Source organism: Neopsephotus bourkii, unplaced genomic scaffold (genome assembly GCF_033783945.1).
Source record: "Neopsephotus bourkii isolate Nb327-2 ecotype Australia unplaced genomic scaffold, CSIRO-AGI_Nbou_v1 NB_1820, whole genome shotgun sequence".
NCBI classification, from domain to species: domain Eukaryota; kingdom Metazoa; phylum Chordata; class Aves; order Psittaciformes; family Psittacidae; genus Neopsephotus; species Neopsephotus bourkii.
Genome location: NW_026902293.1, coordinates 13881252 through 14025430, shown reverse-complemented (window position 1 = coordinate 14025430; position 144179 = coordinate 13881252). Strand labels below are relative to the sequence as shown.

Genomic DNA, 144179 nt, shown 5'->3' with positions numbered 1-144179 from the left:
TATGAAGCTAAGGCAGTATTCACGGAGTGACTAAGGCACTATGGCACTATGAAGCTGAGGCACTATGAAGCTAAGGCACTAGACCCACACGGAGGGTCAAATTATAGAAGATTGAAAAGACTTTAATGTATAACCATAGAATGTAATGTAATTGCCAGCCTGCTTCTTTCGTAACAAAAGAGTAAAGCTTTTTCTGTGGTACTTTTATAATTCCTGTTATTAAGCCTAGGAAGAATCAGCTCCTGCTGCATTAGGTTATTACAAAATTCTCATCCAAAGATTGTTCCTTGCATGTTTTTTTTTCAGAACTAAGTGACAAAAAATATAAAGAGTTATTGAGAAAGTCCATTATTAAACAGAAAAATCCCTTCTTGCATTATTAGGTGAATCAATAGCAATTACAAGTAAGATCAGACTTACCTTTCATCATGTGCTGCTGTTTCTACAGCATACCTCAACCCCAGTTTTGGCTTATTCACATAAATGCTGATACATACAATGCATCATTAAATCAAGCATTTTTTTCCCAGACAGTTATTCTTTCATTTTCGCTTTGCCTCTTCCTCTTCATCTCTATGATGTGTGTACAAGGGAGTAGAAGGCAACAGAAAAACATTGCTTTCCAGAGCTGAACCTCTGTCAAAAGGCTATGCTTACTAAGGCCATGCTTACTAAGGCCATGCTTACTTCTCTAGAGTTGTATCTGTTTTCTAATACTGAATTGATTCTGCAAGAGATTGGGAATGCTAACTCACCCATTTACATCTGTTTCACCTGCAAAATAAACTTTTAATACAGTATTTACAGAATGAAATACAGAGCAGAAGGAACAGATAAGACATCTGTGGGAAAGTAATGAGACTACGGCAGGTGTTTCACACTGTCTTCAGTGATTGCATCCAGAGCCTTTAAATGTGAAGTTTGGTGGCAAGTCCACCGAACAGCTTCAGCAGAGAGAATTTTGAGAGCTGAATGTCCTGTGAGTATTTTGTGGATCACCAAAAGAGAGCAATGAAATCATACTTCACCAGAATAGCTGTCAGCTACTTGCAAAGAAAGCTAGCTAAGTTATCTATAATTTTACACTCAAAGAAAGGAAGATACACAGATACTTTACTTGTTTGACCTTTATTGACTATAACCCTCCCAAAATTTGAAAATCAGATGGTCACACTCAGAAAAGTAATTGGCTTAATAAATATTAAGTAGACAATATTTTCCCATTTGTCATTTCATTATTGTGACTCAACATAGCGATGTATTGATGAAAAAATGTAGAGAAAAATTATACCATAAGGATTTAATATTTTATCTTCAAATCTAATTGAAAAAAAAATGCTGCAAACAATGATACAACCTTTTAAGGGAGTGAATGAAGCACTGCTTTTCAAAAGGTTGTAGTCAGAAAATGTCATTTCAGTCTTGCATCTATACATGAAAAGCATCCAAAGAGGATGAAATCCCTGTTATTATTAGGTGCTTGGAAAGCCCTCTTAGTGAACTGCTGGCCAGCTACAGTGCCTCAGGTATTTGTATAGCAGGCATATTATTCAGTAAGTCTGATAAATGCACATATACAATAGAATAAAAATCTGAGGAAAATGTGCTGGGAAAAGAGAGGGCTTTAATACCTGCTACTTTATACATACAAGATTGCCTAAAACTAGCCTAGAAAGATCCATCCTCAGAACTGCAGCATGTTTGAGAAATGTGTTGGATCAGCATCACATAAGCCAGTTGGCTAAGCATTACGACATCATTTTGATGACATTTCTCTGTCTGTCTGCTTGGAAGTAATGTGATAACTATGGAATGGGCAGCACTATAGCACTGTAGCAGCTTAAATACCTCTGCAGGTTTCTGCAGATCAAATAAACAGCCAGCTGATCACAGCAGTTAATAGTTCACTGCCCAGCTATAAATGTGCTTTCCCTATTCATCTTCCCAATTAGGTATATTTACTGATAAATCACTGAGTGATTTATTGGCTGAGCAGGAAAAAAAGAAGAGGGAAATAAAGGGAAAAACAGGGATATGAAGCCTCTGTTGTGTGACAGAGAAAATAGGCTGGGCAAGGGACACAATGGAACCCTTTGCTGTACGGAGAATGGGAGCTGAGTATGGGAAAAGGATAACAGAAACTGATATAAATTCCTGGGGCAAGCAGAAAAGAGAAAGGGGACTGAATAGAAAGCGGCAGCAGTGGAAAAAAGATGGGAAAAGATTTGTGGCACAAGAATTATTTGCATGATAGAAGATAGGCTGGTTGCCAGGAGTCCATGAAACAAAAAGGAGAAAAGGCAGGCAGTTTACAATGTCGGTGAGTGGAGAAGCTAAAAAAGCCATTGGGAAAATCAATGAACATGTCCAGTAAAAGCAGTAATGTGTTGGTACAGTCCTCCTCTATACATAGAATCCCTATCATTGAATGTTCATACGTCTATGGTCAAAAAGAAAGAGGCAAGTCAAAGAGATTATGCTAATTTAAAAGAATTTAAAGTAGCTACATATTCAGATACTATGGAAAAAAATTGACACAGAGAGTATCCATTACTGTGCTGGAGTGAAATTTCATTTGTTTTATTTACTGGCAAAACTTTAATGACCTGAACAGTGGCACTTGAAAATACACCCTCAGCAAGTTCAAGCCTGAAATCATGGGCTGCTTTCCAGAGGAGACCAGACAGGCTGGAGACGGGGTCTGGCAGGAGCTTCATGCAGTTCAACAAAGGCAGCACAGAGTCTGGTACCACCTCCCTGCACAAGGACATGCTTGCTTTGCAAGAAAGGACAGGGGGATCCTGGTGAACAATGAGTGGTGTGCACTTGCTGTGGTACACACCAAGCTGCGTTAACGAAAGCATAGCCAGCAGGTTGATGGCAGTGATAATTTCCCTGTCTTCAGCATTTGTGCAACTGGTCCTTCTCTTCAATTTTGAGCCTGCTAGTGTAAGAAAGACACTGAGTAAGTGTGAGTGCAGTGGAGAGCCACCATAAAGTTAGTGGGCTGGAGCATATGACAGGCACAGAGAAGCTGAGTGTGTTGGATTTGTTCAGTCAGCAGGAGCAGTCTAGGATATCGCTGCTTTAATTCTGTTTCACCTCAGTGCCTGGCTGAAGCATGTTGCACCATGCTACAGAACAGTTCTGGAATGATTGGTTTGTGCATAGTGCAAATAGTACATGCCTTCTATTTTAATTAGAAATTTGTGGAAAATAATATAATGAAAAAGAATCTGCAGAAAGCACCATACTGTTTTGCAGCTGATTGCACAAAGCATGCCTGGCAGTGTGCAAAAGACATTCACACAGTGCTTTTCATTGAGTATGCCATAGTTGGTGTGACATACCACAGCCAAGAAGCCAGTTTGTCATATGCCTTCCACTTCACTGAAATTTCTGCCAGGCTATGGAAAACATGGTAGGCATGAATGGAAACCTGTCAACAGCCAGATCTTTGTCTGCCAAAATAAAAAGAACAACCTACTGAGTTAAATATGTTGCTATTATGTCACAATCCCTATTTTTCACAGTTTCTATTGTCGAAGAGCAGAATATGATACTTACTAAGAGTAGCTAGCTCTATAAAATATCTTTCTGCCAGGATTTATTTTTATTTCTACTCATTTACAAAATCCCAGAGCTGCTATGGCATATTCTGCTCCACCACTTCTGTTATTTAAAAGTCCACATGAACCACAATTGTATTAAAGCAAGAAACAATGCAAATTTTGTTAATATCAGTAATTTTGACACTTTCTCAGGTAAAGAAGTTTTTATGTGGATGAACCAGGAAAAAGAACCCCAAGTAAACACATTTAGGTGAATGTTAAAAATGTGTTGGCACTCTTGGCTGCAGTGCTGGGTAAAATGCTGTATTTCAGCATATGTTCCCATCAACCCACTTTGCAATGCAGTGCAGCTACAACACATAATTGTGAGCTCGTTTGGATACTTTCTGAATGCCATCCAGCCATTTCTGTCAACTGCATTGTTTTGCCTGCTACCTTCCTTTCAAAGCCCTGGAAAATATTTGTTTCTGTATGCATACACACACACACATCACCAATATTTGTCAAAGCCAACAGATTTGCTTCACTGAATGTACAGCAGCCTAGGATGAACAACTAAAATACGCTAAGCCAAGTATACTACTGGATGGGAAAAGGACCACATTAGTTTCAGATTAACAACTTGTATCATTACAGTAGTGGTGATGGTAATGCAAAATAAACCAGGAACATGCATTCCTGTACAAAGGCCACATCTGCAGAATTCTGCCTGGTGTTCATGAGATGGGTCAACCAGACTGCTGCCTAGTGCAGGGAGCTCCTAAATTACTCCAAGTTTGGCAACTCTTTGTCAGCCTGTTGTTCAAAAATCCAACAAGTCCACATTTGCTACATCAGTACAGTCTTGCATCCTGCAATGACCATCTCCTGTGCAAAGAGAAGTATGCTTTTCTAGACCAGACATAGGTAAGTAAGAAGAGTCACCAGGAGGAAGACTGATGATGGAAGGGCCCCCAAAAATCCTACCAAAAACTAAAGAAAAAAAACCCAACCAAACATGAGAGCAAACTTTAGAACAGAGCCTGCTGCTAGAGACAACCCTGGAACAAGGTAAGCAGTAAGATAGATAGTCATTGAGACAGACTGGCAAAATACTGTAGATCTTATCACATACATAGAGACAGAGAAGCACGTGGAGGAACCATGTCCACAGCAAGACCTGATGCAGGATACGTAATACCGAACCATAGATTATTGGGGGAAAAACAAGCGAGAAGGGTTTCTGGGCTGTGGCCAGTGTAATTATGTAGATGGTGTTGGATTTAGCTTCTGTTACGGTAAAGGCCATGCCATTTCCTTCCCACATGCAACCCAGAGCATACTCCAAATGGAGAAAGTCTAAATAACAAAAGTTATTTGTATGCTTTAACTAAGTGTCCATATAGTGATTGAAAAAATAGAATCAGATCATAAATTCCAACAAATACTAACAGTATAGATTGGTTATACAGAGATTCCCAGCAACAAGGAGTAGATGGGAAAGCTTTCTCCATTCTAGTTTAAGTGAACGTCTTCACATATTCTCTCCACCAGTTCCAACTAGCAAAGCTTGGCATTTTTTGTTCATCAGACAGACTAGACAGTGAGTCAGAAGCTGAGGCAAGGAAATGTTCAACAGCTTGTTTTCTGAGCAGTTATATGCATGCATTGCTATGATGCTTATTTATCAGTCATGAAGTTTTCTCTATGCATGCATAAACAGAATTCATCTACTCCTTTTTCCTGCACAAAAAAGTGTTCTTGAGCTCTCTTGCTGACATGGAACTATGTGTATTTAAGTTCATTATATTTGTCCAGGCAAGTTGTAGAGGATCTTTTATTCAACGGCTCAGTCACAGTAAATATTGCCAAGTGAAGAAGCTACTTACTTGAGCAGGTGTGTTATGAACGGACCTTACAGTCCTGCAATATGAAGATACAAATGCAAGTATTAAGAAATGGATCACTGTTTAACTTGAAGTTATATGGTTCTATGCATAGTGTTACATAGATGCTTCTGTGAAGCTGTTCCAGGGAAATCTTTTCTGAATCATGGGACTTCATGAAAGACATTTCAATGCAACAAGAAAAATTAAAATAAAATAGAGAGCTCTAAGGTAGTGCTGCTTTTTGTTCAGCATTTAATTACAGAGCAAGGGAATACCAGAAACCTATTTAAAAATGTCTAACCCTTCAGTCAGGTCCTGTGACAAGTGAACACTGTGCTTCCTGCATAGATGACAGAGAGTAATAAGGACAGACGAGCTCAGCAAAGTAGCAGGAGCAGCAGATTTTGTCAGGATTCCAAAAAATGATTATTTACTGGCAGTACTAAATTCTGTTAAATGAAACTGACACAAATTTGTACTAGGAAATATTAACCATTAAAAGTTCAGACTGAATGGAATATAAAACAATAGAAAGCACAACTCAGTGTAACTTGGTTCATATCTCTGGGTAAGAAGTCGCAATTGAGAGTCCAGCAAGCTGGACAGGCAAGATTCTCTGTGTTAGACCTTCACTCCCCATCACCTCTAAGGGAGGAGGAGATAGATACCTGTATACACAGCAAATATTATTATTTTGATTTTTGTTTTTTTAAGGCTGTGGGAAACACATACAGGAATTCTGATTGGGAGTGTTTAAACTGTTTTATGGGACTTACAGTGTCATTGAAGTAATCTGAAGATGGACACTTGTACAAGAACATAATTATTTTTGTTGTTAATTAATACTGCACCATAGTAACTCCTAGCACAATTGCTACTTTGAAAGCAGAAGACATGTTTCATGGCCTCAACTTTTATTTGGATTGAGCTGACTCCATGCCTTTTGCAGACTTTTTTGGTGGTGGAAGTTATAGCAAAGTGCTCTGAGACATTAGGCATGGAAAATATTGTTTCTGAACTTGCATCCCCTGCCTTTCCTAAAAGAGACAATGAAATCAGTGTTTCAATTATAGGTCTTACACATTGTTGGGCAATGAATCAACTTTTGTCTGTTTATTCAAGGGTCAGTAACATTTGTATAGCTATAAATTTAGGTATGTTGCAGACACTGATGCCATCCGCTGCTCAGTCATGCCTGACAAGAAAAATTATTACTCCTTGATTATACTCTTTCTCCAACAGAGGTTTATTACGTAGACAATGCACAACACTGTGGGAGCTCTTAAATTAGGGTTTAATGGTTGGTAGTCTGCAGTGTTAAGAAAAAAAAATAATCAATGTTATCTGAAAGAAGTGAACTTTAATAGAAATGCCTTTGGTTTTTAATTCAGTGGAGAAATTATGATAAACATGAAGGATGATTGAGACATCATGTGCAGAGACAAAAGGAGTATGTAGACTGAAAAAGATAGTCAGACAGGCTATTGCTAGTATTCAGGGCAACATGTCCTGCAGTCCTGCTCTCATGATTGCTCAAATCAGCAACCAATTTGATGCGTACCACTGCGGAATTTACATCTTTAGTTCCTCTTACTGTGCAAAAGGATTCTTTGGGACTTTAGGAATGGAATTAGCTGGATTTTTTTCAACCTATAGAAGCAAAAGTGCTTATTATATACACAGACTTTGCATGAGTAAACATGCGAGCAAAATACAAAAGCTTTTTAGATGGGGATGGATATTAATCTGCTACTAACTACGTATATTTAAACACAGGATCTCATAGCTTAAGAGTAATTTGGATAAACTGGATTTGTTTCAATGCTTGTTTAGTTACTCCTGCAGGCTAGAGGAATCCTCTGTGCGGCAGCTCAGGCCTCCAGGTAGCTGCAAGTGGTGACAGAAACCTGAACGTTGAGGAACTGGCTCCACCCTGTGGGCTATGGGAAATGAACATGAAAAGGCCATCAAGAAGCACTGGACATTCACTTGTTTGCACTGTTTGTCTGTGGGATAAAGGTAGGATTAATAGTGGGAATGTAAGGAAAAAAAATACTGGGAGGAACCGGAAGAAAACAACCCTTAGTCTAGTAAAGCTTTATTGTTGCCACTATACTGGCCTGAGAGAACTTAACTATGGTCTACTTGATCTAGCCCAGTGAGGAAGTTGGTTTAATTCCAGTAAGGCATTTTGACTTCTTCAGCAGTTTCCTGACAGATCTTCTTCAAGATATTAGTAACAGCAGGAGTGTGACAGTGTGCAACTCAAATTCACCAAAGGCTTATTTTTTCCTAACACCTACTGCATGTTCTGCCTACTGATGCCTGCATGATAGTAGTGCAAAAGCACAAGCTAAGGTAAACCTTGGGCTTGGAGAATTAGTGGCACAGTAGTGAGACTTTAGAATTCACAGCTGTACAGATAACATTCTGTGTAAGTGCTCCTGCTTGTGCTAAGCCCAGGTATGGTTCAGTAGTGCAGCCACTTCTGTGTACTGATGATGGCATCATCATTTCTATCCTGTTGGATTTTCCTGGAAAGGCAGAAGGCCATCTCCAGGGAGATCTTGTTAAACAGAGTTCTTAGCAGATGAGTTGAAATTTATTATGCCATTCTTTTAATTTTTCTGAAGCAGAGACAGCTCCTTTGACTTTTCAGTTCATTTTATTTGTATTCACACAAATACTGAATGATTGCCTTTTTAAAATTAAAAGATTTGGAGATGCAGTTTTATCTGCTCCTCTTTTAATTAGAATGGATGAAACTTGCAATAATCAATGCTAGATTCATTTCAAGGACAAGCATGCCTCTTCACTGAAATCCAAACTACAATTGTATCACACATTATCTCCTGTTAGATTCATGATTAATTGATAAGTAAATCTGGCATTTGTTATGTACAGGATTAAGGGGATTCTACACATCCCTTTAAGTATTAAGCTGACTAGTCTAAATATAAAAAGCTAAAATGGTTTTTTCCTAGCAATATCATGAGGTCTCCATCTGTATTCAAGTCTGTTTCTGTGTTTTAATACAAAATTTACAGGCTGTCTCTCCCTTTCTCTAAGATAGATGAAGCAGCAGGATTAGAGTCCACGTGACATATTCTTTGTTACTAAGGTAATCAATATTGAGCTACACTATTCATAAAAGAGAGAAAGTCAATGAAACAAAACCATGTATACTTTATTCTTCAAGTGAGGAAGCGTAAAGCGTATTTACAATGAGGTTGATTTTTTCTGTGTGGTTATAGTTTGAAGACAGAATGGATCCAGAACAAATGCATGAGAGAATATGAATTTCAGACTGTATTCCTTTGTGCCAACATACAAAGCATGTGTTTCCTGCTGAAACCAAAACTACTACATCAGTAGCTGATAAACTTCTGCCTATTCTGCCTTTCAAAGACAGTAGAGAAACCATGCAAATAAAGCAAAGCACACTCAGTATTTGATTTTGTGAACAAATAAGGTATCATTTCACTTTAACAAGTTTATTTTGTGTGCTTAAAAAGTATGTATTAACCAGGAACTTTCAGAATAATGCAACACTTCAACTAACTGATCCATGTCCTTCTTGCAAGAAACAGAAATTCATATACAAGTGAGTGGTATTCATGATCAGACATGAATGTATAAATTTGGGGAAGATGTAAGAGAATATTTGTGTTCAGGCAAGAAGTAAACACTTTTTTTTTTTTTGTACTTGAAAAGAGACAACAAGTGATACTGTTCTGATGTCTCATATTTTGAGACGCAGTATCCAGGAGAAGACATTAAACTAAACTTCAACAGGTAAAAGTGTGCCTGTCCACTCTTGTATTATAAGCATATGTATCAAAGAATTTTCTACTAAGTTCTTACTTTTAACCATCATTCAGCATCAGAAATAAAACCAGAAATAATTTTTTTATGTAAGTAAATTTATTGATTCTCTGAAGACAAAAAAGCTGTTATTTTAAAAGCTGTTATCTTGTTTTATTGCCCCAATAACAAGAGATTAAAACATCACAGCCAGTTAGGTAGAACGGCTCAAACTTCTGTCTCAGTTGTGTTGAAATTTTCTCAATACCGAGATCAACTGCATATGGATATGAGAAGAAACTTTACGTGTAAGATACAGTACAGTAGAAAAACTGTTGCTCATGAGCTTTCTGTAGGAACATATTTATGTGTTGAGAAGATGTACAGATTTGGGAGTTTAAAGATATAAGAGACTCTTAAAATCAATACTGTTGCAAGTGGTACACTTGCAATATCAAAAGCTGATCTTCTGATAAGATTAAGCCAATGCCAAAACATATGCAGAAAGGATTCAATAAACACTTCCCGATGACACAAACTTCATTTTTAAAATGAATCTGCTTTGTACTGAGCAAAATGCACTTCTAACAAACTGAAATAGTATCTCTGTGTAGTAATTAAGCAATTTTTTGAACATGTATACAAGAATACAAAAGCTCAAACACTGCCCTCAGTTTCATTCCTGAATTCTCACTGAATTGTGCTGGCAGTAACAGCAAAATTTCCCTCATGTTACCCATTCAGTACTTCCCTCTGGGAGCACCATTTTTCTAGCAATGGTGCAAAGTGCAATACTGAAGGAGAACTGGAAAACACCCACTTAGTAATTTGTAACCCTGCTTTTTTCAGACTTTGACATATCCCTTAGAAATGTTGCTATTAACATGTTTGTGGCAACATCTAACAAAGAATGCACTTTGCTACCACCTGATGAGCCAGAGGAATACACAGAATCCCAGAGCTTCATTTGCAGGATTATTTGTGCACCAGTTTTGGCCACCCAGTCTCCTGTATGTATAGTACCAAATAATAACCCTGATACAATGTAACAAATCTTTACTCACATAGTCTGCACATGGGTTCAAGCTAGACGGTACTTGTGTTACGCTGTTTGGGAAGCATTCTTAAGTGATAAAGTTTACATGATGAAGGACAAGGGAATATGATTTAGAAGTTTCTGTCTGCCAGTGATTGATTCCTTGCTCAGATTGTATATAAAAGCTGATGGGTCTCCCCAGAAAGTTAACAGACTTCACTTAAGAGTCTCTAACTACAGTCACAATAAATGAACACTGAGGTGAGTTAACCTGGATTTTTTAGTACTGGGGAAGACAAATAAAATGTGAGTCACCCACAAAGACCCTTTCTATATGCAATAAAATCCGTAATAGGTGAAATCATTAATATATATCCCAAGATGTCAAAAATAAAAAAATAAACAGGTACAGCATCAAAACTAAAAATCCATCATCCTGGGAGGTAACACAGAGCATCAGAAAAAAGCCACTTTCCACTCAGCAATACTAAAGGTGTAACTGAATACAAGGCACCAAGACACCAGCAGCACTCTACAGCTGGATGAGTGGAGTAACAGCAGCAGTGAAAGAAGAAAAGATCAATGGGCAGGAGCAGGACTGACAGACAGTAAATGCTGAAATGACAGCAAGGTATCTTTTCTTCTTCACACACAGAAGCTGAATACGCCTGATTGTATCAGAATACTAATGTAATGGATAGCAAACTGTGAACAGGAGAGGGAAGGAGAAATCTGGTATGTTCAAGAGGAAATTACCCTTTGGATGTTTGCACTAGAGGTGGGATATCTGAGGAAGATCGTTGCTAGAGATGCTTTAGAAGCAAGCATTTTTCCTCCTGTTCATTCACTGTTATTTCTGCTTTTCTGAACTATTGGTTCATTTTTCTGCCTTTACTACATTTCCTTTGAAGTTAATTTTAGATATTGAAACTGAGCCCATTGTTCTTCCAAGACCACATGGCAGAGAAGGGACACCATCACAAATAACTCAGCATTTGTGGTCAAGAATCATGTATCTCTTGCACTTCCTTATTAAGGTTAGCATTTGCATGCAGTATTTTTTCTGCTTGCAAAATCAGATTCAGTTTTACCACTCAGAATTTCAAGCTGAGAAACAGATCTGGATCCAGAGGAAAAGCAGTAGACAGCAAAAACTAACTACACTTTGGGATGCAGGGGTTTTCCCACTCAGGTTGAGCAGAGTGAGCCTTGAGACTTCACTTGAATGAGGCTCTCACTATTCTGCCCTTCACAGGCTGAGGTGGGCGCCAGTTATCAACTAGTGGATTCACAGGTTCGTTCTCAGGATTCTTGGAAAGGCTACGGAGCTTTGCCATCTGCAAGAAGAAAAAGTAAAGCATCCATGTGAATTCACCTGGAAGTAGTGTGGAACTTGATGCTTAGAACAAACAGAAAAGGAAGGCTGTGCTGCCATCCAGCGAGACCTGGGCAGGCTGGAGAGTTGGGTGGGGAATAACTTGATGAAATATAACAAGGGAAAGTGTAGAATCCTGCATCTGGGCAGGAACAACCCCAGGTTCCAGTATAGGTTGGGGAACGACCTGTTAGAGAGCAGTGTAGTGGAGAGGGACCTGGGGGTCCTAGTGGACGATGGGGTGACCATCAGCCAACACTGTACCCTTGTGGCCAAGAAGGCCAATGGCATCCTGGGGTGTATTAGAAGGGGGGTGGTTAGTAGGTCGAGAGAGGTCCTCCTTCCCCTCTACTCTGCCCTGGTGAGACCTCATCTGGAATATTGTGTCCAGTTCTGGGCCCCTCAGTTTAAAAAGGACAGGGACCTGCTGGAGAGAGTCCAGAGCAGGGCAACTAAGATGATTAAGGGAGTGGAGCATCTCCCTTATGAGGAAAGACTGAGGGAGCTGGGTCTCTATAGTTTGGAGAAGAGGAGATTGAGGGGTGACCTTATTAAGTGTATATAAATATATAAAGGGGGAGTGTCACGAGGATGGAGCCAGGCTCTTCTCAGTGGCAAACAATGATAGGACAAGGGGCAATGGGTACAAACTGGAACACAAGAGGTTCCACTTAAACTTGAGAAGAAACTTCTTCTCAGTGAGGGTGACAGAACACTGGAACAGGCTGCCCAGGGAGGTTGTGGAGTCTCCTTCTTTGGAGACATTCAAAACCCACCTGGACACATTCCTGTGTAACCTTATCTAGGTGTTCCTGCTCCGGCAGGGAGATGGGACTAGATGATCTTTTGAGGTCCCTTCCAATCTCTAACATACTGTGATACTGTGACAGGAGTTTTCTTGTGTAATGTCAAGCATAGTGGTAGAGACTGTTGGTAGAAATCACTGCAGCCCACCAGCTAGCACTATTTCTGTGGATCTTTACATTCTTCATCCACAGATCACTGCACCACCCTTGCCTGGACTTCTTTTGGATTTGTGGATTGACACTCAGAATGTAGAAGAAGAGTAAAGGGCTTTACTCTTTTTGATGAAGATCAAGACAATGACCCTGCTGGTGCTGGACTGTAGTTAAACCACTTACGAAAATATGGCCAGGCAAGTCTATGCAAGTAGAAAAAAAAGCTGGTCTGCAGAAGTTCCTATTTTGTTCTGTACGGCAGAGAAACATATGCCAACTGGATTACTAAATTCAATCATGAATTCAGCACTTAGACATTGTTCTCCAAATTAATTTAAATTCACTGTTACTTCGTTAATTGTTACGCTTTCATCAGAATGCAAAATAAATCTCTTCTAAAACCAGCCAAATCAGGAAAAAGGCTATACCCTGGCTTGTACTGCTGAAGCAGAAAATACTATAAATAACCAAAAGTTTTAATGCTAGAATTAAAAGGAAGGTCACCTTACCCAGACTGGCTCTCTATTCTTTCTCCTGTCTAAATGCACATTATATTAATACAACTAGTCCATTGATTTGTAATAACATTGAGGTTTGCACGTTCGAGCTAGTCTGATCCTTCTGACAGGTTTTAGTAAGTCAAGATGTGGACCAGCAACTTCTTATACTGGGAAACCAGCTGAATGTTTGTCTCACTTGCCACTTAATGCTGAAACACACAGAATGAACTGAGGCTGCTGTGATGGCTGAATTTTGTGGCTCGGGGACACTTCTGCAGGTTTTCAGGATCCCCAAAACACTGCTGTTGAAGCTATTGCAGAAGGTGTCTAGGAAAGGACCCTGATTCTCAATGTCAGACCATTTCAACAGTCTATTCTACAGTAAATTTCTCACAGTCCTCAACTAAAGCTTTCCTCATTAGAAAATACAAGGAAACGCAGGGATTGCAAATCATCCCCCTGACATACTGAGACACTGGTGAGAACTGGAAAAGGAGTAGCAAAACTAGCTGGAGTTTACCTGATCTGCGCTGACTTCAATTGGCTCCCTCAAGAGAATCCAAGTGATGCACTCCTCACAGGGGGGTGTAGTGAAAGAGCCATGGTAGGTCCAGTAGTCTCGAGATTTGGGGAAAAGAATTGAAGGATCAAAGTGCTGAAAAGGAGCCTCTTTCCCCTTAGAGAAACAAGAAATAACTCTCTGCAGTAACTCTAGGGATATGCATCTTAAAAAGACATCACTATCTATGTTATTATGAAGGAAGTAATTAAATACCAAGATTCATGCAAGAAATCAAGCACCTTTTCTTACTGTCAAGCATTTGCCCTGTAATTAATAACAGCTGACATTTCGATTCCATTAATGAAGTAAAAGAAATTACAAACTGAATTGTGTGGGACCAAAGCAAATTCACAGTTACCTTTTTCTATTCAAACTATCAAATTTTTATTTTATTTTGGGTCAGTTGCAAATAAAGTTCAAGGCTGTGGCTGCGGGTACTTGCACATTTTTTATCTGATGAAACAGTGGCCAGGCATTTAGCCCAGATTCATTAATCTTCTCCTCTATGTTTACATGGTAATTACAATGTCATAGGGACACTCTCAATGTTTTTGTTGACACTGTTACACTTCATGTGAAAAAATAAGCTAGTTCCTGGAAGCGTACTGGATCCTGAATGTCTCACAACTAAACGTGATTATCACCAGGCAAGGGAGAACACCAGACAATACATCCTGAGAAGTTCTTATTTTCCACCAAATAGGATACTCCACAAGATTGTCTCCAAGGGACTGTGGTGATGAGACTTCCTTATCCCCCCATGGCAACAAGAACTAAACAAGAAAGTTCACTTTTCTACTGGTATTTAGGATGCAGTTCTGGAATGCAAAATACATTGTTCCTAATTCCTTCTCCTAACATGGAGGATCTTTTCTAGATGGGAACAGAGTTATTACTCTAGAAAATGCAGTGGGAGGCTCTGAAATTGTTCCCATACATCCTTGCACAAAACATGGGTAGGAAGAATAACCTCAAGACTCAAAATGTATCTTCCTGGAAAAATAATTGTGCAAGTTCAATGAGTTTGTGAGTAACTTTGCAAAATTACGCTTTCCCAGTAAGTAGTGTCCAAGAAACTCCTCTGCCTGTAATGCATCACAGCAGTTGAAACTGCATATGCAATAACTATACCGGTGATGCCATCTATTAACCTTTCCTGAAAAACAGGCAATCTTGGTGAAATGTATGTGATGATAGGAAAGAAAATAAGTACTAGAAATGAAAGACAAGATGTGGTTGTTTACACATGTACTTTTCTCTTCTTTAACTGTTGCTTTTCCCAGAACCACTGCAGATGATATCTGTATGTAGGAAATGAGACTTCTATATTTTTGCTGATAAAAATGATGAAATCTCCAGTGAGGCAGTCTCAGATACAATGTAATGGAGTGGATATTGCTGCTGTCTTGTCATCACTGTATGAGACAGTGTTTCACAGGATGACTGATCAACTTTACTAACTGTGGCAAAGCTCTTCTGTAAGTAAATGGCCAAAAAATTACAGAGGAATCATGAGGGAAAGCAGCATCTGAATCAAGACAGGTATCATTGATGCAGCAGGGGAAGCAATGGGTAGAGAATAAAAAATGACCTTCAGTTCCATCAGTAGAAAGAACTGAATTGTATCTGAAGACTAAGAAAAGGCTGAAAAATTAAATGAGTATGACTGAGCGACGAAAGAACAGACTTCAGGCTCAGACCTGTGTATCAGTGGCAGTACATACATACATAAATTAAATGCAAGAAATTCTGCTAAATATGTAAGAAAATACTTACAAAATTTCTAAAATTCAGTTCTGGTGATCTGGTGGTATGTTCAGTGTTGAGTAAAAAATGGGACTTTTAGCATCATTAGAATCATAAAACTTATCATGAAGTAGAATTGCTTAGGTATACCTAGAAGTTAGGTTTATGTTAAATAATAATCAGTCATAGAACCACAGAATGGTTTGGGTTGGAAGGGACTTTTAAGATCACTCAGTTCCAACTCCCCTGCCATGTTAAGTAACAACAGATGCAGTATCACAATTCTCTGCAAAGAAGTCCCTTCTGCAGTTGTGTCTATGCAATAGGTATGGACTGTGGTCTTAGATCATTAACTAAACTTAAAAGCAGTTTAGAATAGGTTTGCAATAGTGTTTGTGCTGGTATCACAGCACAGACGGAGGAAGGGAGAACCTAGGGCTGCTGTAGAAACTGTACTGTGCAATCCTTTTTAACTGAATTCAGTTCCATGTTAAAACTAATAAAGTTTTTAATCTCCCTTACACTGAGTGGGAGCTTGCTCCATCATTCCTACCAGTTTCTTCTCATTTCAGGCTAACTAAATTTCTGACTTGATTATGCATTTGCTTTGGCCACTGCTGTCGTCGTATTAAAAAGATCTTTTCATTTCTTCCTGACATTTGAACACTGATGTGTTTTTACAGAGCAGTATCAATAAGATTATAAATTGTGCATGCAAAGATTGGTAGAAAATCCTTTACAACAAGAATACTTACAGAAGTGAGGAGTTACATGTTTACTAAAGTAAAAGAAACTGCTCCACAGTTCAATGTATCACCTCTGGTGCTACTGCTAGGTATGAGAATGATGACAAAAAGTGAATCTGAACTTTTGATTTCTGCTTGTGATGCTTTTCAACTACATTATAACACAGAAATTGTTTCGATACCTTGGTCTTAATGTTATCAATTTCTTCAAGAATTCTCTTCATCTCTGGTTTGGGAGTATTTCCAACCTGCAATGCAAAGCACAAGTACTGTATTTTTTTATCATGTCCCACAGTGTTTGAAAGAAATTCAGTACATCCCATCTGTCAGGTTAGCAGCAGTACTTGCAGAACATCCGGTACAGACTGACACAAAATTATGTGTGTTAAAAGCATATCCAGAATAGCGGACTCAAGTAACCGGCTTTGCAATTCAAGAATGTGTTGAAGGACTCTACATGGCACCTCCCACTGTCTGGGGAACAAACTGCGTGGTCAGACAGTGTCATCTACATCATCTGAGGCCTGTCTTTTGGCTCCTGGTTTGAAAGCAACCCACAACCAGTGTGAGATATATGAGCACTCAGCAAAGTGTTGATAATCTGACGAGCTGGAGTTCTTGCAGGCACTTCAAACACTCTACAGCATATATGCAGTCAGATCAGACTTCGTGTGAGACACGATGAGATTCATGTCATGACCTCCTCAAGCTATGGGGTCACTTTATTGTTTGTGTTAATGAGATTCAGCACCTCCAAAAGCTTTGATGTGTTTCTGCATCCAAGATGAGTAGACAGTATGCATAAGACATGCTGTTATTGCCATGTCTTGTTCCAAAATAGATTAAATTCAGTTCTTCAGGAGATAGTTCAATCTCTGTTTTAGCAATATCCAAAAAAGCAGTTGTAGAACATGACAGCCCCAGAGCAAAACAGCTCCTACACTAAAGAGCAAGAAAGAAACAATGAAAGAAAGCCAGACAACACTGATACTACTTAGTTTTCTAGACCTTTTAGCTGACCTTAGCATGGTTAATAGAAGATAGCGTTACTCTTAAGTTGTGTTTTACAAGATAAAGCTTTAGCCTAAAATAGACCAGAAGAAGTGACAAAGAAAGAATAATTGAAGGACATAATCATAGGGGAGAATCTGGACAGGCACCCACCAACCAACCACAAGAAAAAAGGTCAGGCTTGCTCACAGTGTAACAGAATTAAAATTAATTGGATCTACCCTGTCCAGGGACACTGTGGCAAAATTAATTACATGCACTTGCTATTGCTTGTATAAATGCAGCTTACTAGTGATAAAACAATATAAGGAGAGCTATTCTCTGACATTGTTCAAGCTGAAATGCCCATCTTCACATAAAGTGACATAGCTGAAGTTTGCGTAACTTACTGCTATTAGTTTGTTTGCCTGTTGGTGTTTCTCAGTACCCTAAATCACCTGCACATCTGATACTAGGAAAAACAATTGGAAACTATTGGTAAATATTTTCCATTATTTTGTTATCAAGCTGTTGTATTTCATGGTTAAAATCTCCAGTTAACTTCTTTTACCACCAATTACTTTTTTTTTTTTTGAGCAGGTTTGTTGAATTCCTTTTGATTCCCAGCTTACGTAAGGATCACCAAGACACGAAGGAAGGGATTCAGTTTACATAACCTTGCTCACAGGCAGACACAATACCTGCTAGCAGACAACGGGCAGAAGGAAACACTCTTCCTATGCAGACTGTTCTCCTCAGTCTACACTCCACACTAAAGAGCTGGTCAGATATCAGGGATAAAGCTAGCAAGTGTCCCAGGCTTGAAGTTGCGTGACTTGTTCACTACTACCCATGATATGTGCCACTGGTACAGACAGTGTCAGAAGCTGGCTCTGAACAGGTTAGTGCATATGTGACATCAGTCTGTACATCACTTTGAGTGTTCTCCTGTAGAATGGTACAGTGCAGGGAAAAATTATGGGATATTTTTCCCCGGCTCTAGAGAGAAATAAAAATACAGAAAATTACAAAGGCTAAATATTTGTGACTTACTTTCAGAAAAATGCCCACAACAGCCACACCATCAGGTTGTTTTAAAGCTCCAGCAAAATTACCATGTTTTGGATTCCAGTGCACCATATGTAACTAAAAATCAATGAAACCTCAGTTATTAAATCAAGAAATTGCCAACCGCACAATCTCATAAGGTTTTGAATTAAACTAAGAAAAGTTTACAGTACACAGTAAGTAAAGGAATGGACATGAAAACCAAAATTTTATATATTTCCTGCTGCTGTTCTCATGCTTCCATATGCTCTCAGTTCCTATAAAGCAACACTTTGCATTTAACTGAAGCATAAGAAGAAGAAAAAGGTGCTTTCCACACAATATATTTAAAAATTAATCGGACAATGAAACTACAAACAATTTAACCCAAGCACACAGCATGCACACATGCAGTGCATAAATCACCTGACATGCACTTCATCTCAAGTAGACTTGCTGATCTTCAGGTTATGCAGATATCAGCTCAAGGATTTACACTGGACTGTATGCAGTGCACACATTGGTTTTTATCTGTTACTACTCCAAGCACATTGTACTGGAAAGGAGTGGATAGAGTAACCTGCCATTTCTTTCCCATTTCTACTTTGAACAAAGCTGTATTTCAGGATACGTTTCAAGCTTTTACTTCTCCATCTATTAAAAAGAAGTTTTGGCTCCTGCAACTACAACTACAACAACAACTACTACTACAACTGCTGCACCCAGCAGTGTGGAATCTCAAGTAAGTGACATTTGGAACACAGCACCATACAAAAACCTAAACCAAAACCCAAACATATGGTGCATATTTTGAATGAAAATTTTTAACTTTTTTTTTTTTTAATGCATAGTAATATTTATTTTAAATGACAACAAAATCATTTGTCCTGAATAGAAATTAATGTATTGGTTGATGTTTCTTTTCTCTTGAGGAAAAGGATATCATTGCTTAAGATAAAGGTGGAGCAGCCATATATCTTTGGTTGCATGCTAGCAAAATTTAATACATTCCAGGCTTTCTTCTCCTGCCAATACCTATCTGAGAACTGCAAACAAAAGTAACATAAAAAGCCTGTGCTTGAACGAACCAAGAAATAGCTTGAGGAAGCAGAATTCATCTGTTTAGTTGGCCACAGAAAGTAGAACACTAACACAGTTTGGCTGTGGCCAAAGAATGGGAACCCCTTTCCCCCCCAAACCATCACTCACAGTCATCTCTCAATATTTGTGCACACTGATGCTGCAAAATGCATGCCTAAATTTTCTCCTATGATAGGTGGGCAAAGCACCTGCTGTACACATTGAGGGTAGAGGTGGAAGGCAGGAAAACACTACTGCAGACTTTTTTGTAGGAGTAGGCATGTATTTTGAGCCTATTCTCAAATAACATGGAGGAAAGGGGTAACATTTGCTAGTAATTCACTAGCATCAATAATGAAAACATCAAGAAGTCTTCAGGGCCTAGAGAAGCCATTAATTTTAGCAAATTTGGACAATAGTACAGTAGCTTACATTAAAATACAAACAAACAACCACTGTCCACAGTTCCTGAAAATAAACACAGAGATTTTAAAGCACACATGTTCAGAAACTGGAAGATACTCTTTACCACTCTGAATCTGTTTTAAGGTGGATCTAATTTTGAATGTCAGTTTATCAAATGTGCTTTCAGTGAGTTTTTCTATTCCTTAGCAATCCTTTCTGAAAACTAACTTAGTCATTCAAGCTATACCAGAAATAGCTGAAAGCCAAAAACTGTCAGCAGAAAACAGATCTTCCTATTTGGAAATAACAGATCACTTTGCCTCAAATATTTTTAAAACATTCTAAAATACCAGCAAAACTCTTGCTTGAAGAAGCAAATTCCATGTTAGTATATACATGCAAAGATACATTTGTTGGCAGGTGCAACTTACTCCACTGCATGCTGATGAATATTCACAAGTTTCACGGATTTTTTGAGAAAAATCCATAGCTAAATACTCACAAAAGGGAGAATGGTTAATCTGTTCAGATGCACAAACAGTAAGACTCCAGTTAGTACTGAACACTACTGTCAAAAGTAAGTCCTACCTCTGCTGCATATTTCACCCCATCTATAACATGTTCAGAGCCATGGTCATCAGAGGAACCCCAGTGCAGGTGAAGCTGACGCAGCCTGTAGGCTCCTGTGAGTGGCCCACCTCTCAGCACTGCGATAGACAATCCACATCAGCACTAGCCTACAGAACACTGGCATACACATTCACCGTGCAGGGACCCATACTTCAAAAGTGTGGAGCACCTCTTGGAAATCCAGCTGACTGCAGTAAGGATCACACTTATCACTTTACAAGATAGGAGCTGAATTCTGTTATCTCTCAGGAGGAGTCATGCTTGATGTGGAAACTGTGAAATCTGCTGTGAGTCAAACACAGAATCAAACCCCAGCTGCCCAACAAGCAGCTTTTCTTTTGGCAAGTGGACACCCTACAGCTCCTGGTGTGGAGAGAGACTGAAGGCATTCAAGTTGATCCCTCTCAAGAAAGGGTCTGTTGTGAAATGGTTGAGGATAGGATTGTGAAATTAACCCAAAGGTGCTTTGAAGTATACCTCTAGTCCATGACTGGCATACCTTTTACAAGTAAAAACTATAGTCCACATTTACGTTGCCAATAATGAAAAAAATTATGAAGCTATTATGTCTGCTGTTCATAGCTGAATAATGCTGACCATGCATCAGTCTGACAGCTGACATCAACTCTGACTTTCAAAACCTCATACCTGCTCTTTTAGTTCAGGAATTCTTTCAAGCAGAGACTGCTTAGAGGATAATCTCTCAAATACATTTTTCATTCCTTACCTAAGGCAGGAATGAGACATGTTCCTTACACAGAAGCTGGTAATGCAATTCACAACTGCAGTGCCAAAAGAACTTGTTTAAATAGCACTCAAGTTTGAATGTCTACCAATAGCTTTGAAGTTCAAAGTTAAGGTTGAAGTAGTATCTAAATCCTCTTGTCCCTAGTGGGTTCAAATTAATTCTTGATATTATATACACAGAGCAAAAGGTTTAATTTTGCAGTTTCTCTCTTTAGTTGGTAGACGTCGCAGCCACCGGTGGGCAGAAACAAATGGCTGAGTTTTAGCATGTAGTTCCAATTAGGTTCTGAGTTTGCACATAACTAAATTATCATAACTAACTCACACAAGTTATAAGTAAGCCTTCTGAATAAATGCCAGCAATAGAAAATATGTATTGTTTTACTTGTGAATGTAGGAAAAATAAGGCATAGACTCTTAAGACCCAAATCCTCACAAGTGTTTGCTTGCCATTTCACACTGGAATCAGTGTGGAGCAAAAACTTTCAGGAGCTGAATTTATATTATTTAATTACTTTGACAAGCTAAATCAATCGAGTTGGAACCTCACATAGCAGTTGTTTCTTACTGACAGCCCTTTCCAGAGATCATACTGCGAAGCACTTGGAAACAGCATTTCATAACAGTATACAGATCTCTCCACCATAAAAATAAATCTTGACATTCAAAATTTTCCATTTGATTAGATCAGTATCTTCAAGCTAGATTTCTTTTTCCAATTAAAATCAGGTCTGTGGCTACTACTTATCCTCAGCCGTTGCCACTACAGAAGGTAAAAAATGTTTATTAAATACTTTCTCGTGGTTTTTCACAGCTGTCAAACATTGTATTTGATTCCAACCAGACACATCGCTATGAAAGGCTTGATTCCTAAACTACTGTCCAGCAGCCTGCAGAAAGTTAGTTAACAGCAGCAGGGAGTGATTGTGCACAATTAATGTCCAGAAGAATTACAAGACACAATGGGGAGGGGAAAGGCAGCGAAGAAATGGAGGAAAGATGATTTAGAGGAAGGGCTGCACTGTGGTTGGCCAAATTAGGGTCTTTCTCCAAAACAGTTCCCTGGGCAGACATGGTCTTGAGTAGCCTCTGTCTAAACACCTCAGCTTTTAGGAAGCTGCAAAGAAGACAGAGCAGAACCACCATGTGAAAAGGTTCGTAATCAATTTACTTCCCACGCTTTCAGCCATGGCACCAATTTTATGAAGTGCTTGTGGAAGAGCATTCTGTGTTGTAAAGAAAGTGCAATTTATGATTTGTCTGAGGTCACTGTGTAGAAACTGCCGTAATAAATACTAAAGCACCATACAAATGCATAGCAAAGAGATGGTCTCTGTCCTATGTAGTTCAGATTCCATCTGCAAGATGTGGAACAGTAACAGGTAGCTCTATTGGTAGGAGTCCAAGGAAACAATGTGCTTATCTTGATAAGAGAGATGCAGATCTTTCAGTATAATGTAGATGTATTTAATTAATTACATAGCTTACTAAGAATAAAATCCCAATACAAATGCCATCAAAGCAGATACAGGAAAATATAATGAAAAGTAACTGTTTTCCATTAATTAGATTGTTTTCCTTCTTGGACTGATCAATACTGCGTGCTCTCGAGATATCTTTGTATTATATGATATTGAGAATTTATTATTCATGTTGACAGCTGTTGCCTGTCTGCATTCAGAGCTACACACTGATATAGCTCTGGAGTCAGTTTTTGAACAATTTAACTTTGAGATGCGAGGCTGCCCGCTATCACATTACAAAGCCATTTTGTAGCTTTCCAGAAGCTATGAAATGCTATTTTCATAAATATTATCTTCATAGCTTTTTCAGGTTGTGCAGTATTTGAAGAATTTCTGTACAAACAGAAGAAATAAAAATCACAGTCACTGGAAATGTATATATGAGGTTTTTGTTTACAAAGTGCCTCAGAGCACACACTAAACCCCTCTGGGGTTATATACAGAATACCTGCAATTGGCTTCTGTATATAAACATGACTGACTATTAAAATACAAAGTTTTGGTGGAGAAACACTTTTGCACTGGTCCTTCGGCTACCAGAGCCACAGCCTGAGGTATGTTTGTATGAAGAGGGCTCTCTCCTTACACAAAAGCTGAGGAGGCAGTGTCTGTGTTGAAGGAAGTGACCTGAGGAGAAGTCCACCTTCCAGCAGAGTCCAAATCTTAGGAATGCCCCTGCAGCTCCAGCCTCCCTGTCCCATCTATGGTGGACCTAAAAATGGCAGGATCCACCAGAATAAACTACTTTACGTTCCCAAATGCCTTTCCTTTGCTAGCCTGCGTAGGTCAGGTACCACAGGATGTGTTTTCATTCCCAACTCTTTGCTCAGCTCCTTACAATAATCCCCTAAAAACCAAACAAAAAACCAACCTGATCGATCAAAAGTGTCATCAAAGACGACTCGGCAGGTGCGCCCGTTGTTTAGGATGGTTTTCGCTGCCCCGGGATCGTAACTGGCATGCCAAGAGGAGAGAGAACTGTCGTGCTTCACGTCCTTGCTGTTGATCTCAATGGGCGACTGCTTGTCTCCCTTGGCCAGAGGGTAGTTTTCATGCCAGCGCTCGGGTCCTGCGGAGGAAGGCAGGGAAATGTCTCTGGCTCAGCCCGGCCCGGCGGCCCCCCTGCCCCAACTCACCGTTGTCGCTGTCGTAGCCCCACACGGCCTGGGCCATGGTGCCCCTGCCCGGGCCCCGTCCCGTCCCTCACGCTCGGCAGCAGCCCCAGCAGCGCGGTGCGCTCCTCCCGCCCGCCCCGGGGGGCATTTTATAAGCCTCTGCGGCTTCGCGTCCTCCCCTGATGGGTGGGCAGGGGCAGGGGCAGGGGCAGGGGCAGGGGCAGGGCGGCAGCGGGCGGCTGCGAGGCGGGTAGGGCTGGCGACGGGAAGGGACGTTCCCTGCCCCCGGGACGGGGCAGAGGTATGTCCCGGGGCGCAGGAGCCGCCTTCACACCCGGCATTCCTGGTCCCGGTGGCGGGAAGGGTGCACCAGGAGCGGACGGGCGGCGGTGCTGGGCCTGAGGCAGCAATGGACGTGGAGCCGGGCTGCGGTGAAGGGCGGCTGCACAAGCACGGGAAGCCAGCCAGACGGAACGCAGCACCCAGGCCGGCTCTGCCCGCCAGGTTTTCCCCGTCTGCGGGCAGTGCTCCACGCGAGAAGGGCGTCCGGATGGTCCTGGGGGAGCTCACAGGCTAGGTGGGCTCCAGGGCTGCGGCTTCATTGAGCTCACAAGTATTCCGTTTAACAGCGCCGGAAGACACTTGTCTGCCTGAAAGCATGCCTCATACATAGCCTGCAAAACCACGCTGTTACACTGAGCTAGCCCTCTGACAGCCCCAACTCAGGCCATTCCTGATGGAATGAAGGCTTTCTAGTGAAATTCGGGTTTGCAATTACCCAGTCGACTCTTTTTTTGCACAGGGAGCCTTACACCAAGCATGTTTCTCATGTCAGGCAACTTAGCAGGTGATATTTCAGTCAGGAAAAGAGTTTTTCAGATGATGGAGAATTAACTATCAGTATGGTTGTGTTAGGTGGCATTGTCTATACATTTCTGTTGAATACTAAAGTTTTTCTTTCAAATGCCAGCTTTCCTACAGTCTCCCTTGGCTTTGTCAGCCTGTGTTATCACCGCGGCAACTCTATCTACCTCTAGCTAAATGCTATCTCAAACTAGATACCTCGAGCTAAATAATATCCTAAGCTAAATATTTGGGAGTCAGCCAAGAAGCATCATGGACAATGGAGATTTCCAACATAGTTGCAGCAAACTTGCTCAGATGTTCCTTGTACACATCAGCACTGGAAAGTAGCATGGAAATAAACTTGCAGCTTTGAGAGGTTGGAAACACTTTGTATTGGTGGGATACAGGGAAAAGACTGAGAAGCTTCAACATACAGAGACTGAGATTAATTTGGTCATATTTCATGTCCCCAGGCATCTGGAGAATAAAAGTTCCCCTTCTAGGTTACCTATATAATGAGGCTAATAAATAACTAAATACAGACTTAAGGGTAAGTACAGTGATTTCATTAAGTGTTGTTAGTAAATTTGTTCCGCTCTGAGGTTAATCATAAGTAGACATCCCCCCCTTTGAGAGAAAGGTAGGACAAGGCCTCTTACTTAGAAATCTGCACCTGAGAAGATTTATGTAGGCATGTATATAGTGTCTTTACATAAAGAAGATAGATCAGAGTGAAACTCAGTAAACCATAGCAACTTATAAGACATTCCTCTTACCATCTTTAAAGATAAAAAGATGAACTCATTATCAAAGTGTCCTTCAAAAAATGTAGTTCCTCACATCTCAATTAAGAAAACAGTAGGAGGTGATTTAAGTACAGTTGTATGGAAAAATCGCAACTTTTCACTTTCAAAACTGAACTCTAAAGAAAATACTATCTTTTACTGTCATCAATCAAATGGATAATTTGTTGCAAGGACAAGCATGTAAAATTGACACCTGTTACAATTTTAATTCAGAAAGCTTAAACATTAATCCTTTAGAAATGGTTTCTACTTCATCTTCCTAGGAAGAAACATTTGTGAGCTCATGAAATTCTAATTGGACCAGATCGTTTTCTGTCTATATAAACAGGCACCTTTAGTAGGCTTGTTTACTGAAGGCTCAGGGGCACTTCTCATCAACTTCATATATAAAAGCAGTGCTTATTGGAGCCATTTATGGAGGTAAAGGATACGAAGAAGCTCAATAAGGGCCAGCAATGTGTGCTTGCAGCTCAGAAAATCAACTGTGTGATGGGCTGCATCAAAAGCAGCTTGTCCAGCAGGTTGAGGGAAGGGATCATTCCCCCTTCCGCTGTGTGAGATCCCACCTGGATTACTGCATTCAGCTCTGGGGCCACCAACATAAGAAGGATGTGGACTTGTTGGAGTGAGTCCAGAGGAGGCCACAAAGATGCTCAGAGGGCTGGAGCACCTCTGCTGTGGAGGGAGGCTGAGAGCTGGGCTTGTTCAGCCTGGAGAAGATCTCTGGGGAGAACTTACAGCACATCTGTGGAAGTATTCAAGGCCAGGTTGGACAGGGCCTTGATCAACCTGGTCTAGTGAAAGTTGCTTATGCCCATGACAGGGGGGGTTGGAACGTGATGATCTTTAAGATCCCTTCCAACCCAAACTAACCTATGATTTTATGATTCTATGATTTGTATTATATAGAAAAGGGTACAAGTCAGTTCTTTTGCCAGGATTTAAATTCATTGCTCTGTTGGAGAATTTACACAATCTTCTCTATTAAGGACCCCCATGCCTACAGCAAGTCTTAATATTTTAGCTTTCCAGTGAACAGTTCCTGTTGCACCCAGATGATCAGGTCTTTGTCAGCTTCTGCATGTTGTGACTTCTAGGCACTGACGTATGCAGAAGTGACAAATGGTAGGATCAACAGTGTGGGTACTTGGAGTCAGCCCCAGGCACTGAGACGATTGGTGGTGGTATTCTTTTCCTGTTGCTTTCATCATCAAAGGCAGAGTGAAAAGAAAATGTATTAGCTTTATCTGCATTTAGAAATAATCACAATAAAATTATTTTTGCATCCCTTAGGACCTACCTTCACATTTATACTTTTCTTCTGATATTGTCTAAGAAATTCATTATCATCTAACTTGCATAACATTGCTTTCTCTAGATTAGATACATCTGTCATGGAAAAGCCATTATAACTAAGAAAATGAAACGGCTTTAAACATTTAGGGGAAGCTTACCTACTGCATTCATAGCTGCATTGAAGGGATTTGTCTTTATTTTCTAAACCTATGACATGTTTAGAAAGCCAACAGCCATCTGTGATAGCAAAGTCAAGAGCATAACAAGATGAACCTATACCATTCATGAAACACTTCAGGATTTCTGCATGCCCAGCTGCAGTACAGCTGACATCTGTTTCATCAGAAAGATAAGGTTTGAGAAATCATGGAAGGAAAGGTAAGAGGAAAACTGGGGAATTAAAGCAAACTGACCAAAGCAAATGGCAGATTTCAGCAGCATCATTAATGGCTGAAATATTAGTAAAGTCATTATCCGTTACTTCAGTTGCAGAAGGAAAGCTGTGCATCTGTTCATGGTGTTCTGATTTTGCCCTTAAATTTAGAATTGATCTGAGCATCAGATGGAGATTGCTAGGTGAAGTGCAGGCTGAATAAACACTAGATCTGGCTTCTCTCGCTGTCCTTTTAGAGTGATCCAACAACGCAGCACATACAGTGTAAGTACTTAAGTAAAAAACAAGTGATGTAACATGGAAAGTGATCTCATTAAAGAAAGCAGCGGATGTCACAGCTTTGAAAGATACCTGCCAGAGAGCTTCCTGTCACTCTCTAGCTGTAAAAGTGTAATATTAAAAAGTAGTATAATCCAATCCCAGTGGATATAAACTAGAATTCTGCATAGTGGATATAAAGCAGCATTCTTCATGCTAAAGTGCTTCTCTGTTACAGCAATACCCCTCTTCCCCATGTAAGATAGAGAAATGCACACGTCACACATGTCTGAAACTGGTACACAATCACAGGATCACAGCTGGGCACCTCGTGACAACAATTTACTTGAAATGCTTATCAGAATAAATAAAACATAGTGGTCCTGCTGGACACCTAACCATCTTCATCCAAAAGAGGGTTTTATATATTTGTCATCTAGATGAAAGATTGAAACAGAAGAACGAAAACTAATTGACATGCTATGGTTATGGGACACTGTGTTGGACTTGACTTGTAGTTCAGATGCAATATTTGTTTGCAGTAAAGAAACAAAAATAATAACATAATCATGCTCACCTCACTTATGAAAATAGATTACCTGAAATCATAGACCCTTTCTTTGAGAACATAAAGCAGGAATAAGTGGAGTCTGGAAAATGGCTCAGAGCCACAGCTTTAACCCAGAGCACACAAAGTATGTATAGAAGAATGATGCATGGGAAAGTGACCTACAGCAAATTTGGGCTCTGCCAGCCAAGACTGGTTTGGTCAATACCTTGACATAGAACAATCTAAGTGCTGCTCCACCTCTGTGCCAGTTTCCAGCAGTCTCCAGGGGCCAGGGTGACAGCTAGGGATGGCTGACTGTAAGGGGACACATAGACATAAATATACCAGCACCATGTAATTCAAGAGTTCCCCTGCTCAAAGCTAGGTTTTCCAGGTTCCACTGTGCTTTCATGCAAAAGGCTTTACTGGAGCACAGAATGTGCCCACAATAAGCACATCGTTAAATGAGCAAAAGTATTTACTCACTGCCTGTGACCAATCTAAATATTAAATATCTTCCACTGTATTTAATAGCTTGTGGAAGAAAACAATACACGATATGGAAGGGGCAACAATATTTTTTGACATATTGCACATTGCATGCCAGGCAGTGCAGGAAAGGAATGTCACTCCATGCTTTTGATTGAGGACGCCATAGCCAAAAAAGCCAAATTGTCATATGCCTTCCACTTCACTGAGATGCCATGCTATGGAAAACATTGTAGGCATGAATGGAAATCCCCATTGAAGGCCAGATCTATACTGGAAGATCTGCCAAGGGAATATGAGAAGCATATTGGGTCAATTATGTTGTTTTTATACACGATGTGTTGCTCACCTACATTTACTTTATTTGGTGAAACGCAAAATGTAGCACATCTAGACAAACATTAGGCAGACTTTTAATGCATCTTCCCTTTTCAGAAGGCACATAACTGCAGTCTGCACTTCAGACTCTAGGACCTTGCTTGCAAAATCTCATCATTCTACTGATGTGGCTCGGAACCTACATTACCATTTGCAGAACTTAATATTTAGTCCATAAGATATAATAAACATGGAAACTGTAAATCAGACTTCAGATTTAGTAATAGGAACTGAATTATGAACAAGTTTTCCTTGTGGCAATCTGTTAAAATGAGCATAGACATAAGAGACCATCAGTAAAAAACCCAACAACTATAACAACAACAAAACATAAAACCAAACAAACAAAACCAAAACCCCCCAAAAGTGAATTTATTAGATGTCACATACAGATCTGGTACAAAAAAAAAAAAAATAAAAAAAAAATACTGCCTGTTAAAGACATGACTTCCAGATCTGCAAAACTAAACTGATGAACTCTGCAAGAAGATAACTCTTCTCTTTTTGACATAGGGATTTGCTTGTATGGCACTCACACTGAAATCCAAATCTGAGCTAAGCTGTCTACTTTTATACACACTGGCACAGTCTGACTTCAAATAATCCAAGTATGAGAATTTGACCTATCCTGTTTGCATTTATAAGGTCTGTACGTGTCTGTTTGGAAATTCCAGCAGATTGGCAACTCTTCTATATCAAGACAGAGTTTTGTGTCTGACCTTCATCTTGCATAATACTCTGGCAGTAACATCTACCTACAAACAGCCCTAACCAGACCACAGGAATGCTAAAATGAAGCTGAAGGACTTCGTAAGAGTTTTACAGAAGACATTTTGATATATGTCACATAGTTAATGATGCAGCAAATCAGAAATACTTCATGCATTTTTTCCGGTGAGACATCCTCCTAAAAGAGAGTTATGTTATAAAATCATTGGATTCTCAGCCCTTGAGATATGCGCTCAGCAGGCAGCAGAATTTTCAGCTCGTAATCATCTTCCAGAAATGCCTTGAGATCTCTGCCTCCTAAAGCCCTGAGAAAGTCACTGCTTATGAATCCATACCATTTGCGCACTTCAAAAGGTCAGAGCATAGCATCCCATTTCTGTCAACACCTGTGCTTCTCTTCACTTTAATAGAGTTAAGATTTCACTCTTGAGACAACAAAACAACTTTCAAAGCATCATCTGTAGGTCATAAAAGGAGAACTACATATGTAGAACTATAAACATTTATATGTGTATAGGAAGTGTAAGGAGTATGTAATTAAAAAGTAGTCAGTATAAGGAAACCCATGCTTCTCAAATACACAAATTTCAGCAACACATATTGAAGGGCAGGTAATACCAGAAAAGAGGGAAAGAAATACATAATAAAAAGCTTTCAGTAACCTAAAACCAATATTAGCTGGAAATGTTAATGTTCTTCTCAGAACAGCATAAGAAATTAAGAATATATCAAAGGCATTTATTATTTTTTTTAATAAACCCCACAGAAACAGACTAAAAGAATGACATGCAGTGATCCTAAGATGTCATCTCTAAAAACCTCTGAGAATACAGTGGTAGAGCAGTACCTCATTTTGCAGTTGGTATTATGTGTCTCATTTTGCAGTTGGTAGTATTTTGTCTTATGGACAAAATCCTCAGATTCCATCCTCTGCATTTTAAGTCTCATTTCTGCAACTTTATACTGATGCATCTCTATGGCTTCCTCTGAAATATACATCTTTCTCTAGCATGACCATGCAAGCTTGTAAGCTTGGGCTGTGGATTCTGCAACCTGTCTGCTCTTCAAAGTTACCAGTACAACTAACTGAAATGCTGTTGGTCTGACAGTTCAGAAGACTCAGTTCAGTGATCTGTCCAGCACAACAGATTTTGCTAGTTTTCCCCTCCATTCCTACCTTCCTGTGTCCTTCTATTCCCCAGTTTCTTTCTTGAAATTTCTTTAATTTTCTCTGTGGTGTTACTCTTCATTTTCTACAAGTGTGTTGGCTGCCCAATGCATCTCATTCTGTGTCTTGAAAAATCCCCTAACCTTTTCTCTCCTGAATGAACACCAAAACTTCATGATCGGTTTTGAAGGTCATTGCTAGGCTTATTTTATATGATACAACCAAACTGCCATTAAAAACTCATAGCTGTTTTAGTGACCTTACTCTCATACTACATACAGTAATGCTGAGGTCCAGAAATATATTTGAAGAATGGAGCCAAAGTACTGAGACCCTTTCAGAACTAAATTCTTGACTCTTGAGCCTAAGGATGCTTCAATACTACATATAAATGCAGTAAAAAGTATCAATGCAATACTCACTTACCTTTTGGATATTTAAATTGAGGGGGTTTATTAGTAAACTATATTTAAATTTGGATATTTAAATTGAGGAGTTTTATTAGCAAACTCTTTGTGTCATTGTGGAACTGTTCTTCCTACACAACGGCAGAATATTTTATGGTGCAAACACTCTGCATCTTCCTAACTTCTCTGCAAAGAAGACTAGTAAGGGTCTTGATGTGATAAGCTAGAGGTAAATAAGGACATTATGCTTCATGCTTGCAATGAAGACAATGACTGCCTTTATACTGTGCTGCACTTCAGGCTTTTTTGGAAATAGTGCAGCATCATATTAACGAGTGACACTGAGAGGTGCCCTCTGGTATTTGCTGCTTCTGCCACTTCACTACTGGTCACTGCTTACAATCAACACATAATGAGCTCAGTAATAGTGAACACTGAAACTGTTTTTGTTATCCCAGCTTGGGGCCCCTAACCCAGAGCATGCAAGCACTGTCTGCACATCCCATGTGTGATCTGGAACTACAGACTTTATCCCGCTTGACAGCAGTGATTGTGCATCCTCCCCAGATTGTTACAGGCACAGATCCTAATCCCTGTCATTGTAGGGGAACAGTTTTGAGTGTGGAAAGCAGTTGAGAATACAAATTTTGGTTCTTCATGTTTGCTTGAAGCTGGGTTGTTGTCTTTCCCTCAGTCCTAGTAATTTCAAGAAACTCTCCTTTTTATATAGTCAAGCAATCATTCTAGACTTAGAAATGACTTCGGTTTGCTCAGAGTTAAGAATGATGAAAACTTTGTGTTCAGGATGAACATTGAGGTGGATTCTCCGAGGACATGAATGATGCACCAGTTCACTATTGCACAACCTAGATACAAAATGTAACTGACCTAATTCCTTAGTAGATCTTAATGGGTAGTTTTGAGAAATATGCTGGGCTGGAATAGAGAAATGAGGAATAAATATGTGATAACAAACAATCACAGATCAGAAAATACCTATTAGAAGTCTCAAGACAGTCGATATTGGCAGTTTATATAACCAAGCAGTATCTGTAATTTCTCAAACATCCCACATGGACACAGCAAAGATTTCCCAGCTATTCAGAAAGCAAATTCCTCCAGGACAGCACAACTGTAGTGAAAGTGATATGACAAGAAACTAGTCTTATCTCTAACACTTCTGAGGTTCTGTGTGTGTCACTCCTAGCTAGTGTTCACATTACTATAATTGTGCATAGTACAGCACCCTACTCCCTATCTCACAAGACTGTATTAAAGATTAATAAGGTGATTACTGCAAATGCTATTATTAATCAAAACAGCCACACAAATGCTAAATGTTAGCTGCCTACTTGTTACAGGACCACCTTTACTGAAGAGGGGAAATCTGATCTGCTCTGCGTGTCCGCACTGCACAGCAGTGCCAATCAATAGATGAAATATCATTATTTTCTTGTATAGCTATTATCTGCAAATAGTATGTTGGGTGGGAAGAACAGCTGATTGAACACGTACGGCAATTTATGTTAGTATTTCTGAGTTTTCATCCCTAAACACTGATGTTTGTAAAACTAGTTTCACTATTCAGCCTTTTTATGTGTAATTGTGGCTGGGGGTTCCGGATTAAAGTATGTGCTTTTTGCAAAGGTTCTCTACATAAATTATAGCCAAGTATTTTAAGGCATGAGACATGGAAAGTATTTTCATAACCTTGCATCACTATACCTTTTTTGACAGAGGCAATAAACGTAGTGTTTCAATTATAGGTCTTACACACACTATTGGGTAACAGGCCAACAATTTTCATCTGTGTATTCCAGGACCTGTAGCATCTGTTTAGCTATAAATTCAGAGATGCTGCAGGTTATGGTCTTCTGTCAGGAAGATTAAGCCCTTTCTCAAAACAGTTTAATCTAATTAATCACATTGCAATTAAACTCCAGAGTCTAAAACTAATAAAATGTAATAAAAGAAGGTATTTATGATGGGAGATCAAGAAGGGAGCATATGCTACTGCACTCATTGTTTGTCTTACAGATATCTTACATCTTACTACTATGGAAAAAGAAAGGTAGACATTATGTGAGAGGAACATTACAGACATGCAACTTATGCCTTTTCCCTCTCTCACCTGGAATAGTATTAATTTGGACAAAACAAGAGTAAAGTACAGAACATTTTGGCTTCCTCAGGAGGCTTGAAGTGATGACATTTCTGCTTCTAGATTTTATTGGTTTATTTTTTTAATAATTTTATCTACTCTATTATTTTAATAGACTAAACTATAAAAGAGCCAATCTATCTTTAAATGTGGATATGTCCTCATTTCCTGCTAATCAATTTTCATACACAGAGAACACACATACTTGTGTAACCAAAATATGTTTGCAAATTTATACAAGTAATACTAGATTCTGGGTAATGAAAAATATCTAATTTCAAATAAACATTAATGGCACTAGAAGTAGTATCCTAAGTCAAATTCTCTGAATTCATGTCAGCTGTCAGTTGCTAAACAGAAAATTAAACAAAAAAACAAGGTAAGAAAAAAGTTATTTTGTCTTAAACTGATTTTTAAATAAACTTCTATCACTGACATAATTTTCATCATTTGGTTTATTTTGATTTTTTTTAAATTTAACTTGAAAATGTACTGTTACTTAACAGTATGAAAGTGTCAAAACAAAAAGTTTTATTTTCTAGTATTTCTTTAATATCTTTAAACAATCCCTATGGCCAGGTTCATCTTGGCACCATGACAAGAAACTGCATAACCTATCTGCCTAAAACAATTTGTTCAGCTCTTCTCTCAGTTGTATTACTACAAAACACAGCGAACTTTATGAGATTCCAAATAGACTTATCATTCTAGGTGCAGCAAATGAAGGAGGATCTGTAAACTCAAATACCTACTGTCAAAGTCAAGATTTCAGTGATGGGGCTGTTATGTTTTACTCAAATCATCCTGTCACCTACAGATAACTACCCTTCTTAATTGAAAAGTCCAGTGACGTGTTTTCATATGCCTTCACCTGTGATAATCTCAAAAGGAAAGGCAAGTAAGGGTTTTCCTCTATAAAACATCCATAAAAAGCCATCTATAAAAACAGCCAAATCCATCTATAAAACAGCCAAACTGTGCTTATTTCAGCAACTTAATGCTTTTTAACAGAGATTTTTCTCTCTTAAAGATCAGCCAAAAAGAAGAATTTCTGATCCAGTGCTTATATCAGCTGAAAGGCAACAGTACAGCTGGTACAACTGCAAGCTGCTGCAACTGTGAGCAATCCTTGCCCATGCTTTCATGGAGTGCTGCTAATGGTTTCTTAAGAAACTGATGCCTCTGCATTCACAGTCAGCATTGTAGCTCCAGTGCCCCAGTGATGGCAAATCATGCTCCATGCATGGGTTACATAAGATGTATTTATCATCTGTCATCCAAACAGATCATAACTGTTATCACTGACTGAGATAAAGACTAAGATTTGGTGTTACCAGACAGTTACTTAGATCCTCTGTAAGGCATTTGGTTCTATGTCCTAATAATTAAATCTTTTGTTTATTTAATAAAACAAAGAGAACAGGAGTTCAGTGGAGCACTGAAACACTGCTGCAGTGACAGATTAGTGCAATGGAGGATGAGATGCCTGCAAAATAGTCTCAGATCTTCCCCTGCCCCCAAAATTAGAGAGAAGGACTGCTGCTGACCAGCTAAGCCATCTAGCACAGAAGCCCCTCCTAACAGAGAATTTAAGCACATGCCGAATTTTAAGTTTATAACCAATTCTTTTGATTTCAGTTGGAGTGCTCATGCTTTAAGGATGCTTGCACACTTTATAGGCACAGTTCATGAGTAACGTGTTTTTCTCACAGATATTGGAGTTTAATTTTAAAAAACAGTGGTCTGTTTTTAAAGTCACATAAATTTACAGTTTTGAAAAAACTATGAATTTGTTTCAAAAAATAATGTAACTTGATTCTTGTTATGGAATTAGCTTACTAGATGTTCTTTGGTTGTGCTGGGGTGGACTTGGGTGAGTCCTCCAGCCTGCGCTTTCCTGTTTAGTCAGTGCTTGCCACAGCAAAGCACTTTGTGTTCTCCTGCATCTCTAGCAGATGGTACAAACTGCCTGCCCACCCTTTGTAAGACAGTATTAACTGCAATCCAGAAAAGCTTTTGCAATGCTAGTTGTCCTGCTTCTCTGGTGCTTCCCTCTGTACCCACGTGTTGACAACAAAGGCCAAGCCACATTTGTTGGTCTTCTGTGAGAGGAAGGATATCCATGCCCCTTTATTCTCCATCAGGAGTTGAACTATGGCATATTTGTATACTTTGAAAACTGCCTGGGGACAGAGAATGATATTCATGCAGAGCAGACACAGTGGTCTTTCATCAGGTTATTATGTTAATACCACAAATACCTGTAAAGAGTAAATAAACCAGCAATGAAACCATTTCTGAGAAAAGTAAGCATGCTTTTACGAGACAAGGGATTCTGTTGTCTTCAGCAATCCATCTGCTTTCTTCAGAATTTACAGCACATTTAGAGATTAAAGAAGAATCACCTGTAAATAAAATTAACATAAATTGGTGGCAGTTAATTGTGATGTGTTTATTATATTCAAATATAATAAGTAAACAGTCCTTCAACAATCACAGCATCATTAAAGTAAAAGCATCTGTTTCAGAGAGTTTACAAGGTCCTGTGATAATGACAGACGATATTGTCTTTAAAAGATTTGTTTCTCTGACTGCACTTGCTACATGATACTTGATCTTACTGTGCTTTTGCACTCTGGAATGGAAAAAACCCAACAGTTTAGTTAGGCTTTTAGGAAGCATTAGCTAATTATAGCTTTTTTAATCCCCTTTGTTTAGAACTAGTCTCCAGTTTGTAATAGCTGAGATCATCCCCATCCTGCAACATCCCACATGGTCATTTGCTGGATATCCTGTTTTTCCTACAAATCTCTGAACTCTCAATTCTATTAGTCTATCTTAACTTAGTGATAGATGCTGGACTATTTGCTCTTTTACCTTATTCACATATTTGATTTAACTAAAGATAAAAAATCAGCCATTATCTCTGTGTCTTAACCCAAATGTCATGAAGTATAAAAACCATTGCACAGCAATGTTCAGAATTCCTGAGCTGATGCCCACATCTCTGACTCATTCTTCTTATCTTTAACTCTGGACATATTCTCTATGCAACACATTCTTTGAATCCCATATCTGATCATAGAAAATAAACAGGAAAGAAACCAGCTTTGCTGAAACTCAGTATAATTCTTATCTAGTGTTCCAATATTTTTCATAGTGACAAAAATGTTTTAATATTCCAGATAAAACTTAACTCACAGAAGCCTAAAAAAAATCAGATTTGAAGGGACCTCAGGCAGCCATCTAGTCCAACCTCCTGCACAAATAACAACCTTAAAATATCTCACATCTCAGAAAATATACTAAAATAAAATAGTTGACCTGCTTGAAAAATTTATTCTTAAAATGGTTACTAAAATTTTATTTCACTTACTGATACAAATTTTGGAAAGAAATAGAAGAACTAGTGGTCTCAGTAGTCTCTGGATGAAATATATATTTCCAGAATGTACAGCCATGTAAAAAGAAATGTGTAGGGTTAATGTAAAAGAACCAACCCAGGTACACATTATGATGATGTTCAATAAGAGAATAGTGGAACAATAAGCAAAAATAATATATCTAAAGTCCAAATTCTCTCATTAGATGAGGTTAACCTTCATAAAAGGACAGCAGGTTTTAGTACAAAGGCAACAATAGCATCCCATGGACAAATAAGAAAACATCAGAGCACTAATTCTGCAAGAAAAATAGCGAACAGAAATTCCATGGTGGTTGTATCTGGCAGACAGCAAGACAAAGATGAGTAAAAGAAGGACCACCCTTCACTTAACATTAATATCTCCAGCAAAGTACAGAATGTTTATTATAAAGGACAAATTTTTTATTGCTAACATCAAGCAGCACTAAGATAGCTTTGTTCTATATATCTGCATTAGAGGTACTCAATGTATGTAAGTTAGCACTCTTATCTCACCAGGTTCTCCTACACATATATTTCCTTTTTATCTTCCCACATCTTCAGTTCCAGTCCAGACTCATGTTATTCTGCAGCCCTTAGATTTTTTCTTCATTCCCTAATACTTTTGCAGGTCCTCCATTCTCTGTTGACATCTTACAGCCTCCCCGCAGACTCTTCAAAAGTTCATGTTCAGTTTCTGAAACACAGAACCCAAAATATCTTTATTTAGAACTGTTTTCTTGTCACTTCAGAAAGCTGTCAAAGAGTGCTGTTATTGAGATCATCTGAGTGGTTTTAATTTTCCACTAAAGAAACACAAGGGTATAGTAATTTCAAATAAGAGCAGGCATTTCTTAAGACACTGCTACTGGGAAGTGTGAAATTGGGGGAAACTGCAAAGAAACACACAGAATGTGAATTCTTCACAAAAGCAATAATTCTGAGTTTTTTACTATCTGTCCTGACAGGTACGGATTTTCAGAGTTGCAGTGAAGCAGCTGGGATCCTTGTGGTTACCCACATCCCTGCTCTGCAATGACCAGGGAGATGGTAAGGGGTAGGGAGATTTTTTCAGGGTTTCTTCTTAACTTCTCTGAAGAGGTAAGAGCATGAATACGTGGCATTGCCATCATGCACTTGCCTCTCTTCAGTAGCACTCTCGCTTTCTGTTTGTTGTCATGCTGAGATCAACCTGCTGGCTCATTTCCTCCACCTCTGTCTCATTGCTTCAGGTTTTCAAGGCCATCTATGCACAGAGCAGGGATGGAAAACTTCTGTTTTTTAATCTGAGAGGATACCTGCAGTCTGCTCCATTGACCTGGGACTCACACAACTCTCTCTGATCCTTTGCCAACACACCAGAGTTAATTTTTTTGTTGCTTCTCTGAGAGTAGTAGGATAGCTAGATAGTATGATTTCATGGTGTCAGGGAGCATGGAACATGCAGTTAATCTAAACTGCAACAGAAACTAGGGGAAGCAGGGCAAGCAGGCCCTTCTTTGGACATTTTCAGGCACATCAGGCTTTTATCAGAAATCTGGGAAAGGTGAAGTTCATTTAAGAATAGAAAAAATATCATGGATTATCTATGAAAACCAACTAATTCTTCTCAGTCCTGTTTAGGGTCACAGGGCTCAGTTACATCACAGTGGAAAGTCCAGGAATGATGGAGTGTGTGCAATTTCTTACAAAAACCTTGCTCAATTTCTGTGCAATTTGCATTAAATCTTGAGCATTCATTGCATTCCTGTGCGTCTGGTTTACATGCTGAAATTGTTCGGTTGGGATGTCTGCTAGTTTCACTTCTGCAAGAACTCTACACAGGGCTAAGGTGGGTTTTTAAAGTGCAAAATATGGAACTGGCATGGCTGTAGGTGGCAGAGATGGTCTAATGGCTCTGGGGTACTCATGAAATCTGTGGCATTCCTGAAACTATTCCTGTTTCTTAACAAATATGATTCTTAGATTGCAATTGCTAGTTGCAGCAGGTTTCAAACACAGAAGAGCTAACACTTTTTTACCCACTCTTTCTGAAGAAAGCATGACTTTTAATGCTTTGTCACTGAAAAAAAGAAAACAAAAAAACCCAAACTTCTCAGAGTTCTGCTGCTCCTGTTTTTTCACTGCTGTTCTTCACTTGTCTTTCAGGAGACTGGAAACAAATATTCTCAACCACCCAATGCAGCTTGCAATCAAACACAAATTACATTTTTTGTACCATTTTGACAAAAAAAAACCACAGAAAACAGAAATTGCTTTTGGACAACAACCATACCCTATAAAAATACTTATGTTAGGGGATGACTTTGAATTGCCCTATTTCATACAGGCTTCAGGTCAAAGGTACACAAGCTGTTTCTTCCTTTCTTCACTGTGCTCAAACAAGCAGCAGAGGGCACAGCTCCCTGCTGAAAGCCTCCCAAGCTGGAGGTTGTGTGACTCCCTCATTCTGCTTAAAACCTTTTCTGAAACGTTTCTAAAATGTATCAGAAGAGATGTTTTGATTAAAACACTGCAGTTTCCACAGTCAGTAATACCCCGACAGAAGGTGCTTCCCTTTAGCCAACAGTTAATTCTGCACAAAATCATAAGGTTTAGTTACACCTAATGCAACTTCCAGAATACAGTTGTTAACCACGGACCACTTTAAGTACTTGTTTACATACTGTTTTGTACAGAACTCCAAAAATTGTGTATGTTTGGTTACCTTTGGCAAACATCTGCTCCTTACATACAGTCTGAATTTATTCAGAAGAACTAGGAGTAATACTTGGCAAAGCTGAATTCAAAGTGATCAGCAGCTCCAATTAAAGGGTCCAACCAAATCCTCAAAATATATCGTTCAGGTAACAATTTTCAGCAGTCTCATGGCACACACATGTGATTTTCAACTTCTGGCCCCAGACTCTCGGGTCTGTGGATTCTTTTCAAGGTGAAAGACAATTAAGAAGAGCAAGCTTGCTTTCAGTAGGTTTTGATTTTCTCTTTGTTGGTAAATATTTAAGCATCTGGAAATCAAAGAACTGAAACCCCCTAATGTAGAGCAAGTTAAATATACCATCATAGCAGTCTGTCTTTCTCTTTCATATGTTGTATCTAAAAACCACAATTAAGTCTGTTGCAGCTAGGTATGCTTCTTACATATTAAGGTACGGAATTAAAATGAAAAAATCAAACATAGGATTACCCATCACTTCTGACACAGCTTGTTTAATGCTGTGCCAATATAACTAAAAATAATAAGTTTTTTATTTATCACCATGCAATGTCCACCTATAAATCTGTTCTGATATTCTGTATGTATCAGTTGCAGTTCAATATATTCCCTGAATCTGAGTTGCATAGTGACATTTATAAAGTTTTGATGACATTTACTAGAAAATATGGATTACATAAGCTCACATAACACTTGATACAGGAAAAGATTATGCATACCTCATTAGCCAGACACTTTTTTTTTTTCCTTGCTTCAGACTTTGGCTGTCCTCATAACTGGGATAAGGAGTTACAGGACAGACAGTTTCATAATTTATAGGTCTGTCAACAAATAGGAGTAAAGAAAGCTTTTATCTTTCACCACTTAAAATAAATGCCTAGTTAGTATTAAAAACTAAAACTGTATCCTGTAGCAGATAAAACTCCACAGTTAAGCTGACACTTTTCCCCTCACAGAGAGGCCAGGTTTGATCTTACCCACAATAACCAGCCATGCATAGACAAAGTAAACTGTATCTTTTCCACTAGCAAAGCCTGGTGCAGGAAACAGGCGAAAGGTAACACAAGAAAATACCTTGTTCACAACCACTGGGGTCCTGTTATCTCTCACCTTTATGCCTCAGGCCAATATTTACTATGTCATGTTTTACTTTTAAATCCTTATCTCTTGCATGCTATGCAATACTTTTCACAAGAATAGACAGAGCTTCTTCAGACCAAGCAATGCCTGATAGCATGGAAGCATCCTCCTTCTAACTCAATCCAAAACTTTCATAACTTTGCAATTTCCTTCCACTAATTTATTTACAATAGCTATAAGGGAAGATTACGTAATACAGCTTATTTAATTTTGACCAGAGCATTACAAATAACAATATCTTAATTCTTTGTAAACATCAACTACGTAGGATCCCTATGAGACCTAGTAAAATATTTTTCAAACTTTTTGTAGGATTTTTTCACAATTAGTCATCAAGGTACGTAGTATTTGGCACTTAAAAATGAAAAAAAAAAAAAAAAGTCCTTTGAATAGTCTTATAATTTAACATTTTTCCAAACAGTTTTTTGTGTTCTGCTTTGTTTGTTTTGGTTTGGTTTCTTTCTGTCCAGTGTCCTTAAAATAAGACTTTTTACATTCATTCCTATACTATGTTCACTTTTAATTTCACACTTGCAAATAAGGTCATTAGGTGTCCCGCTATGCAGAAAGTTAGAAACATCTATAGTGGTTTACAGGTGTAGACATCAAAACTTTGTCCACACTCATCTGCAAAGCCAGGGATCCACTTCTATTTATACTTTGAAGGTTTTGCCAGGGATATCACATTTCTTTCATCCCAGTTTCCTGGAAAGGTGCTAACATTTTCCCTGCAGAGTGTGGATAGCCTAAAGTGTGGATGCAGTAGTTAGCGGTTGATGGAATACATCTTATTAACCATCCATGATCTTCAGCTGCCTGTGCTGCTGGGACGTTTTTTCGTGGTTGCTGTCTTGTAATTTAGTCCCACAATTCTAATGCATTTGTATAACGTGACAATGTCTGGACTACAAGTAAACTGGAGGAATGCAAAAGAGCCATGGAAATAGTTATAAAGTGCTTTGAATCATATTGGCTATCATATTGTCAGGTAGGAGAGGGAACTAAAAGAAGTCACCCAAATGGCAAGTGCTGTGCAACAAGTGATAAGATATGAGCCACCCTTCCTAAGTTGCATCACCTTAGTTCCTGGGACTTTGTTTAAAGTCAAAGCTAATTTCTTTGTCATCTGCAGAAAAGCTGATGATACAGCCACATTGTAACTTCAAAAATTAGAATATGTGGTAAATCTATTCAAAGAAATACTGGATTATTTTCCTTTGAATCCTGATTCATGAGCTCTTCGCAAGCTCAAGAGCTCCTTCGTAACATTAACCTTACTCTTCACATTCACAGAGAAAATAAAGTGGTTTTGACAGGCTTTAATTTAAAATTGTAAGAACAGCTTGTACTTTAATTAAGAAATATTAGTAATTAAGTATTTTAGCAATAGTAATAGGGTCACAGTTAAAAGCTGAAACTTCAGGAGGTATAAAAGGGTGTAATGGGAGAAATCATAAGCCAGTTGTGTTGGGTTTCAAGAAGCAAAGCAGTTGTTATGTCAGTCACACACTGTCTGCTGCATTTTAGTTGGAGGTCTAGAATTACTCTAAAGCCTGGTTGATGAGACAGTAAAAAGGTCACAATTCTAAAATCTTGGCTCCTCTTCCAAGAGATCATTTTACTGACTCTCTGCCATGCTCACCTCGCACAGAAAGAATATCTTTCATAGTCAGAAAATTGACATTGATTATCTGATCAAGCAAAAGATACTGTGGACATTTTTCCACATTATGTTCCCATTGCATCTGTATAACAAGTCAAGATTTATGTTTTCTTTGGCTATTATTCCTAAAATTTGATTCCCTTCTTTGTTAGAGCATTCAAAATTATCTTGTCCCACTCTTCTGTATTTTTTGTCACTGAATTTCTTCATATTATGTTGTCCCCATATCATGCAGGAGTGCACCCTCTGTTTTACTCGAACCATAAACACAATTTCAGATCTCCGTGGATTACTCCTAACTAGTCACTTGGGGGTTTTTTAGTGGTCCAGCCAATAGTTCTTAACACCTGATGGAAGGTTTTTGATATTATCTATATCACTCACAGTGACGAACACTGCCTAGAGATGGCTGATCAGACAAGGAACTGAGGAATCTCTCGCTCTTTCACTCTGCTGTGAGTGTGAACAACTGCAGAGGATTTGGTGCTATGGCTGTCATAGGAATGAAGGAATCTATCCTACATTATTCCAAAGCAATGATGATAATTGACATCAGATCTGGTCAAAAGTCAGGATTTCTATTCTGCAAGAAACACAACCTGTTTCAAGACAGTTCTTCAAAGAATTTATACATTTTACTGATGCGTGGCTAAATAGGGAATTGCTCGGTATGCTCAAGTGGAAGAGGAGAGTTTACAGGTCATGGAAAGAAGGGCTGGCCACTTGGGAAGAATATAAGGCTGCTGCTAGAGGATGTAGGAAAGCTGCTAGGATGGCTAAGGCCTCCTTGGAATTAAAGCTGGCGAGAGGGGTCAAGGACAGCAGAAAGAGCTTTTTCAAATACATGGCAGGTAAAACTAACACCAGAGGCAATGTAGGCCCGCTGATGAACGGGACGGGTGCCCTGGTGACAGAAGATACAGAGATGGCAGAGTTACTGAATGACTTCTTTGTCTCTGTCTACTCTGCTGGAGGCAGTCCTGAAGAGCCCTGTACCGCTGAGACCCCGGATGAAGATAGGTCAACGGAGCGGTCTGCCTTAGTCGATGAGGAATGGGTTAAAGACCAGTTGAGCAATCTGGATATCCATAAATCCATGGGTCCAGATGGGATGCACCCGCGGGTGCTGAGGGAACTGGCTGAGGTCATTGCTAGACCGCTCTCCATCATCTTTACCAAGTCTTGGGAAACAGGAGAGGTGCCTGAGGACTGGAGGAAAGCAAATGTCACTCCTGTCTTCAAAAAGGGCAAGAAGGAGGACCCGGGTAACTATAGACCGGTCAGCCTCACCTCCATTCCTGGCAAAGTGATGGAACACCTTATCCTTGGTGCCATCTTAAAGCATATCAAGGATAAGAGGGTTATGAGGGGCAGTCAACATGGCTTCACCAAGGGGAAGTCGTGCTTGACCAATCTCGTAGCCTTTTATGAGGAAATAACACGGTGGATGGATGATGGTAGAGCGGTGGATGTGGTCTACCTCGACTTCAGCAAAGCGTTTGACACGGTCTCCCACAGCATCCTTGCGGCTAAATTGAGGAAGTGTGGTCTGGATGATCGGGTAGTGAGGTGGACTGTGAACTGGCTGAAGGAGAGAAGCCAGAGAGTTGTAGTCTATGGGGCGGAGTCTAGTTGGAGGCCTGTATCTAGTGGAGTGCCTCAAGGGTCGGTACTGGGACCAGTATTATTTAATATATTCATCAACGATTTAGATGAGGGAATTGAGTGTACTATCAGCAAGTTTGCTGATGACACTAAGCTGGGAGGGGTGGCCGACACGCCAGAAGGCTGTGCTGCCATCCAGAGGGACCTGGACAGGCTGGAGAGCTGGGCGGGGAATAACTTGATGAAATATAACAAGGGAAAGTGTAGAGTCCTGCATCTGGGCAGGAACAACCCCAGGTTCCAGTATAGGCTGGGGAACGACCTGTTAGAGAGCAGTGTAGGGGAGAGGGACCTGGGGGTCCTGGTGGACGACAGGGTGACCATGAGCCAACACTGTGCCCTTGTGGCCAAGAAGGCCAATGGCATCCTGGGTTGTATTAGAAGGGGGGTGGTTAGTAGGTCGAGAGAGGTCCTCCTTCCCCTCTACTCTGCCCTGGTGAGACCTCATCTGGAATATTGTGTCCAGTTCTGGGCCCCTCAGTTTAAGAAGGACAGGGACCTGCTGGAGAGAGTCCAGCGCAGGGCAACTAAGATGATTAAGGGAGTGGAGCATCTCCCTTATGAGGAAAGACTGAGGGAGCTGGGTCTCTATAGTTTGGAGAAGAGGAGATTGAGGGGTGACCTTATTAGTGTATATAAATATATAAAGGGGGAGTGTCACGAGGATGGAGCCAGGCTCTTCTCAGTGGCAAACAATGAAAGGACAAGGGGTAATGGGTACAAATTGGAGCACAAGAGGTTCCACTTAAACCTGAGAAGAAACTTCTTCTCAGTGAGGGTGACGGAACACTGGAACAGGCTGCCCAGGGAGGTTGTGGAATCTCCTTCTTTGGAGACATTCAAAACCCGCCTGGACACGTTCCTGTGTAACCTTATCTAGGTGTTCCTGCTCCGGCAGGGGGATTGGACTAGATGATCTTTTGAGGTCCCTTCCAATCTCTAACATACTGTGATACTGTGATACTGTGATGCCTGCTAAATCCCTCCCCAGATATGTTTGAAAGGTTCTGATCTTTAAAGTGAAAAACTTTTGAGCCATGAATATCTTTGTCCCAGTGTACAAGGCCTACCTGTCCCTCCAGGACTCCTAACTGTCCTAGGGGACAGGTAGGAGGTTGGGAGGTTTACATGTCCCTAATAACCTTGTAACTTGGACTTAAATCCCAAATCTTCTCATGCAGCAGGAGAGAGTCTGCAAGTCCTGAGTGCCTGGGATGAAAGTAGCATTTTTGGGTGCTCCTGGGCTGCCTGCTGTATGCCTCAGTTCTCCAGAGCAGTGGATTGAATTTTTTTAGTGTCTGGTGTCAGGTTTGGTTTCTGAAGCTTCAAAACACAGTCACTGAAACCGACCCAAGTCTGTTGCAAGTCTAAACATGGCAGTAATTTATCGCAGCAATTCCAGACCATGGCGGCCAGGACAGCAGCAGGCTTCCAGTACCCCTTGCCCCCACAAGGTGCTGAAGGGTTGCTGCAAGCCTGGTTCCTGAGATCTTCAGACTCCCTGCTGAAGAACTGCAAATTAACAGCAGTCCAGGTCCAGCAAACCTAGTATTTCCAGCTGATCTACTTGTTTTGCTATCTTACTTTCCCACATAATTTTCACAGGAAGTTTGCCCAAGGACCATAAATTGTGCACCCTTCACTTCCAGGAGAAATTTCGTGATGTACCATCTTAGTAATCTGACTAGTAAATTGATCAGGGACTAAGCAGGTGAAGCTGTCTTTCTTTCAGCAGAAGTTGTTGGTGGTAATTTTCCCTTTCTGATAAAACATAATTTCCATTCTGATAAAACATAATCTCTGAACAACAAAAAAATCAACAGAATATTGCAATCCACATGTAACTGAGACACATCTAAAAGCTGTCATACTCCCAGGCATCATATTTTACAGGTTATACCATTACTTGCACAATGGTATCTGAAATTCCTGACGTCAGCTGCGGACATCTGCAAAAGCAGATACCAGTAGTTTCCTATTACTGAGAATAGTCTGTAAGAAAAACAGGAAAATGCCAACAGGTTCCATTTTTGCAACTCAGGATGACAAGGCGATGCCTACATAGTCTATGATAAACCTTATTTTATATAGAAATAATTACTCCATACACTCTGTTCAAATGGTTACAAATATAGATAATATCACAACTATTTAACTATGCTACAGTACTTGTCAAGCATAAGGTCCTAAAAATAAAATCCTGCTTTTCAGCACATCTGAGACAGAGTTTAAGCCAAGCAAAATCCCATATGCATTAGTAGAATTTAGCTTTAAAACAGAGAGTCAGCACATGGTATCTTATTACTGAAGAAACAGCTGATTGTGTGTATTCTTGAAGTACAAGATAGGACCTGCTTTGGAAGTTGGACTTCAGTCATGCACTTAATCAGGTATCAGCCCCAAGAAGATGGCCTTGAAGATTCCCAGCAGTACAAAAAAGGCTTGAGATCATTTCCAAAATATCTGAAGTTGGTAGCACTTAGTAGGCCTCGAATCTTCTCTTTTATTAATGAGAGCATTGTTAGTCATATTAATGCAATTATTTAATCATATATTGAACATTTTGTTGCACATGGACGTTGTTATTTGTTTTCCCCCAATAAAAGCTACTGAGACCAAATATTTATTAGAGATAGTAAAAGTTAACATTATAAGATCCATACGTAGGTGTCTTTAATCATTGGCATGGATTTTCAAAAAGGCTAAGCATTCATTTTTTCTCTGTGGTCTGCACTTATATACTGTAATTATCCGTTGGATTGTGAAGATTTAGTGTAAAGGCCTTTGGATAGCATTTGAACAGTCATAATGATGTATATTTTAACTTGGCATCTAAATCATATCTGTGTCAATATAGGTACTGAAACAAAAAATAAATGCATTGCAAGCCACACTGTTTCCTTATTGCAGTCCTGTCTCTCATCACAGTTATTCATACCATTCTGAAATTATATGAAATCAATAAAGGTTGGTTAGAAAATATTACTGTCTTTACTGTTTAAGCAGGCATATGAAAGCCCAGGCATAAGTAAGTTAGATATTCAGAAGAAAATCAAAGCAGACATCTTAACAGCTTTCATCAGGACCACCATTTTCTTTAAAAGAAGACAGTACCTTGCAAGGAGAAGAAAAGGTGTCAAATTTGAACTGCAGTTATTGAAGGGACAGTAGTAAAAGCTATCTTTAATAGATCAGATTTATTTACATATATTGAATATTTATTTTCTTTCCTTATAAAAAATCTCTAGAATTACATGGATTATTAGCATATCAAGTATCTGTATTATGTATACAATTGTTTCCAAGGGAGAGTGTCATGAATTCAGTATTGGTACAGAATTAGAAGTAGGAAACTTTATTTATTTATTTGCCTGGGACCTGACCACTGGCACAAGTTATATCCCTATTGCCAACAGAGACCATCAATCTCATATTAAACCCAAGGAAGTAAAAAAACATGTATCTCTGGGGCTCTTCCGGATGACTTGGAATCTTTCCACATGCAAAAAGATTGTCGATGTTGGACATTCATTCCATCTGGATTTTGAGGATAAGGACAAATCAATCAGATTAGTAAAAAGTGGATCTGGAGAGGGGATGTGAGAAATTTTATTTTTTTCATTCTCTTTTTCTCCAATTTATTACTAACTGCCTTTAAGCATTATTTACAGATTAGGGTATGCTTGCTTACTTTGTTATACTAATTGGCAATACACTTTAAGTGTCACAGGAGATTATGTTCTTTAGAATTAGGACTAATGGCAAAAGGACTGCCAATTTCCCAGTAGGAAATCATCAGGATAATCACTGATTTGGGGAGTAGAAGGTAAGGCGAAGGTTTCTAAGCACAGTTACTCAATTGCATTTTCTATTTTGTTATCAACGTGTGGTGGGAGATTTATACATATGTAAAAGTATAACTCCATATGAAATCATTCTGGAATAGGTTTTTTTCTTGATAGCAAAAGAAGAGATTTCTTTGTGTTGGTGTGTAATACTGCATGTGCTGCATTGTGAACAGTTACAGGTGGGAAACAATACCTATTTGTGTTCTTGTAAGCAAGGAAATAATGGACAACAAACAGTGCCAGTAACATCCAAGTACACCTGTGGCATCTCAAAATCTAAATTCAGAAAACATCAAGTACCTGTAACTGTTACTTCTGTGAAGAAAGAGAGTGTGACCAGCAGGTCGAAGGAGGTGATCCTGCCCCTTTATTCTGCTCTCATGAGACCTCACTTGGAGTATTGTGTGCAGTTCTGGGGTCCTCAACAGAAAAAGGACATGGAACTGTTGGAACAAGTCCAGAGAAGGGCCACGAGAATGATCAGGGGACTGGAGCACCTCCCATATGAAGATCGGCTGAGAAAGTTGGGACTGTTGAGCCTGGAGAAGAGAAGGCTGCGTGGAGACCTCATAGCAGCCTTCCAGTATCTGAAGGGGGCATATAGGGATGCTGAGGATGGACTCTTCATTAGGGACTGTAGTGATAGGACAAGGGGTAATGGGTTAAAACTTAAACAGGGGAAGTTTAGATTGGATATAAGGAGGAAGCTCTTTATTGTAAGGGTGGTGAGGCACTGGAATGGGTTGCCGAGGGAAGTTGTGAATGCTCCATCCCTGGCAGTGTTCAAGGCCAGGTTGGACGAGGCCTTGGGTGATGTGGTTAGAGCGAGGTGTCCCTGCCCATGGCAGGGGGATTGGAACTTTATGATCTTAAGGTCCTTTCCAACCCTAACTATTCTATGATTCTATGACCTTAAAATATTGTCATAAATAAATGTGAGAAGTGAATTCCATGAGGTAGGACTGTTTGTTCTGCAGTTATTAAAATCCAGTTACTGTTTCTGGCAAACTGCTGGTTTTCTGCATTATTTTTCCTTTTGTTTTCTCTCTGAAGTAGGTGTATTCACATGTATTTCAGCTGAATTTTGGAACTGTATCAAGGAGACATGCAGATTTACTAATATCAATGCACTTATATACATACCTAGAATTAAAACTTTCAATAACTTTGGCTTAACTGCATAAACTGTTGTGTTGAGGTTTTTTGTTATGTTTTGTTTTGTTTTCTTTTTCCTGTTCAAAAATAATCTAATATCAGGATATGTTAACATGTAAACATAGAGAAAATGGCTTGCAAGTTAAAAAATCTTTAAAATCTATACCTTGCTTGTCAGGAAGACTTTATTGATTTATATTTTTACCATATTTCATGTATTTGCAGAGCTGACTGGTGGACCTCTCAATGAAATATGGAGATTGAGGCAGTTTCATTCCAAAGGCCAAACTGAAGAGCAAGGATCAGAGCACACAGTGCATGGAAGGATATATGCCTGAGAGGTACAGTCTATGGAAAAATGTCAAAGCCAAGTTTTCAAAGTCTGGTCACATACACCATCCCAGGCAAAAAGGAAAATCAATTAAAAAGAGCATATGTAGATTACTTTGATTGATTGATAATTATTTTATTTTGCAAAAGCAATACCATCTCTGCATGTGCAAAGTTGAAGAAACTAATTGGGGTTTTTAATCAGTACTTATTATTCTAAATTGAGATATTTGAAATAGTACTTAAATAATGAAATAGGTCTGAAATGTGCAGGTATAAAAGTAAGTAGCACCTGCTAGATGTTAAAATGTCAGCTGCAAAAGTACATTCAGCTTAAAACTAAATCAGCTGCTTTTTAGAGAGTTTCATCACCTAGCACACTATGTTTGTAGCTGGAGCTACAAGCTACAGGCATGATGATTATTGTAAGGTGGTTTTTTTTTCCCCTGGATTTTCAAGAACAGCAAATAAGAAAGGAACCAAGAAGAAATTCACAAAGAAAAAGAGGTAAAAAGATAACTAGCGACAGCACCGACACCTGTCAAGCACATTAAATGGCTTCAGATAATGAAGCAAGGTCTGGTTTACAAAAATTAAAACCCACCTCCAAAGTCACAGATTTTATTTGCTTTCCTGTGCCTTAGTGTCCTGCTAATAGTCATCAACATGACAAAAACCAATTCATGTTCAATCCATGTACTGTTATCTTTGGCAGCTTTCTAGATTTTAGGAACATTACAACATGACAAACTAATGAGATGGATTTTTTAATTTAGGCATTAGGAGCACACAGCCAGAAGTGTGTTCCTAATAAGAAATTTTCCGCTGTTGAGAGTGCTAAAGCTATCTCATTTGATGCAGCCAAGATAAGGAAGGGTGACCCTTTAGAATTGCTTTCTGCAGTAAAGTGATAGTGCACTTAAGATGTGTTTAAGCAGCACATGATTGTTTATTAGTTTGCTTTGAATCAATAGTTTAAAATACATTGAAACAGTACAGATGTTAAGTTGAAAAGCAAGTCAACTTTAAAAAAATAGCAGAAGTTAAAAAAACCCTGATTTAAATCAGAATTTTAAGATTATGTGCATTACATGATTATTTCCGTGTTCTGTTTCTGTATTTTAGAATCTTCTGCCTGTATTTTAAGATGTTTTGATATTTTTTGTGGCCATGTTGCTGTAACATTATACAAATAATCCAGGACTAGACTATTGCCATAGAATTACCTAGTCACTAGGGAATAAGCATATTCATAGATGAGAAGGCATTTAAAGAAATGATTATGATTTCCATGTTCTGTAAGTTTTGGAATTTTATATTTCACAAAATAAAAGTTCAAGACATAATATGCAACATACTGGGCTGAACAAAGTTCCTTAAAACTCTATAAAAGCAAATACTCTCAAATACTTGTTGAAAGATCTATTTTGAATACAAACCATCCACAGCCATGATGTTCATTGCCATACCATCAATTTTTTTCAATGAATGGGACTATTGTGAACAAGTATTGCACCATGTGTAACAAAGTGCAAAACCACATTAAATGCTGTTTAATGCATTACATTTTTAAAGACATGGAATTAAAGGCATGCACAGGAAACTGTTAACAATAAAGTCAGAAAAATACATGTCCCTTTGAAGCTGTGTTTTTCCACATCTCTGTGTACTTACCCCTGAGTTGCTTTCAGGAACACATGCAGTTCTGCCTACCCCAAGGTGAAGCCTGGATGCGAGTCCTGACAATGCCAGGGCAATTCAGCTGAACACCATAAATCTGCAGGTGTTCATTCACAATCATGGTCTCGGTTTCACAGTCTGACCCTAAGAGTGCCAAGTAGTGTTTCTGTTTTACTCTAATTGTGGCATTTCTGTGTAATAGAACCAGCAAAAATGATCATGTAAATAGTTTTTTAGCTTTATTTCATTCTCTGGAATTCAGACAAGTATTTGAATGTAGCTGAGGTTTCCAGCAAGCTGGATGGCTTGGCAGTTGTCACTTGTACTGAAGGTCAATTACTGACATACTGAAAACACGTTGCTCTTCCCTTTCCTTAGCAATACTGCAATCAGTGATGAGGACTAGGAAAAACAGGCCTTTCAGTTAAATCAGTGGACATGACTGTCTCTTATCCTGATTTAGCCCATATTGACAACTTTTCCCATGTTTCTACACTGATATTTTTACCCAAGTACCCATTTCATGAGCTCCCACCATTTGTGTTTGCTTTCCAGTCCACGTAGAGCAATGTGAACTTTCACAGAAAGTAGTTTTGAATTGCACGTACTATTATTGTCTGTTAATCAGAAAATTCTAAATCAGAACTCCAAGAAATCTTGAACCCATGCACGTATCTGTCAAAATCAACTGAGACAGGAAAAAAACCAAAACAACAAACCAAACCCCTCAAAACAGCAATACCATCCCTCTGAATGCTTTCAAAGTGAATTCTAAGGATAAGAACATATGATCAAGGCAATAATATACTTCTGAATGACAGACTGGTTTTGCACTGCTATTGGCATTACTCTGCCAAGCAGAAGAAAACTTCCTGTTATTTCCTCAAAAGTCCTAAATTTTGTCTCAGAGCGTTTGCAAAGCTAAAGTAATCAGCATTTATAAAGCATATTGTTATTCTCAATACTGTTAGAATAAAACTATTGCTACATACTTAGGATTTTCTTATTTACAGATTAGCTTATGCAAGGAAAACATGAAGGGTGTTTTGAAGGCCTTGGATTCAGTAGAGAGTAAAATAAACATCATCACAGCCTAATAATGATAACATATAAGGTAGCTAAATTAAATTATAAGCAGTCTCTCATCTGCCTTTTGAACACCTCAGAATGATGCAGCTGCAGGAGGCTGTTGGGATTTGGGAGCTGAAAGCATGATCCTGGGCATAAGTTAATGGGATCCTGTAAGATATTTGTATTGTTGGTGCTCCACCATGTAGACAGATTTCAGCTCTTTGGATGGGATGTTCTTCATGGTCTAGTGGAAGGTGTCCCTGCCTGTGGCAGGGGTTTTGGACCAAGATGATTTTTAAGGTCCCTTCCAACCCAAACCATTCTATAATTCTATGTTTCTATGTGTTCTTAGCTGCAATTTTCCTGTCCTGCCAGAAGCCATTGTAATTCACTATGGCATTTGACTAGTGCTTTTACTGGAATCTCTATTCTTTTGTGGTAGGCAAATTCATTTTAACGGTGAATTTTAACAGTGAAATGTACTTTAAAATTTTTAATTAGTATTCTCATTCCTTCTGATGTACTAAGTAAATTGTGTTCATAAGAAGCACAGTAATTGTTCTCCACAAGGAGTTTATGCAACTCTATGAGATGTCGGGGTTTTTTTTTTTTTCAATTAAATTGCTGTTGCTAATAGCAATTACTAATGGGTTATTGTTGATGTGGCTAATAAAAACAGTTTCATTTTCTAGCCTGATTAAATTAATAAAGAAAACACTTTGAGAAGAAACACTTGTATCAGTGCTATGCTACCAGTGGTTTATAAGAAATTGTGTGGTAATTGCTGTCTTATTTCACCTGTAGATGTAATAAAGAATTCTTAGACATATGTCCATGAAAAAATAACGCACCTTGGTCTAGCCATAGTACTTATGGCACCAGTCTGACTATTTCTCAAGCAGAGGAATACTCTGCAAATGACCTCAGCAGTGGCAACTGAATTATTTAATAGAGCAGTGGCAAAGGTCTGAAGAAGATAACCAGCTTCTATATAAAAAACATAAAGCATTAGAGCAGGAATTAGCATTCTGGTTGACCTCATTATGTAATTTAAATTTTATTTGACTGAAATTATGAAGTACCTTAATTAAATTATGTGACCATTATCTGTTTGGGGCTTGCAGCATGTGTTTCTACAGATATAGTTTAACATTTGCATGCCTGGGACTTTCCAGTAAAAGCAGCACTGTAAACATTCACAGTTGCTCACACTTCCTATAAATTTTCAAATCCATGTTCCCAACATATCCAAAAGCCAAACTGCTTTAAATGCAGCATACCACCTCTGCTGCAGTCAGTCCTCTTTTTCAGCTAACCAGTGTGTGTATCCGGCAACATGTAAAATGAATAACTAATTACTTGCCCAAAGCAAATCATCTTACAGCTCGTTGGCTTGTGCACTTTTGCTGCCTTGTGCCATTAGCCTGTTAAACACGATGACAGAAGTCAAGACAGTAACTTAACTCTATGCAATGCCTTTGTAAGAAACACTGTAAAATCATTCCAAGACCTTTATCGACCCTGTTCCAAAACAGGCATCATATTTATAGCTAGCTTTCTGTATTTAATAGGTTTTGAGATATCACAAGCTGTTTATCCGGGGAAAAAAGGGGAGGTCATTTGGTCTCATTCTCCTAGCTTGGAACTAAAGGAAAAATTGTTAATTGAAAATGCAGGAGAATGAGCATAAACTGCAGCTAAAATGTAATACTTCAGCTTAGTTTGAGACTTCCACCTTTATGAACAAGAATCTTCCTTTTGTCAGAAAAGATTCTTTGCTTAATATCATTCCCTGATGCAGAATCATAAACAAGATGGGAGCTCCTCCATGAACATGGGAATAAGGAGCTCAGTACTCAAAATCAGTCTCCACTTCTGTGATAATCAAAAAGCAGACAAATCAACATTTAGTCAGATACTCCTGCCATCCTCATCAGCAATACTGATTCCTATTACCTTATTAAGCCATGCTAGCAAAATGCTTCCTTCTGTTCATAAGTTCACAAAAGGATTACAAAGAGGCCAATAATTCTCTCAGGTAACTGATACCTTCTTAAATGAGTGATCCTGAAACCACGCCGCTTGTCTCTGTCTTGGTGCAACAATAGCATCATGGATGCAGCTGTGATCAGGAAAATAATAATTTTCACTCTTCTTAGTTCTCCAGAAACAAAATCTGGTGGTGCTCATGGGAAAAGTGAGAACAGAGACACTGCTGTATCAGTTTCAGTGGTTTCAGAAGAGGCATCTTCCTTATCATGGCAGAGAAAAAAATTTAACTTCACAAAGAGATCACAATAGGCACACATTTAAGAAATAGGAACAAATCTGTTAGGCAGAACAACAGCTTCCTATACAAAGCTGTTTCATTCAAAGTCTCTTTACAAAGCTTTGTAACAAGTGTCCTGAGCTATATCTTGCAATTTCTCAGATTGACTGAGCTGCTCAGCTGTGGGTTCAACTGGTTGGAGGCTTTTGCAGGTGTGCATAAGGGTGACAGAGAGCGGGCACTTGGATCTACCGCTTTTTTCAAGTTCTTCTCCAACATAAATGACTTTACCTGCTTCTTTTTTTCTGTAACTCCTTCAGAAAATTACTTCAGTAAAATACAAGTGAAAACATCAAGTTGGAGCAACTGTGGAAATTGAATGAACCTGATTATGACAACCAAGGAAAAGGAAAAGATTGCTGAAAAACAGGCACAAGGATTAATGGTGTACTGCTGCCTATGTTACAGTCATGCATTCTTCCTTCCTTGCATGCCTTACTCAAGATTTTCTGCACAAACACACAGCTTAAATAAAATGCATTTATTTTTTGACTGCTGAAGCCATTAAGTCCTTTGCAATGCTCTGAGGTAACAAAGAGATCACACCCTAAAAGCATTTAAATAAAAAAGCTATATTGTGCCACAAATTTCACCTTAGTGTAGCTGGAGCCAAGTCAGTTTAATCAGTGTATGTGTAAGAAAAAGACATCTGTGGGATTGTGTTCACACCAGTACAGTGTACTGTGACTAATTTCTTTAAGGGCTATCCATTGCAGCACTAAGTCAGCCAAAGGTGTAAAGTTCTTCTCAGAAGGGTGCTAAGTGAGCCTGGGTGACAATGAGGCTCCTGCTCCCAAAAGAGACTGAGAGCCCTTCATCCCTAAGGAGTCCTGGTGGCTTTCAGCTGACAAGCAAAGGGTGGTGATACTGCAGGGTGTTGGCCTGCTGAGGCCGTGGAGCCCGAATGTGCTGTTTTGGAAGAGGTGACAGCAGCAGCACCTCCTGATCCTGCAACCTGAAACGAGCACTTCCCTCACCACCAAGCTATTGACACCTGATGATCCCGTTCTAGATAGCCATTACGTTCACTTCCTATTTTGTCTGTGGAGAGATACTGCTCGCATTTGCATGAATCTGTGAAATTGAGAGGCTGGAATATCTTATCCCTGATATTTGTTGTATTGGGCAATGTGTAGCCTATGCTTAATATTCTCATAAATATACACACATACAATCCAGGGTGGAAATTTGTGAGCTGCGGAAAGCCCCAAGCTTTCCTCTCACTTCCCACCCTCGGGGGGAATTGGCTTTATTCTTCACATACACTTGGAACAGCATCTACCACTCCTCAGGAGCTTAAATCCATGCCACCCAAACAAAAGAAGCCCGAGGATGGCTGAGGGGCACCAAGCATGTCGCATGCCTGGTAGCTCTTGGCATGTGGGACGACAGCTGCCAGGGTGACGCCTCAGTAACCAGATACAGCAGGGCAGGGGCAAAGCGTGTGCCTGACAGAATGCTGCTGCACAGCATGGCCAGGGGATGGGCCTGCAGCTCTGCTCTGCGCAGCGTGCACCAGGCCCTGGCTGAGCCAGGTTTAGCCCTGCATAGGCGAGCACTGACTTTGTCAGCATCAGGTAAGGCTTTCCTAAGCAGCATTTTTGACCTTTTTGTCCAAACTCACCAGCTCTGCACAGGAATCCTGGAGGTACAAGGACGTGGTTTTTTTGAGACACCATGGATTTGATTTGTGGTGGTGATCTGGCCTGCTCTTATTGTGACTGAAATCATTAGCATGCTGTCTGCTGACTGAAGTTGGACAGGATAATGCAATAAATGAGGCTGAAAGACTGGGAAAAAATAGTTTGGAATATCAAAATCTAATGTAATAAAACCTCATCTCTACCTGGGGAATTTGATTACCAGAGCAACACAGTAACATGAATCAATATAAAAGACCAACTCATGCACTGCGAATACTTTTATGAACAGTACCTCTGAACATTCCCTCTCCTGCCCTGCTGTAAACGTGCTCCTTTGGCTGGAGGGTTGTTAATCAGGAGAGAGCTGAGGGACAGAGCACTCTGGTCATCTGGGCTGCCCCTTGAAGCTGAACTGCTTCCTCACGATAAGGAGACACTAGCCCTTGGCACACCAACAACGTGCATCAGGAAATGTTTAGATTTACCGTTGAAAAATGTGTTAGGACAGATTTGGTAGCAGTGACACAAAAAGCTGTCAGCAATTGACGCAGTAGGACCACCCCTGTTTATCTGGAGGTTCCCTGTGAGGAAGAGCAAGGAGGGGGACATCCACAGTGCTTCTGTGCAAGCGATTGGGCTTCCTCTGAGGGACGCCAGATCTGCACATCCCCCTCCTTCCCTCTCCAGAGGTGGTCTTCCATTGATTCACACTGTTGTGAAGTGTGCTCATTTCTGCAATGGCAGCATACTTTGGAGGTATGGTCCAATGGAGCCATTGCTTCTGTCTGAAAATGCACATATGCCAGAGGAATATCTTAAATGGTTGCACTTCAACTATTCAAAGTGCTTTCAGCCCATGAATAAGAATTGTAGGATTAACATTGGGCAGGATTTTACAAGGCTGTGAGCTAACAATGTTTCAGTTTGCATTTCCGTGACATATCCCACAACAAAGTTTGTAACACAGGTCCTTTTGTCATTGGGTCAAAGGAGAGAAAGGCTCCAGGGAAAGCCTCCAGACAGTTTTAGATAATTGTTGCAAAGGAAAGCTCTGCCAAGACCTATGGAATTGTTTCCTATTTCACTCATTGTATTCTGCTTCTGGACTCCTAGGTCTCCCTAGTATGAACATTGCTGACCCATCCTGTTATCATTTAGCCTTGCTTCCAAGTCTTTGTTGTATGCATATTTCTTTCTTCAAGTGACATTTTAACTCATTTGAGCATATCTGATTGATGAGAGGGAGTCAGAGAACAGGTATTTGGCTCAAGCACTTGCAAGACCAGACACTTACGTACAGGAGATCAGCTCTAGACCTGTTTCTGAAATCTCATTTCTGTGATACTACAGCAAATTATGCAAGTTGTGGAAAGAGCATAGACTGAATTCAAATAATTGGTTCAACAGAACAATACTGAAAGTATAAAGGAGTATATATTAAACCTAATTGTGTTCAAGACTATGAAAAACATTTATATTCATGTTCTGTAGATCTGTAAGCATACAGGGACATAGTTATGTGACATGACAACTGCAAAGCCACAAAGAAAGGTAGGCTAAGCTGGAAAGAGAACAGTTTCTGTGCAGGGCTCCTATGCTAGAGGTGGCTCAGCCCCCAGAGCAAACCGTGCCGTTAAAACACAGCTTTCCAAAACCACTTTCCACTGCTCTCCCTGAGACAGATGTTACCCATTCAAGGCCTAAAATCAACTCCTTCTACACATCCGGTTTTCCAGGCTGCAAACCAGAAGCGCCTTCTTTCTTCATAGAGAAAGAAGGAGCTCAATTTCTAATTGCTTCTCTCCCTCTTTATCTTGCTTGCATACTACTGGCTTTGACCACAAGATGAGTTAGTTCTAGTTTGACCACATACCTAACAAAGACAGTGGCTGTTCCTTTAATTAAATCAGCACTTGCTTACGTACTGGTTTCTGTGACACAAAAGTCACATATTCAACTTCTGCTGAAAGACAACAGGTTAATGAAGAGAACAAGCATTAATGCACCTGGTTTGCAAGTGAGGAGAGGGACAAGATAGGCTTACAATAGGATACAGAAGATGCATTTTGGCACCTATAATAAAACTTAGGATGAACGCCAGTGGCTAAATTCAGTAGAGAACTCCAGAAAGCAGATGACAACCTGGCTTTCTCATTTATTTCTCATTTCTTATTATTTCTCATTTAAATACCACTGTTGTGCAGGAATCCCACGTGCAGTGGTGCCCACACAGCAGCCAGCTTATGGAGACTTAAGTGGCCAGACTGAGTGGGGACAAGGTGTCACACAGCCACTCCAGTGGAATTCAGAAAAGAGAGAGGTGCTGGTGAAGCCCTGGGTCCCTTTGCTGCAGATGGCACTTCTGGCACTTCTGGCACACACATGCTGTGCCCATACTAGCAACTGGAGAGGGACAGGACTTGGCTATGTTCAGGTGGAAGCTCCCCAGCACTGTGAGTTAATACACTCGTTCAAGTAGGTGACATTTTCCCACTCAGCCTGAGGGTTCCCTGTTACCTCTCCAAGTGCCTTGATGGGCAGGCTTTGAAACAGCTACACTGGTTTTCAACATGAACTCTTCACTGCTGTAACTGGGTAGTGCTTACATTGTGGGTGTGATATCATGCCTCTCTGTAAACTCAGAAAATGGTAGCAACAAGAATATGGAGTTAAACTATTTCTTTTTATCTAGCCATTGAATTAGTTAGTGGTTTCATACCTTGGATGGGTAGTGTTTTCCTTGCCAAATGAGAAAGGTAACTCCTAGTGCCAGTAGGAAGCATTAGCTAATGTTTGTACAGTGCCTATCAACGCAAGAATATTAAGTACTGCAAGTGAAGCACATCTTAGCACTCAAAGGCCTGCATGCTTAATACTTCACCCAGTGTCCAGACTGGGATGACTACTGACTCTGAAAAGGCTGAATCTAGCTTTAAGACACAAGAGAAAAGAAGTCCAGTACAGATATATAAACATGTAAAGCACATCTAAACAGGAACACACACTTTTCAGAAAACAGAATAGAGTTTTCGTATTACAGTACAAAGCAGTTCACTCAGTTACATTTTCCTTTTGCATGAACTAGTGGATGCAAGAGAATATTCTTTATTTCAGTCTTTCTTTTTTTAAATCTCAACCCATTTTAATAGGAACTTAGTGCAAGTGTCTCTGTAAACACCCCTGAACACATTGTCATGATGAAACACACCCATGCCAGTCACTAAGGAACAATGAAGCACAATCATGAGAACTTCTGCATTATTTAAGCAATATCACACCTAAGCAGTGTGTATACCCACGTGCTGTTTGGCTCTGATATCCTGGGTGTTCCCACTCTGCTATTAGATGGTCATGCTGCAGGGTTGGATTACTAGATTATTTTCTGATTGCCATAACCCAGAGGTGGGGGCAATGTAGGTTGCATGTATCCTCTAAACTGACACAGAGGGTGAAATCCAGTAAAAATGACAGATATCCAACAAATAAAAAAAAAAAAACAACAAATAAAACAAACAAAAAAAACCCAACAAAACAAAACAAAACAGCCTGCCAGAGAAGAACATTTTGGTAGTGCATTTTCCTGTCCATAGTTGCAATTCCCATCTTTTCTGTAATCACAAAGATCTTTTTCCAGTTAACACATTTACAGTGACTGAACCAAGATGCCAGCCTTGAATCCTAGCAGTGATATTTAGTTATCTCATAACTGAGAGAAAAGAAAGCAAAAGCTTTCTAGAACCTCACACAGAGAGCGAGGCTGGAGTGATGCCACGGCTGAAGCAAGCAAGCAAGCACCACCATTCATCTGGTTCAGTCAGAAAACTAAGCAGAATCTGGTTTCAAAGAACTGGTCAGATTTTCCTTATGAAACTTTACTGTTCCCTTTCCAAAAAAAGTGCTCAGTGATGATTACTTAAAACTTGGCAGTATTTACTGCATGTATGAATTTGTCCTTGCAGGAAGCTTGCTCCCAGAGCTTTCAGGCATCAGCACAGTCTGATTTGCTCTTCATGCTCTGCCCAAAGGCTTTCTATATGCTTAGGGAAGTGCAGACCATGCTGGACCTACAGACCTGCGTGGTGCACTGATGTGGCCATGCACAGCCCAAGCTCCCTGTACACAAACGACTTAGATACTCTTTCTTTTTTTTTAATGTCTGGGGAAACTGCCAGCTAGAAGAAAACACAGAAAAACTTATTTCATCCTGTAGTGGTTGTTTCTGCCATATGACTTTTAGGCAACTATGTGTTGGTAATTGCTTATAGAAAACAGGAGCATTTAAATGCATAGATTCACCTAAATATGATCTTTTGAATCTGAACATCATTTGTTATGTACCTGCAAGTAATCCCTTTTTTCATGACTCTTGTTTCACTTTTAAGAAAGGGAGTAGGTCACAATCAACAGCACATGCTTAATACATGGGTTATAGTCATACTCTTCTTCCACAAGCTGAAGTCTCAGCTTGTGGAGCACAATGGGTATTACTGGGGCTGCACTGTCTGAATGAAGGTGACATCCAGACTATGGAGTTATTTACAGTGGCATCTACCAGCAAAAGCAATCTGTAAAGGCCCCTTTTCACTACTATTTTTTTCAGTGTTCATTCTCACCTATCTTTGGCATTTTTATTCATCTTCTTCACATCTCGCCATGCAGTTGTTCACAGTCAGTTCAACGTTTTAGTTTATTGAATATCTTTCAGTCTGTTGATCATCTTTTCAAACCCAATATCCCTGCTCTCAATCAATCACCCATCTATCTATATCCAGAGTATGCATCAAAACAGAAGATTTTGTATCATCAGTACCATTTACTGGTACATGTAAGAATGCTGTGCATCTCCAACATTCAGGAGACACAGTTTCTGCTGAGGTATCATTGGCTCAACATCATATATTTAGCATACCCACATACCTATCTATTGAATGTAGCTATCACTGACACCATCTACACACCAAAACTGAAGCATCTCTGCACGCAGGACCTTGTCTGCAGACTTCAGGAGGCTGGCAGAGTCCAGTGTCAGCTCAAGTCCATAGTACTCACCAGAATCTGTTGTGCTGTAAGTCATCATGTTTTTGAATAGCTTGGTACCATGACTTTTGTATTATTTAGTTTGGTGCAGCAATAAGATATTGCTCTTATTTATAACTATTTGCAATGAAATAGGCAACAAATATTTAATTTTCAGCAATTTTTTGATTGCCACTGCCATCTGCAGACCTGGGGACACAGCATTCTTTCAACTATTCATACATAGGTACCTATGCTTTCTACATAACCACAAGAATTTAAAAACAATTTTGAAATATAAATTCTTAGTGAGTTCCAAATAAACTATTCATAAAATCACAAAATACTTAAGCTGGAGTTTAAGCGAGACAAAGGGAAAACAAATCAAGAACAAATTGAAAAACACCATGGGTGACTGAGTCCCTTTATTTCCTCAAAAATGCCAAAGTGTTGGGTTTTTTTAAACAATTTATTTTATTGAAGATATATTTCTGTCTGCTGTTATTCCAGCTGTTGAAAAGAGAACTGGAAGCAAACTGATGACATTTAAACAGCTGATGCTTTATTCAAAATACTTTCAAATCAGACTCAGAAAAAAAAATAAAAATCAGATCTCCATAAAACCACATTTACCCGTTGCATGCAACCTGTATAATTTACATCTGAAAAGTGAAACTGTCAGCAGCAACTGCAGATTATTCAGATTTATGCACCCGAGTATGTGGGTGAAAATTGGTAAAATAGAAGTGACACAGGAACTGACTGTGCAGCACATGAGTTCTGTGAAGTGGAGGCAGAGAATTTTTGTTTTCATATGACAATCCAGTACTCTCCTGACAGACATTCCCTGTCCTCAAATTCTGCTGCACAGAGAAGCCAACACAAATCACACATGCAATTGGTTCACCACACTGAAAACTTGTACTTGGCATGAATGATGGAGAGGTTGACAGAAATAGGAAGCAAAACACTAATTTAGAAACATTTTTGTTTAAGCACTTCAGCATTATCTCCTGCCCCACAAAGACAGCAGAAACTCAGAAGGCTGTCTATCCATAAAGTACTTAATGAATAAAAGTATGAGAGATCACTAGGAGATTAAGTCAATGACCACATCTCTATTAGGCCAGATCTGTACAAATAATATAGCAAGACTTAATATGAAAAATAAACAGGCTATCTGTAAGTGGAGAATATTGGCGGAAATAGAACACTATTTTTGTAGGATAATTTAAAAGTTAATTTATCCTAAGTCTTAAAGAGATGCCAGGGAGGAAGTATCAAAGGAAAATAAGCATAGGCAAGCAATGCTAATTAAAAAGAAAAATGGAACAAACTTTTTACTCCACAGCTTAAACTACAAAGGAAGATGAGACAGTGTCAGAAACAAAATGTAACAGGTCAGAAGTTAGATGTAGTCTACCAATCAGCAGAGTGATAAAGGAGATTGTCACGATGCTTTTTTATACTAGTTCATAAACGAAAAAAAAACCAATCTCTGGAGCAGCATTCCTTTAGCATTTGTACCTTCATGCTGAGACTGTAGCCTAGAGGTGCTCTAAGTCTCTCCATTATTTGCAACTTTTAACATCTGAAGGCTAAGGCAAGATTAATCTCTACCAATCTGCTCCTTGCCTACCTAAAGCTACAAGAATCTAAATCCCTAATTTCCTTTCCAATAAATTAATAAAAACTGTATTGCATATTTCTTTCTGTTACTTTATTCATACGATACATTCCAGTTTTCTCAGTAAACTTATTTTGAAATTGATCATTTGGAAGACTTCTGTTTGTTTTTGTTTTCCTGGAACTGATTCTTCAAATTCCTTTAGGTCCCAGTTTATGTCTGGAAGGCCATCAAAGTCCTGCTTGCTGAAGCAACAGAAGGACAAATCTCTGAAGGGACAGGTAAAGCACAAGTATGTATCAAGTGGGTGTATGGCAGCAAACAGTTGTTTGCCTCATCTTCAGCCCAATATACTCCAGAAGGAAAGACATCTACTTCCCAGGTTTTTTCTTCACATAAAGAAAATTCCTAGCTGACATTGAACTCTGTCTTTGCAACATGAAAAACATCATGAGCATGACTGTCAAAAGCTGCCAACACAACAGAGCGTATTGCTTCCCTCCTGTACCAAAACCAGCAGAGCCCTTAGGAGTGCATTTAATTCTGAGAGTAAGTTTATGGGTGACCAACCATCCAGCTGTATACAATTCCTGACAGCTACTATTTTCAGCAAATACTCTTTATATGATTTTTGGTCACTGAGCATTTTATTCTTCTTAGTACAAAGGCTCCAAGTGTATCAAAGGGTAAAGAATTGATCAAAGCAACCTGCAGCTGGGGAGGGTGATGATATATTATAGCCTTTTTTTCTCTACAGTCATCTTAGTGCAGCACAGAGCCCACACTGGAGATTTAATTCCCTGGGACCATGTCATGTAGTCTGGTTGAGACTCAGCACAGCTTGGACATAGAGTAAGTTAGTGACTGAGGATGCAACCAAGTGCTCAGTGCTGAGACTGGGTCTATGCTCTCACTTTACATTTCCAGCAGATGGGTAATATGGAAAGCTGGTCCCACAGGATTTAAGGAAACTGAGCATTTCTAGTCTTTTTCAGATGACAGCACTAGGTTTCAGCACAGATGCAGTACTATGCTAGCTCAATCTAACATGAACACAGCATCTCCACATTAGGAGAATTACTGTAAATGATGTCTTCTAGAACTTATTTGCATAACTCTATAAAAATAGTCAATAGTTCAAAAAAGCACTATCAGAAACTTTATGTACAATCCATTGCATGTCTTACTACTCCCAAAGACATATTACTTGGAACACTAAAAAAATACCTAATATTGCATTGGCCAAAGACAGACTTCAAATGAGGGGGTGACAATTTTTTCCCAAACTAGAGCTGCAGGCAGTAGTCATAAAATTGCAGCCTTCTCTGTAAAACTTTAATCTCTTCAATACAAAATACAAGACACATTCTTACAATCGATTTTTTATTTTGATAAAATCCTTATAAATATCAAAGCACTGGATTAACTCCACTGTTTTCAATATGTAAAAAACATGTAAAACTTGTTTCTGATATGAAGCAGTAGCCTTATCACTTTCTCTCCTGAGGCAAACAAGCTTTATAACCTTCGAGCATTTGTAAAGATTTTATTCGTGTTATGCAGCTATTCACATGACAAGGAAACATATCAGATTCAACACTAAGACTAAAAAAGAGTATGAAAACACACATACGCCCCTGCATTCTCCATGCACATTTTCCATACATTCTCATTCATAAAGAACCAACGTGAGGTCTTTTCAGCTGCATTCTTCTCCCTATGCCAGAAAATAAAAAGTATCTGCAGGTTTTTCCTCTTTGGCTAATCTTTATGTCTGCTGCCACTGCCAAATGTCTTTTATTTCTCCTATGGCCTATTTGTGCTCTTTATTCAGAAAACATTCAGCAGGTGTTGAGAGGCCGTGCAGTAATAGTACCTATATACTGGGGAAGAGAAAACAAACAAACAAAAAATCCACCTATCTTAATCTAAGCTAAAATATCTATGTCTCTATGTCTAATTTATTCACTTATAAAAAGGTATATAAAGTCAATCCTGATTGTGATTTCCCTCATATTTATCCATCTAAGATCAAAAGACCTGTTGAGGTAAAAGGCACAGCATATAAAACCTTACAAAAACACAAGCTCAGGCAGAGCAGTCACAGAAGATGAGTTGGTCACAAGTTACTGCAGAGACTGGTGGTAGTTGCTGCCTATGAAACCTTTAGCTGCCTCTTTTAGGTATCATTGGTTTTCACTATTTAGTACTCACAGTCTGAGGGTAAACCTAATCTTATACTAAGCTATATCCTATGGCAAATTCATTAAAAATAATAAAAATTAATTTGGCACAAACCAAACAATTATATTCAGATAACAAAAGCTCCTGAGAGAAACACAGGCTCAAGTAAATTAATTCAAGACAGACATTTCAACAATTGCTGCTGAGGGCTGATCTTGTATTAGATATTGAATTGATTCTGATTTCTTTGGCTTGGTCTGACTGCTATCTTTGGTGTTGGAATGTAAGTGCAACCTACCCAAGTTCAGCTATTATAGCAGAACATTACCCAGTACCTAGGATACATTACATACCTGAGTTCCACTGCGAGACGTGAGGTATGCAGCATGTGCTTCATACTGCAGTGTGCAACGTGTCTAGCAGGAAACAGTCTGGAGCAACAGCTACCCCTGCCTCCTGTTTTTAAGTAGTAGGAGTCTGATGCTACATAGATACAGTGTTACAGTCCCTTAATGTTCATCAAATGTGACAGACTGGATTTAGGAACAAACAATTCCCTCTGTGCCCTTCCACCTTTAAGTTTTCAGGATAATGGCATCACTACATGTGATGGAATTCAGGAATACCTAATCCATCTGACATGATCCTAGAATATACAAAATCCTTACTATTTGCTAAAAAAAAAATAAAAATCAGGACATCTTTACTGCTACGAAGCAGTCAGAATAACAGGATCATATGCATATATCTGTCATTACTGCTTTTTTGTAGGAAGGTAAGCATGGTGTTGCAGAAGTCAGCAATGATATTGTATCAGCTTTGAAACATCTTTTTCTTGAGAATTACAGTGTGAAGTCTTATTTAGAAGATAAATGTTATGCTAGAGACCAAAATAATAATCTCACAGCATCCTTTGATACCATTAATATCAGAGATCCTGTTCAGTAATTTGGTGGCAAATTCTGGACAACTCCTTCACCACGTCTGAACTTTGTGACTAGCACTGCCCTCTGTGCATGCTAATGCCTGGGTACTCCCAAACCAATGCACACAAACAAAGTCAGATCTGTTAACATTGATGAACCTGCAACAGCTCAGGACATACTTGTCTGTTAGAAATGATTGCATGGTAGCCAGTAACAAAACAACACCTATTTGTTAAAACAACTCACAAAAAAAATATCATTAAGAATATTAACTATTAAAATTAATTCAGCCTTTGGTTTCAGAGGGAGACTGCTCTGTCTTTACTCCTTAATTCCTCCTGACTTCTCGTCCCTTTAAAGGCTGGGGAGGGCGGTAGTTTCTCAGCAAGCAGCAGGCAACTTCATCCTCAGCTGTGCTCAGGAGGCTGCGGAACTTGGCTAGCTGCAATCAAGAGAGAGGTAAGGTTCAGCAGAAAACCTTCACGCTTATACTAATGAAAAAGCATGTAGTAAATATTAAAGATATTTGTCACCTTTTTTTGCTGCAAGGAAGCACTCTATTTTTCTGTCATGTTCTTGCAACTGAAAAGTGATGACTACTAAGAAAACCCTTCCAAAGCATGTGTTAGAATGAAACTGTGCATAAGGATTATTTGTTTCCTGTATTCACACTTTTATCTTCCATAACCTGATTTAAACCAGGGAGTTTTATATATTTTAGTTTAATTTTATAGTATGAAGATTCTAGAAAACTTCATGCCAAAAATTAGGTATATTATATGCACCTGTGTACATCTTCTTGTTCAAACTGTATATTCACAATTAATCTGGAATAAGAAGTGCAGTGCTATAGAAAGCTTCTGCAATTAGCACTTTTCACATATTAAACATGTAGTCAAATCAGGATAGATTTCAAAATTTTCCCTTGTGAAGACAGAACAAGCAGTTATTCATACTTTCAGTATAAGCTTCTCTGCTTAAACTGATCTTAGCAGAAACCCGCATCAGAGCTCCATGTCTAAACCTCAGTAGGGCTGAGTCTGATTTATGACCTGAAGTTTAGTATTTTTTCTAACTGCTAATATTTCCAATATTTACTATTTTTATAAATCACCTTACTTCCCTTCTAAGTTACCAGAGGTAGGACAGCACGATAATCATTTGATTAGAATAGAGCATTTAGTTGTGTGGTACACTGCACCTTAATCACAATAAGAGCAAAAAAAAAAAAATAATAAAATCAATGATACCTTACTTCACCCCACTCTAAACCTAACATCTGTAATTCAGGCTCCCTGTGAGTTTCTACAGTCTTAAAATCTATTTTTTTATTTTTTCAAGCTGAAAAGTGCCCCAAAATCGTGTTGTAAACTGTAAACCCCAGAACAAACACAAACACGAGGAATAAATTTAAATGGCACAGTATCAGTGATGGTGATTATTGATAAATCACAATGGTGGACATTACTAGAAACAAGCACTTTTAGCTACATGCACGCTTATATTTATATGAATATAGCATACTTAAATACGAAAGATATAGGTACAGTCTGTGAAAAATGACTCTTAAAGAGTCACTGTATTTGACACTGTTTCCAACACCATGTCCTCTGAATCTGTTACACATGGGTGTTTACATACAGTATTTCACATTTTAGAGTGTATTCATTATAGATTAGCCCAAGTAAGAACCTTTAAACCTGAACAATGGCTTGTCTTTTGGAAGTTGATATTTTCACAGGCATTTTCAATTCCAGATCGATATGTATTACAGAGAGTCTTATGAAGCCAGATTGAGGGGAGTGGGGAAGAGATACAGATGAGAAAAATGCACACTGAGCAAATACATGACTTCAAATCAGTTACAAACAGGATTTTAGTCTCCTGACTAACAAGCATCCCATCCAATGAACTGTTTACCATTTTGCACAGTCTGCAGTCACCATTTCATGTGGCCTCAGGTACTGAATTTTCTGAGGTATTTGTAATATTTACCATGAACGGGACAAAAGCTGTGGTACCAAAATCTTGAGGGTTACATGTGCTCAGAATATTAATAATATATCAACATCCAATATTAGAAACTATAATCTGACATCAGTGTCTCAAATGCAAAAAACTCTTTATACCCAAGGTGATCAGCCCACTGGGTGTCACTGTTGCAACATAAATACACAGCATTAAGCTTAATTTCACCAAAAAATTAAGTAGATTCTTTTATCACACTTTTCCTAAGATAGCCTAACCTCACTTATTATAATTACATTTGCATTTCATTATTCTAGTAAATTTACTAAGTTTTACATATCTGTAATGCAAGAAGACATTTACTATTGATGTGACAAATAAAAATCCCAGAAAAGAGGTTTGAGCAGGATATGCAAATAATGGAATTCTAGGATTTCTAAGCATCACCAGAACACTTCTTTTTTTGTAAGTTCCTTGTGGGTTATTTTTTATTGTTAACTATCAGAGTATGCAGATTCTTAGGGAAAAACAGAAAAGAAAAAAAGTAGCTGTTCACAAAGAATGGCAAAAAGAAGTCAGTATAAATTTGATAGCCATATTTTGTCCTTTGAAAATTTGATGAAGTATGCAATGCCAAGGTCTGAAATAAATATATTTTTGGGTGGTATTTACAATCTCAAGTCTTACAAAAGCAATATTTCTATAGTAGTGAAAAATTCAGAAATACCTGTTCAGAACAAACACTTATGGGCTCTCTCAGAACAATCCAGATGACACTCTCAAGAAGAGGAGGAACAGTGAGAGAGCCAAAGTAAGTCCAGTAGTCCAGGGACTTGGGAAGCAGACAGCTAGGATCAAAGTTGGTGAATAGTGCTCTTTTACCCTGGAAAGAAAACAAAATAGCTTGTTGTGATTCTAGATTAAATATATGAGACCTGGGTTTGTTCCGCCTAGAGAAGAGAAGGCTCCAGGAGACCTTAGAGCAGCTCCCAGTACCTAAACAGGCCAGCAAGAAAGCTGCAAAGGGACCTTTTACAAGGGCATGTACAGATAGGACAAGGGGGGATGGTTGTAGCCTGGAAGAGAGTGGATTAGATTAGATATTAAGAATAAATTCTTTATTATGAGGGTGGTGAGACCCCAGCATAGGTTGCCGAGAAAAGCTGTGGCTGCCCCATCCCTGACAGTGCTCAAGGCCAAGTTGGATTGGGGATTGGAGCAACCTGGACTAGGGACACCTGGACCTCTACTGTGGGAGGGGGTTTGGAACCAGATGAGCTTTAAGATCCCTTCCAATCTAAGCCATTCTGTGAATCTATGACATTTAGAAAATTATCTTTTGTATTAAAAAAAAAAAAAAAAGAGAGAAAAACAGCACAGTATTATTTAAAAGCAAGAGGCTGAGATAAATTGTGCTAAAGGAGGTAGAGCTTAGAATTACAAATGACCATAAGATGGAAGTTGAAGGGAGAGGTGAGAAGATGTAAGACTTTCAATGTGGTACGTACGGGGCTGGCAGAGTAACCCCACAGATTACTGCCATCAGCATCCCTCCCCATTCTTTTTGTCAGAGGCCCACAGGTTACTACTTCTTCCCCCTTTTGCAGCTACCAGGCCGGAAATGCCTGTAGGATGTATGATGTTATGAGTCTGCCTAATTTCTCTCATACAAACAATAGCTTATTTCTCACCCTGTACCTCAGCAAAACAGGGAAGGAAACCTTTTCCTCATCTTTTTTACAGTTTTCCATAAAGTATGTTCTTCCCCTCTTAATAGTCATAGCAACAGATTTGTCAGAGACTAGGTTCTGTGAAGAATTAGCCTTTTCCTCTGATCACTTACCTTATAAAAATTAGTTTTAGTGCTTAGTTTTCAACTCCACCTACACTTAGTTTTTCACTTCACCTAATTTTGTCCCAAATCAGAATTAGATATGGATAGCTACGAAATTAGGGACTAGGGAACACGAAGGTGAAGGCAGTAGCAGACAGGCTACCAAAAAAAAAAAAAAAACCACCCCAAAACAACAAAAGCAACCACCAATACTAGTATTCTCTTAGAAGCATTTGTTCACCTTGATTCTGATGGTGTCCAAGCGGTCAGTAATCTTCTTCAGCTGAGGGTTGCATTCACCAATCTGTTTAGACCAGACAAAAAAGAAATATTTGAGCTCCAGGGAAAAACAGCAAAATTAGATAATAAAATAGCAAATGCAGAATGAAAATGTTTTGAAGAACTTACATGACTGTGAGATCTGATGGACTTTGTGAGTACAAGTCTGACTAGCTGGTCCTTAGAAACAGTACTAGTCATAAAGAAGATCCACTCTTTCATTTTTTTTAAATTATTTATTATTTATAGACAGTATTTATTCTGGCTACTCATAGTAATTATTTCAGCTACAAAAGACCCACAAACTTTATACTGCAGGAGAACAAAAGTAATTTATTTTTAATGTTTTATATGCAATATATTAAAAGTGGTAGGCTTACATCTGAAATTTGAATTGTTAAAACAGCAAAAATATCTTTCTTATGTATCCCAAGCAGAATTTATGTGCTAAGAAATCCTGTGAAACTGTCCTTGAATCACTGTAATGTAAACTGGAATAACAGAATTACTGAAACAGTTCTTTGCAACTGCTGCGTACAATGACTCCCTGACTACACCAGGGCCAGCACCATCCTTTGTCATGGATTGTGTGAATTCTTCATCTGCTTCTTCACGCAGAAGTCAATTAAGATGTTGCAAGAGTTTAATTTCATTTTAGAACAGGTACAGAAGACAAAGAGGTATATGACAGTTATGAGGAAATTCCCCAGATTCTGGGTTTTGGGGCTTTCTTATTATTGTTTTTCAAAAGAAACTACCAACACAGAAACAAATCATTAGAGAAGCATTTGAATCAGATCAGATTGCTCTCCTAAAGAAACCTGTTAGTCAAGATCCATTTAGGGGCAGCTGAATTAAAGTTTCACTAGGCAAACTGAAGAGTCTCACTGTCTTGAAAATCTACTAATCTGATATATTTCACCTTCAAGAAAGCACAGTTTTTCATATTGGCAAGGAAACAGTGTGAAGGAAACAGTGTCATTTAATGCCCATATAAAACAAGTATGCCTTTAGCAATCCAATCATCTCATTATCCTTTTGGGTTTATTATGCAGATTTACTAGGAGGGCTCAGGCATTCTTTTTTTACCTTCAGAAATACTGCCATGACTGCTAATCCATCTGACTGACGAGCTGCCTCAACAAAACTGGAATACTTCTCTGAGTTCCAATGGACCACATGAAGCTGAAAAGCAAGAGACACAGACAGCATCAACTCCCGCTGAACTCAAATAGTCACAAATTAATACTGCAACTTTTCTGGTTTTGATACTTTACTTTGCTCTTTTGTATTCAGAGCCATTTGGTTTTCTAAATGTAAATATTTCATGAATTTGGTAAAATGTAGTTTACAGAAATGGCAAAAGCGTTTCAGTGGCTGGGATTATTCAAAATTTAGCAGCAATCAGAATGCAACAGTGCCTGGCAAACTGCTGTTGGGTCCCCAGATTTTGAACAGAGAGGCTAAGACAAGGTGTCCCATGGTTATATAACTAAAGATTTTAAATCTTTTTTAAGCATAGATGATTTTAAAAAGTAATTGAGAATCATGAGGAAGTCATTATTATTTTGCTCCTCTTTTTCTTTTAATCAAGCTTTCAGTAACATTAATCAGCCACGTAAATAGCTAGAAAACAGCCAGGGGAACACACATTAAACATGCACCGACCCCTTTTCTCATGTTTAGTTCAAGCTGAACACTGAAATTTCCTTTTTGATACCTTCCAAATGGCATCTATGATTACCAGTAGTTTGGCACTTACAAGAAGCTTGATTATCTTGGGTTTGAGCATTTGCATTTCCAACATGCATTATTCTGTGCCAGGTGGGGAGAGGAAAAGCCTGTAATGTCTGCCCCCGTACCACCTCAATCCCTTCTGTTAAGCCAGGTTTCATAAATCCTGGCCATGCTCCACAGCAGGAGCTCCTGGTTCCCGGGAAGCGCCCGGATGTTCCAACCTTGGGAAACGGTCCAACTGCCAAATTGGAGAGAGCACAAACACTCACACAGTAGTTACAACTAAGTACTACCTCACAAACATTAAACACTCACAGATCCTCAGTGGATTAGTAAATCTTATTACCCATAGTTTTCAGATAGAGAGGCTCAGAAGTAAAACATGGCATTGGTTTTAAACTCTAAACTCTTTAAAGTTTTAAACTCTTAAAAAAAAAAAAAAAAAAGACTTTAAACTCTACTCTTTAGGAGTGCTGAAATGAAACTCCACTGAGTGACCTAAACTGGGAGGAACCCTTCAAAAAAACATAATAAAAAAATACTGGAATACAGCATCTCAAGACCTCTAAAGTAAGAGCAGTTTAGGAAAGCTGAAACTTACTTTAAAGGTTTTGTATGGGAAGAGACATAGCTGCATGGTTGAAATAGGGATCTAGGAGTGTGAAGATTTTGACCCTAGTCTCAGACCTTACCTAACCTCTATGAGTTTAAATTTTCTGTATCTGTAAAATGGAGCTCTTAAAAGGTATGTTTGTTGAGCACTTGGGCTCTAAAGTGCTGAAACGTTACTTCCAGTAAGTAAGGAATCCCACTGAAACCAGTAATAATATATATATGCTTATGATGAAACACACGTTGGCTCCCAGCTTCAGAGATCCTCGAAGGAATGTTGCTAAGAATATTATAAATTAAACCAGGAAGAGAACATAGTCCACTAAACCATTCTCAGGTGCATTAGTATCCTGGAGTTCATAGTGCGTGCACCACTCACTTGTATCAGTTCACAGAAGCTACATTAAACAACATTTAAACAATTACACTTTTGCATACACAAAAAGAAAACAGATACTCTCAGTCGGAATTTACTTTTATTGTGGATTTAAAGAAAAAAACCCAACAAAACAACAAATGACAAAAAGGAAAATTCCCAGAATTGAATATAGCCCACCCCCACTCCCACATAGCTTTGCAAAAAAACCCCAAACCAACCCCCCTAAAAACCAATACCCCCATATAAACAGAGCTGTGAAACACTTTTGGGTACAGCTCCATTCTTATGGCTCGCAACTTCTTTTTAAGGAATATATCCCGTCTTACCACCACTCTGTCATTGCAGCTTGTGAAGAGACCTTGATCAGACCATATGTTGTCACAAAGAATGAAGCCATGGATCCCTTCTGCTTCCTGGTAGGCTTAGGGGACTGAACTTTGCAGTCTTCTTTACCTGTACATTAATTCTTCCTTTGACCGGGTCAATGCTTTTTCTTCAAATCTTGCACAACTTTCTTAAGAAGGTGAGCACTGAAACCATCTTCATGTCTCTTTCTGAGGTGTTTTCTTTTTATGTGAACAGTGCTCAGAAGCCTTGATCTTAATTCTGGATTTCTTATCCCAAAGCCAAAGTGACATCTAGAAAGCTTCTTGTGGAGGGTTACTCAACCAACAGGTAACAGAAAGGTTTTTAGACTGGCTAGAAATTCAGATATTTTCTCCTTCCATTTGGTTTCTTAGATGGGAAACATATATTTTCTCAGCTAGAAATTTGGTTTTGGCACTTAATGGTTTTAAAGCACCTCTATTAATTCTTTATATTCCATCTCACCTGGTTCCTGTGGAAAACATAAGTCTTTAAACACTGCAAATGTCACTTTTCCCCATTAGAAACTGATTTTTTTTTTCTGACCACTGTCTCTTATAGCATTTCTAGTAAAATCTGATCACACCACTGTGCATACATTTCATTTTTTTCTTCTTTAGTATTATGTCATTTATTTTTCCATTAACATTTATTTTTACACTTTTTACTTCTTTTTAACCCCCAAAAGCTCTTCCAGTGTGTTAAAGATCTCAGTCTCATTGAAAACACTCCATGTTACTTCCATTTGCAAAGAGGAATGGGATACAGAATACTTTCTACTGTATTCTATTCAAGGGCACCAAAAGAGACAGAGCAGGAGCAAACTCTCCGTGCCATTTCTCCCCCTGACACACTGCCGCCACTGAAATGCAGTACCTCCACAGGCAACACCCCACAGATATTAACGTGTGGTTCTCAAAGTCATAACCATGACAATTGCTATATGCATCACAAAATGCAACACTCCTAAGTCTTGAATAAACTTTACATGGCAGACCCCAAATCAAATAATTCTGTGGTTTGTAATGGAAGCTGACTTTGAAAAGATTCTTCAAGGAAGACACAGTGAAAGACAAAGTTTAAAATAACTCTTGAACATTAAATCTTGCTTTTATCAAGCTCTTGTCTTCTGTACTCCTTTTTTAATCCTCTCCAAAGCTTTCAAATGGGTTCTCCTTTGAGAAAGGCCCAAACATGCAACACTTCAGGAAGACCACTTGTCTTTCAATAAAACGGGGGGAGAATGGAAAGCAGGAAGAGGAGGGGCAAGATTATATTTACAATGGAAAACTAGTCACTAGCTTAGAGGTACAGATGATGCCATTTAAAGCCTTACCTCTGCCGCATACTTCATCCCATCCACTGTGTGCTCAGAGCCGGCTTCATCATTGGATCCCCAGTGGAAGTGAATCTGGCGCAGCCTGTAGGTCCCGATGAGTGGTCCCCCAGTCAGCACTGGAAACCCAAACAGATGAAGAGGCTTCATTGCAGGAACAGAAGCTACTACCCACATCCTCTAACCCGACACAGACTTCACTCTTCGGACAACTCCCTACTCCTTCTTGATGGTTTCCCATTTCTTCGAAGTACTACAGAAACCCTCATTTGTCCAGGATATGACTTTTTAAAGTGCACTTATGTGTAGAAGATTAGTGGGTTATTGCCCACTAAAGGGAATACCGTTGTCACCAAGTTTATCTTGCTTATCCAGGGTTGGATATTTCTCCAAAGATGGGAAAATATGTCTATTTTGCAAGTGGTTTCCTCTCTTGAAAGTACTTAGAATCATGAAGAAATTAAGCTTAAAATATAGGTTTTATGAATAAAGGGGAGGATCAGAAAAATACAAGGTGAACATAATTTCTTCTCCTCTTTGAAATTTTGGAGGAAAGCAAAAAAATTTCAAGGCTCTTTCCTTCATTTGCAAATAGATGCAGTTATGTCAGATTTAAGTCTGAGAAAAAGGAGCATTTATTAGCATACATAAAATGAAGTCTACACTATATATGCATTGTAGCATTGTACAACTTCAATATTACAGATGTTTAATTAGCCATGGCTGGAAGGAATGGCCTACGAGTAGCAGCTAAGGACTTTGAGCTTGTTTAGTTTCAAGAAAAGGAGGCTGAAGAGCAACCTCACCGATCTCTACACCTCCCTGAGGAGTAGAAGTGGAGAAGGACGTGCTGATCTCTTCTCCCTGACATCCAGTGGTGGGACACATGGGAATGGTTCAAAGCTGTGCCAGGGGAGACTTAGACGTGGCATTAGGCAGCATTTCTTTACTAAGAGGCTGGTAAAACACTAGAACAGGCCTATAGAGGTGGCTGATGTCCCAAGCCTGTCAACGTTTAAGAGGCATTTGGACAATGCCCTTAACAGCATGCTTTAACATGGTCAGCCCTGAACTGGTCAGGCAGTTGGACTACATGACTGTTATAGGTCCCTTCCAACTGAAATATTAATTCTATTCTGTTCTCTTCTGTTCTACCTAACAGCCAATGGGTGGGCTTTTCATTATTTTGCTTTTGGAAGTATTTGTCTTTTGCTAAGCACAGTTGGAACCAAACAATTTCTGCACAGAGACTTGAATGTGAATCACATTCAGAAAGATTCCTTATTCACTGCAAATCAAAGGACCTCACTCTCCTGGCTCCACATTTCCTTTGAGGGCTTGGGAATTATTCTGGGTGGGTTTACTGGCTCATTATAGAGACCTTAAGGGAAAAGGAGGGGAGCTTTAACTAGACAGATTTTAAATTAAGAGCAATGGGAGGGACAACAGTAAGTTTTCCTCTCTTCTAAAAGCCTGAACTTTGTTGCCTCTCTGCTAACACAAGTAGCCTGGCTAATTAGAAGGAACTGGAACTGTTTATCTGTGGAGAAAAGTATATGAGCTCCTTAAAACTTCAACTCAGAACCATGCTTTTACAGAGCCTACAAACCCAGTGGACAAAGGGGATGTGGAAGTGGCACTCCTAAAACAAATTCCTTCTTTCTAGGATTGAAAACTTGGAGACAAATGATCCTAGAAATGTGTAAAGACTAGTGTTCTAATTGGTTGAGGGAAAACAATTACATAGTAATTCATCAGCATTCAACAAAATACTGCTGAAAAAGGTGGAAAATGGCCTGATGATCTATTTGTGCCACATCACTATCAATGGTAAAACCCTTCCATTACAACAGTAATTAAGGAAGAGGTTAGTCAGAAGCTATTTAAGGCAAATATCATTATCTCAAAGTTTTAAAAGGGCTGGAAAAAAGAGGTCTTTGAAATATCAACAGACCAATTTCAGAGAATGTGGTACCAAAGAGGATAAACAAATTATACAAACAGTTACAGACTTGACAGCCCAATTTCAGTGCTGGCCAAGGCAAAGAAATAGTTCATATGGAACCCAGTTAATTATGCATTAAAAGATGCTAATGCATTTAACATGAAAAATTTTACCAATTAATTTGATTTCTTTTTTTTTTTTTTCATTAAACCAACATATGTCAGGTGTTCTTACTTCACAGGGGTGCCCCAGAGGCCAAATTTTGGCCCTAGAAAATTCAGTATTTTTTGATCAATGACCTGAAAGAAAACAAAAACATTACTAATAAAGTTTGTCAGTGACAAATATTAGGGAAAATAGTGAATAACTCAGTTTATGAATACAGAAGAATTTGAATTCTTTGATAAGTAAAGCATAACAACGCCCCAAAGGTACAGGCATTTATGTGGACTGAACAATCTAGTCCATACACAGAAGACACAGACAGGAGACAGGGGATTACATTTACTAATTATCTGATCAACATCTGTCAGTAAGAAGAGGATCACATTACCACTGTTTTGATACCCATGTAAGCCTAGAGAAATACTGTGTTAAGGCCCTGTCACTTCAAATATGGAGTTAGAAGGTGAAGAGGTTCTTGGTGTATTCATATTTGTTACTTTTTATTAAACAAACAAACAAAACCAACAAAAGAAAAGTAGCTTAAAGGCTGAGTTGGTCCAAATTACACTAAAATAAAGTGTGATTTCCATTGCTTTACTTGTGAGAGTAATTAACAATTAGAACAACTTACCAAAGGATGTGGTAGGTTCTTCATCGCTGGCAATTTTGAAATCAAGATTGTATGTTTTTCTAAGAGATGTGCTTTAGTTCACCCATGCCTACTAGGCTTGAAGCAGAGATTAATTCTGGGAAGTACTGTGGCATCTGACACACACGAGGTCAGATCAGATCACTGATGGTCAGCTGATGGCTTTCAGGCAACATCCAATGTTGCTTGTGTCAACAGGAAATTCAAGAATTAACCTTAGACTGTCCATGAAAGCAAAGTATGATGGTGTCTCAATCTAGGTCTCTCCCTGTTGCCACTACAAGCTAATAGGTCCTCAGACTAATGGACAGGGTTATCACAAATTAGTCCTCTTCTAGCATCGACCCTTGTGAAAGCATCACATGAGCTTGGGTCCTCAGCTAAGCCTCACACAACCACAAGAGGATTATACTGTTTAAGAATCTGCACCCCTGCACATTCAAGGGGAGGTGTGCTAGCTTGCCTACCATTCAAGAGAAGGCTTTAAAGATGAAGGCACTAACTGATTTCAAAGACTGTGTTAAATCACAGAACTTCTAAATAAGAATTGTTGCTTTCAGAAAGGGAAGCTACATACTCCTAGAAAAGACTGGTGCAATAAAACTTTACAGAAAAGAAAGGGGATCACTTGAAGTATATTTCATTTGTTCTGTATTAGCTCTTTCCTGATACAAAATGTCGAGGTATGGATTGCAAAAATGAAAAAAAAAAACAAAAAAAAAAAAAAAACCAAACTTGCAGCTAAAGTCAGGTAAGAGACATGAGTGATTCGGTTGGAATGAACCTGTAATGAGACACAAAGGATTCATCTGCAGTGAGAGACAGCAGCATTTGAAAAATTGCACACAACACTGTTCAAACAGGGGGCTGGCACTATCTAGTTGGTTGGGGTGCATCAAACCAGCCCTGTGAAAAAGGAATCCTAGCACATTCTGAGAAACACAACCTCGTACTCATGTCCAAATACGTTCCTACATTGCATCATGCTGAAAGCCAGGGAAAAAAAGGGAAACTCTCATCTGGAGAAGTAATGCCTTACTGTTAATGAGGAGTTTATATTCAGCTGTGAGACATGCCCAGGCTGTATGTACTCTATGCAGGAAACAGTGGAAGAAGACACAGTGCAACAGGAAAGGAACTAACCTGATCTGTTGACGCTGTCATCAAACTCAACACTGGTGGAGTGCCCATTGTTAAGGATGATTTTAGCAGAAGCCGGATCGTAATTGGGATTTAGAGAACGGAGTGAGGGGTCATACTTCGTTTCCTCAGTTTTGATGTCAATGGGTGACTGACGGTCTCCATTGGCAACAGGAAAAACTTCTTTCCAGTGGGCAGGCCCTGCAACGCATTGGAGGAGAAGTCTAAATTGATGGCAGTGCCCTTCATATGAAAGAAAACTCAGTTTGGATTGTTCTTGTTTGCATCTCTTATATACAAAAAGGGCACGTCAGAAAAACAAGGATCAAAATATTCAGCTATTTTTGCTGCACCACACCACAGCAGCAGCTCTCAGGACCCCTTTATCTACCTTACATGGTGTATCTAACTACATTTGGCCTTTGAACAAGGCCAGATGCAGTAGGTAGATACTTAATTATTCACAATTAAGACTCAACTATGCACAAGACATATCCAACAGATGCTCATTCAAATCAGGCATCCTGTATCCAACAGGCACTGTGCCCCAATAAATTTCTGACATGCCATTTTTGCCTAGTATCATGACTTATGATGTCTTAAAGGATTTACCTCTTACGTATCCAAAATCCCTGCATTAAGATTTTTTTTAATACATTAGTCATTGGATGCAAAAGACCTGAGAACACATCTTCCACTGACTATGCAGACTGGGATGGCGAGATGTTGATAAAAAGGCCAAGTGGTGCATGGCATCCTGAAGCCTGGTAGTTGTGCCCGTACCCTAAGCATTGCTGGTCAGTCACCTCCTCCCAATCCATTAGCTCTGAGTTACTTGTCCTCCCTCCATGAAAGCTAAGCCACAGGTCAGCTGAAAAGCTTAATCTCTGTAGATAAGCAACATGTATATAAGAAAAATGGCAAATGTCATTCTAAAATGGCAACAAAAGCTTCATTGATGAGATGTGTGAGGTGTCTGTTCTTATCTACTAAACATCTGAGAGTTCTCAATAAAAATATATGTGCCATTGTTGAATTATATTTGAATAATAGACAGTGCAGAAAGGGGCCATAGAAGAAAAATGGGAACAATGAGTTGCTTGTGAAACATATTTTATAAACTAAAGACATCAAACAAGGAAAGAGGAAAGAGGGTAAGGTAAGGGAAAAGTGGAAAGCCTGCATAGCTGATGATCTTTCAGTATTATAAAGAGCATAGCACTTGTCTTTCCTCCAGTCTTGTCATGGGTAAGAAGCATAATAAATCAACTAAGAAAGACTGAATATAATAAACACTTAATTATGAGCATCAGAAGCTGATCTTGTAAAATCTGCCTCACTGGAAATCCTTGTAACTCCCTACACTGAAGGTGACTGATCTCTGGCTTGGGTTTTTCTGGATGGCTCAGTGCTTAAATAAACATGATAAAAAAAGGGATTAAAATGTGTCACACTGTGATTAATATCCTAACATCAAAAGTTGATAGATAGCTTTCTCTCCTTGACTTCAATAGAAGAGAACATAGCTCAGAAATTCACAGGTGCTAAAATAACACAAGCACCCTGGCAGTAAATCATGATGGGAAGTGCCCCACGGCAGCAGCCACCTGGGCAGAGACTGATTCTCCTCCAGGCAACACTGAAAAATGGAAAAAAGAAGAAGAAGCTTGTAAAGACCAGCCTAAGACTTAAACCTCAGGTAGAACAAAGGCAAGGGTCTTCTGTCATGACTTCATTAAAAAGTCTTTTTGTTAATGCCTTTATTAACTAAAATCATGAAGGAAGCTGCTTCTATAGCAGAATATATAAATCCTACTGGTTTGAAGATATATATATATAATATAAAGCTGTTTAAACTTAATTCTTCACACTTTACAATGGTCATCAAAGCTATTCAGTATTTTAATTATGTACAGTTTAGCATATGATATAATTTTAATTTTGGTCCTAGTACCCTGTAGTTAGAGATGCAATGCACAATTTTATTCACAATCAGCACCACTGCATTGTTCATACCTAATTATTGTGATCTGGGATGCTTAGAAAAACCTTATTGCTACTTAATGTTTCAGGTTTTCCTTAACTGAGGAAAGGCAAAATATGTTTATGTGCATAACTACTCGGTCCTATTTCTCCACCCCAGAAATAACTAGCTATTGTATATTAAATAATGTGAATGATTTGCACGCAGAAATAATATGAATGTGCCAAAAGGAGGACCCAAGGCTGTGATTCTGTCATTAACTAGTTATTTGACAATAAACTTCTACAAAGTTCTAAAAAGACATTGTACCTGCTTTTTTACTTGTCCTTAGCTTGAATGACCAAAATCATATTTTGCATATCGTACAATCAAGTTTAAGCCAATGGGGAATCCAGGATGAAAATGTCTTCTGAGTTTGGACCTAAGTTACATTCCTCCATCTCAACATAATGTACACTTTCATGTTCTAGATATGTACATTAAGACATACCTAGGAAAGTACTCACTAATTCAGCTCCCTTAATTATTTAATTTACCAAAGGAATCTGCTTAATAAATGTCAATTTTGAATTTATGGAAAGTGCTCTGTTGCTAGACATCACCTCATAGCTCTTAACAATCAAAGCCATTGTGACCAACATTTAGGACAAAAAATCCCCAAACCATCTGCACTGAAGACTGCATGCCTTTGGACACAGAATTAACCAAATACAATGAACATCCTAGTCACTTTTAGATCAGATGATCATATTTATGATTCCCACCAGCATTGCACACACTCAGTTACTGAAACAGATCTCATAATGAAGGCAGCTACGAACTTGTCAGGAAATAGAACTCACTATAGCATTTAACAGCAGTGCTTTTTTATCCAGCTAGAGTTAAAGATGAGAAGTTTCATCAAAAGGATAGACTTAGTCTAAACAAGTCTATCAGAGACATCGCAGGATACGGTTCAGTTGCAGTGAGCCTCTATACTTGCATAATAGAGCACTTACAGGTGAAAAAGTGGATTCTTTTTTTTAGTTTGCTATTACACGCAGAAAGTTCATTAGTCTGCAGGCTACATACAGGATCACATCCGTGTTTATTCCTAAAGGGAATGCATTGCTCACATTATCATATACAAAATATTTAAACTTACAAAGTTAGGTTTGCAAGTAATTTAGTTGCATATTAGGTTACATTAGGATTAGCTCAAATACAAAAAAAAATTACAGTTCATAATAGGTAATAATTAAGTGCTGTTTTAAAAGCAGACATCAGGACCATGTAATTATTCTCAGGGAGAAATAAATAGTATAAGTAATTACAGTTGGCATCAATGCTTTTAAAGGTCTTTTCCAACCTGAATAGTTCGATGAATTCATATCCCTTTTTATTTATAAAGCGTCTCAGTGATACAGTAGTAATTAGATCCAGAGATATTTTGCAGTAAACCACAATATATGTGTTTTACATACATACATTTTATTAAACAAATATTAAACTGAAAGCAATTGATTCTTGATTTGTCTTTTAACTACGCCAATTCTTCAGTTAACTAAAAGGACTGTTTCTGTGAAGGGGTGATAACATTCCCCTTTATACAGGAACCTTGGGCAGCAAAGAAAAGCATGCATAATGCCTCACAAAAGACATCTTTCAAGACATCAATATTAAGCCTCCACACAGAAGCACCATCAAAACTGTGACGTAAGGATGGTGGCAGGAAGCAAAGGCCAAGGTTATACAGAAACATGGTCCCAAAGAAGGGGAGAACATTTATACTGGGTTTATGTGGCAAGGTTTTAGTAGCAGAGGGGCTGTAAGAAGGTGCCAGAAGCCTCCCCTATGTCCAATGTAGTAACACCAGACAGCTCCCAGTGTAGAGACACTAAAGAAAATTGCGAGTCAAGTTGAGCCCAGGAAGAAGGGAGGGGTGGGAAGAAGATGTTATAAGATTTGGTTTTATTTCTCATTACCCTACTCTTATTTGATAGGTAATATATGAAATTATTCTTTTCCCAAGTTGAGACTGTTTTGCCCATGATGGTAATTGGTGAGTGATCTGTCCCTAGGGAGTGACAGAGCAGCTATGGTGGGCATCTGATGTCCAGTCATCCTCAATCCACCACAACACTTCATTCTGTGTATAACAGTCAGCTCATATCCTTATACATAGATATACCATATAGGCAGACATGTATGTGTAATATTTGACAGCTTATGCACATCATGATATATGTTGCAGTTATTGCTAAGGGGCAAATGAGTTTTCCCCCAGTTTAAAAAAAAACCCAGAGCTTTTATCACTGCAAATGTACAAGTCTGAGTGAATGCAGATGTCTTTCCAACTCTTCAGGAAGTCAGCTTTAATATCTGACTGCATCACATGTAATTAATTTCACTTGGTTTCTGACTCATTAGTTGCAAAATGTAATCTTTGTTTCAGGGAAACTATTTTCAGGGCCATGCAGGGCAATAAAATGTTTCAAGAATCAGAGAAATGTCCTGCATCTGCTATTCAGCCAAGCAAGAAACAAGCAAAAGCAATAAAATAAATGCATAAAAAAAAAAAGAAAAAGATGAGAAATAAAACTGATCCTGGGGAAGAGCAGTAAGTGTTGGCTGTTTATGGCTCTCTCCTTTAGACCCTTGTGAGAGGTGGTGGGAATGGGATGAACTGATGAGGAACTATCCACCCCACAGCTGCTGGGGGCTCCAAAAGAAGAGAGAGAAAGCCAAACTCCACCCCAAATATGTTATCAACCAGTAAACAGAGTTTTATAGAATAAATGGGGCCTCAACCAAGGTCCAGGGCTACCCTGATAGACATTGTTGTGCCCTCCCCTTCCTAGAATTTGAGAATAGCAAAGGAGCAGGGGTAGTATAAGGGGAGGGAAAATGGGCTTCTTATCTGGACAGTGCAGGTGAAGTTTACAGCACTCTTGGAAAACATACGGAGAAACAAATTTGAAAAACAAGCCCCATTTACGTCTTCAGAGGAGGGGTAGAGTACACTGCACAAAAGCAGATAACACACCTAATCATTGCAACATCGCTGTGATCAACCACCACCCAGTTTTTCAGGAAAAGTGCATCCATCCAGAAAATATGGAACAAAAGGGCCAGGCAGGAAAGGCAGCACAAACAGTATTCCAAACTCTTAAGTAATAATATACACAAAGCATACTCCTATTGGCGTTAGTATATGCAAATATATAGCTTTATCCTCTTAGTACCATGGTGGTTTATTTGTCTGTGTATTATAGCAGACAGTATAAGTTATTCATTTTATCAAAGCTGAGTCTCGAATTTACAAAAGCACTTTCATTTCTACTTGCATGGCTTGTGAGCTGGTCTGCACACCAGAGCAGCGTTTGCATGACTTACAATGCAAAACAGAGCAAAGTCTTTAAACCTGTTGATGAGCACATCTTGGGACTTCAAAGACCAACAAGATTAAGGAAACCATGAAACAACTAAAATCCAAAAGCATCTCCTCTTAGGTGCGTAGTTATACATTCAAATGACCAATCCTAGTCCTTAGTGTTTCCCACCGTGTAACAGCAGCAGATGGTACCCTGAATCAGCGAGGCAATGCCGATAATACAGCAGGTCCCACCAGTGTGACTGTTCAATAAATACCCAGTATGTACAGGAAACTGGTAACTACGGGAGCAAACGAAATCCGTGCAGCGGATGAGGCAGAGCCAGCCCCCGACCCGACTCCCGTGGGCAATGCTGCACGCCCCAACGCCCCTCGCAGCAGCCAGCCGTGCATCACTCCGAGACAAAACTTGCCCGGTCTCACGCTTGGAAGCCCCGGCAGCATTTCGTTTCTCAGCTCACTCAGCGCTCTCACGGGCTCGGGAGGTGCCCTGGGGCGGTCCCACTGCCCGCTGCCGCACCGGCCGCCCCGACGGCACCGGTGGAAGCACTGCGGCCACTCCCGGTCCCCCACCCCACCCCCCCCGCCGCCCGTCCGCTGCGTTACCGTTGTGCTCATCGTATCCCCAGTGCAGCATGGCTCTGCTCGCCGGCTGCTGCGGGATGGGACGGGCCAGTACGGGCTGGAACGGGAGATGCAGCCGCCCCGTCACCGCCGCCCGCTTTGAAGGCGACGGGAGGTGACGCCCCGATGGGGAGCCGATAAGAAGCCTGCAGTGCTTCGCGCCCGCCTAGCCCGGCCCCAGCTCCCCTGGCTCCACCGCGCCGGCTCTCGCCTCAGGCCCTTCGCCGCCCCTCAGCGCAGCGCCGTGCCGTCTAAGCGGGCAGCGGGGGACCGCTTCAATAGAGAAGTGCTGCCTCTCCGCCACTGCCTCGATTTGTGCGTCGGGGAGAGACGGGGACATCAGTGCCTGTTGCTGGGGTCACCTCCAGACCCAAGAGTGTAGCAAAGCACGCACAGCTGCCAGGCGGCCCCTGAGTTCACCTCCCGCCTTACCCCGAGGGTAGCGAAGCCAGTTCCCTTTGGAATTAGCCGTAAGAAGGTTCACGTTTTGCAGACGGGGCCCGTAAGACAGGTGGTTTCCCACAACCCACCCGAATTTTTTACTGTTTCTTTTTAAACCTCGCACTGGGGAACCGTCAGGCAGTGCTCGGCGGGCAGCAGTCACAGCGGCGAGGACCGGCAGGGCAACGGGGGAGCCCACGTAGAGACGGGGGAGGGCACGGGACGGAACAGGGACGGGGACGCGTCGCAGCCGTGGGTCCGAGGCGCAGGAGTGTGGGAACGGGGTGGCGGAACGCCACCTGGCGGCTCTGCGCGGGATTGCCGCGCAATGACAGCGGTGCGGGGGGGGTGTGGGGTGTGGGATTCGAGGCTTCCCTGGCGCGCGGGAGTGACGTCACTGCCCGTCCGCCCTCGCGGTGCCTCCGCTATGGGGAAGAGCCGGTCGCGGTCGGCCAAGGCGACAAACGTGTTCCGTATCGCTCGTAGCGCCGCCGCCGCCAAGGCCAAGGGCAAAGGCAAGGGCAGGGCGCGGCCCGTCACCTCCGGGCTGAAGCAGGTGAGCGGCGTGGGGCGCGAGGGGTTTGTCGTGGGGGGGGGTTTGCCGCAGGGCTGCCGCCGGGTCGGGCCGGGCCGGGCGGATGCGGCCCTTCCTCCTCTGGGGCCTGCCCTGCGGAGCTCTTGTGACTGAGGTGGTTCATGGACAGAGCTCGTCTGGGCCACGGAGTGGCGGAGTACACCGTTTCCACCCGAAAATAGGGTTTATGTGTGGATGCTATCATAGAATCATGTAATGTTTGGCTTTGGAAGGCACCGTTGAGAGCATCTAGTCTTCAGAGAAGCGCAGTTTATGTGACTCATGTCCTGCAAGCTTCTGCCACATAAGGCTTAAAGCTGTTCTCCTGGGGGGAGGGGGAGCGGGGGGTCATTTATAAAGTACCCGATAGCACCTCGGTGTGCCCCAGGGAGTGGGATGCTAAAGACAACGTCAGTAGTTAGGTGAGGTTATGTTTACTTGCACCGTCACTGACGGTGTAATTTAGGGCACGCTTCACCAAGATGTCTTGACCCAAACCACCAGGCACAGATACAGCTAAGGAAAGGCCTTCCTGCGCCTTTCTAAAGCGAAAACTAGCAAAAATAATACTCTCTGATTTTGTATTATGGAAGGGAATAAAGAGGAATGAGTGGGCCGTGTGGCTGGGAGCAATGCAGGGGAAAAGGGATGGGGGATGATCTAAGCCAGAATTTTCCTCTTGCTAGCCAGCAAGTTATTATACAGCATCTGCTTCTCAGAAACTGCCTCCAGCCTGAGCTGTGTGATCTGCTGACAGTTCAGCTGGTGCTTCTGGAAAGGCATGTGATAATATAAGTAGAAACTTAGTAGCTTATTGTTCCCATTAGATTTAGTGGCAGTGTGCTGGGCAAACCAAGTTAAACAGGAGCTCTAAAAAAACACCCTTTCAGATTTTCTCCTGCAAGCTAAAGCCTCTTGACAAATTCATGTGGTAGACGGACTGGAGCTTAACAAACTTTGGAAGTAAACAATTTCATGTTGATGGCACCACATCCTCACTTAGTCTAGAGGGTTCTGTATAATAAAAGGGAGAAACAGGTTTAAAAAACATATTCATGAAAAGTCAGTAGGCTTATTAGGAGTAAAATTTTATTCTGTGTGTTTGAAGCTGTATTCTTTAATTCATTAAGCCTTTGGGGATTTACTTACTATAACCAGTTTAGGAAGATGTTCAGAAAAATTTGTTATAATGGGTTTCTTCTTTAACAGATAAAAGCCCAAACAACTTTTGATATACACATGCTAGCTGTAGAGCCTCTTTCTGTGAAGGGGTCCTGCCACAGTAGCTGAGGATATCAGGTATTAAAACTGACTGGATTGTTCCAGCACCTCTGTGAAGCTGGAAAACAGTAGCAAGCCCTAGTGGGCAACCTGAGATCTTTGTAAATCGTGTTGCCCACAGCCCACCCACTGGTCTGAGCTAGGAACTGAGTCTGTATTTCTTGGGTCAGACTCCAGATTATTATGAATTGAATTGCTAACCTGAGCAGGCTTTTCTTATCAGCCTCTTGCCACTGCTTTCTTACTACTGGTTATCTTGATGACTCAGAATAAATGGGATTAGTGGAATGGAATACATGCTCTGAAATTACAAAAGCTTTGAAAGCAAAATGAATACGTGTCACCATTCACAGTTTGCTTCTATCTATGTAAATTGCTGAGAGGTGAATTACAGGGGTAGGCTATGGAACAGCAGTAGTATCCTGAAATACGGGCTTGCCTGAAGATGTATGAGTGTGCTTCTAGAACATTTGAAATGTAATAATTTAATAAATAAAATTACTTTTCCCCCAAATCGAGCCTGTTTTGCCTGTGAAGGTAACTGGTGAGTGATCTCTCCCTGTCCTTATCTCAACCCACGAGCCTTTCATTGTATGTTCTCTCCCATCCAGCTGAGGAGGGGAGTGATAGTGTGGCTTTGGTGGGCATCTGGCATCCAGCCAGGGTCAACACACCACATGAATGAAGGAAGGAACCTTTTCTGCAACTCCAGTCCAGCTAAGAGGAGCTGAGGATGGCATCACAGGGCCTGTCTACACTGTGGCTTTTGTTTTCTGTGTTCTGTTTCTGGATCACTGTGGGCTCCATTTCCAATAGAACAAGTTTGACTGGTTTCATCATTTTCAGCTTATTAGAACGTTAGTAGTACATGACTGGATGATACAATTGCGTAACAAAAACACCTACTAAAAAGTAATTCTGGAAGATACACGTGTAAGACTTGCTGTGTAATAGTTGTATAAAAATGGTGCAGTTTCACATGTCAGTGGAATTCCTGTTAAAAATACCAATGTGGGTTTTTTTTTCTTCCCAGATAAACATTAAGAATGCTGAGAAAGTTAACACAATAAATAAAGCATTTGCTGAAGTCCAGAAAGAAATACAGCAGATATCAAAAGGCACAGCAGCAGAACCTGAGAAGAGTCATGAGGTAATTTCCCTTTGTAAAAATCTGAGGAAGGAAAGGAAAGGAATGTATATATTCAAAGCACTAGATCATAGAATCATGGAATAGTTAGGGTTGGAAAGGACCTTAAGATCATCTAGTTCCAACCCCCATGCCATGGGCAGGGACACCTCGCTCTAAACCATATCACCCAAGGCCTCGTCCAACCTGGCCTTGAACACTGCTAGGGATGGAGCATTCACAACCTCCTTGGGCAACCTATTCCAGTGCCTCACCACCCTAACAGGAAAGAATTTCCTTCTTATATCCAATCTAAACTTCCCCTGTTTAAGTTTTAACCAATTACCCCTTGTCCTATCACTACAGTCCCTAATGAAGAGGCCCTCCCCAGCATCCCTATAGGCCCCCTTCAGATACTGGAAGGCTGCTATGAGGTCTCCATGCAGCCTTCTCTTCTCCAGTCTGAACAGCCCCAACTTTCTCAGCCTATCTTCATATGGGAGGTGCTCCAGTCCCCTGATCATTCTCGTGGCCCTCCTCTGGACTTGTTCCAACAGTTCCATGTCCTTTTTATGTTGAGGACACCAGAACTTCACACAATACTCCAGGTGAGGTCTCACAAGAGCAGAGGGGCAGGATCACCTCCTTTGACCTGCTGGTCATGCTCCTTTTGATGCAGCCCAGGATACGGTTGGCTTTCTGGGCTGCAAGCACACACTGCCGGCTCATGTTCATTTTCTCATCGACCAGGACACCCAAGTCCTTCTCCACAGGGCTGCTCTGAATCTCTTTCCCCAACCTGTAGCTGTGTCTGGGATTGCTCCAACCCAGGTGTAGGACCTTGCACTTGGCATGGTTAAACTTCATAACATTGGCATCAGCCCACCTCACAAGTGTGTCAGGGTCCCTCTGGATGGCATTCCTTCCCTCAAGCGTATCAACCGAACCACACAGCTTGGTGTCATTGGCAAACTTGCTGAGGGCGCACTCAATCCCACTGTCCATGTCAGCCACAAAGATGTTGAACAAGACCGGTCCCAACACCGATCCCTGAGGGACACCATTCGTTACTGGTCTCCAGCTGGACATTGAGCCATTGACCACAACTCTTTGTGTGTGGCCATCCAGCCAGTTCTTTATCCACTTAGTGGTTCACCTATCAAATTGGTGTCTCCATTTTAGAGACCAGGATGTCGTGTGGGATAGTGTCAAATGCTTTGCACAAGTCCAGGTAGATGACATCAACTGCTCTACTGCTGTCCATCAGTTCCGTAGCCCCATCATAGAAGGCCACCAAATTGGTCAGGCAGGACTTCCCCTTGGTGAAGCCGTGCTGGCTATCACCAAGCACCTTGTTGATTTTCATGTGCCTTAGCATGCCTTCCAGGAGAATCTGCTCCAAGATTTTGCCAGGCACAGAGGTGAGACTGACTGGTCTGTAATTCCCTGGGTCATCCATTTTCCCCTTCTTGAAAATGGGGGTTTTATTTCCCTTTTTCCAGTCGTCAGGAACTTCACCTGACTGCCATGATTTTTCAAATATGATGGCCAGTGGCTTAGCAACTTCATTTGTCAGCTCCTTCAGGACCCACGCAAGGATTTCATCAGAACCCAGGGACTTTTGCATGTTCAGGTTTTTAAGATGGTCTCGAACCAGATCCTCTCCTGCAATGGGCCCAATATCCTGGCTCTTAAGACTGCAGGCAATTCATGCAGTTGCTTTAAAGCTATAAACTCAGTTTTATTAATTCCAGTGGTGTGGTAATTTTGAAATCTCATTAGCATTTTCAAGTGCTTTATAACTACCAAAGTAAAGCGAGAAGAGGGTGGGTAGCCAAGCTGGAGCATGCTTCCAAAAACATATTTTTAAATTATGTTCTATTTTTTGATTTTTTTTTAAGTTAACTTCAGCTCCAGGTCCTTGTTCTGAGACTTACTTTGCAACATGACTAGACACAGAAAGTAAGGATAAACCTTGTTCCCTACCTGAAGCACCTGATAGTGCTCTGAACCAGCTCTGCCTCTCTCTGTTCCTAATTCCTAAGCCTTCATATTCCCTCATCAGAAGTATCAACACCTGAAAGAGACATTTCTATGTGGTTCTGAGTTACCAGCTGGGCTTAAACCATGACAAGCTCTTGCCTGCAGCATTTAGGGTTCAAGACAGTGTTTCACTTGTCTTCCTTTATCTAGTCCTTTAAACAGGGCTACGTGCAGTCTTGTGCAAGAAATAATTCACAGAACTTAACTGCTGACAAACTCCTCTGTGACTCTGATGGTCTGGGCATGGGTTGGGGGAGAGAGGAAGCAGTGGGCCAGGATGAAGTACAGACGAATCCACCCCAGGTGTTGTGAGAAGTAGACATGAGTTGAGTATTATTTACTGTGCCTGGGGTAATCAAGTTTCTGTATGGCTGGGAGTGACAAAACTAGTGTCAGATACCTTAAGGAGAGGCTGAGTAAAAGTAAACATAGATGACAGTGCTGCCAGCACAGGTGAGGCCAAGCAAGTGTTTCAAGGCAGTTGGTGCCAGCAGCCCTGTCCCTGCTCACTTGTTACCGCATGCAGGCAGGAATTCAGACTACACCATTGCTCCTGTGCCTGTAGGGCTGTATGTGACCTAACACTCAATCTGATTGCTTGGGCTATAATAGTATTTCCTCCAAAGTTGCAAGAGTGTTGTCAAGAGCACTTCAGAACTAAAAGCTGAGCCTATTTTCATTTGGCCATTGCTGGCATGATGCTTTTGTCTTTCTCCTGCAGCATAAAGTATTGGCTGCTGCTCTGTCAAGTGTAGTGAATCCTGGTTTCCTCCAAACTACTGAATTATGACTGCAATACTAGCCTAAATTAAACACATAAAGACAGACTAATCTTCTGGACAACAGGTATTTATTAGTGGCTTTTTTTCCCCCAGAGTAAATTGCTTTGTACTTTAAACCCAAACTTGGTGGTTGTTTTTTTTTTTCAGGTTTCCACAAATGTGGAAGAGGAACCAGTAAACGTGGATGCTGCCACAAGCTTATTATCTCAGTTGTGATGCATAATGGACAATGAAGGGATTGCAAGAAATCAAGATAAGAAATACTGATAAGCTTTGTTTGTACAATTTTATTAAAAAATCTTGTTAATATACAAGTATTGGCACACTTTAATACAAACTACAAACAGACCTTTCCTATCATCTAGGAAAGAGGAATGTCAGAAGTCAGTGTGAGAAACTTAAAGTGCTAAAACAGAAGGCACTTCACAAAATTGGTTCACTGAAACAATTTAGCATAACTCGAGGTGATGTCCTTCACTTTTCAGCTTGGCAGTGAAAGCTTCAGAATTGTTTGAAAGGTTAAAATACAGAAAGCTTCTAGGCAGTAAAGCTTCAAAGAAAACACTATTAACTGTGAGCAAGAAGCCTAATCATTTTTGAAAAATGCTCAGAAGACTATAGAACATGTTCACTTTCTTACTAAAGAAAACTCTGAATAATTGGATTACACAGAGGACACACAGGTGAAAAAATGTGCCAGAATTTTTGATAAAAGCCCCTTTTTCCTCATTGTTAAATTTGTTTTGTGAAGTAGTTAAAGGAAGCAAAAGGAAATAAACTCCCAGAGTCAGTGAACTAAGAAGTTATACATTCATTATTAAAATACGTAGGTTATGAAGAAGTCTAGAATGTTATAGTTAGAGGTAGATAAGTAGTCTGGTTGACACAATATCTAATAATTTAGTATCTGCACATCAAAGAGATCACAGACTCCTTCATTATCATCCAGGTTAAAGTTGTAGTCATCTCCGGGAGTAGGAGAGAGTCGTAAGAGAGGAAAAACTGTAAAGCAGGAATAGTTTAGTTTAAGTTAAAAACACCTTTGGAAAATCAGCCCTATCTCACAATCCAGTATGTCTGTCATCATCAGTATCAGGGGTTAGTCTTAATTATTAAAATAGTCTTGATAATCTGACAAGCATGCTAAGACACATACTGTGAATACCTGTACTGCCTTCATTCAGACTAAGTCAGTGACATGTCTACATGTTTTGCTTAGTATTTTAAGTGAATTTCCTGGAATGGAGTGATACCTGTGGAATGAGGACTTAATTTCTCCTTCTGCAGCAAAGGAGTTCCTGAGTAGCTTTTGAAACTTCCACCTAAAAGCCATCATTCCTTCTTTACCTTACAGTATCGCCTATAGCATCCGTCAAGTATTTATCATTTTAAGTAAGGAAGTTGCAATTATCCCTGTTTTACAGGAATAAAAAAAAAATAAATGGAGGCTAGCAGTTTTTCCATGCACCGTATTTCAAGCATGGACTTCAATCCATCTTTGGGGACGGAATGCAGGACAAGACGGCCCAGCCCCCATGCTGTACCTCAGGGAGCACTAACCTAGTGCAGAGGAGCTGGGCATGCTGTACCTGCTTTAAAAGCAAAGACTATTTCCATTCCAGGCATATATTGGCACATTCACATAATCCCATTTTGCCCCTCAGATCTTATAATTACAGGGTTCTTTCTGGATAAACCCTGAGGTTGTCTGCTTGAAAGGCAAGCAGAGGCTGCTTACAGAGCAGAGGGCAAGAGGAACAATACCAGCTGAGTTCACCTCTTTGCCTGGCACCTCAATGAGATGGAGCAGAGAGGCAGGGAATATGTGAACTCACTAGCTGTGGCTCAGTTCTGCACTCGTACGGCCACCAAGGTGCCATCTACCAGTCTGCATGCATGCATGTCAATATGTTCCAAAATGTTTACTCAGAGCACCTGCAGGAAGCCTGAAGCAGAAGAGAATTAAACCAGATCTATTTTTTTATGGTAGCACTCTAGTCATCAGCCTGTTCTTTCCTTGTTCCTGAATTAACGCCTGGTGGGTTACTCATGCATGTAAGTGCTTGCTGGATTAAGACTTTCATATTTTGGTTGTTAAAAAACAACTGTTTTGCTTAAAAAACACTGTTGCAGGGAATGGAAAGGGGAGCAAAGATAAGAATGACAAAAGATAGAGGAGGCTTTATAGGGGAGAGAAGTAATATCCTACTGACTCGGCATCAGATTTAACACCTAAGAGTGCTCTTCACACAAAACCCATGCTGCTACTTGTGATTATTAAAGAAGATGCTAAATACTTACCATCAGAAGACATGAGTTCATCAATAAGATCCCCACCAATCCCTGTGAAAGACAGAAGTATGTGTTTATGGAAGTCAGTATATATTCCCTGCATTAAAACACTGAATTGCAAAGTACAAGTATGGCTCATGTGCTGTGTAGGAGGCATGGCAATATGTAAAATGTATTCACCTTTGTATCCCTCATTTTTTTCCCAGTTTCCTGAATGTCTTAGGCAGTATTCACAAACCCTGCCTTGAAGGCTTCATTTCAATAGCAGCCACTTTAAACAACTGGTATAATGCCTTACAGCCCTAGAGCTGTGTACAACATGAAGCTTATTTGGTAGCAGAGAAAGATATTTTGCTCAAAATGAGTTTGATACTCAGAGCTGGCTCAGTGGCTTCACTAGGAGATAAACAGGCCTGTTATTTCCACTATGTAACTCGTTGGTAACTTGGTCACAAAGAAGGGCTTAGGAAACTAATAATATTTCAACAGGAACTACTGCTTCCTACCTGTGGGCTCCTCCATCTTTGCCAAGTCAAATGAGTTTGCCTTGAGAATACAGTTAACATCCAGGGGCAGCAAGCCCTGGTAGTCGTTTGAACTAGCTGTAGCTTGGGCGACATCTGAAAGGCTGGAGTACAACACCGACTCTGGAAGGCTGGAGTAAGGAGCTGCTGGGGTTGCACTGTTCTGCTCTGTGCTGCCGTCTGCAAAGACAGGCACATTATGAATCTGTTACGGTAAAAGGGAACACAGACCGCCTGCACACAGCTTTGTCTTTTGAGGCAAACATGGCTAATGTCTGGGATGAGGCAGGAGGAGTCTCACCTTTCCAAAATCAAAGGCATAGTTTAACTAACTGTTAATTAATTGAAGGTTAATAGATAAAGGTTAATCAGGACCTATCAGAAATGCAGGCTGTGACACTGACAGCATTTTCTTAAATCTTTTCCTATTACCCTATTATTATGAAAAATATACCTTATATTCAGACATTCTCTCACTGTGGCTATGTGGAAGAAGGGAAGTGACTTTGTGGCACAAAAACTGGAACTGGTGCCTGTATTAACTGCCTCATTAAAAGGTACATGTTCAAATCATATTCTTGTCAGAGGCTGGCAATTTCCTTCCATACTGCATTCTGGAGAAGCACCTCTGAACAATTAACTGGATCACATTCAAAACCTGTTTGGTACAAGACGGTAAGCTACGAGGGAAGAATCTATTTCATCAAGACAGAAGAGGAAGAGGTTTCTCTGTAACCTCTTCAGAGCTCTTAGTAAGCCCTTGGGGTAGTTTCTTAACAGACAGCTGCTACGCTATGCAAATTCTTGATCTTTCCTTCATTTAGCACCTTTTCCTTCTTCCCCTCAGTTCCCTCCCCTCCCACCACCCACGTGAGGTAGGAAAAACCCTGGACCCACCTGATGGCGTGTCCACAACTGATGTTTCTGGTAACTCTTGTGCTTGGTTCAGATCATGTTGTTCTGGTGGATTCTCAGGAGCTGCAGCAGGTTTAAGAGGAGCTGCTGGAGCTTCAGGTGGTGATGAGGGCTGTGCAAGGTCATCAGGTGGAGGAACTGGAAACACCATGGGCTTGGAGAAGCTTGATTCTTTATTTATAAGCAGCACATGGATAGGTCCTGAACTACTTTTAAGATTGATCTGATATTTCTTCTGCCCATTCTGTCCCTGCAATGGTGGTATCTTGTGAAAGTTACCATTCCTTGAGAACGCTTAACTTTACAAAATATAACAGTAACTGCATGGTTACTTCCCACAGAAAGTAATGAAGATGTTTGAACAGAATTCTCAAAGTGATACAGAACATAAACATATTCTTCTAGTTACATCACCAGGGAGAGCTCAGAATTGGCACAGACTTATCAAGTCATGCTCAGGGGAAAAAAAAAAGTATTTAAAACTAATACATGTTATCTGTCCTGTAATGTATTTACCTGACCAAAACACAGCTGCAGAGAACACAAACATACAATTCTGTTAAGTGCTTAATGAAATACTGAATTGTATTTACATGAGACTTACAGCAAGGCTACACCTTACCAGTAACAGCAATGATGAACAATGATTTCTGTGCATTTATGTTTCTTCCTTTTAAATGGAGCTTCAGAATGATGCTGGTTAGTACCAAGCATGCTAAAACAGCTGGTTATCTCACCCAGACTGAGAGCACACACGATCATAAGTCAGTAGAAACAATTTCTTAACTGATGCCAAGCTTTATTTTGGGCAAGTTACTGAAGCAACACAGCTAGGACTAGCTTCCTCTAGCACAGACTCAGTGAGACCACTGACTACACAGTGGTTCATTCAGCAAACTGTTTTTCTGCACATATGTTCTAGGAAAAATGAGCATGAGAAAAGTGGGAAGGGAGCCTTGGAGAAGGAAGAACCAAAGCAAAAAACATCCAGCTTGAATGTGATGACAAAGACTAAAATCAGCTGGTTTAGTCCTCAACAAAAAGCCAAAAAAACCCTAAAGATAAAACATCACAGCTGATAACTTTGGTCCCACAGAGAACCTTACCATTGCCTGAACAGATTTCAGCAGAGACAAAGACAGTATCACTGATTAGCTTAATTGTTCTAGCTTTGGACGAGATTGGCTGAGAAAGTTGGGACTGTTCAGCCTGGAGAAGAGAAGGCTGCATGGAGACCTCATAGCAGCCTTCCAGTATCTGAAGGGGGCCTATAGGGATGCTGGGGATGGACTCTTCATTAGGGACTGTAGTGATATGACAAGGGGTAATGGGTTAAAACTTAAACAGGGGAAGTTTAGATTGGATATAAGGAGGAAATTCTTTCCTGTTAGGATGGTGAGGCACTGGAATAGGTTGCCCAAGGAGTTTGTGAATGCTCCACCCCTGGCAGCGTTCAAGGCCAGGTTGGACGAGGCCTTGGGTGACATGGTTTAGAGCAAGGTGTCCCTGCCCATGGCAGGGGGGTTGGAACTTGATGATCTTAAGGTCCTTTCCAACCCTAACTATTCTATGATTCTATGATTTTACCATACTAGACTGTACTCAACCTCACTAAAAAAGCTTGTCAAACTTCTCAGGTGAATTTTAGCCTTCTACAAGCATAGTGGCTATCATGCCTCATACAATGCTGTCTCCCAATTATACAACAAAAAAAAAAGTAAAGGTGGACAGAGGTAAGTAATCTGACCTCCAAATCTCACCCATTTAAGCCTTTAAACTGAGACTGTAGTTTATCCAGTCTAGTACCATGACACTAAACATAAACTGAACTAAACCTGCTGCTAAATCTAAATATTTTTTTCCTAAGAGTACAATACAGCAGAGAAATTTGACACATAAAAGTCGCTGCTAAAAAGGTTCTCAAGGCAATTCATGATAATTATGCCTAATGTAGCTCTTCTTTTCCACTGTCCCTCTGGAACACTTAGGTAAACAAGAAACCAGTACATACCATTTCGGGTATAGGTACTTCTAACTGTGTACCACAAGGTGCTTGAATTGCTAGAAGTGTGTCTCCTGGTTAAATAGCAATGTTTAAGAAAGGGTTAAGTGGGCATATTTTCCTTAAGTCTGGCATGCTATCCACTCAAATGATATTACAAGGCCACTTGTAATACTGCATAATTACAGCATAAATAAACTTGTGGTGGGGCCTGCGTAGTCCCTGTTAGATGCAAGTATTTTGCATAGTATAAATCACAAAGTTCTAGTACTTAAATCATAGTTGCAAGAATCTTTTCTCATAGCAGTACAATATTTACCACTTCCTTTACCTGTTTGTTACTGTCCCCAGATCTCCTACCTGTATATGCAAACCGAGGTGAAAGTATTTAATGAGCTCCTTTTTCAGCTAAACCAGCTCTCTGGTCCAGCTCACTTCATGGCTTTGAAGAGTGGTGGTAGTACAGAGAGTTTTAATAGGAGGAAGAAAGGTTATTAATGATTGTCTCAATGCCAGCACTTCCAAGTGTCTAAGCTCACAGCTTCTGCAGCACACACAACTGGGACATATCAGCTGGCTACCAAACTCATCTGTGGCTTACTATGTACACTGAAACATGGTGGTTAAAGTCAGTAGATCACAGTTACATCAACAACACTGGCACAACCTGCCTTACACTGCAGGTCACTCGCCTATTTGCACATCATTTCCCCTTTGTCCAGAACTTGGGATAACACTTCCTTTTCTCTGCTTCCTAAGAGACTTACATGAAGTACTATGTGACTGGTGTACTAAGTGCCTCCACATCTTGTAATGACTAACTCGTTTTAGTAACAGCTCATTTTTGCTAAACTCTGCAGTAGCTGTCTGATCTTGCATTTCTATTCAAAACCAAGCCCTTCTTCCCTGTGGCAAAGAAGAGATGTTCTGAGCCTAGCTGGAGGCTGAACAGCAATCTTCCCTTGGGTGCCCCAGGATCAAGAGAGGATGTCAAGGGAAGTAACTTCTGTTAGAAATTCTTGGCAACTTCTTCAAACTTCCTGTTCAGAAGGAATCCTTTTGATTTAGTAGCAATGCCTCATCCCTGAACTTCAGGTGGCTCCATTTATAGCATTCACCTATAGCATCATCAGGAGCTCCCTTTGTCCGCAACAGCCATCAGAAAACATTATGAAATTTGGACCTGCCTTGTCTTTATGGTGTTCTGGACCAACATGTCCTGTTCCTGGCTCCATTAATGCCTGAGACAAGCTGCTGCGAAGCATGAATACAGAAAAATACTTCTGAAACCAGTACTCCAAAACCAGATGAACTTCCATTCCATTCAGTCTGTGACTACAACTAGAAAATGCTAGAACTTGCTAGTCATGAACATCATGAGAGACATCTAATTAGTACTGATCACTACTAAGTACTTCTAAATTCACAATACTTGAAGGGAAAAAGCAGGCTAATTAGCAAGTTAGTTTTCAGAAGGAAAGTCAGGGAAACCCTCATTTTAAGAAATAGCAGCAACTTACCATTGAAGCAGTTGCAGATATCTTCATGAGTGACATATGAGAACGTAATTTATGTCAAGGAACATTTGTTTTAAAGCTACAAAAAAATTAGTATTTGTTGCCACTTAAAAGACATTTGTCCAAGCTGAGCCTAACCTCTAAACTTACTGCTGTTACTCAGAGGTGCAATTGAGACATGATATTTTGCTTTCAGAATGGCTAGTTAAAAATGGCAGAGTTCTGCCTTTTAAGGGAAAAAAAATTAATAATCAGTATCTGCGAAGAAAAAACAAAAAGAAAAAATTAAAAAGGAGAACATGTAAAATCTTGTTTGGAAGAATACCATTTACCTCAGTGAATTATGACACTACAGAATTCAAGTACATAACAGGACTTCCCAGAATCTCACAAAAATACTGCCAGAGGGGACTTGAGAGAGAATTTGCCATCTCATTTCTCTGCCTCAAGCTAGGTTCAACTGTTAAAGACATTCCAAACAGATATTTGCCTCCCCTCTTATGGAAAACCTCCAGAGATGGATATTCCACCATCTCCCTGGGGGGTCAAATCCAGTGCTAGCTCTCCCACATGAAAGTTTCTCCTAACATCTAACTTCCACCTCTTTTGCTACAAGATCCATTTTACAGGAACAGTTTCTGTAGAGCAACTCAGGTAATTTTTAAGTGCTCTTCACCATGCTATAGTTAAGAAGGGCACTTTCCTGCTTCCAATCTCAGGTACCTATTTTGCTCAGTATCTTGCAAGACAGCTAAACACATGGTTACAGGCAATGAAGCTGGAACTCCCTGCTCATGGGGTATTGACTTGCAGGATTTTTTCTTGTCTGAAACCCAGCAAGCTTCAGGACTTTTCAACTCAGTTTATCTTTGGCTGATAGATTAATCTTTTCACAAGAAGGAAGCAACACAAAGTTATGTAAAGCATTGGTATGAAAGTATAAATTCATGTGCCAAAAACCAGTACAATTAATTTCACAGAAAACACTGGGATTATGCTATGGACTTAAAAATTACTGTATATATACACACACGCGTGTATGTATGTGCTAAATTTTATTTAGGTTACCAATCATACGGTCACAGAAGTTAAAAGGTCATGTAAATAAGATTTGGAATGTTCTTTCTTTTTGAATAAAACCCTGAAAAAAGTATTTGCCTTTCCTGGCTTCTAGATAAAAGGGACTACATGATACCTTATCGATTACCTATGCTTTAACTGTTGCTTTAACTCTAGCTCCACGATACAGAGAATTAATTTAAAAGGATATTGGTTGTTTGTAGAATCGTCCATGACATTCTTGATACTTTGCTGAAGCCACAGTTTCTGCTGATCCAATTCTTTTTCTTTTAGCTCTAGGTCTTCAATTTCAGCTTCCAGATACCTCAGCCTGTCTATGACTTCTTTTGTATTGCAGCCAGCACCTACTCCTCTTAAAAAGGTATAAGGGTTCATGAAACCACAAGTGAAAAGTCTAAACCAAACAGGTAAACACAATTCTTTCAGACTACATCCAACATTTTGAAAATCCACTATTATTCAATATGAAGGTGTCATGGTTTAAGCTCAGCCGGTAACTCAGAACCACACAGCCGCTTGCTCACTCCCCCTACTTCCTCCCCCTGCTCCCAGAAGGATGGGGAGGAGAATCTAAAGAAGGTAACTCACATGGGTCGAGATAAGCACAGTCCAGTAACTAAGGTATAACACAAACCACTACTGCTACCACCAATAATAATAATGGTAAGGGAAATAACAAGGGAAGAGAATACAACCGCTCACCACCCACTGACACCCAACCCGACCCGACCAGCGATCTGGGCCTTCCAGATAACTCCCACCCAGTTTATATACTGGGCATGACGTGCTGTGGTATGGAATACCCCTTTGGCTGGTTTGGGTCAGGTGTCCTGTCTCTGCTTTCTCCCATTTCCCATGCCCCTCCTCCCTGGCAGAGCATGAGACCACGAAAGCCCTTGGTTGGAGTAACCATTACTGGCAACAACTAAAAAAATCAGTGTTATCAGTGCTGTTCTCAGACTGAAAGTCAAAACCACAGCACTGCACCAGGTACTAAGATGGAGAAAAATGACTGCTACTGCTAAACCCAGGACAGAAGGAAATGCATGTTTACCCTTGCAGCAATGCTTTAACAGAAAAAAAAAAATCAGGTCAAAGTTAGAATTTCCCTTAACTGAAATTTATTTTCTTATGGAATGTAGGTTTTTTTCTGCATTGGAGCTGGCTTGCAGGCCCTTTCTCCTTCCCCTTTTACTCTTAGCTTAAGCTTTCACATTCCATGACCCAAGGAAAAATAGGCGTGGGCTACAGGAGGGTGGGTACGCGGAGACAGCGTGTCCCAGTACGTCTCCCAGATTCACCTAGAGTAAATTTACTCAATTACAAGTGCCAGTTATAAAGCAGCACTACAAGTTTTTCTGAAAGTTTCTCTTTTGTATGCCTTAAACTTGATTTTATGTATTGAAGATGCAAGTTAAAGGGAAGACTTTCATTTGCAACTTTGCTGTAATTCTAAAATGTCGTACTGCTGGTAGACGAGCATAACATTAATTTTATGGTGTCATATGTAGTCAGGGTAAGTGCAGAAAAAGCAGTTTTTGTGGCTCTTGAGCATGTGAAAATTTGCAAGATTGTCACGGCTTACTTCCACTGAATGCTGTTTTTTGACTTCTTCTCAATGAGATCAATCCCCTCCAAAACATTGGTGATATCATAGATCCTTCTCTTCTGCCTCACAGCAAGGGTATCAGCAGCCTGTCAAGAGAAGAATATCAGCGATTTGCATGCTGAGGGCAAAAAACAGTTAAGCCATTCCCTTGGAAAAATGCCCACCAATGTCATTCTGATAGGAGAAGGTTCAGTTCAAGAGCTCAATCTTGAATTCAAAAGTTCTGTGTATAGTGTTACAAAGCACACTGAGAGGAGTCACCTCTTTGAAGGCCAGCAGGCCTCCTCTCCTTGACAGAGAGGAGAGTTTACATGTGTTGCAAAACCCCTGTCTGGCATTTGGAGCACCTGTTATTCAACTGCGCATAGGAGCTTGCACTGCTCTTTTTGGAAGCTAGGACAGAGTAGGGAAGGCTGACAGCAACACCCTGCAGTTAAGCAAACCTCTGAAGCCGACATATCCCTTCTGCTGACGCTGGAGGTACTGCAGTCTTTTTTCCATTAAATTGTTCTGGGGTATGAAATGACAAGGCTGTAGTTTCACATGGCAGCTGAAGGAGAGCTGCAATACTTCAAGCCAGCATCATCCTCTAACATTTCACTGCACAAATTCACCTCACAGCATACATGGGCTTACTCTTATCTGTCACGCTGAGTGCCAAGAGCTGTTTCACAGCCACCAGGACCTTGGTACAGATCACAGGGATGCTTGCCAAGGTCACACTCTCACTTTTACATTACAGCTAACTATGCTGTGTGTCTGCATGCTGCTGGAGCTCTTCACTGAGAGCAAAGCAGTGTCAAGCAGAGGAAACAGTCTGTTTCACACTGTAATTCTCTGCAGGGTGACTTTTATGTACCTGATGCAAAGACCTAAGATAAAATAAGCAAATTTGAGCTAGTTGTGCCTTCCACACCCTCAGCTCTTAGATGCTGTGAAGCAGCTCAAGTTCAGAGAATATTAGCTAAAAAGAGAAAAAGTAAAGAGGAGTCTGATTCTGCACCTACTCAGGAAACTCAGATTCAGTGATTACAAGGGATTATATGTATTAAACAGATTAAAATAAAAACAAGAAGAGAAGGATACCTGGCAAAGACTTCTGCATTCCAAATGTGAACTAGTGAGTAAAGCCAACTAATTTCCACTATAGGCACATAATGATTTATTTCAGTTTGTCTTAACAATCTATTGAATTAATACTTTTAATAAAGTAAATTATATGAAGAGTAGAACCTTAGACAATCATAACTAGGAAGGAAAACCAAATCCATTTTATAGCAAAGTCTACATAACTCCTTTTACAGTATTTTCTGAACTATAAACAAACTCGCTAATCTCCCAAAGAAGTAACATTTCCCTGTGAGAAAGTTGATAACTAGAACTTGGTAGTAATTATTTTTCATTTTTGCTAGTGAAGTAAAATTAAAATGCAAAAATTAAAATGCAAAAATTAAAGAAGGAGATTTAAAAAAAAACCAATAACCAACTCATAACTCTGAAGTATAAACACTGCTTTTTCTCCTTGATAGCGATGTACCTACTAAACTATATTTCTGCTGATACCATTATCAACAGTTAGCTTTTGTACAGTTTTCCGTAGCAGTCTGTTAAAATCTTTTCCTATCTAACAAAACAAAACAAATACAAATACATATAAGGCACACACGTTAGTTCTCTCCCAGGAAACTGGCTCTTCAGTCACTTGCATCAGCAGGTACGTGCCTGCAATCTTAACCTGCTATTTTTGCTGCATGCATATACATACATGGTGCTTATGATAACTGCAAGAGAAGCCTTCAAGGTTCTAGGAATTGACAAAACTGACACTACCTATGCAATGTTTAATCAACACCCCTTATCTCTCACAGTCTTCAGAGGCACGATTCCTACAAACTGTCTGCAGTATTCAGTACAAGGAATAGACCACATGCAATTAATCAGCTGCTACTCAACTTTCTGCTCTTTTCTCACTGCTTTACATACGGACCTAGGGCTTAAGACTACCACTGATTCTGAACGATGAAGAAACTGCTCTGGAGATAGACTGCATTACCTCTTGAGATATTACAAAAGGCCCATCTGTACAACATGTAATGCTTTACTACCCTTAATGTATTTTCAAACTGTGCTGGCAGTGAAAGATACCACTGTACATAAATTTGTAGCTATGATACACAAGTTAAAGACTTCTTAAAAAAAAAATTTAGTAATTCTGAGTGCTCAACTTCAGATAGTTCGACACTGGAGTAATCTCAATACTCTAAATGCTGCTGCATTTCATCTCCCCAAAGCACAGCTCCCACTAACAGCAGCAGTGGAGACTGCTTCAAACTAGGCTCCAGAACCTCAGGTTACTGACTGAGAAAATGAACACCACAGTTACATATGTATTTGGCTTGACTAGCCCTGTATATAATTCAATCACAGCTGCAAAATCCAACTACTTAAAACAAGAAATCCAACTAGCAAGTCGAACTGGGGCCAGCTGGGAAGTTGAATCCAGACAATTCACTAGCTTTTTGGTGTTGGTCTTTTAACCTAATTAATTACCTTCTCAAAATTTTATAGGGAGCTTCACAGATATTTTAAAAAACAATTGAAAAGTTCCTTCTTGACACTGTCCAGTGTGCCATGTCCTGGCAGGCACATGGCTAGAAGTTAAGTTCAGGCATTCAGTTCCTTCATACAAACCAGACACTAATGACTTCAATAATTAGAACAGCCTCCAGAGGCAAGTATCATGTTGTCAGAAACACACTTCAAAATTCAATTTCTCAGCCTATGTCAAACAGTTGAAGCAGATCCAGCAGCATAAGAAAGGGACATGTACCACAGTGGCTCTGCTAATATGATTAGATGTAGCTTCCACAGTCCCTCCTCTGAATCATTTGTATTTGGAGTTCCTTCATAAAACCTTTTCCACCTAAGCTGCTGCACCCTAGTCATTCCTCTGATTAAGTACGTATCTAAGAAAGACAAGTACTATGAGCATCTCACAGGCAGATTCAGAACTGGAAGAAAAACATCTAAGTGCAGGACTTCAGTTCTGTGTGCACACACATCACGCAACTTCTGGAATACAGAAAACATACTGGTCAGCAGTTTTAGCTGCAAGCATGAACACACACAAAACCCTGCCCAGAAATAAAACACCCAACCAGAAAAAGGATAACCGAGAGCTTGGTTGCACTCTCTCACAACAATTTCTTTGCTCCCTGGGAGCTGACAAAAGGCAGCGGGAAGCATTGGCTGCACATTCAATGCATTTGCTTGGAAGAGCAGAGGAATTTGCTAGAGCACCACAGCAGTCATTATGGAGAAGCTTAACAAAGCATAAGGGCCAGCAATGCCTGCTTGTTCTTCATGTGTCAAAGGAAGGAGGTCCTGCATTTTCTGGACTGTGCCATAGTAGGTGACATCTTCTTCTCCCCAGCAGGACTGTCAACAGTTTGGTGGGAGATTTATACTGAAAGGCATGCTTGGCGCCTGTACGTGAAAGTACTGAGTATTATTATGTGCATAAAGGTTAAGGGAACATACCATGTAACAGATGGGCTTTTTCTTCTTCTGTGGAATAGGGCAATCTAAGGCAGTTGTTATCTGCATCTGATCAATGCATTTCTAAAGTTAGTAGCAAACAAGCAGATTTTAGAGTACCTGATGTTTTGCACTATTCATCAGAAACACAATCAGGACAGGAGGGATGGCTTTCTGCTAAAAACCAAGCCTGCTCACAAAATCAAGGCAGAAGTAATTGTATGCTACTGAAGAGAAAAAAATACCTAATGTCTTGGGCATCATTTCAGATGACAACCCTTATTCACTCATCTTGTTCTTTTTCCTCTCTTCCCTGCAATTTGTGGGTTGCTGCATATAGGAACTTTGATTACTTTCCCTTCTATATCATCCCTTAATGTTTTAAGCTTATTTCCCTAACTAGACTTCTTTATGCAGGGTTACCAGGGGCAGTTATGCCATGATTTGAGAATAGCTGTTTCATTTTAAAGTAAGCACTGTAGAGTTACAATTTTATGTAAAGAAAATCCTCACTCCCGCTCCCACAACTTCTCAGATGTGAGCAAGGAAGTGTCCAGCACTGAAACATTTCCAAAAGAAATTCATCACACAGAACTCGCAGGGCTCCCTGCACCTAGAGCGAGGAACAGCACCCATGTATGGGATACATCACTTCTTCTTCACAGTGACTCAGCACATGTGCCCAAAAGTATTCTCTTACAGAACTGTAATTATAGATGTACCCAAAGTTGTCCAGGAAATGTTCATTCTCAACTGCTAAATCACAATGCTAGAAGTACACTTAATGTTTCCAACGTGTATTTCCTTCATAGTGCCCTGCTGGTTCTGATGCAGAAATATGCACCAGCAGCACAATACCTGTCTGTAGGGAGACATCTGAAGACATTCACTGCATAAAGCATTTCTTGGAACACTACCCCATTTCAAGACCATCCTGTTCTTCAGTTCCCCTGAATGTTGGCTTTTATTTTTCCTTAGATATGCAGCTTATTCATGAGAAATACTGGTTACAGAAACGTACATTCTGACTCTCGGTGTATGAAAGTGCAAATGATTTATGCACTTCAGTTAGTATTTACTCCTAACAAACAGTATCCTGTGCATCAGAAACTAGTCTCCAATAGGTCTTGAGCAGAAATGTCTATGGCTTGTTGCAATGCTCACTCTACCAACCTTCCCATTTCCTCTAGGGGTATTCGTTCCTCACAAAAAGAAATGAGAAATATCATCCCATGCCTCTATACAGCCCAACTCCATTGTTAAAATCCATTATTTTTAGATTTTTAGGCAGCTTTTTGGCCTGATGTCCTACAAATTGAGTACGGTTTGCTTCTCAAACCGACCTGGAACAGCTCACAGCACGCAAAAGTAAGCTGCACAACAGTCCCTGAGATATGGACAGCTTAGTTCTGTTTTAGTAAAGAAAGAGGCAGTTAAATACCAAGAAGTTAATCTACCTGCCCACACCACAGCATAAATAGATGAGGAATATAAAACTTATCAGTGTCCTTCCAAGTGCACCCTGAAGTTGCACTAGCCACAGTAGCATCACTGAACAGCTTGCTCTCTCCACAGGGATGCACAGAAAGGCTCGGAGAACACCATTCACCTCCATGGAGCCCATTGAGAACTATCAACAAATAAGGCCAGTTTTCCACAAAGGGCTCCAAGCAACCAAAGTGCCAAAGCAGCCTCTTATTTCACCTTGCTTACCCCTCACAGTTCACTGTGGGCCTAAAACAGCCAAAATACCCTTTCACCTCGATGTGCTGCATGCCCCTGAGCAAAGCCCCAGCCCCTCCATCACTGGCACAGGATTGGGACTGTCCCAGGATATCACCGGGGAAGTCCTCCTGCTGCCCAACCCTTTACGCCTCAGAGGCGGCCGGCTGCAGAAGAGAGTGATGACGGTTTGCCACCCACCCCGCCAATTATGCATCTTTTATATACAGTGTATCTGCTTTATATAGACTTTAAAAGTACTAAAAAAGGCCATGGCCTGGTTTTCAACACTGTTATTCTTTGCTAAAAGGGTATCGAGGGGAACTGACAAGGAACAAGTTTAAATAAAGGCCCATACACTGAGTCAGTACAGACAGCAACGCAGGAGAGTACAAAATAAACAATAAAACAGCCAGCTAAATTTTATGCACGGTAACTATTTTACCCTCTTTAAAAGCGGCGGAACGCCTGCTTTAGCCTACGGCGGTAGCTGTCAGCCATCACCGGGCACCCCCCGCCGCCCCAGGAAGGAAGGGGAGACCAGGACCCTCGGCCAGGCCCGACCCGGCTGAGCTTGAGTTTAGCCCGACCCGGCCCAACTCGGCCGCCCCGCCACTGCACCGCCCTCCCGCAGCGCGGCGGGGCCATGCACCGTCCTCCCCCGCCGCAGGCAGGCCCCGCGCCGTCCAGCCCCGCCCTCGCACCGCTTTCAGGTCCAGCACGCCGTCCTTGGCCTCCTGCAGCAGCGACACGAACTTGGTGGTCAGCAGCCCCAGGCTCTTCTCGTGGCGGCTGCTGCTGCCACCGCCCGCCGCTTCGGCCGCCGCGGCCATGCCGCCCTGCGGGGCCGCACCGCAGCGCCACGTGTCCGGACCGCTGCAACGGCCCAAGCCCGGAACGGAGCCGCGGCCCGACGGCTGCGGCGGGAGGGGCGGTGCCGCAGGAAGTGACGCCGCCGCTGTTGCCTGGACACCGGCATGTTTCGGCCGCGGGCGGCGAGGGGCTGCCGGAGGGGAACGGGCCGTGCCCGCCCCTCGGGGCTTTGGCCGCGGGGCAGGGAGGGTCCGCTTCAGGGCCCGTCCCCCGGGGAAGCAGGCGCTGCCCTGCCCGCGGCCGCCGAACGGGAGAGCCGGGCAGGGCCCTGGTGCCCCGCAGGCCTGCCTGTCCCGTGCACAGCAGCGCTTCGTCACTCCACCGTTTGGTTTCGATATAAACTCATTTAGATTCTTTATAAACTATGTTCTCGCATCTCCAGAGGGCAGGTGGTAGTGGGCTGGTGAGGGAAAAGACCCCTTTTACATGCCCCATCGCAGGAGGCAGCATAGAGTGAAGGGACATTACCCTGAGTGTGCCATTTTGTACAGCAGCTGTACTCGCACAACTAATACTCGCACGGTCAGGGCTTTATTTGTACGTATAGCAGAAAGCAGGTGGGCTCCCTTTCTGGACCTTGAATCACTGATCTGGAATTTTACCCTTCATAAGCCCATGCCATCTCCCTGCCCTCCCCCCACAAACAGTACTGTGCAGTGCAGGTGTCATCATTTAAGCTCAGCCATAAACATGCATTCACTCTCACTCCCCCCCCCCCCCGCTTTCCACTCCCGGAGGGATGGGGAAGAAAATCAAAAGAATGCAAGTCCCATAGGTTGAGATAACAGTCCAGTAACTAAGGTATAACACAAACCGCTACTGCTGCCACCAATAATGATAATAATAATTGAAATAACAAGGGAATACAATACCACCACCTGCTGACTGATAATACGCAGCCGGACCCTGGCAGTCAACTCGCTCTTCTGGGTAACTCTTACTTTACATCCTGGGCATGACATGCTCCTTGGCTAGTTTGGGTCCTGGTGTCCTGTCTCTGCTTCCTCCTGGCTTCCCCTCCTCCCTGGCAGAGCATGAGACTCACAAAGGCCTTGGTCAGACTAAACATTTGAGCAGTAACTAAAAACACTGGTCCTATCAGCGCTGTTCCCAGGCTGAAAGTCAAAACCACAGCACTGCACCAGCTACTAAGAAGGAGAAAAAATGACTGCTGCTGCTGAACCCAGGACAGCAGGGCAAGGGCTATTAATTTCCCATGCCACTGGAGGTGCTTTATTCAATTGTTGGACTGTTTATTTTGCTTTGCTGCTTCCTTTCTTAGAGCAAAAGCAGCCTGGTCCCAGCTCTCAAGGTTGTGCTTTATGAAAGTCCAGTCACTGATCATCAGTGAGTTGTTTTTGCAGCCCTGGACTCCACTTTCAGCTTGTGCTGTTTTCAAGGACTTTGTTACATCCCATGCTTCAGCTGCACCTCATAACAAGAAGAGCTGGTATCAAGCTCTGGTTCACACAGCAAGCTTTCATAACAAGTTGATAACGAGCCCAACAGGCCTTGTACAGTTAGCCAAAGGCCAGGGCCTTCTACTAGCACTGGTGCTCTTACTGGGCACAAAAATGATGCACCTGTACCGTTACACTGTAGCACTGGGCTCTGAAGAGGCCCATGGTAAACCTGGCTTCCATCCTCATTGGAGCACCAGGACTCTCCTTTAGCTACTACGAGACGGGAAGAAATAGCTCCATCTGGTGTACCAACAAGTAACTGTCGTGGTTACTAGTTGGTGTTTTACTTGCTACTGCAGCATTAAACGCTTCAGTGTGGTGTAGTGCAACAACAGTTTAGGATGTTCCAAGAACAAGCAAATACAATAAATGCCCAAGTACAGCAGAGATGGTAAACTCTCCCTCATGAAAGAAATATAACAGCCATATTAACATAAAACTGATGATTAGTTTCTGTAAAAAGCTGTTAGCTTATTATCTCCTGTTTTTCAAAAGCTGGTAGGAAGCCTATTGCTGTAGAGAACCAAACTATGCAGCCAAAAAAGGCACTCTGAGTTGCAGAAATCATGTATGCTCCATCAACAATTTTCAGGTATGTTCTTAATCTCTTCCCCAAGGAAGCAAGAGTTCAGGCTCTTGTTTTAGAAGCAAAGGCCCAATCTTCTTTTCCTCTTATTAAACATGCTAATATGATGCTCTTCTTTTATATATTTTGACCCATTCTGGCAGAAGTTAAAAATAACCAAAGATTAGAAATAAATAGTTATTATTAAAATAATGTAAAAATACTTGTCTGAATCCTGAATCATCAAAATATATCAAATAATTTATTCTCTAGAAAACAAGGAAAAATGCAGTGTCATGTATGAATTTGCTAAAATCTGTTCCTATATACACTAAAAATGTGTGTTACACAATTTTCAAAGATCTTGCTGAAAATCGTTCAGTGCATATGTAAGTCGTCTTATTTTATTTTCCATGGCTTTTTTATGGTTTGCCATTTCCTGCAGAAGCTGCCGCATTTCTTCTTCAACGCAGTAAACCTGAAAGAGCACATGGGATTAAATAGGATTCTTGCTTTTCTTTAATATACCCAAACCCATACAATCTTGGCTATTTTTAAACACTCTTAAGCAATGCAAGAGTAACATGCTTGTGTTTAAATAAGCAATGCACTACTTTTGACACTGTACGCAGTAACATAATTTTGCCTTTAAAAAAGTATTAATTTGCTAGGAGACAGTGAGTAATGTACAAACATCAAAATACCTACTGCGTATGTGACAGGAACATATGTTAGCACTGGCACAGGTGATGGCATAATCATCATTATTCTTGCTTGTATAAGTAAGGGAATGCTTAGCTATTGCCTCATAACCAGCTACACAACATGCCCCTTTACTTGAATCCGGAACCTCCCGATGGTACAAATTCTAGAGATGTTTTGGCTGTGTGAAGTTTGAGTACTAAACCAGGGCTTTTTCCATTCAGAGACTAGCTGAATAGATACAGACAGGTGACTTCCAAGCACCACTGTTTTAGCAGCTGCAGAACAAAAATGCAAATGCAATAAACATACAAATTTAGTATTTAAATTACTTTTTCATTTGCTGCTTCAATTTGTTTTTCCTTTTCATTTGCCAGCTGCAATAGTTCTTCCTGATGAGCTACCAACATTGACCCAAGTTGTTTTCTGAAAGCATCATCCATTTCATGAAGCTTTTCCACAGCAATCCTAAAAAAGGATTAAAAAAGAAATAAAATCAAATCACAGTCCTGCAAACTACTGAAGTATTTTGTCTAATTCTGCCTTTGATAAGATTTTAATAACATAGGCATAAAAACAGTTATTGCAATACCTAGCTCCAGATGTCCTGTTTTCTCAAGTGTTTTCTCCTGTTCTAGGTCTATGCACCATGCGTAGGGCTTCCGGCATTCCTCTTAGAAGCATTTAATCACTAACAACACAAAGATTCAGGCTTGCTACTGTCAACATGGATAAGAACTCCAACCGTTTTCCAACACATACTTATGTTTTTGCTTCCTGAGAAGTCAATGACTGAACTATGTGATCCTGTAAACAGACTGTAAGCCTGTCTCTTACAGAAATAGAAAAGCACCTGCTTCACAGTAGTGAAGCCTTTCCTTGGCTTCAAGCAAATTCTGCTTTTATTAATTCCAAAATAAGTAGCAACATAAAGCAAGACAAATTATTCCACTATGCAATTAATTTACAATGAAATTTTGAAACAGAACAGAATTATTTGGGACAAAATTTCAGTTTCACTCCAGACCTTCCAACACATGATACTACTGACTATTGGAGGTGGCTGTTTTTGGTTTGTGTTTTTGTTGTTTTTCATTTGTTTGTTTTAAATCAAATTTAACCATAAAGGTATTTTCTTGCATTTGTTAATCACGACCTTCCTTAAATAATAAATAAAATGTAATTTTTTTAGTGTTCAATTAGAAAATGTAAAGCAAAAAAAGCCTTAGTCATACTAGCTTATTACTTCAGTAACAGTGTGGTTATCGCTGCTGGATACATATACAGTTTTATTAGATAGCTAGTCTTTTCCTAAGAATAGTTGGGAGGGAGGAAGGAAATAAAATAAGAGAAAGGGGCCAAAGAATAAAGTAAAAACCACACTAGCAATCTAAGCTCATCACAGGCAGCGGTCTACCATACATCTCCATAATGCCAGACGCATTTGAAATAACTGAGCATCATCCAAGTCCCTGACTATTTTTGGGGTTATAAGTATTTCCTTCTGTATCATCTCATATTTACTGTTAAATGCTCAAAAAAAATTAAAAATTGACAGTACAAGAGGAGTAATAAAATAAATAAAAAGCCTATTGCTACCTGTGTGGGAAGGGAATGAGAGGTAACTTATAAACAGTCTGTTTGTCACAGACTGAAATGTTAATAGCAAGTTTCATGGGAGTATTGATCTGCTCGACGGTATGAAGGCTCTGCACAGGGATCACGACCGGCTGGATCGATGGGCTGTGGCCCTTAGTATGAGGTTCAACAAGGCAAAGTGCCAGGTTCTGCACTTGGGCCACAACAACCTCATGCAACGCTACAGGCTTGGGGAAGAGAGGCTGGAAAGCTGCCTGGTGAAAAAAGAGTGGTTGTGAGGGAACTGCTGGTTAGCCTGAAGAAAAACAGACTCAGGGGGGACCTCATCCCTCTCTACAACTACCTGAAAGGAGGATGTTCCAAAGTGGGTGTTGGTCTCTCCAATAGGAGGTAGGAGCAATACGATGAAAGGAAATGGCCTCAAATTGCACCACAGGAGGTTTAGACTGGATATTAGGAAAAATTTCTTCACCAAAAGGGTGAACGTGCATACATGTGGCACTTAGGGATATGGCTTAGTAGTGGACTTGGCAGTATTGGGTTAACGTTTGGACTTGATCTTGAAGGTCTTTTCCAACCTAAATGAATCTGTGATTTATTAGTATTGTTGTAATAAATATTGAGGATCTGCCCTCAATTTCCTATGAAGTGCACAAGCTGTTTTCATCATCCTGCATAATGAAATACCGTGGCCTCTCTTGTAAGCCCAAGTGCTGGCTACAGGCATTAACCTGTGATTTGCAACCCATGAATCCAAGTCACGAGCTGGAAGGGTTACAGGCTCATGCTCAAAGAAACCCTGCTGCAGACTGTGCCTCATGTGCAAGCACCTTCACTACATGACTCCAGCCAGCATGTGTGATGCCTGTAGAGAGTCTCTATCATGTAATCGTAACATGGAGTTTCCTCACTGAAAAACCAAAAACACTGTGGTGGAACAGGCATACTAGGGAGGGAACAAACATTGGCTCCAACTATTCAAAGAAATTGGGAACACAGCTAGAAAGTTTACAGGAGGAATGTTTAACTGAATTCTAGTTCCACAAAGTAAGTCACCTGTATAGTAAGAATTACTTCTGCACGCACAGACTTTGCACCGACTGTGCTCACCAAGTACTTACAAAAGTATTATGCATTCTTTCACCATATAAGCAAACATTTTTGCACACTTATAAACAGTGCAACTCTATAATAACTAAGCAGTCACAAAATAAGTTATTAAGGTGCTCACCTCTGAGTTTGAAGACTTTTATCTCTCTCCTCAATCAGCTTCTTCTCTTTGATATCGAAGTTCTCCTTCATTCGTTTAACCTGCACCTCCAGCTGGCTTAATATTTCTTCTTTACCTTGCCACTTCATTTTCAGTGCACTGAAAATAAAATGCACGTATTTACAATGAGTGTAGATACCACCTAGGAGGGCTGAAAAAAACGTTTTCCATGCTTTCATTTTTCCACATTTCTGTGGATCTTAATAGCAAGCAAGTACTCTCTGAACATGCAATAACTAAGAGCAGTGCTGCACAGTCATAATCACAAATTATTGCCACTTGTATCACCTGTACGCATCCTTGATGTCATCAAGTTCTACTTCTTTCTCTTCTAGCAGTTGCTTTAATTCCTCTTTTCTTCCATTTTGCCTTTCTAATTTTTCCATTAGCTCTTCAAATTCAGCAGCTTTTTCATCCAACTGTACTTGGAAACATTTTTGAGCTTTCAGGTTTTCTTCATGCTGTTTTCTGATTTGTTTATCTTTTTCTTGTAAGGCCTTTAGAAGATAAAAATTTTAGAACATGAACACCCTTCATTTTAACTTTACTGGTAGGTACCTTTTAAGAGGATCTGTTTAGTCTATGGTAGAAAGGAACATGTGAAAGCTTGCTGTTCTAAATGTATTATTATATGAAAAGTACTTAATCATCAAAACATAAACCTGAAATTGAAAGCAAATTATGACAAAAGCTATTTACAGCTCTAATACAACTTATTCTATATACACAAATCACTGAGTTCACATTCTCTTTGCTCTGATTGATAAAGTCTGAAGTCCCTCAATGAGATGAATTAAAACATAGTACCTCTGCTGCTAAAATAGCGATTTACAAGAAAATAAAGAAAAATATTTACATTGTAAATAAGCAATCTCTTCAAGAATCTTTTTCTGCTTTTCTGTTAAACTCACATGAAGAATTATGCTATCCTAATTTTTCCTCTCTCAAAATCATTATCAAAAGTAACTCAAAGTGAGACAAAAAGAAAGTCTTTACATAAACAGGTTCAGTGAAAGATTCAAAGTAGCATCTCTGTACATCAAGTTTATACAAGGCCCTCTTCTGCTCTCAGTGAAATTAGCTGCCACTGTTAGCCTAATGATGCTTTCCAAGTTGGTAAACTAGGAGGGCAGTCAGCTTTTATCACAACCTTTACAATAACTTGCACTGCACACCTTAGTTTTAGCTAAGCACACAGATTGTCAGACATGGCACTTACTTCTTTTAATCTCCTGATTGTTTCTGTCTGATCATCCACTATTTTGTTTTTAATTCTTATAGTATCACTGTCCTGTTCCTTTTGCTTTTTTAACATCTCAATCTCATTCGTTAAAACTTCAATTTTTGCCTCCAGTTTTCCCCGATCTTGAGCAAGGTGAGCTCCTAGATAAAACAGCATATTGACACTATAGCACTCATTTTACAGATAAGTTCAAGATGTATAATGAGGGAGGAAGGCAAAAGTAAGAACTACCTTAAAAAACAAACATGATCATTTTGCCCACTGGAAACATTGTAAAGCTTTAATCTGTAGGCAGGTGTTGTGGTTTAAACAAAGTCAGCCATAATTCACCAAGTCGCTCTCTCACTCCCCCTCTTTTTGCCCACCCCCTGCTCCTGGAGGGATGGGAAGGAGAATCAAAAGAATGCAACTCCCACGGGTTGAGATAAGAACAGTTTAGTAACTAAGGTATAACACAAATCACTGCTGCTACCACCAATGATAGTAATGATAAAGGAAATAACAAGGGAAGAGAATACAACACCTCAGCACCCACCGACCGATAACTCCCCCCCCAGCCCAACCAAGCACTGACCGATACCTCCTCCAACCCCGCAGTGCCCTAGCCCTTCCAGGTAACTCTCAGTTACATCCTGGGCATGGCGTGCTGTGGTATGGGATACTTCTTTGGTCAGTTTGGGTCAGGTGTCCTGTCTCTGTTTCCTCCCGGCTTCTCCTCCTCCCTGGCAGAGCATGAGGCTCAGAAAGTCCTTGGCCAGACCAAACATTTGAGCATAACTAAAAACATCAGTGCTATCAGCGCTGTTCCCAGGCCGAAAGTCAAAATGACAGCACTGCACCAGCTACCAAGGAGAAAAAAAAAGACTGCTACTGCTGAACCCAGGACAGCAGGTAACACTTGAGAAGACATGTAGAACTGAAGGTCTGTCAGAGAAGTTTTCAAAGGATAGTCAACAGCAGACCCAGCCAGTCTCAAAGAACCCACAAGGTGGTGCTGAGTCATGTCAATAAGAAAAATGAAAAAAGCCCAAGCTTTATTTCACCCAGTATTTAACACTTCTTAAGATATATACTGAAATTTTCACATTAGATTTATCTGACAGACAAGCAGCTTTAGATAACAGTATTTACAAATTCTTGTTTTCCTAACTAACTTCATATTTAAAAGTGCTTTGTATAACATTAAGGTATTTTAACATTTAGGTTAAACAGACAAACTGCATTTACAACTATCTCCCACAATTATTATAACTGCTGTTACAGTTCCTATAATGACCTGCATCCTACAGAACATCTACTTTTGTGTATCTTTATAACTAGGTAAGATCAACAGAGACCAGTAAGATCCAAAGACCACGGTTACAACTATAATGGAGTGTTCATGTGAAAGGTATGACACTGAACATCACCATTCTTTTCTGAAAAAAAAAAAAGGAAAAATAAATTTACCCTGTTGTGCCAACTCCTGCCCCCATATTTTTCTTTCCATTTTTAACCCATCAATCACAGATTCCTGGGCTGTCAGCTGGGAAATAAGCTTTCCATTTTCTTTTTTCAGAATTTCAACCTGGGCAGCCTTCTGTTTGTCCTCCTTGACTACAGTTTCAAGTTCTTCAGTTTGACACTGTATAAATGAACATTGGAAAAAAGACAATAAGATCCTTGAAAACAGGTACTCAAAATTTCAGATCACTACTAAGTGGTAGGAAAGCAATGCTTATATGCAGCAAATTAAGTTAACTGAAGAATATTTTGCTTGCGTATAGGGTTCTATCTGCAACTCTTCCCAGAAATAAAACACAAAAATGTTTGCTTCAAATAGACATACTTAGATCCCAGAAAAATGTAAAGCTGATTTCTAAACAGCCACCTTAAATTATCAATACCATTAGAAAAGCCTGTTTAGAATTATAAATGCACAACTTTAAAAAAACCAACCAAACAAGCAAGCAAAAAAAAAAAACCCAAAACCCCACCAAAAAAGACCCCACAAAAGAAATAGAAAGTCTACTTAAGACACTAAAAATCAAAAGAAAACGGACAGAAGCTGGGATGAACTTCCCACTCCCTGTGATAAAGATTTATCTTCAGTTATGCAGGCTACAGATTACAGGTGCTTAATACAGTTATTTAACTTTGTAGCAGCGCCACCGACTGGCAGGATGCTATCCTGTCCAATGTTTGGACACCCCAACAGCAACATGGAGGGAGGAGATGAGAAACAGCAGTGCAGGGGTTGCACTGCACAGAAGTTTTAATACAAAGATGGACTGGATCACACAATGATTTAAAAGTTAGTTCCTAAGATTTTTAAGATTTAACAAGGTAGTACTATAATGTTAATATACACTGATAGTAGTGTAAGATAAAGCAATTGTGCCCACAGTATTTAACATCAGGCAATTAGAAGATAATTACTAATATGCTAATTTTATGCAACTCTGAGATATTAAGCTGCTAATAATTACTCTCGATTGTTCAATTTCATTGTTACTTCACATACAGTGACCACTGCAGAACCATGTTTCATTATTTTGAATGTATAAAGAGGTCAGGGCTATTCTTTAAGGTTTTTACATCTCAGTTTAGAGTGACCACTTGATTATATATAAAATGGTAGTGCCCACAAGGGAAGAAGTGCACTTCTGAAGAGGGGGGAGTGTAGATTCTGCTACATGTGGAGCAGTGTGTTTGAGAAATTGAAGTGCAGGATGCATGAATACGGGCTGATGTGGAGTGCTAGGTTTTAGTGCAACAGGAAACTTGTTAACCTACCTTGCATGGCATTCCTAACTTCTATAAATAAAATAGTACCAAAAAAAATCATATACGCAGTTGAAATGTTCTGAAACAAGTACCTTTAGGTTTGCTGTAGCTTCTTCATTTGCTTTTGTTAGTTCTGCTATCTTTGCTTTCTGTTCTTTCACTATGCTTGTAAGGTCTTGGATCACACTTGTCATCTCTTTTTCCTTTTGTTCAAACTCAAAGATGGTTTGTTTATGTTCAGCTAGATCAGCAGCAATACTTTCAAAACCCTCTTTCACCTGAAGTTTCATAAAGACAAGACTTGAAAAATGCTAACATTTGGAAAAAATGTGTACACATACACACAAATGTCATTTCAATTTCAAATAAAGGAAGAAATATAAGTTCATCAACAGTACTTGAAATTAGTGAGTATCTTAAACTGGTTTTCTATCAGTTTGTTGGTGATACTTCAAAAAACCCCCAACTAACCCAGCTAAAAAAGCAAAACAAACAACAACAAAAAAAACCCCACCAAACCACATCCTCCCCCCAAAACCAACCCCCAACACCTCAAACCCAACAAATTTGAGAGAACTACAACTCCACCTAGATTGTTGTTTAATGTTCTTTTTGTCTTACCTCTTTAAACCTTTTTCCTTCAATAATTAAAGCTAAACGAAATTCATCTTCTAATTCTTTGTACTTCTGGTTTAACGTATTAATTTTCTCCTGAAACTCTTTAACATGCTGTTCATGCCTCTGCTCCTCTTTAGCCACTGCTTTTGACAAAGCATCTTGAAATTCAGGTCCATTTAAAGCAACTCGGGTTTCAAGTTCTTTCCTGAAGTTATCAAACATATGCTCAAGACAAGACCTGCAGTATCTCACAGCTGTTTCAAATAATTTCCTTAGTATTTCTTAGAAAGGATAACAAATTACATAATATAGGAGATAAATTCCTTAATTTCACAGACAGATTTCAGTCTTTTGTGACAACGGCTCAGGGATAAGGAAAAGTGTTGACTATTGTCATCTCTTTAATTCAGACTTTTGTAGAAATTATTCAATTGCTCTTTTGCTATTAGTTAGCATTTGTTTGCTTTGCTGATAACAAACATCTGGAAGAGATAGTGGAATAGGGAAAAAGCACTCCACAGCCAGATACCCTCTTACAGTCATTCTCTTCACCCCCACACTAGACTCTTCCTTCTCACTCAGGCCCAGAACCTGAAAAGCAGAAGTAATGGGTACCTGAAGGATTCCAGGATAAGCCTCCTTCCTATCTGGAAGCACCCCTACAAGAGAATTTTGAAGCAGAAGTACCCTGTACTTTAAGACTATTCTGTTCATCTGCTTTAAAGCACAAACAGAAGACACATCCACTGTCCTTCACATTACATCTTTTGGAGATTTGAGATAATTGGAGATCTCAAAACACAGCTATTGCATTCTTCCCACCTAAGCCCTCAATTGCCTTGGTGTCTGAATACATTTAGCCTTGTAAATCGAAACACCACTTGTTTCTTTAGTTAGTACATACAGTGATTGTATTAGCTAAACGGTATGAACTTATCTTCAAGTATGCTTTAAAAAAATAAATTTTGAGAGGAAGATGCTGTTTTTTTGAACACTGAATTATCGTATATATGCAGATCAGCTCTTCAGACAATAATTTGAATGTGATTTTTTTTTAATCTGATTATTTTCCGGATTAAAGATAAAGTATTTAAAATAAAAAGTTCAGCCACAGAATAAGACAAGAATATATCAAATGAAAGGCTGGAAGAGCACAGTTACCTACATGGGCTTATGAGTCAGGAATCCACAAGACAGGAAGATACTCTTAAATAAGAAAGAAAATGGGTGGGAAGACATCTACATTTTTACAAAGACCATCTCTCCCATTAAAAAAAAAAACACCCCAAACCCACAAACACGCACTGCCACTTTGCAGAACACATTTAAACAAGACATATTTGCAACACTAGCATCTCTATTTGTGAAAACAGAGGATCCCGTACCTTTGCTCTTGCTCTCTTAATATAAGAAGTTCGTGTAGTTGTTTTACCTTCTCCTTCTGTTGTCGGAAGGATATTCGAAGTAACTGTACTTCCCTTTCATTTGCTGACGCTTTAAGCTCTGCTTCTTGCACCTGTTTCATCTGTGTAGAATTCATAAAGAGAGCACAAAGATTTTCTTAAAACTGCAATCTGTTCTTTATGCCTTATACCAGAATATACAGGAGCAGGTGCTTTAATACAGTGTTATACATATCTACCTGGGCTCCACAAATGTCAGTATTTTTCATAAAATTTTATGGAATTTTATTATGTTGCCTAGCTCAAGACAAGGGAAGTAGGTTGTTTTTTTTCCCTTTGCCCTGTTTGTTGTTTTATTTACTATGTATTTTACACTTGCAGAAATTTCAGACAAGATGTCTAATATTATATCTTTGCTTAACTTACTACAACAGAAAAAAGCAGCTTCCATGAAGAACTAGGAACATTTGCTTAATTTATAAAGAACTTGAGAATGTTTTGCAGAAGTGGAACACATGTATTGATTGGCAGAATGATTTGCTCAATTACAAACTCTCATATTGTAATACTTCCATTAGTTTCAAGCAAAACATTTGTATGTATTCAATATAACTTTTTTTTTAAACACAGTTACAAAAATCTGCATATTTCGAAGTTATATGTTTAAAATTGCCGAACAGAGTTGCATCTAATGATTTTAAGAAAAAATGAAGAATCAGTGTAAACACCAGGTGGCATGCTCTGCTTTTTCTGTTTAAAAATATATGAAAAAAGTTATAAAAAAGGTTTTAATTACTCATGAAATGGTAATTCAGAATCAAGACACTTCAGAAGGCTCCAAGTTAGCACACGCCACAGAAACAGTAGAGGTGATGTTAATGAATATGTTCTTACTCCTCATCATTACTTGTGGCATTCATCCTGAGCCTTTTGTGCTCAAGCAGTGAGAAGTAACAACTTGTCAACCTGTCCTAAGCAAAGGGTGCTCACAGTTTGTACTTACACAAGTTTTCTCTTTGCTTTCAAGAGTATCAATTCTGTGATTATCAAATCGATTAGTCTTAAGTGTCAGTAATCTAATGGCAGAGCTAGAATACAAGATACAACCTAGTTTACTTTCCAACTCACAAGAAAGCAAACACCCCCCTGCAATCCTCACAAAACAAAAAATAAAAAACAAAATCCCAAATTGTTTTCTTTCATCACAACTGTCCCTCTCAACTGGATTTTTGAAAGATCAAAATGAAAGACAAAAAATCAAGAGCTGTATTGAATGTCCTGCACTGATGAATAAAACATTGTTTTCAATGTTCATCATTGCGTGCAATGATACATATGTGCTTATTATATATATCCTTAAGATACATATGTGCTGCTGCATGTTATGACTTCCAGCTTGAGAATGTCGGAGGTACCTAAAGTTCATACATTAGCTTCAGTTGTATGAAAATTATTGAGAGACTTGAATATGAAACTAAGTTCCCATATTAAGCCTCTTCATGAGTAACATCTACATGCGCCCCACTGTATTGCTGTTGTTTTGTGGATTAAGTAAAGAAATTGTCTCCAAAATTGAAACACTTAAACCCAAAGATTTCAAGTGAGAACACATGTAAATTTAAAGACTTCTGGAAAATATCTACACATTTAGATGCATAGTAGCTTGTTTATCTTGAATCCCTTACAGAAGTAATCTAGTAATATTGACTAAAGTCCTTAAGTGGTGACTACCCTGAGTAACCAAAATTTACCCCTCAAGCTAACTACCAATGTGTACTATAAGAAAGCTTTATAAAATATTCTAAAATTTGTTAATCTTGGCATTGATAAAATAGGCCAAAGGTATATTAAATCTGAACATTCAGAAAGAGAGTTTAGTTTCTAGAGCACCATTATTCTTTGAAACATAATTAAAGAGTATTTGCTACAGGATCTTAGAGGCAGGAAGTTAATGACATTTTGCAGTTAATAAAAATGATGCTACTATTATCAAAAAAGACAACTTATGTCTACAAACTCATTAGAAGAAAATTAAAAACCTCATACACCAATAAGGTATTTTCTTCCTTACAGGGAAGGAAAAAAGAAAACCAAACCAAACGAAAAAAGCAACCACTCTCCTCTAAATCACTAAATTTAGTACTTTTCAAAGTGACAAGCAGGTATCTGACCTAAACTGAAGGTCACTTCCAGATCCATAACAGCTTCTGGGTATTTGCAGTTAAGGAAAAAAAAAAAAACAATTAAAAAAAAAAATAATGGAAGAGATACTCAGGTGCCTAAACAGAAGCCTGAAGCCAAGGATGGCTACTTCATAACTTGAATAGCACTTGGAGATCAGTTGTTAGCACACTTTCCGATTCTTTTTCTTTTCAGGGTATCTGAACGATCAGATTTCTTACAGCACCATACTAGCAGTTCAGAAGCTTTTCAGACACGGGAATGGGCTAATATAAGAATATAACCAAACAATTGGAACAGATATTGGTAGATGCAGCGTTTGGCCACTGAAAATTCACCAATCATTATGTTAGATACAGTGGCAATATCTGCTTCAGCATCTTCCATGTTATGTATTTGTACACTGAACAAAGTACTTCTGACAAAAAAAGTAAATATCATTATGTTCTCATATTTAAAGCAAACTCAAAACCACTTTAAATTTTTTTTTTTTCTGGTGGGAATTAAAAGCACTTAATTCTTTAAATCAGTAAACCAGACAGAACTACCAGATTTCCATCCTCATAGTAAGATACTGATTTCAGCAATATTTTAGAAAACTTGTTTATCCCTGAATACTGTGAGAAAATACCAACTCTCCATGTTAACAGGACTTGTTCTCTTTTACCTTAAGGCCACATCACATGACATACCTCTTCATAACAGACATTAACTGACAATTAGAGTGGATACTTATTAAATATGATTATGAAGAAAAAAAAAGCCTCAGCTTCTATTGTGGAAAATTCAGACTTAAGGCTTGTAAAATCTAGCGTTTCTTGATCCCTAGGATTACAGTAGCTATCCTGTTGCTGTTGTATTATTTATGTATTATTTACCCATGAAAAATATTTACCTCTGTTGTTCGTTGCTGCAGTCGCTGTGTCTCCTTCTTGGATAGTGTTTCTTCTAAAGCTTGTATGGCCTTCTGATATTCTGCTTCTTTATTTCTTGCCTGATTTAACTCATTAGTAAGTCTTTCAGTTTCACCTTTCAACTGTTGTACATCTGCTTGCAGTCTTGCTTTAATATTTCTCTCTTTCAATATCAATTCCTTTAGCCTGAGAATAAATGCAATAAGGTTGTATTACAAGCATTTTATTATTTAGGTTGATGTCAAATACACTGAGAGAAAAACACATCAGTAAGCACTGTAGTACCCTATCTTGTTGTTTGCTGAGTTTTAGTATTTATAGCAATGCCATGTAAAACTGTTAAAAAATATGTAAAATATTTCTGAAGCTGTGAACAGCATCACTATATCGAGCTTCATTTTAAAAGAAATAAGGCTAGAGACAGGTTCTTCAAGAAAATGGCATTCCAGTATCATTTTACTTTATACAGAAATTGAACATGTTAACAATTTCTAATTTAATAATTTTATTCACAAAAAATGTAATATCCTTTAATGCTTTAATAATTTTTGATACAAGATCTATCTTACAAGAGAAAGAACATAATAAGCCTCTTATTTAAGGTGGTAACATATAAAAGGCAGAAGTGAACCTAAAACAGAGGAAAAAAAGTGGGACATAATCACAGCCAGTCACAGATGGTAACTCAGGAAGCATTTGGCTTGTTTCTTCCTTACACGAAAGAAAATGGGTCTTTGATAAATCGATGGCTTGGCTTCGCGAGTGAGGATTTCGGAAGGGCTTTAACCACGCTTACTACAAGCACGATGACCAAGGGCAAGTGGGATATGCAAATCGAAAAAAGGGTGCTTAGGCAATCAGAGAGTGTCCGACCAGGACTGTCATCTCCTGAGCAATTTCGACCTACCCATGCGCTGGTCCGCCCACATGCAAGGTTGGATCTGCAGCTACCCATGCACCTTGTCACCTACCGTTTCGACCCTCACCTGTCCGTACAGACAAGTGAGAGTGAGCCCTTCCAGCCTGTGCAGTGGATTTTTAAGGTGAAGCGCAGCTTGAGCAGAACTGGCCCCACCCTTTACACCTGAGGTTAAACTGCCTAGTTAGCTAGGAGGGTGACAGCAAAGTCCACAGGTTGTAGGTTTTGTAAGAGTGTCCTTCTCTGATGGAAGACCATACAAGGCTAGACGAGCTCCATCAGCCCACGTCTGAAGGTAGGAGTTTTCCTTCTCCTCTGAGGAAGGCCTGTCTTAGCTAACAAAGATTCAGGAAGACCTTCACCCATGCATTCTGAACGAGACTGTCATCTCCAGGGTCAATCATAAATGACCGATGACGCAATAGCACAACAAGTGTCTAGGCAGGATACTTAGAGGCGTTCATTCATAAGCCCGCAGATGGTAGCCTTGCGCCAGTGGCTCCTCAGCCAAGCGCATGCACAATGCAGTTAAGACAAATAGAACAGACATCTCCAATTACAGCCAACAACAAACAATGCTGTTGGGAGGGAGAACTTTTCTTTTAAAAAAACAATGCTGCTCAGAACTTACAAGGATGATAACAGCAGTCTTTAGAAAGATATACTAGGCCTGACCAGGACAGAATATTGCCTGTTGGCCAACTCTGCTCTGCCAGAAACACCTTTGTTCAAGCGCACTGTGCAGGAAAAAGGAACCCAAAAAAAACGCCAAACCGATCACTGTAGATGGAAAGGAAGACTGGAAATTGGAAGCCGAAAGTATGAGATGAGACAGCCACTACAGCCTGTGCTGAACAATTATGATACAGACTGCTTGGAAAATAATGGCTAGAATACCAATAGTGTTCTGAGACAAGAACAGGAAGAAAGGAATTTCACTAGGTAATAGAGAAATTTTAGCACTACTTCTTGTTGCATTATTTTCCAAGTACATTGTTTAAAGCTGTTCTGCTTTCTTAAGACTATAAATAGAACTGTCTTAAATTAAAAAAAACCCAACCAAACAAGAAACTCTTATACTACACCACTGTTCCCCTACCTGTCTGTAGTGTATACAGCCATACTCTGAATACTCTTTTCTTCTTTTGCATGTTTCTGTAGCTCTCTGACATGCTCTATTAATTTCTTCTCTGCTTGCTCTGCTTTCCACCTCCTTTCTTTCTCCTGATCCAGTTCTTGAATCAGCACCTTAGCAAGTATATGGTAAGCATCAATTTACTGGGAAACACTGAATTGTAGCCAAAAATTACAAATAATATTCATAACTGTAGAATAAGATTTTTTTGTCTTTCTGGAACCCATGGATGATAGGGGAAAGTGCAAGCAACCAGGTCAAGTAGCCCTATAGAAATGAAATAAAATAAATTCTATTCCAGCTGACACTGTAAGAACTCCACTATTTTTTGATACTATCTACATGCAATTAATTTTTGTCACATCCAATTTTAAAGTTTCACCAGGAGACATATGCCTGGCTTCAGGTGAAAATATATTTCACTTGAAATGATGAAAAACATACTCGGTATGTTGATTCCTCTGTGGCATTTGAATTAATTTCTTCTGCTTTTTCTATATTGTTCTGTCTTCCAGTTATCATTTCAGCTTTCTTTCCCACTACTTCCAAGTATCGAGTATTCAATGACGCACTGAGATGAGTGTCTCTCTGACTGGAGTATGAACACTTTGAGGAACTCTTCTTCTCTTCCCTGTAACAGCAGGGCATCAAGGTATAGTTAGAAACATGTGAAGTTTAAACAATAACAGGGGATTCAAACATTTTTTCAGAACAAAATTTTACAGTTCTTTGTAGAAGCTGAATTTTAGAGAGGTTCAAAACTACGTAGAAAATAATTTGCAAGCAGATTGTAAAACAGCTAAATTCAAATCTTCAGCTGTAAAAAAGTATGTAGTACTAGTAGATGCTATCTGAAAAAACTCCTGTGATCATAAAAATGAAACAATTTTAGAAAAGCAGGAGTTGTAGAGCCACACTGGCTGACTAAACTAATATATTCCAACTTATATCATCTACTCCTCACTTCTGATATTTGCTACATAAATCAAGCAAATTACCATGACATCCTCAGTTTCATCATAAAATACAGAGTTACATTCTTGACTACTGTTCTGACACTATGAATCTTTTATTCTTATTTTTTAATAACTCACTGTCTGTGGAGAATTCTTCTGTCACCACAATTTGAAACAAAGATGAAACTCTAAGCTGTTAGAATTCTGAAAGTGTTTTGGAATCTTCAGTGCAATTTTCTTTTCACCTAAAGACAGAAAAGGCTTATATACTGAAATGACTGAGTGAAGCCTCGGTAAATGACTGAGTGAAGCCTCAGTAGCTAATAATTTCTAGAGCACTATTAGCAGAGCTAATTTACCTAACCTACCACTTTCAGCAAAATGTTTCAAGTTAAACTACATTCACTCTGACAGTACTCAATTCATTCTGGCTTCATACATGGCAAACATTGGGATACCTGTCAGTTACTTTGTTCTTGAGGGGATGCACATGACATCTCGTAGATAACGTAGTTCTGTGGTAAGTAGGGAGCTTGCTTCTTTTTGTAACCTTTCTGTTCTCTTTCCTGCTCTCAATTTCGCTCTCAGAAGTTGGATCTGTGTCTCTCTTAGCTTTGAGAACATTTACAGAAGCTTCCCTTCCTGAGGTATCAGATACCTAAAAACAAATAGAAGTTTTATCTAAGCCTATTACCCTTTCTAATTGGCTCATTTCTAATACTTATTCAGATGCTACTTTTAAAAAGTTCACACAAAATAATTTTGATAGAAAAGTAACTAATTGCTTCTAAACAACCCCTTCCCTCCTCGTAGGGAGGGAACAAACCATTTAATTGTTTTAAAGTTAAAATAAGCCAAACAGAACAGCATGCTTGAGAACACACAGTTCTGAAAACACCTTTTTGAAACACCTGAAATTTGGTAAAATCCATAGGCACAGAAGCTCGGACCAAAATGTGGAACAAACAGCACTTAAAACCAAAGCCACCTTGCAAACATGTAACATACACCACAAGCAGTTACAAAAACACACCTAACAAACATATCAGATCAACTTGACCAACTAGTGAAATTAATTTTCACTAACTCTATAATCCAGATACTTTGCTGCAGTTCATATTTTATTCTGGTTCACTTACTATATTGATGGGTTCAGGGTAAAAAACCAGAAAACAATTTTCTAATACAGCATGATCAGATAGTTCTTCTAATTCCATACCTCATGGTTTTTACTCAGTATGAAAGTTTTTGTGACTTACTCAGTTTTAAAGACTTGGTTTTGGTTTATTCCCTGTTTCTCATAATTATTAAGAACACATTAGCACTAAGTCAGCACACATAGCAGTAGAAATGCTCCAGTCTGTCCCAGTTAGCTTCTGAATTATCGAAAGGTAAACCTCATTTTACAAACAAGATTTTCCGTACAATCACAGAAAAAATAAATAAATAAATCACCTTTTGCAGTATCTGTGAAATCTGGTCTTCCATTTTTTTAATTCTCATCTCACTGTATATTTTATCAAGTTCAGCCTTCTCTGGTTCTGAAGATGAGACAAGCTCTGTAGAGGAGCTGATAGAATTCTGTTCCGGTATTTTTGTACGTTGATGGAAATGAGCTAACGCCTGGTCGATATGTGGTGTCACCACTGGTAAGCTAACATAGTTCTATCAAAAGGAAAGACAACCCTTGCAACATTAATGAGTTACATGCAATATATAAAAAAAAATTATCCATTTTAAATCAGTACACAGAATCTACAGCACCTGATCCTTGGATGAGGGACACCCAGGTGAAACCAAACAGCTCCAAATGTCTTCTAAACACTGAAAATCTGAACATTTTTTTTCTGCTGGGTCCATTGGGTCACGAGAAGTATTTCTTTCATCTAGAGCTGTTAGCTGTGGTAACATCTGAACAACAATTTCTCTATAACCTTGAGGAAAAGAAAGTGCATTTAAACTGAAATAAATCCCCAAAGATGACAGGGTACATAAAATGCACTAGACATCTTAAATTATTCACTGGATTTGTAATAGAACAAAAATATGTAGTGAGTTACCTTGTCTTGCCTTTCCCCACCCATAAGGCTTTTGACAGACATTAAAAAACAAATTGACTGGGAAACTGCCTGCCTACTGCCGGTCTATGTGAGCATTTCACCCACCACCACCAGCACACAGCAGTTGCATGGACAAACTTAATATTAGCTTACTGCACCAAGACAGTTTTATCAAGTGCTAGGGTAGACACAGTAATGGAAAGACAAGTTCGGACAGGGCTTAGATAATGTCATCCTTTGATAATAATGTCATCCTTTTTCTGTGAATGAAATAAGCAGTTATGAAACTGTAAGACATTGAAATGAAATTTCTTTAAATTAATAGAATTTGCGCTTCTGAACACTGTAGTTCCAAAAGTGCCACCAAAGAGGTAGATATGAAGAGGTATGCAAATCGCTTACAGAAAAAACTAGTGTAATTTTCTAAGTTATCCAGATAACTTTAACAGTCCTGTTACTGCTTCCATGGTGCCTGAATGCATCTGTAAAACTCATTCATATGTGCTTTTGGAAACATTACCTAGGTCCTTTTTTGTCTTCCCTCAATTATCTCCAAGAATTGTACACATAGACCTTTATCAGTTACATGCTTATAATATGATTGCTATTTTGTAATATAATTCCTACTATTCTGCTCTTTGTAATGAAATTCTCTTTCAGCTACTCCAAAAGTATCAAGCCCCCACTTCCACCTTCCTGTAGATTTTCCCTCTCTTATACACAAATAAGACCTGCACCAAAACAGGATGAACTTAACGTATGAACACCAGCTGTAACATTTAAAGAACACAAAAACCCTATACCAAAACAAGAAGCTCTAGGCAATGACACTGAAAGTGATATATCCACGTGCATTTCTCCAGCTTGTCTCCACACTGCCTAGTGAAATCCTTGCCTACTACTTTGATGAAAATGCTAATTACTGCAGAGCATCTTAGAGTCCATCACTACTTTCTGAAGCTGTGGGAAAAGAAGGAAAGGCTAATAGTGCTTATTACTGATCTTCCTCTTGTGACCTTTCTCAGTAGAAGACCATCTACTTACCATGCCTGTCCTTTTTCTACATAGCTCAATTTCTCTCTCTACATTCTTCAGATTCTCCACCCACCCACCATATAAAACTCCTCTCCTCCAATTTCTGCAATACTTTCTTTTCCTATCACTCTTTGTCTATCTCCCACCTTAACCCGAAATAAAAAGTGAAAAACTGAGCCTTATCAAGGCATACAACTAATTACAACTTTGATAATATGTTGGGGGTGAAGAGAATTTTTTTTTTTTTTCCAACTGAAAACAGATTAATTTTGTCAGAATTTAGATTTCTGCAAGCTGGCTGGTTAAAGAACAAATAAGTAAGCAAGTGTCAGAACCTGGCTTACAGTTTAGGGAAACCACTGACCTAATGAGTATAAAGTATCTATCTGAGATCCATACCTGGTGTGTGACAAACTGGATTGGCTTTTCCGTTTTTTTCCAGTGTCAGATGTGTCAAACTGCACAGCCCCTTTGTGCACTGAACTAAGTGATTAATATTGTTTACACAGTTGCTGTGAAGGTCAATATGGCTAAGCTTATGACTGGTTCCATGAAGGCACTGAAATCCTGAAAATTTGAGAAAAAACACCAAAGTAATGATTTCTGCTACAATTCCTGACTAGTTTAGAACAAACTGCGTCTTGATAAAAGATATTCAGGAAGTTACACATCATAGTAACTTGAAATTTCATAACAACTCCGAATTCCTGTTTACATACATTAATTAGCTATGGTACCTTCCACACAGCTCAAAAAAAAGCTGGGGAGCTTTAAGGAAAGATTAGTTTCTAATTGTTAAGCATGTAGAAAAATAAACATTTTGCTTCAAGTTCCTTTTTATAACTCAGATCATTAACAAAACTGTTACCAATGTTCTTTTAAATTTTCTATTATTATTATTTAAATTTTCTATTACTCCCTTCATTCTGTAGCTTAAAATCTTGGTTAGAAGCAACAACTTAACATTCCAACAAACATATTTAGAAGAGAACATCCATATCATAGACAAAGCTACATTTCTGTCCTATAAAAAGAAAGATATGAATATTTTGGAAATATCTTCTGAGATTACTGCTTTTTTTCACATTGGAAATAAGCTTGAAATGTTTTCTGTGCTACTTTGTGAACAAACTCAGCTCACCACATACAGAATAAATTCCAGCTCAGAACAACCCTTAATGTTAGGAACTTGAAAGCTGCGAGTACTCAGAGGAACTGCCACCTTTCACAGCATTACTCAGGATCTGGCTGAACTACTAGAAACTTCTAAAAATATACTTGGTCAAAACTAAAGTGAGGCAAATGCTTTTTATTGCACTGTACATATTAAAGTCACTTACCAGAGAGATCATGTATGTGATTATATGACAAATTGATCATAGTTAAATTATAGAGTTTTTCCAGTCCTAAAAAAAATGAGGGAAATAAGAAACAGCAAGATATTTAAAACAATGTTCTGCTTTGATCAAATTAAAACTTGCAGAGCAACTTTCAAAAATCCTAACTACAAATTACGACAGTGAACTATAATCGTAATATAAAAATCAGGTTTGCCTTCTAAATTAAGGCATTTTGCTATGATAAAGCTTACAGAGACTACATAGTCATCTTGTGGTTTAAACCTAGCCAGCAACTAAATATCACACAGCCATTCACTCACCCCTGCCTCTTTCCCTGTCTCCAGGCAGGACGGGGAAGAGAATCAAAAATAGGTAAACCTCACAAGTTGAGATATGAACAGATTAGTAACTAAAGTACAATATAATACTAAGGGAAATAACAAGGGGTGAGAATATAAAACTAAAAGGGAAAGGGAAAACCATAAACACAAGTGATGCACTGTACAACTGCTCACCACCCCACAGACCGATACTCAGTTTGATCCGAGCAGCATTCGGTCGCTTCCAGGTAACTCCCCCCATGACATGACATGACATGCTGTGGTATGGAATACCCCTTTGGGTAGTTCGGGTCAGGTGTCCTGTCTCTCCTCTTTCCAGGCTTCTTGTGCCCCTCCTCATTGGCAGAGCACAAGAGACTGAAAAGTCCTTCACTGGGGTAAGCATTTACTTAGCAAAAACTAAAACATCAGTGTGTTACCAGCATTGTTCTCAGACTAAAGCCAAAACACAGCTCTGTGCCAGCTACTAGGAAGAAAATTAACTTTATCCCAGCTGAAAGCAGGACAACCCTTTTTAAAACTTACATCATAATGTGGTTAGTAGCTCAACTAAGTTCGTATAACCTTAATTATGTGCATACTTTCCAGAAGCAAGCTTTAACACAACTCTTAGAAAAGCTTCATTTGTTGCTAAATGGACAGAAATAAATATTGCAGACCTTCTACTTTCGTTATCAGGTTACAGGATAAGCTTAGAGTGCGCAGATTAGCCAGGGAATTTAGCCCCTCGATCCGGCGGATTTGATTTGACGACAGGTCTAGATGTTGCAGGTTACGGAGATGACCGAGACCTTCGATCCTGGTGATGCGGTTACAGTGCACATTGAGGGTGTGCAACTCTGAGCTCGGGGAGACCTCCAGCAAGCTATAAAGGAAAGGCACTTGTCATCAGCCAGACAGCTTCATTCTCGGGCTGCTCCACCCAGCACTGCGCCACGGCATTCCCTCACCCCAAGCGCCTAGCTCCCGCAACCTCCCCTCACCCCAGGGGCCCAGCTCCCCATGCTTACTACCCCTCCGACAAGCTCCTCACCTCTGAATCCCCTTATTCACAAGGTAGAGCTCTCCAGGGATAGTGCGTTCCCCCTCCATACCACCGCTTACTCGTACAAACCACCGCTGTACTTCAAACTTCCCTCCCTTCGCAACGGCGGCGGTCAGTGCTTTACGGCTAAAACGCAAAACTCCTCACAACCCCACCGCAAGGCAGTGCTGTGGGCAGGCTCAGGGGAGGGAGGCAGGGCAATTGGAGCATGCGCAGGGCGGCAGGAGAGGTCGCGCTTGTGGATGGGCAGGCTTGTAGCGCTGATCTTGTACTTTCTTCGTTGTTCCTTGTGGGAGCTGGGTTCATACAGACGGCTGCGGTGAATTCCCATCAGCGAGCTGTCTGGAGCTTTGGATATTTTTATAACTCTGATACAGTATTAAGAGTTTACTGCAGTCGTGGTTCAGAGCTCGCCACTGGCTCAGCAGATCTGGCCCGGCTCTGCATCGGCAGCGGTCCCGAAGTACCTCTGTAGAAGAGACATTCATAGCCCCCTGAAGCTCTGGCAGCACTTGGAGTATCAGCTCGGTACTTGCCCGTGTCGTGCCCACTCAGGGGCAGGGTGCTGAAATCTGGGGTTTCCACCCCAGTATTTGCGTGACGTGACTCCCGCTGGATCCTGAAACAATCCAAGGGATGGGTTGAGCTGCTGGGGGATTCTGCTGGGCACGAGTGGGGGATCATGTTCAGCATGGCCTGTCTGCAAGGCAGGGGAGAGCCTCTGGGTGACCATAATTAGTGACAGGACACTGGCTGTTATGTTATGGCCAGGACTTTGAAGAGAAATATAGCTAACGGTGAATTTTAGTAAGGCTGGGTACATGTTGTAATAGGCTTTTTACTTGTAACTATGCATGCTTTTTAATATCAGTGCTGTTGTAGTACCCCTTTACAATACAATATTGACATCGATTCATGAATGCCTTTAAGGGCACCATGACGTTGCTGTGTAAATTTACAGTGCATCGTGGAACATTTGATTTGGAAAATAGAAGCCCATCCGAAGAGGAGGTGTGGATTCATCAAACTATCTAAAAGTAGAAGAGGTGTGATTTCCAGTGGGCAGTTCATACAGCTGTTGCTGGGACTGAATGGGTCTCAACCCATCTCTTGCTCTTTACTGCAGGGGAAGTCTAACAAAGTGTGGATGCTTGGTTTTTAAATGTTTGCATTTACACAGATGAGTGCTACTGTTGGACATGCTCACCGGCCACTGGTTACTAATAGCTGTTACTGCAAAATTCCATCAGACTTTCCTTCACACACTACAGCCTAGCAAGGAATGCATAGAGCAGCTCATGTAAATGTACTTACATAGATATTTTATTGGCAAATACTGAAGTAAACTATGGCTAGTAAGGAGAGCTGTGTGGGATGCAGGTATGCATTGTAGCATATCACAAAACAGTGACTTCCCCATGTTTTTTCATTTGCCATTAGCTGACTACCAGTTGGGGTCTGTTTCTTGAATACTAGTGAAATCAGTATGATACATCTGTCAGGGAAAGAACCAGATCCTTAAGACATTTAGTACAAGGCAGACATAATAAGAAATCTGGCAGAGTACCAGGGGAAAAAAAGTATTTCCAAGGCAGTAGATTGTCAAGTGCCTCTGTGTGCAGACTCATTTTCTAAATTCAAGTTTGAGAATACATCACGGGGTTTGGTGTGGTAAATTGTTAACTGGCTTGGGGGGTTGTACTAGATGATTTCCAGAGTTCCAACCCTGAGAAGTCTGATTCTATCTAATGTTACCTGTGGAAATCCTTGAATAGCTGTTGAACTCCTTTCAGAAGGCAAGACGAAACTACTTTGAAGTGTTGTATTCCCAACAAAATGGGGTCTAAAGAAGAGGGGGAAACCCAGGAAGATCATAAATAAAATTTGCCAGTCATAGTAAATACAGTATGTCCCTTGATGTATGTCAAGAAACAATATTTGTGGCTGTTTTTTTCTAGAAGGCATCTTCAGGTTTTTTTCTTTGTTCCTCTTCTTTATCCTTGGTGAGTATCATCAGCAGGAAGCTTCTTTGGAGATAACAAAGGAGAGTATTTATCAAAACTTTGGAAGACAAATTAGGTTCTAGGTTTTGCTACATCTTCTCCCCTTAAAGGATTTAGAATGATACAGGGATAAGTCAATACTATGCTTGAAACACTGATTGAAAAGGATTTCACTAATTTCACTAACTGAAAAGGAACTAAATAAATGTTTTAAAATTTGACATTTTAAGGTAGATGGGCTTCTTTCTCATCTATCTAATCAGTGAGTGGGTCACAGAAAAGAGTGATTCAGGACAGCACACAGGAAGTTCTTGGCAAGATTGAGGTAGAGACTCCTTATCAAGTACACTGAAATTCAGTTAATTGCAATTAGGATATAATAGATACCCATTTTAGGAAAGAAAAGTATTCTTCCATTACTTCTCTGCATTGGTTCCTGTCTTAAATCTAGAGAAACTGCAGTGACTGAACATATCAGTTCTGGTAACCATTAGTTGATATTGAAAAACTTGACATGGAAGGCTGAAAGACGTCTGAAAGAAAAGGGAAAATCCTAAATCCTGGAAAGACTAGAATTGATCAGCTGAAGTTTCAGCTTTTGAACATAGATGTTATATAGCACTCTCTTGACCTCATTTTATTGTCAAAGAGAACTCGGTAGTTGGCACTCAAATGAAATGTTGTTGTTCCCTGTTGAATATAAGAACTGCAGTACTTTGGCATTTTATTTTGATGATGAGATAACCTTTCAGTATATTCCACGTATCAGGGGAATCTTAGGCTTGTCTTACAAATGTGTCCAGGTTACTTTAATCATTTATCTGTGCCCTGTATTCTGTGCTTGAGTTTCCAGATAATGTCATCAGAGTGAATGTGACCGGGTATTTAGTACATAGTGGAATGTGAGGCAGGAGGCACTGACATATGAGACCTGGAGCTAATCATACGGTCTGTGGCAATTTATCCTTTTCAACCAACAGGAGATTTTGGACGCCCATCATAGAGAAAATATGGGAAGTGGGTTATTGAAAACATAACCAATTGGCTGAAAACTACTTGTGTAACCAGCCATGTTTTACTGAGCTCTGCCTTGCTAATGCTCACGTTAGTGAACTATCCAGTGTCAGTTTTCTGTTGGATTTGTCATTCTCTCTGCTCTTACCTCGTCCTAATCTGGCAACAACACACCAAAATGAAAGGCAGACTTTGCATAAATCTCCGAAGCATTTCACTAGAAACATTTATCTGAGGTAGGCAGAAAGCTCACCCAAGAAAGTAATAATCTCAGTGGGGTTTTCTGAAATCAAGCATCTTTGTCACAAGATCCTTATTAATCTACTGCATAGGGGATGTTGGAAATTCCTTTGTTATACTAGAAATTAGCATGCTTTAGGATGAATAGTGAAACAAAGTCAGTTGCATCTGTTCTTTAAGCTGCCATTTAGTGTAATACTGATTTGTTTTAAAATAATAATCCAAATCCATCTGGCCAAACTCCCAAAACAGAGATGGAAGATTGCTGGATATAAAAAAAAAAAAAAAGTGTGCATTGACAGAGAGAGAAACTCAGAAAAGGCACTGAAATAAAACAAAAAATTACATATTTAAACAATTTAAAACATTTGTCACACAATTTTTAATTAGTGAATACTGAAGAATAAATATTAGAATTATTATGAGTTATTCATAATACATGATAAATGCATACTTGAACTCAAATACATATTGTACAATTTATAAAGTGGATAAAATGCAATTTAAAATTAATGCAGCTTTTCATAAATAGAGGTGTGTTTTGTGCAGAGGTAAAATTTCTCTGGTCTGTAGGACTTGATGTTTTTACAAAGGTGAAGGTATATAGTGAGTGCTGCACTGATTTGAAGAAGGTAGAGATACTGTCTTATGGTTAAAAGCTGCTCTGGAGCCATGGATTCTATCACTGACCATGCTGAGCAGTTTCTGTGTGGTGTTGGAAACCCACCTTAACCAAGTCATTGAAAAAATTAAGAAATAAAGAGTCTGTGCTCATGTCTCTTAACTAAAGGTGGTTTTACATCATGGCATATTACATAAACCTAACTTTTCGGATGAATTTATTTTGTACTTGAGTGAAAATCCTCCTGTTCAGACCTGATCTGTGTCTTTCAAGCTGGGCCCTGTAAAAGCCATGAGTTTTATTCTCTTCATTGCTGTTCTTTGACCTTTGGGACAAAACTGGTTCCACAATCACACAAAAAGTAAGAACTTTGTAACTACTGGTTAGAACACTTAACCACCTTTACTCTTAAGTATATGCTGAGCTGCTTTTTCAGTTTCCTGCTTTCTTCCCGTTTTTCTCTGCATCTTTTAAAAAGAATGAATACATTTTTCTTGAGGCAGAAGTTTGTGGTGATGGTATATCCACATATGATTGAAGAGAAATACCTTTTCCATATTCTGACATAAAATACACCACAGATTGTTAAATAAGCAGAAGAATCAGTGGCTGTACCTTAAAAGGCACACACCAAACCAGTGGGTAATTTTAGCCTTCACCCTTCCGTTCCACAGCCCCCAGACAGACAGTGGAAACAACAGTACAGCTCTCTCCCCTCATAGCCGTGTCTGAATTAATTAGTTAATTCCTGCTTAGGAGGTGCATGGGTACTACTATAATGATGAGTCCTCAAGAAAAACTGGGTATAAACTGGTAATTTTTTTTCTAGGGCAGCATTTACTGAGTGAAGTATAAACAAGCTCCAGTATACACAGTGACTGGCAGCTAATGTCTGTGTCACTGTCAGTAACATAAGGAGGGCTGATTTCTTTCCTCATGCTGCCCTACCCTGATGTGGACATCACATTTACCCACCTCTTGCAGTTGTCTCTGAAGACATACATTAAAAAAAATGGAAATCTGTTTATGAAAATCAGCTGAGAAATGAGCATTTACTGTGTATTACTTGTGCCGTTTTCTTTAAAATACCTCCAGATCTTAGTAATTTCTGAAGTACATATTAAACCAACATGTACATGATTTGCCAGTTTTTCTTGAAGTTTTTGGTTAATCATCTTCACACAGGAGACATCAAAACCCAAAGTATACTCTCTTTTCTGAATAATTAAGCCAGACTTCCCAGAACATTTCACTAGCAAGTAGGGCCATGACAGTCTGCTAACAACGAAGTGAAAGGGAAATACATAGCATCCAACATCTGTGGGGGAAAAAAAAAAGACGGGGAAAAAAAACCCAGGGAGAAAAAATGGGAGAAAGAAAAAGCGCTGACCCCAAAGATGTGATGAGAAAAGGAAAATCCAAGACGCAACTCAAAAGAAATATAGGTTATTTTGATGGGGTAAGTTTTATTATAGGAACAATCATTGGGGCAGGGATCTTTGTTTCTCCCACTGGGGTGTTAAAGCATTCCTTACTCAACGTTGGCGTTGCACTGACGATCTGGACTGCGTCTGGGCTGGTTTCTCTGATGGGTTCCCTCTGCTATGCGGAGCTGGGAACTGCTCTGCCATTCTCTGGAGGAGAATACAGCCACATTAAAAGAGGCCTTGGATCCCTACCTGCTTTTGTGTTTATCTGGACGTCAACAGTTACCAAGCCAGCGTCGAATGCTGCTCGAGCTTTACTTTTTGCTGAATATGCCACCCAGCCTTTCTATGGTGTTTGTCCTGCACCAGAAGTGGTGAAGAAATGCTTGGCCTTGGCCGTTCTCTGGTGCCTGGGGATTTTGAATGGCCGCAGCGTTAAAATGGCTGCATGGGTGCAGACAGTTTTCACTCTGCTGAAGATTATGGCCTTGTCTGTAATTGCCATTGGTGGCATTGTTCTCCTTGTTGGCGGGAGAAGGGAGAGTCTGGCCAGGTTTGAGGACGCATTCAGCTCAGAGGTCCCCAGTGCATCACAGGTTGCCGAAGCCTTCTTCCAAGGACTGTACGCTTACGGTGGCTGGTGGTCCCTCAATTATATGGCAGGTATCTACCCTTCTTTAGATTTTGTTCTCCAGTTGCCATTCTTAAGTTCCTCAGCTCATCTTGGTAGAATTTGTCTCTCCTTCAAGACCATAGGGTCTCTCACATTTTATACAAGTCCTGTATTTGTTGAGGCTGTTAACAGAGGTGTTTTTTTCCTCTCTAGGGAAGTTTCTTGCTTCTTGTGCAGTCTCCAGGATCAGACTGACATTTCCAGAGGAGTACAAGTAAAATCAAAATAGTTCATTTAAAATTTTGTGCATGAACAGATTTTTTTCATACCTCAAAATTTGCATGTTGTCTTTCTCAGTGTAAATGCAAGTGCATTATTAGGAAAGGATTAAGGTCCATGCCAAATTATGTGCACATTAAAACCAAACCAAAGAAAAGTAATTGATTAATTTGCATTTAAATATCTGTACCTTCTCTTAGGTTATGCAGCTGATTTGTATGTGGACAAAGTAATTTTGAATTGTGTTGAAATACAATTTCTGAAAATTTATGGGATATATAAGATGGTCAGTAGTCACTTTCTTGGGAAAATGAGAGTTTTGCAGAGAAAGTGAAGAAGAATCAAAGGAAAGTGTTATAAATAATTCTGTATAATCTCTATTCAAACATTTAAAAGCTTTTTAAATATCTATTTACTTGCCTTATTGTGTATGTGATGACACATTACAGTAATAAATAGGGCAGTTTTTGAAAGCTGCAGATAATGTTCCTGATACTAGTTATACATGCCTCAAGTTAAATAGTGTTTTATAGTATCATCAGATTTATAGAATTAAGTTATAAGCAAGTGGATGTTGCTTTTATATCTTTAACCCTATTTATCCACTGACCTCTGTCACCTGTAAATCATTAAATAAATTGTGTGAAACGTATAACAAAGTTCAGTGGTGAGCAGTGTGAAAATGGAGTTAATGTTTAAAACAATGACTTATTATTACAATCCAGCTATTACAGCATTAATAGTATGCTGCAGTAGAAAAGTTGCTACAAGTCAGCAAAGTATATATTTAAAGTCATAGTATTTCCTTAAAGGCAAGCATTTAGCTTTGCAAGCCTGAGACAATACAAATTATGGGTAAAATATTACTTTAGTTTCTGGTTAGTTAGCAGTAGCAGTAAGTACCACACACTGGGCAGCACAGCTGTTTAGATAGATCCAACCTATGCAGTAGTCCCCTTATGAACTGAATTGCCTATTCTTCAGCAATAACTTCATTCCCATCAGCTGCAGCTAAAGCATCAGGTGCCAGCTGGACAGCAGGACTACAGCAAACAGCAAGACAAATGGAAAGATAAATTTAAATTGGCAGGTTTGGTGATTGTCCTCGTCTGGGCTCAAAATTACCAAGTGTATTTCTTACATTTGAAATAAATCCCAAATTCTCCTATAGTCTGTATCTGGATTCTTCTCTTGCGCTCATTCAGTTCCTCTGGCACTGTGCACTGCAGCCAGTGCTGGGGCAGGCTCAAAGCTGGTGTTCTGAGCAGGAAAGAAATTACATTTGAGGGAGGAAAGGGAGTTTTGTGTCCTAAAAAGAGCTAAGTAAACTGCACATTTGACTTTCCATTTCTTCCCCCTTGTGAGTTATTTCTTGGTAACACTCGGGAAGTCGTCTGTAAAAGCTGAGGGAAATAGGAAGGGGAGAGGGAGCAAAAGTGAATGGAGTGGAAGGGATGAAAAATACTCATTTTGACTGATATGAGGATGAATTACTTGGGTTCTGGAAACCAGCTCCATCTTCTGCTGGGACTATCACATGGTCAGGCATGCATGGCAGTGTTTCAGTTGTTTAGCTGCAAACCTGAAGTTATTTCTTACTTGGTGAGGGTAGTTTTAAGCTAAGATGTCAGGCTTAGCACTAAACATTTTTGTCCACCAGCATTGCCTTGGAGGAATCATAGGTTAGGGTTGGAAAGGACCTTAAGATCATCTAGTTCCAACCCCCCTGCCATGGGCAGGGACACCTCACACTAAACCGTATCACCCAAGGCTCTGTCCAACCTGGCCTTGAAGACTGCCAGGGATGAAGCGTTCACAACTTCCCTGGGCAAGCCCTTCCAGTGCCTCACCACTCTCACAGTAAAGAACTTCTTCCTTACATCCAGTCTAAACTTCCCCAGTTTGAGTTTTAACTCATAACCCCTTGTACTATCACTGTAGTACTTAATGAAGAATCCCTCCCCAGCATCCCTATAGCCCCCCTTCAGATACTGGAAGGCTGCTATGAGGTCTCCACGCAGCCTTCTCCAGGATGAACAGCCCCAGCTTTCTCAGCCTATTTTCATACAGGAGGTCCTCCAGTCCCCTGATCATCCTCGTGGCCCTCCTCTGGACTTCTTCCAACAGTGCCATGTCTTTTTTATGTTGAAGACATCAGAACTGCACACAATACTCCAAGTGAGGTCTCACAAGAGCAGAGTAGAGGGGCAGGATCACCTCCTTCGACCTGCTGGTCACGCTCCTTTTAATGCAGCCCAGGATATGGTTGGCTTTCTGGGCTGCTGGCGCAGATAAGAGCAGAATACAGCTGGGAATGACCTTTTAAAGCTACTGCATTGCATGTATTCTGACAGTACCTTCAGTCTCTCCTGTTACTTTTTCTCTAGTTCCTGATACAGGAACAAAGAAAAGGGTTTTGTGCAGGAATAGGAGAATACACTCAAAAAGTTCCAGATCAGGGCTCATGAGGTGATATGACAGTAAATAATTTGACTTTAAAGTATCACGTTTAAGCTAGTGATTTTATGGGTACTTTAATGTTTATTACCAAATCAGTTTTCTAATGTAAGTCAAATACTTGTTTAATCAAATCAAAGATTATCAGTCCTTTTGTGATTTTTTTAGTCAGTCTATCAGACCTCTCATGCATCCCTCCTTCCAAGATAGCAAGAAAATACAGTTAAATAAGAAGAAAAAAAAAAAAAGAAAGGTTTAGACTAATAAACTCTTTGAGAACCACTGCAGGACATCACAAGCAATATAGCTCAGCAGCTGTGCTTAGGGATTGAAGCAGGGCTTTGGTATTGGTCTCATGAAGCTCTGTGCAGATTCACTACTGAAACACACTTGCAGAAGCTACACTGCTTGCTTTATTAGTCTTTTTAAATTGTATTTTTCAGAGGAGATGAAAAACCCTAGCAGGAATATCCCTTTAACTGTGATGACTGCTGTTCCTGCAGTAATGGTTTTTTATTTACTGGTGAACATCTCGTATCTGACTGTCCTCACACCTAAGGAAATTGTCTCATCAGGTATGGATTTTTTTTTTTATTAAAAATGTATTGTCCATTAGCATACCCATCTGATGTTAGTTTACCAGGTATGGGTCGCTTCTCCTCATCTGACTTCACAGTCTAGAAGTTTGGGCTTTGTTCTAAGTTTTAACAGAGATTTCTTGTTTAATTTTAATGTATGACACAAGCTGGACTGAATACAGGCAGATGTTATTAGGTGTTGAAAATTTTGGCTTTTAGCTGCACTGTCTAAAAAGAAATCAGAATTGTGTTAAGCCCTGGAATATCAGGTGAAGATCAAGTCTCTGCTGAGTATAGAGAAGGCCTTTGTTTTCCTGTAGTTTTAATCCTCTCTCCTCCTTCCTTCCCTACCTGGTGGCTCAGGCTAAAGCCATTATTGTTGGAGGTGGACAAGTCTGATGTGATAAGTAATATGAAAAAGACTGGGCACAATAACATAGCCGTCTTGTGTGTGCATAATTTATAGCAAATACTGTGATTCCTTAGAAGAGCCTATACAAAAGTTCAGTGTATGTAAAGCCTCTCTCAGATCCTGTACCAATGCGCTGTCCGTGAAAAGGTCTGAGAGGAGCTGTATTTGTCCTGGATTGTCCAAACAGCACCTTTTAAATACCACTCTATTAGAGGGTGATCTGTCAGACCTTGCCTCCAGGAGTGACAAAAACCAGATCTCCTGGGAAAACATCTAAATAACATAAATGGGAGTGGAGTAGCTGTCACTCAGCAACCTGGTATTATCACTGAGCCAGTCAGGCTACCTGCTGGGAAAGATGGATTCATTTGCAGATCCATGCTACAGTGAAAGAGGCAGAGTATCTGTGCATAGCAGCTGCCCAGCTGGCATGACCAGCTCCAAACATACCAGGGGAGCTCTGCTTATCTGTATCAGGTGAGGAGATGGCCTTAAAATTATAACGCTTCTTTCAATCATTGCTATGAGTTGCTGTTCCTTCATTACATTTTTTTGTGGTGTGTGTTTTCCCCATTTCTAAAAACTTCCTATGCTGTGCAGATCACTGCAGGACCTATATTCCTCAAGGCAGTTGGTTATAAAACCACTAATTATTATTCCTTACTACAGTATGGGCTACAGCTAATTTTTAAACAACATTGAACATCCATCATTCAGAAATAATCTTTCACATTTCCCAGTTTGACCCAAAGCAAAACCTCATTAATAACACACTTGCTGACCCATCTCTGTGCACACATGCGCCGCTTGTGTTGGCAGTTTCCTAACAGTAGATCGTGTCACCACTGTGGCCATGCTGGGGACTTCATTTTCTTTGCCCTCATGGCCTTGCCCACATGCGTATGTTTGTGATGCATGGGAGTGAGGTGCAGCTTTCTCCCACTGGGCAGTCCATTATTGTGGTACTGGCCCCAGCATGTTTACCTGGCTTGCTGTGGCAGGCACTACTCCTTTCTTGCTGTCATCCCTTCCCTCCCCTGGAAATTTGTAGCTCCCTTGTTGGTAGGATTAGGTTAGTCATGCTTGACTGCTGTAACAAAAACCAGGCATTGCTGGTAAATAGTAGGTGGTGTACTTTAAATTTTGTTTCTGTTGAGTCTGCCAGTAATTCAGAACATGGTACCTACACTGCACTAATGTTTTGCTTTCTTGCAGTTGCTGTGGCAGTCACTTGGGCTGATCGAGTGATCCCCTCTGTTGCCTGGATCATTCCTCTCTCTGTTGCTGTCTCAATATTTGGTGCCCTCAACAGCAGCATGTTTACACTTGGTCGATTAAGCTATGCTGGAAGTCAGTCAGGACATTTACCTGTTTTAATGTCCATGCTTAATGTCCATTCCTGTACTCCAGCACCAGCCATGATTTTTTCAACCACCATTGCATCCATTTTTATCATCCCTTCTGACCTTATTATGTTAACAAATTACTTTGGATTTTCTGCCTGGCTTATGACTGGATTGACTTGTGCAAGCCTGATTGTACTTCGATACCGGGAACCTCATCTGCATCGCCCGTACAAAGTAAATGGAAAAAGTTACAAAAAGTATTTGCAGATTTTTTTGAGTCATGGGTAGCTTGCAGAAGTTGTAGAACAAGTGCAAGTCAGAAGTGGATAGTCACTACAAAAATACAAACGATCACAGTGTTTTAGAGCCTTACTTAAAACCTTTGCTTTACTGTAGATGGCAAAGAAATGAGCATAGGGTCTCTGCCCCAGAGACCCTGCATTTGAAAACAAGAGTTGGATATATGCAGAATGGGGGATATGTGCAAACAACATTGAAACTGTACTAGTGTGGAGCGGTAACCAGAACAATGTGGCATCCAGACTGGCTATTCATGGGTAGTTAAACCTTGATCTACTCCACTCTTTCCTGATGCCACCACAGACATTAAGGAGATGTTTAATTTTCTCTCAGTCCAGCTGTTAGAAAGCTGTGGTAGAAGTGTATGCTTATTGTGAAGGCTGCTTTTAGGCACCCAACCCTGAGAATCTTTTAGTAGCCCCTAACATCATATGTGAACAAATGATTTTCAGGTACTGCCTATCTTACCCTCTTGAGGAGAGAAGGAGCCTGAACAAGTGTTTTAGAAAAGATGCCTATCTTGTAGTCAATTTGAGGTCAGATGAATCTTGTCCTGGGTGAGATTGCAGCAGTAGGATAAATGGAACTCTAGTGTGGCAAATAACACATTATTACTCTTATGAAGGCATAAAATCACAGTTGGTCAGTTTATTTCCTAAACAATTTTTTTTTCTTTCTCTTGCAGGTGTTTCTACCAGTTCCATTTGTGATGGTGGCAATGTCTTTCTTCTTAGTTTTAGCTCCCATAGTCTGGTCTCCAGATCTGCAGTATGTTTATGCTTTCCTGTTTATGCTGGGAAGTCTTATTGTTTATCTGCCTTTCATACATTTTAAATTGCATTTTTCATTTCTTGATAAAATTACTTGCCACTTACAGCTCCTGTTGGAAGTCTGCCCTGCTGATGGATCTGCTGAGGGCAAGTGTGAATAATGGCAGGTGTTTAATCCTGGTGCAACTGAGAGCCCACAGAGGATTTTGTTTAACTGAAACTGTAGAAGGTAGAATTTAAATGATAGGTGTGATATACAGATGGACATGAGTGTGCATGCCTGCGTGTGTATGTATATAGATAAAGATACATATATGGCATACATGTATACATGCACTTATATGTATGTATGCATGCACTTGTATGTATGTATACATGCTGGTCTATATGTATGTAAATATATGCATTTTAATCTATAGACATTAGCATAATGAGTTAATATCTATATATTTTTATGTGTACGTATGTGTATCTACAGGTACATAGATATATAGGTACACTTATTTAATAGGTGCAAAGAATCTCTCTCAAGCTGGTAAAATCTGTAGAGTTCTCTCCCTTGCTCCTGAAGACAGAATTGCATGCTGCATATATTCTTGCAGTAATAGAAATATGACTAAATTACAGCACAAATTATCAATACTATCATCTAATAAATGCATAAGTACATACTAAACATCGTCATTATGTAAATATACTTTTGGATTCCAAATGAAATTGTCTGGATTATTTTTAGCTCATAGCAGCTGATTTATTAGCACTTCTGTTTTTAAAGGCTTTATAGTTCTGTTAATCTGCTGCCTTTTTTGTCTGAATTTATTTTTAATAAAAACCTTTGAAGAACATAATAAAATTGACTGAGACCTTTTTTATTCCCAAGCAAACTGTACGCGGTGCATTTTAGCTATTCTAGAACATGACATACAAATTCAGGGTAAAATGTTGCAAAACACCTAATAAGGCAATAAGGATTACTTATCCTATTCATCACAGCAATAAAATTAAAGGTATCTGGATTGTTTACATCTTAAGATTAATATTGCTTTATTCCTTGGTTTCCTTTCAGTGCTATTGAGTAATAAGAGCTTTTTTAGGCTACTCCCCTCCATTTTAATTTTGTTTATGAAAGCAAGATTTTTTTTATATTTGCACCATATAAAGTTCATTAATTTTTTAACTTAGAAACAAAGAACCAGTACACAAGAAACATCACATACTTAGGTGATTAATCTATTGATACATGCTTATCTATTAAAGCTCAGCAATACAACCAGTAGATGGCTCCAGACTAGCATCTCTCTTAAACCATGATATTCTGGGTTGCTGGATGTATTGGTGAGAGAAGGCTTTATGCAGCATTGTATTGTAACACAATAGAATGAAAAAAAATCTTGCTGGAAGATCCAATTCAATATATCAGAAATTTAGACATCAGAGTAATAAAGACTTTATACATAGAGTGATAAAGACTATATATAGCGATCCAGAGTATGGGGTAACCATTAAGAATGCTGGGAACCAATTGAAGGTTTAAGGGGATTTGACTTTGCACTAGAACAAGCCCCTGAATGAAAAAAAAAATACATGAAGAAAGTGGCTTTTCTCACAGCTGGTAAGGTATGCAGAATGAAAATTTGAAATAAAAATTAGACCTTTTAAAATGCTGTAGGAGGAAAAATCCATGCAATTGAAGGTGAAGTGAATACGGCTGAGCCGGAGAGTGGATCCTGCTGAAAGCAAGGCAGGAATCAATGTTTAGTTTCACTTAATATTGCTATCGGAAATAACATTTCTCTTGTTATTTAAATAAAAAAAAAATCACAAGACTTGCCAACATTTTATAGGAGTAATATTTTAAGAACTGAATTTTAGTGCTCATTAAATTGAAGGAAAGATTTTACTGTGACTAAAGCACCAGTCAGGGATTTGTAAATGCAGGTATGGTGCCTGGCAGTCTTGATCAAGTCACTTATTTAAACCCATGTTTTAACATGTAAATAAAAACAGGAGTCATAAAAGTGTAAGGGACAATAATGTATTGTCGACCACATATTTAGAAAAAGCAGACATCAGAGGGAGGTTGCTCAACTGGATGAGTAATTCCCATGTAATTTCATGTCAGTATATCTGTTGAGCTTGTTTATACACCTGAATTCCATAAGGGGCTGAGTACCTAGTGAATATATATATATGAGGATATGTTTGGGTAATTGGAGCATATACTGATTAATGATACAAACTTCAAATTTAGAGGTTTAGCAGTTTCAACAA

General features: G+C 39.7%; 6 protein-coding genes and 1 long non-coding RNA gene across 12 annotated transcripts; 3 read left to right on the top strand and 4 right to left on the bottom strand.

The window, feature by feature from the left end:
- Positions 1-10885: 10885 nt before the first annotated feature.
- LOC133206663 (carbonic anhydrase 3-like) lies at positions 10886-23843 on the bottom strand. The gene is made up of 7 exons (XM_061342807.1): positions 23727-23843; positions 23462-23659; positions 20279-20397; positions 18212-18304; positions 16351-16416; positions 13635-13790; positions 10886-11617 (listed from the first exon to the last, which is right to left on the bottom strand). The coding sequence occupies exons 1-7, from the start codon at positions 23761-23763 to the stop codon at positions 11498-11500; spliced, it is 789 nt and encodes a 262-aa protein (XP_061198791.1). The 5' UTR covers positions 23764-23843; the 3' UTR covers positions 10886-11497.
- A 21712-nt stretch (positions 23844-45555) lies between these two features.
- On the top strand, positions 45556-57243 carry LOC133206771 (uncharacterized). 2 transcript variants are annotated; one of them, XR_009723877.1, is made up of 4 exons: positions 45556-46246; positions 49003-49118; positions 51801-51901; positions 54018-57243. It is a non-coding gene; the product is annotated as an uncharacterized LOC133206771 (long non-coding RNA). The 2 variants fall into 2 exon arrangements; XR_009723876.1 differs by lacking the exon at positions 54018-57243 and having other exon boundaries at positions 51801-52411.
- An 8161-nt stretch (positions 57244-65404) lies between these two features.
- Positions 65405-84113, bottom strand: LOC133206767 (carbonic anhydrase 13-like). Its single transcript, XM_061343021.1, has 7 exons — positions 83957-84113; positions 77997-78194; positions 74095-74213; positions 70754-70849; positions 69627-69689; positions 68279-68434; positions 65405-66025 (listed from the first exon to the last, which is right to left on the bottom strand). The coding sequence occupies exons 1-7, from the start codon at positions 83985-83987 to the stop codon at positions 65912-65914; spliced, it is 777 nt and encodes a 258-aa protein (XP_061199005.1). The 5' UTR covers positions 83988-84113; the 3' UTR covers positions 65405-65911.
- A 680-nt stretch (positions 84114-84793) lies between these two features.
- On the top strand, positions 84794-90535 carry RBIS (ribosomal biogenesis factor). The gene is made up of 3 exons (XM_061343024.1): positions 84794-84971; positions 87304-87420; positions 90369-90535. The coding sequence occupies exons 1-3, from the start codon at positions 84843-84845 to the stop codon at positions 90435-90437; spliced, it is 315 nt and encodes a 104-aa protein (XP_061199008.1). The 5' UTR covers positions 84794-84842; the 3' UTR covers positions 90438-90535.
- E2F5 (E2F transcription factor 5) lies at positions 90491-106373 on the bottom strand. 3 transcript variants are annotated; one of them, XM_061343009.1, is made up of 9 exons: positions 106124-106372; positions 100137-100246; positions 98741-98903; positions 97475-97517; positions 95964-96028; positions 93935-94202; positions 93020-93217; positions 92523-92564; positions 90491-91223 (listed from the first exon to the last, which is right to left on the bottom strand). In XM_061343009.1, exons 1-9 carry the CDS (start codon positions 106250-106252, stop codon positions 91114-91116), a joined length of 1128 nt encoding a protein of 375 aa, XP_061198993.1. In that variant the 5' UTR covers positions 106253-106372; the 3' UTR covers positions 90491-91113. The 3 variants fall into 3 exon arrangements, with proteins under 3 accessions (XP_061198993.1, XP_061198995.1, XP_061198994.1); XM_061343011.1 differs by lacking the exon at positions 106124-106372 and adding an exon at positions 101020-101041; XM_061343010.1 differs by lacking the exon at positions 93020-93217 and having other exon boundaries at positions 106124-106373.
- Positions 106374-108551: 2178 nt separating this feature from the next.
- On the bottom strand, positions 108552-129991 carry LRRCC1 (leucine rich repeat and coiled-coil centrosomal protein 1). Of its 2 annotated transcripts, XM_061343070.1 has the most exons (19): positions 129836-129991; positions 129462-129667; positions 128462-128527; positions 127521-127688; positions 125791-125960; positions 125482-125691; positions 124485-124684; positions 123515-123701; positions 123035-123183; positions 120998-121202; positions 117904-118043; positions 116522-116723; positions 115993-116178; positions 114584-114758; positions 113111-113274; positions 112180-112388; positions 111853-111990; positions 109355-109490; positions 108552-108798 (listed from the first exon to the last, which is right to left on the bottom strand). In XM_061343070.1, the coding sequence occupies exons 1-19, from the start codon at positions 129892-129894 to the stop codon at positions 108676-108678; spliced, it is 3093 nt and encodes a 1030-aa protein (XP_061199054.1). In that variant the 5' UTR covers positions 129895-129991; the 3' UTR covers positions 108552-108675. The 2 variants fall into 2 exon arrangements, with proteins under 2 accessions (XP_061199054.1, XP_061199055.1); XM_061343071.1 differs by lacking the exons at positions 108552-108798; positions 109355-109490 and adding an exon at positions 111240-111531.
- Positions 129992-134478: 4487 nt separating this feature from the next.
- On the top strand, positions 134479-142252 carry SLC7A13 (solute carrier family 7 member 13). 2 transcript variants are annotated; one of them, XM_061342800.1, is made up of 4 exons: positions 134479-135816; positions 138946-139077; positions 140708-141095; positions 141824-141988. In XM_061342800.1, the coding sequence occupies exons 1-4, from the start codon at positions 135093-135095 to the stop codon at positions 141846-141848; spliced, it is 1269 nt and encodes a 422-aa protein (XP_061198784.1). In that variant the 5' UTR covers positions 134479-135092; the 3' UTR covers positions 141849-141988. The 2 variants fall into 2 exon arrangements, with proteins under 2 accessions (XP_061198784.1, XP_061198783.1); XM_061342799.1 differs by having other exon boundaries at positions 134562-135816; positions 140708-141072; positions 141824-142252.
- The last annotated feature ends 1927 nt before the right edge of the window (positions 142253-144179 follow it).

Excerpts from the sequence above, each read along its gene's own strand:
- LOC133206663 (XM_061342807.1), bottom strand. The coding sequence starts at position 23,763 with ATGGCCCAGGCCGTGTGGGGCTACGACAGCGACAACG. Across the intron at positions 23,660-23,726 it reads GGGCTACGACAGCGACAACG|GACCCGAGCGCTGGCATGAA; the intron begins GTGAGTTGGGGC and ends CTTCCTCCGCAG. Across the intron at positions 16,417-18,211 it reads TTGTGGGCATTTTTCTGAAA|GTTGGAAATACTCCCAAACC; the intron begins GTAAGTCACAAA and ends TTTGCATTGCAG.
- LOC133206767 (XM_061343021.1), bottom strand. The coding sequence starts at position 83,987 with ATGCTGCACTGGGGATACGATGAGCACAACG. Across the intron at positions 69,690-70,753 it reads TCATGGCAGTATTTCTGAAG|ATTGGTGAATGCAACCCTCA; the intron begins GTAAAAAAAGAA and ends TGGTCTAAACAG. Across the intron at positions 68,435-69,626 it reads TGGACACCATCAGAATCAAG|GGTAAAAGAGCACTATTCAC; the intron begins GTGAACAAATGC and ends TTTTCTTTCCAG.
- RBIS (XM_061343024.1), top strand. The coding sequence starts at position 84,843 with ATGGGGAAGAGCCGGTCGCGGTCGGCCAAGGCGACAAACGTGTTCCGT. Across the intron at positions 84,972-87,303 it reads TCACCTCCGGGCTGAAGCAG|ATAAACATTAAGAATGCTGA; the intron begins GTGAGCGGCGTG and ends TTTTCTTCCCAG. Across the intron at positions 87,421-90,368 it reads AACCTGAGAAGAGTCATGAG|GTTTCCACAAATGTGGAAGA; the intron begins GTAATTTCCCTT and ends TTTTTTTTTCAG.
- E2F5 (XM_061343009.1), bottom strand. The coding sequence starts at position 106,252 with ATGGCCGCGGCGGCCGAAGCGGCGGGCGGTGGCAGCAGCAGCCGCCAC. Across the intron at positions 94,203-95,963 it reads AAGTACCTATACCCGAAATG|GGACAGAATGGGCAGAAGAA; the intron begins GTATGTACTGGT and ends CCACCATTGCAG. Across the intron at positions 92,565-93,019 it reads AAAGATGGAGGAGCCCACAG|GGATTGGTGGGGATCTTATT; the intron begins GTAGGAAGCAGT and ends TGTCTTTCACAG.
- LRRCC1 (XM_061343070.1), bottom strand. The coding sequence starts at position 129,894 with ATGGAGGGGGAACGCACTATCCCTGGAGAGCTCTACCTTGTGAATAAG. Across the intron at positions 129,668-129,835 it reads GTGAATAAGGGGATTCAGAG|CTTGCTGGAGGTCTCCCCGA; the intron begins GTGAGGAGCTTG and ends TTTCCTTTATAG. Across the intron at positions 113,275-114,583 it reads GCAGGAGTTGGCACAACAGG|GAGCTCACCTTGCTCAAGAT; the intron begins GTAAATTTATTT and ends TGTTTTATCTAG.
- SLC7A13 (XM_061342799.1), top strand. The coding sequence starts at position 135,093 with ATGGGAGAAAGAAAAAGCGCTGACCCCAAAGATGTGATGAGAAAAGGA. Across the intron at positions 139,078-140,707 it reads TAAGGAAATTGTCTCATCAG|TTGCTGTGGCAGTCACTTGG; the intron begins GTATGGATTTTT and ends GCTTTCTTGCAG. Across the intron at positions 141,073-141,823 it reads ATCTGCATCGCCCGTACAAA|GTGTTTCTACCAGTTCCATT; the intron begins GTAAATGGAAAA and ends TTTCTCTTGCAG.